The sequence below is a fragment of the Rhinichthys klamathensis genome, unplaced genomic scaffold (assembly GCF_029890125.1).
Source record: "Rhinichthys klamathensis goyatoka isolate OS25496 unplaced genomic scaffold, OSU_Roscu_1.1 h1tg000170l_1, whole genome shotgun sequence".
Taxonomy (NCBI): domain Eukaryota; kingdom Metazoa; phylum Chordata; class Actinopteri; order Cypriniformes; family Leuciscidae; genus Rhinichthys; species Rhinichthys klamathensis.
The window spans coordinates 3,189,602-3,333,780 of record NW_026606701.1 but is presented as its reverse complement, the minus strand read 5'-3'; the positions used below and the strand labels follow the sequence as shown (position 1 = coordinate 3,333,780).

Here is a 144,179-nt window from a genome sequence, read left to right as displayed (position 1 = left end):
AAAATTCAATGAAGATCGATGCCGCAAAGATTGTCGCAGACGAGCTGAACCGTGGCAGTTACACCGAAAATGTTTTCGCCGCACTTTGTGGGCTCGGGAAACTGAACCGGAGGTATGGGCGCGGCGCGCGCGCCCTCGGTGCTTGAATACGGCGGCTCGGCTCGCTGACAGCGGTGGCTAACTGTTTCGTATGTGACGTCCCGATTGCTTTGAATGGGGAACGTTTTGTGAACAGGGAACAGACTTAATGGACTGGCAACAATCTCCATAGAACATGAACTGGCACAGAGAATCGAAATAGAGGATGCAGTTAAGACCTTTGCTGCGATGAAGGCCTGCCGTGCGCGTTTCTGAAACGTAAGTTAAGCTTTATTTGCTCCTTAGTCGTTATGTAAGATGCTGAACCTGCTGATGATATAATGTGCTTGCGGACATTTCATTTGTGTGTGTATAAACGCACATAAGAAAGTGGTGTAAAGAGATTTGCAACAGTAATCTGAGGAGGAAATATGATTATTTGGAAAATTCCTGTCATGACTGCTTAAATAAAAATGCCAGCAGGCATTTACCTCCTGCATAAACTTTAATATTCTTGACATTTTGGGCACACGCACGTTGCGCACTATTTGCGTTATATGTAGGCCTATGGCTTATTGGTCTTTGTGTGTTGTTGCTGGTTTTGCGTTATATGTATATGGCATATTGGTCTTTGTGTGTTGTTGCTGGTTTTGCGTTGTATATGGCATATTGGTCTTTGTGTGTTGTTGCTGGTAAACGTTGCAAATAGAGGGGCAGCACAATTGTTTTTCGCCTAGAGCGGCAGAAGTGCATTCGCCGGTCCTGGGGGTGAGTTTGCATTAAATATTAAAGTTTGTCGTTTTGTTTTAATTCTAAGAACAGGTACATGTTATCTCATGTTTAGTCTGTTTAGACCTTCCCATACCTACCTATTGTTATTAGCTAGCTCAGGAAAGAAAGAAAAAGCTGTAAAGCACAGGGGGAGCTTTACAGGGGGTATGGCTTATCTAAATGAGATGTAAATGAGCCCTATTGTCACTCCCAGCAGCAGAGAGAGGTGAGAACTGCACATCTTTCGAGGCGGTTTTCTCCACTTTTAGTTTTTTTGAGTGCCTAACTTCAAATGGCTACAACTTCTCCAAATATTATCAGATTTCCATGTGTTACACATCGTTGGAAAGCTTGGAGACCACACTTTCAGAATCTGTGAATAACTCAAAATGCTCCAGAACGACTTGTGTCCCTAGTTTCCGTAACTGGTCACAAATGTCGACTAGCGTTTTCTTTGGATGTCTGCAACTTGACCCTTAGCAAACACTCGATCGCCACCTAATGGACTAAAACATATTACCTATAACAACGATTTAAACTGTTTTATATCACAAGCACCTGAGTAAACTGCGTGAGAGGAGTTATTATTGCACGTTAATATGGATAATAGCAAATACATTTATTGAGCACGGAATCGTTTTTTCTTTGCTCAAACGAATTTTTTTTTTGCGATTGTTAATTTCTGTTCAAAATATAATGCAATGTGCTTGCAAAATATAGTTCTCTGTGCTCAAAACTTACAATTACTCGCTCAGGAATGAGGCACATATATAACGCCATAGTAGTCCATTCCAAACCCCAACGCAAACTCCACGTAAAGTAAAGAAAATAAAAAAAAATTCTAGTGCCACCAAAAGGTCCAAATTGGAGTCAGACAGGCGTCGGAGTAAGACGAGAGTCAACCTCGGGAAGGCATTCAACAAATGGAGAGATCTCCGGTCTGCTCTTGGTCTCAAACGGGATCCTTCTCTCCACAGTAACATCAAATTGGTCAGAGCTCATATTCTATCAAAACGAGGAAAACGTAAAATATTTTGGTATTGTGATAAAATACATGTTTTATTCTGAACATTGCAGGAAGGGAAATACAATGGTAAAGGGGTAAATATTTTTACTTTACTCATACTGTTTAGCAGACTAACTATTTACTAAATAAAGTATTGACACATTTCACATTAATGTTAGTCAGTGTGTATTGTCCCTGTCTAGTAAATAAATCAGCGCTACATGCAGTTTAGGGATTAGCAAAACAGTTCAAGATTCTTGAGTGTGATATAGGCCTAATATGCTGAAAAATATTACCAATAATTAGACAGAAATTTTGAGTAAATTATAACAAAAAAAGGATGTATTGTTATTGGAATATTCTACTTAGCAGATCAATAAAACAGGCTGAACCCCGCAAGTCTTCGGCGGATTAGCCTGTTTGGGTTTTATGAAAACGTCATGGTGACATTTGATTGTTTATTACCTTGAGACAGTTGAGTGAACCTTGTTGACCAACCGTGTATGGTATGATTATTATTTTGAGCTTTTGCGAAGTAATCAATTATATTGTTCATGAACGTGTTTTCATAACAATACAATCAGGTGGATACAGTAAACACATAAACAAAGTTTTTTACTACCCCCGTTTTCCCCTCACACATAAGAGTAATTTACTCAAATGTCTTTCCTTCCATATATTTGAAATGACTTGCAGATTTATAACTTTATTACCTCTGAAGACATTTTGGCTGTACACCAAAGATCTGTGCGGCAGATGCTCCTTTAGTTATGAACAGCTCGTGCCCGTGCGTGTGCGTGTGGTCCATGAGCGTGCACAACTCTGGTTGCAGTTTTGCTTGTCGCCAGAGGGGGCGTAGTTCTGCAAAAACTCAGAGACTTGCGTTTTGCAAAGATAATCATGTGCATTTGATCTGATATAACTGGAGTACAAGGTTACACAGTAAACATAACACAGTAAACAAATACTGAATGCGTTAACCTTACAGCTAGTGTGTTAAAGGATAAACTTTGAGCATAGACATATGTAACCAGGGCAGGAATAGCCTGGAATTTGATTAATTTCCCTGGTGATTTGCCCTTATGTTTCCTTTCACTCAGCTTTGCGCGCTGTCCCCTTTAAGAGTGTGTGCATGCGCAGGTGAGAGAGAGCGCGTCAGACTGAAAGAGAGCGCAGTTTGAGACGGAGTCACACAGAGGGAGAAATAGTCGATTAAACTGTTAAAGGAAGAACATTTCCAGTTTAATATTGACTTGTGAATCTGTGGCGATAACAGTCGTGTGGTAGTGTCGAGTGTATGGTTGATTTAGTTGCTTATACGAGTGTGGTGTTCCTGCACGTGAGTGATTTTCCGTGGGGGAAGGGAATTCAGAGACGTAGAGGAAGATTGAGCGTGAGTTAATCTGTAATATGTTATAAAAAATTGTTGAAATGTTAAATAACACTGTTTATTTCATATATTAATGGAACATTGAGTAATTATTGTTCTTTATGCTGTGTTAGAGGGGAGAACAGCCACACGTGATATTGCACGTGCTCCAGCTACTACATGAGCTTTTTCTGTGTGCTTCAAAGTCTCAATAAGAGTGAGTTTTGATCATTTTCTTCTCCTAAAGTGTTCATGTATAAGTAATGAAGAATATTTGTACCTTTGTTCAAATGTATACTATTTTCTTGAGTGTATTTACTGTTTGATTTGAACAGAAGGGTTCAAACTGTGGATTGTAATGTATTCATGTGGTGAAATGTGCAGATTTCTCATTTATGCTGTTTTATTTCTTTCATTAGGCACATACAGGCCACTACCGTTGTTTTCGGCACCCATTTTATTTGTTTTTGAGATTATCAATGTGAAAACCCACCTTTTCTAGCCATTTTGTTTTGTAAGACTTTGTTTTCTGCACTCATTAGAGTCAGTTTGACAGTTAATTTTGTTTTGCCAATTCCACTTATTGGAAAGTTTTTTATAAAACTGCTTTTCGCCTGAACAAAAAATCTGCATTAACGCTGTGTCTCTTTTGAGTCTCAGTCAGGAATTAAAGAACCCTTTCCTTTAGATGTTATGGCTGTGTCTTATTCCCTGACATTAAGTTTGAACGGCTACATCTAATTTGGTACCAGGAGTGGGGTTCCGTTTTTTGTTTGGGGGTTGGCTTATTTTTGTGATAAGAGTGCTAAAATAGTAGGGTGCAAACAACGGTAGTGGTTAAGAGCGGCTGAGTGCTAGAAGGACCTGCAGAAGATTGTGTGCCATCCTAACAGAAAGCTGCAGGAGGACCAAGGGCCAGCAAACCAGGACTGCTGCGTGTGAGGAGATTGTGAAGGACGGTGCTTGTTGAACTGACTGTTTAAGAACTGAGACTTTCTGCAACCGCGAGTCATGGATGCTGAGGGCATGGACGCTGAGGGCATGGACGATGCAGCCGCCCAGGCTGAGGACATTCAAGGTGCAGGTGCTGCAGCTCCGGAAATGGACATTGAGGGAGGTAACCCCATTTTGCAGCTACAGTCACAGATCCTGGAGTTGGGACGTAGACATGACCAAGTAATGTCGACGCTTTCTAACATGACTAATGTACCTACTAGATCTTATGTGTATATCCCTAGAGAAAGACAAATTGTACCTTTTAGTGGGGATCCAGGTAAAGATTGCCAAAATGTGGATGATTTCATTGAGGAACTTGAGAGAGTAATCAGAGTGAGGGGTCTAAATACAGAGGATCAGGTGGATTTTATCCTATCCCACTTAAGGGGTTCCGCTCTAGATGAAGTCAGGTTGTGTATGGGAGGGGAGGATAAGTTACCTCAAGACATGTTCTCCTACTTGAGGGCAGCCTTCAGGGAAAAGCGAAGCACCCCCCAGTTGCTACATGCATTTTACGCACGGAAACAATTGGATGGTGAAGATTTCCGTGATTACTCGCACGCCCTGTCCTTGCTGCTCAATGCTGCACTCCAGCAGTCACCCCATATTGTTCCGGACACGCAACTGGCATTGAGAGATCAGTTTATAGAGGGGGTGAGGGATTCAATTCTCCGTAGGGAACTACGTAAGGTGGTTCGAGAGCGACCTCACGCTACATTATTCGAAGTCCGTGAGGAGGCCCTTATGTGGTGTCTGGAAGAGAGACCCCGTACAGCTAATCTAGCTAGAAACCGAAATCTAGTGGGTGTGGGGGAAAATGTAGAGCATGCGAGAATGTCCGCCACCGTACCAAGTGACTTGACTGTAGCCCTGCAGGAGGTAATTAAGGTAATTACACAACAAGGGAAAGCAATCGGGGAACTTACCAATGCTGTCCGCGACCTCACAATCCAGAAGTCTGACCCAAGGGGTGAGAAACCTAGTAAGGCCAGGTTTCAGCCAAAATATACCCATGATGGCCAACCCATTTGTTTGAGATGCGAGGGCATTGGACACATAGCCCGGCAATGCACTGTGTCACGCTTCCATGAAAACCCTGTGCCAGCTGCGCCAGAGCCTCAGAGTCTTCAGGGAAACTGTGTGCCTCCATTGCGAAGAGCCGAGCAATGAGAGGTGGCACTGATGGCTCAAACAGTGGCACCCTGACCAAAGAGCGATTCCTGGAGCGTGCAGTGGGCAAGTGCCCAGAAGTCAAAATTCACATTGGGGGGGTAGCTGTCAGGTGCCTATTGGACACTGGCAGCAATGTGAGTACTTTGACAGAGAGGTTCTTCAAAGAGCATCTTCATGGAGAAGATAAAGACATGCATTGTACGACCAAGTGGTTGAAGATAACCGCTGCCAATAGGTTGCCGCTTCCCTACCTTGGGTATGTCGAACTTGATATCCAGGTAATGGGTCTGACTATACCTGGGTGTGGATTCCTGGTGATTCGTGACCAAGAGGGAGGGGTGACCGACTCAGTGCCCCCGGGCATACTTGGCATGAACATAGCGCAGCGCTGTAAACAGTTGATTCTGGCCGAGTTTGACAATGCTTTGGAAGGGACGTTGGATGCTGACTGGAGAGCCGTTTTCAACAGGGTGCAAGAGGCTATCCCTGTGGAGGCAACCTCTATAGTTCGGACGGTGGGCACACATAAGTTGTATGTCCCTGCAGGCTCAGTTGCTACCATTCAGGCTAAAACACACAAGGAAGTGATTGGAGACAGTGGCTTAGGATTGTTTGAACCAGGCAATACGCCGTTGCCAGGAGGCCTGGTCCTGGTTCCTACCTTGGTGTCACCTGGTAGGCGAGTGTTCCCAGTGCAGGTAGTAAACTTGTCACCAGAGGATGTGTGGTTGCCGCTTAAGGTGAAACTCGGTATACTTACCCAGGGTCGTCGCTTTGAGGGTAGCTCCTGTGAGGTTACATTCCATCGTGTCTCCGCAGATCATGAAGAAGTAACTGTCAACCAGAGATCAATGATAGGGGTTGGGAGTGACCTACAGTGTCCATTGGAGAAGGTGCGGATAGGTGGTTCCCCTACACAACAGGCAGAGCTGAAGGCACTTCTGATGAAATACTTGGATGTGTTCGCCATCTGTGACGAAGACCTTGGTTATGCTGACCTGGTAAAACATGAGATCCCCCTGAAAGATGACCTCCCTGTCTCACAGCCATACCGACGAATACCCCCAAACCAATTTGAGGAGGTAAAGGACCATATCTCCGGACTACTCAAGAAGGGTGTCATCCGAGAAAGCTCCAGTTCGTACGCTTCTCCGGTGGTGTTAGTTCGTAAGGCTGATGGGAGTCTCCGGCTATGCGTGGACTACAGGAAGCTGAATTCTAAAACTAGACGTGATGCATTCCCATTGCCACGAATTGACGAGAGTCTGGATGCTTTGAGCAAGGCCAAGGTGTTCTCTTCTATTGATCTTGCAAGTGGCTATCATCAGGTGGCAGTTCATGAGAAGGACCGGAACAAAACAGCCTTTATTACACCATTTGGGCTGTATGAATATGAGCGGATGCCGTTTGGACTCTGTAATGCGCCTGCAACATTCCAGCGCCTCATGCAAGGCATAATGAGTGATCTGGTCTTTCAAATGGTACTTGTATATTTGGATGATTTGCTTATCTATTCAAGTACATTCGAGGGACACTTAGTGAGGCTTGAGACTGTGCTAAAAAGGTTGAGGGAGGCTGGATTAAAGGTTAAGGTGGAAAAGTGCCATTTTCTGCAGTCTGAAGTAAAGTTCCTGGGGCATGTTGTATCAGCTCAGGGGGTGTCTACAGACCCAGACAAAGTGAGTGCAGTAAAGCAGTGGCCGATCCCTAACACTCTGAAGGAGCTGCGATCCTTTCTAGGGTTCTGCAGTTACTATCGAAGATTCATGGAGGGTTTCTCTAGAGTGGCAGGTCCGCTCCATGATGTGGTCAACACTTGTGTTCGCCAGGGGAGCGTTGTTCAGGCCAATAAGTTGTTCAAGGACTCCTGGACGACAGAATGCCAGCAGGCTTTTGAGCATCTCAAGGAGAAGCTTACATGTGCTCCAACGCTGGGGTATGCAGATTTCACCCTACCTTTTGTGCTAGAGACCGATGCAAGTAACCTGGGATTGGGCGCTGTGCTATACCAGCAGCAAGGGGGGAGGAAAACTGTGATAGCATATGCAAGTCGTAGGTTGAGGGGTGCAGAGCGAAATGACAGGAACTACAGCAGTATGAAGCTGGAGCTCCTGGCACTCAAGTGGGCAGTGGGGGAAAAGTTCAGGAGTTACCTGTTGGGGTCGAAGTTTACTATCTTAACAGATAATAACCCTCTGTGCCATCTCAACACGGCAAAGCTGGGCGCAATTGAACAGAGGTGGGTTGCACAGCTTGCAGTATTTGATTTTGACGTGCAGTACCGTCCTGGTCGGTGTAACACTGCAGCCGATGCTCTCTCTAGAAGACCAGGGCTAGAGGGAATGGAGGTGGTAACTGAAGATTCGGAGTACGACGGCTGTGTGGCTATTTGCAGCGGGCTCCGCACCGGGACTGCAGTGGAGGCTGATCTGTCAGGGCTAATGGAAGGGCCTAGAAATGGAGGGACAATACATCTACAATCAGCCATGGTTGAACAAGGGAATGAAGAGGGACAACTCCTGGAGAATACCCCAACATTACCTGGATACACAAAAGATGAGCTTCGTCAGTTCCAAGAGGAAGATCCGACCATCAGCACACTTAAGTGTTTCTGGGACAAGAAAAGGAAACCCACAAATCAAGAGAGAAAAGGCTTGTCTCGATCGGTGCTCTTGTTGCTTAAGCAGTGGGATAGAATCCAAGAGAGAGAGGGGCTGTTGTTCAGAGTCATCGACGATGTGTTCAATGGGGAATGCCGACAGTTACTGCTCCCTGCATGTCTGGTCAAGCTGGTGTTGCAAAGTGTCCATGACCAGATGGGGCATCAGGGCATTGAGAGGACACTGGGCCTGCTCAAGCAGCGTTGTTATTGGGTTGGGATGAGTGATGCTGTGGATAAGTGGGTGAAGGAGTGCCAGCGATGCGTGTTAGCTAAAATGCCGCAGCCGAAGATACAAGCACCTTGGGCCCCGTTCTTGGCGTCACATCCATTAGAGGTGGTTGCGATGGATTTCACCACACTAGAGCCTGCATCAGATGGGAGGGAGAATGTCTTAGTTGTAACCGATGTGTTTACTAAGTTCAGCCAGGCGTTCCCCACCCGTAATCAGAAGGCGGACACTACCGCTAAGGTCCTTCTGAAGGAATGGTTCCTTAAGTATGGTGTGCCACAGCGTCTCCACTCAGACCAAGGGAGGAACTTCGAGAGTGCAGTTATTGCAGAGCTCTGTAAGCTGTACGGGGTAAGGAAATCCCGCACTACGCCACATCACCCCCAGGGAAATGCGCAGTGTGAGAGATTCAACCGCACTCTGCACGATCTCTTGCGTTCATTACCACCTGATAAGAAGCGGAGATGGCCAGAGTATTTACCTGAGCTGGTGTACGCCTACAATGTGACTCCCCATTCTTCCACTGGTTACTCTCCATACTACATGCTGTTTGGAATGCAGCCACACTTACCAGTAGATGCCTTGTTGGGTCAGGAGACAGGAGGGGAGATAGAGCCTACCTGGTTGTCTGTCCATAAGGAACGGCTTCAGGATGCACACTCCAGAGCACGAGAGTATGCTGAAAGAAAGGCAGCGGACCGTGTTGCCAAGCGTGAGAATGTGGTGTATTGTCCAGAGGTAGCAGTGGGTCAGCAGGTGTATTTAAGATATCGTCCCCCAGGCAGGAACAAGATCCAGGATGCCTGGGCCCCCACGGTGTATACGGTGGTTGAGGTGCATGGAACAACATACACCGTGGAACCGGTTGGAGGCGGTCCAGCAAAAAGAGTGCATAGGTCAGGCATCAGGCCCTGTCCGAGACCAGTCCCTGTGCCAATGCCTAGGAAAAGAGTGACACCTGTAAAAGTTCCTACCACGGAGTTGGTAGAAGGGATGCCTGCACTGGATGCAGAATGTGTGCTTGTGGAGGAAACCAGATGGACTAAGGAGGATCCAGTGGACGAGGTGCTCGGGAGGTTGCAGCAGCCAGGGGATGATGCTGAAATAAGAGAGGCAGAGAGCAATGATGAAATGCAAGTAGATGATGAGGCGAGTATAGTCAGACAGCTCCCTCAGCCCAAAACAGAAAGAAAGGATTCAGCATTGGATGTGGTGGTGACTAGGCCAGTTCCTGTTCCCCGGAAGCCCAGGGCAGAGAGTACCCAGGTGGATGTACCCTGTCCTTCACCACGCAGGACCCAGCGCTCTACTGCTGGGGTTCATAGCAATCCAAACAGGCTGCCTAAATCAGCTTGCAATTCTGTGTCTTTCAGTCCCGATGTTCTTTCCCAAGTGTTAGCTGGAATAGTTTTGTACACATCTGGAAAACTACAAGGAGTAGTGGCTGATTAAAGCATATTTGTAGTCATCGAGGACGTTGACTGTAGGCAGGGGAGAGTGTAACCAGGGCAGGAATAGCCTGGAATTTGATTAATTTCCCTGGTGATTTGCCCTTATGTTTCCTTTCACTCAGCTTTGCGCGCTGTCCCCTTTAAGAGTGTGTGCATGCGCAGGTGAGAGAGAGCGCGTCAGACTGAAAGAGAGCGCAGTTTGAGACGGAGTCACACAGAGGGAGAAATAGTCGATTAAACTGTTAAAGGAAGAACATTTCCAGTTTAATATTGACTTGTGAATCTGTGGCGATAACAGTCGTGTGGTAGTGTCGAGTGTATGGTTGATTTAGTTGCTTATACGAGTGTGGTGTTCCTGCACGTGAGTGATTTTCCGTGGGGGAAGGGAATTCAGAGACGTAGAGGAAGATTGAGCGTGAGTTAATCTGTAATATGTTATAAAAAATTGTTGAAATGTTAAATAACACTGTTTATTTCATATATTAATGGAACATTGAGTAATTATTGTTCTTTATGCTGTGTTAGAGGGGAGAACAGCCACACGTGATATTGCACGTGCTCCAGCTACTACATGAGCTTTTTCTGTGTGCTTCAAAGTCTCAATAAGAGTGAGTTTTGATCATTTTCTTCTCCTAAAGTGTTCATGTATAAGTAATGAAGAATATTTGTACCTTTGTTCAAATGTATACTATTTTCTTGAGTGTATTTACTGTTTGATTTGAACAGAAGGGTTCAAACTGTGGATTGTAATGTATTCATGTGGTGAAATGTGCAGATTTCTCATTTATGCTGTTTTATTTCTTTCATTAGGCACATACAGGCCACTACCGTTGTTTTCGGCACCCATTTTATTTGTTTTTGAGATTATCAATGTGAAAACCCACCTTTTCTAGCCATTTTGTTTTGTAAGACTTTGTTTTCTGCACTCATTAGAGTCAGTTTGACAGTTAATTTTGTTTTGCCAATTCCACTTATTGGAAAGTTTTTTATAAAACTGCTTTTCGCCTGAACAAAAAATCTGCATTAACGCTGTGTCTCTTTTGAGTCTCAGTCAGGAATTAAAGAACCCTTTCCTTTAGATGTTATGGCTGTGTCTTATTCCCTGACATTACGTTTGAACGGCTACACATAAAACAATGAAAAGCACTTGCATACATGCAGACTATTCTTGCTTCCTTAAGTAATGGCTGAACATCAATGATTTTGAATTCCACCAATATACAGACAGAACTGCATGTTTGGGTCAAAAGACGATCAGAAATATGATTTATAAACAACATATCTACCTTCAGATTTCATTACTTGCACTGTTTTGAAGCTGATACCTTCATTGCCCCACCACTACAGATTAAAACGCATGAGTCATAGAACAGGAGGTGAGTGTCCATCTGAGATGTTTACAGAGTCACAGAGAGGTTTCCAGCACATTGAAGCATTCAGAGACAGCTGTCTCTGAAAATAGGGTCACTCAAGCATAGAGCACATACTGATATCTACGCATTAAGAAATGTGACAGTAAATTTGTAAATAATGAATGTAGAAAGCTGTATTAGTGGTCATCATAGGACACAATGTAAATCTTTACAGCACAGTTTGTTATACAGAGTATGTTCAAATACAATGTACAAATAAAAACAGCCATCATTTCACATAAGCAGAAAACATATTTATATATAATAATCAGTCATATTATATATTGCTGTTTTTGCACATTTAGCTAGGCTACTGAATGAAGTCCATTGCTGCAAAGTTGATTTATAGAAAATGTATTAAATTCGTGGTTAAATGCTGTTTTCTAGTTCAGGGAAAAGGTGATTTTACCAGTTTCAAATCAAAGTAAACCAATCCGATACTAGTTCTTCTGCTCTTCCCGTTTCTTGGCCCATAAGCAAAGAAGATCATGTCACATCTAGGCCAGACATGCTATAATGAATCACATGCAAGCCAGGCAGTTATATTTATAAGATTATCAGTTTTGTTTACATTGTGACGTGAATCAGGCTCTGCATAAAGCAACCAGCAGCAACTGCCGTACAGAAGGAGGAGGAGAACCACATGAACACATTAATAATTGTTGATATACTGCAGAAAGGTAGGTGGACTTCTTAATGATAATAGTAATCACTTATGATGTTGATGTTAGGATGTTATGAAATCTAAGATGTAAGGGAACTTTTGTAGGGAACTTTAGTAAGGGCTTTTTTTTTATGTTTTTTTTTTTTTTATGTTCATGAGAAAAAAAAAGTGTTATTAACCTAGTATTTTGAAGCTAATTTGTCTTGACAGTTAGAACTAGGCCTACATTATTTGAACGTTCTTCTGGGTTAAAATTTCTGAGCATTTTACTATCACAGGTGCAAAATGGCAGCAGCCATGGCTGTTTCAAGGACAGCAAATGAAGACGACTACAGTGCGTATGCACACATGTCTGAAGAACAGCTGCTACAGTTGGCTATTGAACGAAGTCTAGCTGATATAAATTTAACTCCATGGCAGAATCGACAACTGCATGCCCACACAGAGCCAGCTGTCCCTACACAACAACCACCATTTAACCCTAACTCAGCAAACCCACCCTGGTGATTTTTTTTTTGTCTTGTTATGCACAACTATGCTTCAAGTAAACAATCACATACAAAAATCACTTTTACGTCTCTATATAATGAAACTTTATTGCTGCCCTCCTTTCAGTGAGATCACGTGTACACAAATCAACAGAGATGTTCAAGATCATTTCTTCAGTAAGGACAAAGGCAAGGTGATTGCCTGGACAAGGCACAATGAACACCTGCTGGTCACAGTGGAGAATGTGAAGTGAGTGGCAGGAAATATATCATTCAATTTGTGTGTGTGCTGTTGTTCCGATTAGCAGCGACAATTCAATTATCAGGTTAATATTGAGTAACGGTCCTTATCATCCGATCATTTGATTTCCAATCAGTGGCGGTTCTAGACCATTTCAACTGGGGGGGCCAAGCTGGGGCCAGTTGTACTGTTAGAGGGGCCAGTTACATTTAGACCTTATTGTTGTCATATCATTTTCTGCACTGCACTGCAGGCATAAACAGGCAAAATACCATGTTTATAATCATCCAACAATGTATTTGGATTTCCATTATATTTTTACATTTGCATTACATATCCAGTATTAGTCACAGTAACTGTAATTGCATTTCGATTATATTTTTACATTTGCATTACATATTCAGTATCAGTCAGTAACTTTGCATTTCCATTATATTTTTTTACATTTGCATTACATATTCAGTATCAGTCACATTAACTGTATTCCACGATTTTTAGAGGATAATTCCACGAATTATCCTTTAACCTGGCCTTTTTTGGGGGGGCTTTCCTCTCAGGGTGAATGAGAGGATGCATAATTGCTTTTTACCAGACATCTTTGACAGATGCAATGATTAATGCATCCATGGCCAGGATATAATTATAAAATATGAAATGATTTTAAAAGTGACCTATAACATCGACTATGCAATACTCTTTAATTTAGTGCTAATAAAATTATTATTTGGAGAGAGAGATGTTTATAATGTGACAATATGTCAGTCATCGTGTGATAACGAAAATATGACTAGACCTAAACTACTTGTTCTGAGGAAGTGTTGTCTTTGAACAGGCTGTAAAACTGTTGGCCAAGTTACAGACACTCAATGATGAAAAACTGATGCTAATTATCTGGGAAACATTCTCTAACAGCAGTCAAATTATCATTGTTTGTGTCCAACAAGTTGTGAATTTGTTGTAACATTAAAACAGGAGATCATGACTCTGTTCTCAAAGTGATGCTCGAAGCTCCAGTGCTTTCCTGGGTGAACGAAACCTTCGGAAGATGTTGTAGCAGAATCACGTGAACAATTCCAGGATATGCTTTTTTGTCATTGGTTGTTGCGTTAAATCTTACCCAGATACAATAGTGCTATTTTCTGATTGGCTAGCACCAATTGTGTAGCACCTTTATTTATTTTTTGATTGGCTGATAAATGGCAAGGTCAACTGCAGAACTCCAGGAGAGACGCGCTTGATTCCTGTCGGTTCCATAGTGAGAGCGGTGCGGCCAGAGAAATTGCGGTATATTAAATATAGTTCTCTTACGAGAGGTTCTCTCGTATTGCGTAAGCTAGCTTACGCTACGGGAAAGATTAATCTTTTCTGAGAAATTGAAGCCAAAAAATTATCCTATAATTTTGTATCCATTGTCAACGCAGTTCAGCTGCAGCAGACCATGAGCGGGCTAGCTAGCAGCTCATTGGTTGGCTCACAGAGAACTGCTTAAGCCTATGAGGAGACACGAATGAACTCTCGGCCAATGAGAGTCTGACATGCTCTCATTGCGTCAGAGCCCGCCGAAACGGGCGTGGTCAGAGAGTATAAATTCGCCTCTCAGGCTGTAAACACTGATTTTCATCTCTTCAGCGAGGCTACAAGCATCTGCTGATCCTGAGAGAAGCCGCCGTCGTCGAAAAGGCAACTCTAGCGAGCATCTGGGAGACTGAGGAAGCCGGCCGTCTTCGCCACCTTCAGCCGTCCTGCGAGCTAGCGCCATCCGACGGATTTGTATCCTTTTTACGATAAAGCTTCCTGTATTGTATTGTATCTAAAAGAGCCGAGCGTCTTTGTAAAGATGTCTCGTAAATCTTCCTGCGGTTCTTGCCGCGCTCCCCTCGAGACTGGAGACCGCCACGTCATCTGCGCTCTCTGCCTCGGATTGGAGCACGCCGAGCTCGCCCTCGCCGATGGCGGCTGCGTTCTCTGGAGGAGATGCCGTTGTCGACCCTGCGGGCTCGACTTCAGGCCACTAAAGTTGCTTCCGCGCCGCCTCTGACTTCGCCACGGAAGATGAAACGCCGCTCTCAGAGGCCGCCGGAACCCCAGCTAGAAGCGTTCATCCCGCCGGAGCCTGTCGTCTCCCGCTCTCCTTCTCCGCCGCTTCCGGACGTACAGTTGCCGCCGAGTTGCCACTCTGTCGCCTCCGATGACGCCGCGGACATCAAGGAAACCTGTTCGCTTCTCGCTTCAGACAGTGAGGAATGGTCCGGTTCTCACGCCTCCTCGGCCCGAGAATCCTCTGGGACCCGCGCTGGAATCGAGGAGGAATTAGTGCGCCTCCTCTCACAGGCCGTCGAACGCCTCGGGCTCGATTGGTCTCCTCCCCCCGAGCAGACCATCAACCGTATGGACGGTAGCTACTTCCGCCAGCGCTCGACTCCCGTCACTAAACGGGCCGCGCCCTTCCTGCCTGAACTGCACGCGGAACTCACGAAGTCCTGGAATGCCCCGCTCTCTGCCAGAACTCGCTCTGACTCTTCCGCCCCGCTTCGCGTTGTGGACGGAGCCGCAGAAAAGAGCTATCTCTCCATTCCCCCTGTAGAGGACCTGGTCGCCGCACATTTATGCCCGCCTTCCACGAGATGGCGCTCATCACCTGTGCTTCCCTCTAAAGCCTGCAGAGCGACTTCGAGCTTTCACGCCCGCGCTTACTCAGCCGCCGGCCAAGCAGCCTCTGCACTCCACTCCATGTCCGTCCTTCAGATTCTACAGGGCGATTTACTTCGTGAATAGGACGAGAGCGGTAAAAATCCCCCCTCAGTCGCGGATTTGAGGAGCGCCACGGACATTGCCCTTCGCGCTACAAAATCTGCTGCTCAAGCCCTGGGGAAATGCATGGCCGCCATTTGTGTGTCTGAAAGACATTTGTGGCTCACACTCGCCGACATGGGAGATTCTGAGCGTGCCGCCTTTCTCAACGACCCGCTCTCTCCATCCGGCCTCTGCGGATCTGCTGTCACGGGTATCGTTGACCGTTTCTCCGAAGTGCAGAAAGCCTCCCAGGCCATGAATCTTTTTCTGCCTCGTCGCGCTAGCTCCTCTGCAGGCCGCTCTCGTGACCAGCCTCCTGCACGAGCCCCACCCCAGCGCCCAGCTCAGCACAGTCAGACTTCTCAGCGACGCCAGGGCGGCCGCCCTCGTTCTCGCTCTGACAGCCGCCACAGACCGCCGCCTCCCCGGGGGCCTCGGCCCAGAATCACGCTGAAACCTGATCACTCGAAGTCTGCCTAGCACAGCTGAGGAAAAGACGGCTCTCTCCCGCCGCGGCCGGACCGTCGTCAAAGTTTCGCCCTCTGTTAGTCCCCGCTCACGCGGCTACTACAGCAGTGTACCCCGCCATTACCAAGCCGGTCCCCTTTCCCGCTTGCATGAGCACAAACGCCGTTTTCACGGCGACCCAGAGAAATCTCAAAAAGAGCATAAAAGCCTCACGTGTAGAAAATGTGCCCACAACACTGTGTTCACTCATACACAAAAGCATTTCAGTTCCCGTGTGTCTCACAGAGCCCACTCTCATAAAGCGGTTCCAACCCGCTCGAGTTTCAGAGTGCATAAGCGCGCCCACGAGCCCGTGTGTGCGTCCCACCTCTGCTCACTCTGTTACACGGCCCTTAAGCTCCTCTCTGAGTGTAAGTACCGCTGTCATAAACACTATGAGCGCGCCCGCGCAGCCCGCTATGTGCAACAACGGGGACCATGTAGCCATTCACCCCTTAGCGTTACGCTTCAAAGCGTGGGAAGCTATTCCGGGAATTTCCCAGTGGGTGCTAAACACAATAAGGCTAGGCTATCGCTTACAGTTTCACCGCCGCCCTCCACGTTTCCGAGCGCGGCTAGAAACTATTGTGAACCCAGAAGCAGTGACTCTGCTCCGTTCAGAGATAGCAAAACTATTGTGCAAAAGGGCTATAGAGAGAGTTCCTCTATCTATGAGCGAGTCGGGGTTTTACGGCCGTTATTTTCTGGTTCCAAAGAAAGACGGCGGCCTCAGACCAATCTTAGACCTCAGATTTCTGAACAAAGTTCTCATGAAGAGACCGTTCAAAATGCTCACTATCAGAAAACTCCTCGCTAGCGTGCGCCAGGGGGACTGGTTCATTTCACTAGATCTGAAAGATGCTTACTTTCAGATTCAGATAAATCCCCTTCACAGGCCATTCTTACGTTTCGCCTTCGAAGGCCAGGTTTATCAATACACCGTCCTTCCGTTCGGCCTATCCCTAGCACCCCGCACGTTCACGAAGTGCATGGATGCGGCGCTCGCCCCCCTGCGGAGTCAGGGGCTGCGAATACTGAACTATTTGGACGACTGGCTGATTTTGGCACGATCACAGAGAGAGCTACTGTCTCATCGTACAGTTCTCCTCGACCATCTGAAAGCTTTGGGCCTCTCTGTCAACTGGACAAAGAGCGCACTACAACCCAGTCAGACTATCTCCTTCTTGGGTATAGAGCTAGACTTGGTCACGATGACGGCTCGTCTGTCAACACAGCGCGCGCGCCGTGTTCAGCGTCTTGCCGCATCTTTTCAGATGAACAGACTCACACCTCTGAAAACCTTTCAGAAGGCGTTGGGTTACATGGCCTCAGCCTCCGCGGTGCTCCAGCTGGGGTTACTGCGCATGCGCCCGCTTCAGCTCTGGTTGAAGAGCCGTGTGTCTCACCGCGCGTGGACCACGGGCCGCCAGCTGATAAAGGTAACGCAGACCTGTATCACAGCTCTGCAGCCATGGACCGTGGCAGAATGGTTTCAGCGGGGCGTTTCCATGGGGACCTTTTCTCGCCGGAAGGTCATCTCAACAGACGCATCCAACACGGGTCGGGGTGCGGTCTGCGAGGGCTCACCAGCCTTCGGCCCCTGGTCAGCTCAGGAGAGTCTCCTCCACATAAACTGTTTGGAGATGCTGGCGGTCGAGAACGCGCTCACGCGCTTTCTTCCGTGCATTCACGGTCACCACGTGCTGGTCCGTTCGGACAATATAGCCGTGGTCTCCTATCTAAACCGTCAGGGCGGAGTCAGATCCAGGAATCTCTTCCAGCTGACAGAACGCATCTTAGTTTGGTCTCAGTGTCACCTGCTCTCGCTCAGAGCGACGCACGTGCCGGGTCATCTGAACGACGGTCCAGACAGTCTGTCCAGGAACCCCATTCCCCCCGGGGAATGGTCCCTGCACACTCTTACAGTCCAAAAGCTGTGGCGAAATATTCGGCAGAGCAGAGGTGGACCTCTTCGCCTCAGAAGAGAACACCCACTGCCCAATATTTTTCTCAAAGAGCGAGGACGCGCTTGCCCAGACCTGGCCCAGCCGCCCGCTTTATGCATTCCCTCTGGTTTCTCTGCTACCACAGGTGCTTCAGAGAATCAGGGAAACACGCCACTCGGTGCTCCTCATAGCCCCGCGTTGGGAGGGTCAGACTTGGTTTCTGGAGCTCCCTCAGCTGTCACAGACAGCCCCGTGGCCCATTCCAGTCAGAGCAGATCTCCTCTCCCAAGCTCGCGGCACAATCTGGCATACCCACCCAGAGCGCTGGGCGCTACATACGTGGGTGATCAACGACTACCCGTCGCTTTGCCAGAGGGAGTGTTAAACACGATCACGCAGGCTAGGGCGGCTTCTACTAGAAGGCTCTATGCGTCTAAATGGTCTGTGTTCTCTAAATGGTGCACCGACAGAAATTTGGACCCACGGTCATGCAAGGTCCCTTCCTTGCTAGTTTTTCTCCAAGAGATGTTGGACAAGGGCAGGTCCCCGTCCACTCTCAAGGTGTATGTGGCAGCCGTCGCAGCGTTCGTTGAACCCCGGCGCGGCCAGTCACTGGGCAAAGATGGCTTGGTCATCCGCTTCCTCAGGGGAGCTAGAAGGATGAACCCCCCGCGCCCCCCTTCGATGCCAATTTGGGACCTTTCCATAGTTCTCGAAGCTATGAAAGCCCCCCCCATTCGAACCGCTAAACACCGTGGACCTCAAATACCTTTCGCTCAAAACCGTTTTTCTGCTCGCGCTCGCGTCAGTAAAACGTGTGGGAGACCTTCACGCGCTGTCCAGTAGCGCTTCCTGTCTCGAGTTTGGGCCCAATGACTCCTTAGTCGTTCTCAAACCTAGACATGGTTATGTCCCAAAAGCGATTGGTACCCCGTTCAGGGCACAAGTTATTTCCCTATCGGCTCTGCCTGCTTCCGATAGCGAATCTGACTCTAATCTCCTGTGTCCGGTCAGGGCCCTGAGATTATACATTACTCGCACTGCTCCGGTCAGACGATCTGAGCAGCTTTTTGTTTCGTTCGGTGGGCGCACCAAAGGGTTGGCCGCCTCGAAACAGACTCTATCCAGATGGATAGTTGATGCCATTGCAGCCGCATACGCATCAAAAGACCTGCCATGCCCTCTGGGCATCAGGGCTCATTCCACTAGAGGCATGGCCTCATCGTGGGCATGGTCCAGCGGAATTTCCATTCATGACATTTGTGTGGCAGCGGGATGGGCTTCCCCCTCCACCATTTTACAATCTGGAAGTTCCCGCCTTGCAGGCTAAACTACTAGCAGTCTAGTAGGTTACAGCTCTTCTGGTTGAGCTGCACTATAGGGAGTTATTCACTCAGACCGGTTTCGCTCTGTCCCTCTCTATCATGTGCTTATGTACTACACAATCTCCGGCCGCTCCGCTGGCCTTTGTCACATGTACATATATTTATTCCCACTCATAAGGGTTCCCCGGGGTCTCCCCTGGGACTCATAGTGGATGCTTAGTACGCACGGCGTTGACCAGGTGTTCCCGTAGCGTAAGCTAGCTTACGCAATACGAGAGAACCTCTCGTAAGAGAACGAATCGGTTACCTAACGTAACCTCGGTTCTCTCTAGATGAGGGAACGAGTATTGCGTTCCTGGCCGTGCTTGTGCTACTAGCGTTCTCGCTTCATTCTATGAAAACCAGTGTTTACAGCCTGAGAGGCGAATTTATACTCTCTGACCACGCCCGTTTCGGCGGGCTCTGACGCAATGAGAGCATGTCAGACTCTCATTGGCCGAGAGTTCATTCGCGTCTCCTCATAGGCTTAAGCAGTTCTCTGTGAGCGAACCAATGAGCTGCTAGCTAGCCCGCTCATGGTCTGCTGCAGCTGAACTGCGTTGACAATGGATACAAAATTATAGGATAATTTTTTGGCTTCAATTTCTCAGAAAAGATTAATCTTTCCCGTAGCGTAAGCTAGCTTACGCAATACTCGTTCCCTCATCTAGAGAGAACCGAGGTTACGTTAGGTAACCGATTCGTTTTTCCGCATGAGAAATACAATGTGTGGCGGGAGTGCGTGACAAAAGACCGAAATGAGTGACTGAAAAATGATTTCACACTCCACATTTAGGAGGCCCACAAGGGGGTCCAAGCTTGTTGTCAAGACGCCCCATTCCGCTGATTGGTCAAGTAAATCTGAGCATGTGACGTCATCAGTCGTTGCTCAGGTCTGTTCAACAAAATAATAGTCCTCAACGGTAATCTACCCATTAAGGATGTAATTTGTCTTTTTGAAAACCCAAACAAATCTTTAGAATCTACTGGTAACTTCCTTATCCTTGTGGCAAACTTTTACTTTCACAAACAAAGGTTTCTTAAGAAAATTCCTACTTTTAAAGATTTCTTATGTGAAGCAAAATATTTAATCAAATCACTAAGAATAATTGATAATAGAAAATGTACTTCTTTTTTAAAGAAATATAGAGATAGTTTATGTACCATGATTAATATCTGTTTGCTGTTTCTTTTTTTAAGTTCTTTTTTTAAATTGAGTTGGCCAACTTAATTTTGGAAAATTTTAGTTCTAAATATTAATTATTGAGTTCGGCCAACTTAATTTTGGAAAATTTCAATTGAGTTGGGCCAACTCAATTTTGGAAAATTTAAATTCTAAATATTAATTATTGAGTTGGGCCAACTTAATTTTGGAAAATTTAAATTCTAAATATTAATTATTGAGTTGGATCAACTTAGTTTTGAACAATTTAAATTGAGTTGGGCCAACTCAATTTTGGAAATTTTTAATTCTAAATATTAATTATTGAGTTGAGCCAACTTAATTTTGAACAATTTGAATTGAGTTGGGCCAACTTAATTTTAGAAAATTTAAATTCTATATATTATTTATTGAGTTGGGCCAAGTTTGTTTTGAACAATTTAAATTGAGTTGGGCCAACTCAATTTTAGAAAATTTAAATTCTAAATATTAATTATTGAGTTGAGACAACTTAATTTTGAACTGTTTAAATTGAGTTGGGCCAACTTAATTTTTGAAAATTTAAATTCTAAATATTAATTATTGAGTTGGGCCAACTTAATTTTGGAAAATTTAAATTCTATTTTTAATTTTTTTTTAAATGAATAAAGGTGCCGTTTTCTCATTTCTGCTTATTTCATTTCAAATTGGAAATCAAATGATCGGATGATACACTGACCAGTAACTTACATTTCAGACGCAATTTTTCCCAATCATTTGTTCATCTTTTCTCTTCCAAAATGCATAAATGAATGACACACTGTAATGTTTCCTTCATGAATTAATCATTGTTTTTGAACGAATTGTTTGAATGAATGACTCACTTGTCGCCACCTACTGGCGTAACGGTGTAACTTACGAAAATAGGTCAATAGTGAAAAGCAATATCAAGCAATAACAGTCCTATTCTTAAGATTCTTTTATTTGTTCTTTCAGTGATATAGACCCTTTTCTCTCAGCCATTTGGAGAGGAGATGCAATGACTCTACAAGAAATCATTCATTCCAAATCTAAAAATCTCAATGAACCCAATCAAGACGGCTGGATACCGCTTCATGAGTCTGCATACTATGGCCATATTGAGTGCCTTAAGATTTTGCTCAAAGGTGATGAATGAATCAGTTCAGATTCATGTCCAGTCCAGAATCTCATTCTTCAAAATCACAGTTGTATCCCATCTCTCCCACAGCCAGACCAGATACAATCAACAAACGAACAAACACAAGTCAGACACCGCTCCTTTTGGCAGTGGGTCGCAAACATGTTTCTTGTGTATTGCACCTCTTAGAGCAAGGAGCCGATCCTAACATTGCAAATAACCAGTGGGAGACACCACTGTACAAAGGTAAACATATTTTTAGCATGATTTCTCTCAACAACTGCACAAATGACCAGAAAGAGGTCTGAACCATCACTGTTGTTTTTTTACAGCATGTGAGAAACCTAATGAAGAGATTGTGGAGCTTCTTTTGAGATTTGGAGCTTCACCATCCAAAGCCTGTATTCAAGGTGGCACTCCACTACATGAAGCAGTGAGGAACAAGCAGTTAGAGATTTGTAAGATATTGATACAAGCAGGGGCAAAGCTTTTGGCCAAAAATGTTTATGGCATTGACAGCCTGTTTACAGCTGCTCAGTGTGATGCTGTCGACGTGCTTAACTTCCTAATTTGTAAAGGTAAGAATTTTTGTAAGGTAAGACAAGAGAAAAAATCTATTACTTACTTTAATCTATTACCATTAACCAAGTTACCTATTCTTTAGGAGGTAATATTAATACCCAGGCAAATGATGATGCAACCGCATTGTTTGAGGCTTCTAAGAATGGTCATGATGAAGTTGTTGAGATCCTCTTGAAGAAAAGAGCTGATGTTAACAAAGCCAACAAAGCTGGATTACTTCCTATTCATGTTGCAGCAAAGAATGGTCATGAGAGGTTAGTAGGCCTACTATACTATAAGTACATCCCATATTTATCTTTATTACACAGCTCTTGAGATTACGTAAATTTGATTGGTTCTGATTGAAAGCTCGAAATCTGATTGAAATCTGATTGGTGGTGCTTTCTTTGCAGAATCATGTTTTTCTAGTTTTTCACCAGGAATTCCACTGCTGAACATGGCTGTTTGACAAAAATAAGTTGAAATAATGTGAACTGATCGCTTTAACAAAAGCATATACCATTGATAGAAAACAAAACAAAAGTGTATACCATTGAAGCATATACCATTGAGCCTTGGAGCTCATAGTAGGTCTGTCTTTCAAAATGTATAATTCTCCATTAAAAATCTAAATTCCCCTATATGGAGAAAATGAATGGGATTTTTACTTCTGGAACCCGACTGCACTCCATAGTAACGGGCTTCCATACTATAGTGTACTCACCATTGTCCGCGGCAATATATAAGTCCACTCATCAGTAACTGGCTCTACTTTCATGTCTCTCCTATCACACCACAGACTCATGCTCATTTCATGCAAACGTAACTGGCATCTCAGTTATTGATTATGTTGAAAATGACCGTGAAGAATTTTATTCATGAAGAAATGAATATCTCTCTTTCTCATCTTCCTCAGCATTGTTGCCATACTAATCCCAAGAACTAACATGGCCAAAGTGAAATACTCCGGCATTAGTCCTCTTCATTTTGCCGCTGAACGTAACAGAGATGATGTTCTAGAAACGTTGATTGAGGGTGGATATGACGTCAATGCCACGCTGTCAGATGACTGGTCAAAAATGCATGAAGATCGTCGCATCACGGCTCTGTACTCGGCTGTGGCAAACAGGAACATTGAGGCAGCTACGATGCTGTTAGAAGCAGGTGCTAACCCCAACCTGGACATTTTCAACACCCTGCTAGTGGCTGTGAGGAAAGGAAGTATGGAAATGGTGACCTTACTGGTACAGCATGGTGCTAATGTCAATGCCCTACTGCCAACTCATCCCACCAACTTCCCAGCGGTTTTGGCTTTCTGTGTGAGGCACACGTTGATGATGAAGTATCTACTGGACAATGGCTGCGATGCACTATCATGTTTTAACTGTCAATATGGCAGTAATCCTCATCCCCCCATAAAACTAAGACGGAATGGACATGAAAGAATATATTGTTTGAATGACGAACCATCAGAATACTGTGTACAGGTACAGATTTTTTTATGAGATGATTTTGCTGTATTTAAAAAAAAAATGTTTTACACATTTTTAAAACATTTAGAATAAAACTGTCTGTAAATTTATATAATTGTTTCATAATATTTTATAAAATAAAAATATATAGTAAATAAAATATAGAATTTAATCTTATTATTATATTTATTACACTCTATAATAGTATAATTTTACTATTTTCTGTCAAATCAAATTAATTTTATTTGAATTTTTTTTACAGTTTTGTGAGATAATCTCTCCTCCCTCAGTCAGCGAATTGGCGGGACCCATCATAAACACGTTGCTTGACTATGTGGGTCATGTTAAACTCTGCTCTAGAATAACTGAGTACCTAGACAGCTACAAAGAATGGGCCCGTATTAAAGAAAAATCAGGTAAGAAATTATTTCTAATCTCTTCATTTGCAGAACCTAAAATTATTGATGTGCAGTTGAATAGATTTTTCTAATAATTGGAACTAAAAATGAAAAACTGAAACCTCTCAATTTCAGTTCTTCCTTGCACACTGATGCATCTGTGCAGACTCAAGATTCGTCAGCGAATGGGAATCCCCAGACTGAGGCGAATCAATTCTCTTCCTCTACCAGGGAGACTAATCAAGTTTTTGGGTTATGAATTAGAATCATTTGAGGAAATCCTGTGATGAACGTCATGCCAATCTGAATTGTTTACAGAATTTGCTGATTTGAATTCTTTTGTTACAGACATAGGGTAATCACAGATTTAAAAACTTGAGATCTGAAAATAGACACCATTTAGCATAATTACTTTGTTAGTACTGAATTCTCAATACATGTTTGTACATGTAAATAGAATAATATTAAAATGTACATAGTATACATACAGTACAAAAAGTAAGAACTAGCACACAAGCAAAAGCAGTATATGAAGGGATGGCTTTCTAGCAATATGTAATTTTATTTATGTGTGCATAACCAAATTTACTTGCACCCTAAGGCTTTTTATAATGTGACTATAAGTGGATATTCCTGGTCTTTAATCTGCTGTAAACACAATGAAATATTATGTGATGTTTTCTTATTCTGCTTTAATATCATGAAGATGCACTGTACACGGTTTAGGTATTGTACATTTTGTTTAGTAAATTAGTTAACATTGATGTAACCTGTCATATTATAGAGCTTTGTGTAACTCGGCAGTATTCCTGTAAGTTTGTGGTGTTCCCTTTCAATATTGGTCTCTCGACATTGCGTCAGAACTGACGCTATGGGGAAACACATTTCTCCAAGAAATACTGAAGCCTGATTGGAACAACGCTGTTGCATTGCAATGGCCAATGGCGTTCCAGAGCACGAATCAGGGGTGGGATCACTCCCTATATGGTGGCGCAGAATGACATCTCCTTAGAATCATTCTCCTTCACACAACGCAAGTCAGAAGCCTTTCTTTTTCGCCGTCAAATCATTGATTCAAGTGGATGACCCTTCTTCACCGCTCCCTATTCAGCATTTCAGTGAGAACTCAAAAAGATTTGCAACGCCTGTGTGGGATCCATCGAGCTCCCGGGCGGACATGAGCTGCCGTATACAAACAGCCGAGCATGCAACCTCAGCCTCCATGGGATCATGATGCATTACTGTATAAAAACTAAGCCACTCTTTTCAGTAATGTATTGTAGTGCTGTCTATACTAACCGGCCAGCACTCCCACCACTCAATGACTTCATATGGTATACATTGACTGTGCCGCTGTATTGATTAGGACGTGTAGTGTTGCTTACATTCCCATTATGTATGCTGGTGCTGCTTTTTATGATCAATCCCCGGCTGTACCGCTGCTTTTATAAGGTGAATGGTGTTGTTTACACTAATCACTATATAGGTCAGTGTTGCCGCCGTTCATTGCCTTGCTATGATAATCACCAGCTGTGCTGCTGTTCTCATGAGAGGGTATTGTGATGCTTGCGCTATCTGCTATAGCCTATATGTCGGCACTGCCGCCATTCATAATGTTTCTATAAAGCACCTGCTGTGTCGCTGCTGCCATAAGGGACTGTACCAATGTTCCCTCCAAGCTGTACAGTTTGTAAATCAATATTACTTTTAATTATAGGATATCAGCGACTAAAAGTCTAAAAACAGCATGTAATTATATACTGACAAAAAATATTATACATATGGCAATGATTCTTGAAATTCTACATCAGACATGAGCTGCAGTCCAGGTGGAGTTGCAGGCTGCGGAGAATGCAGGTGGCGATTGAGAACGTCATATCTTGCTGAGATGAGGGAGGTCGACAAAGTGCACTTTCTCGACAGCCCCATCTTGCAGGGTGGCCTCTTCAGCAACAATGTCAAGGACTTTGCACAGCAGTTCTCGGCAGTAAAGAAGCAGGCCAAGGCGATTAAACACATCTTGCCTCGGCACAATGACCGCTGAGGTCACGCTCGTTGTCTGCTCATTGCAGAGGGCATGATGAATTCACCCTAGGCTGGAAGAGTGTGTACAGACACACATGGAAATGGAAAGTGACAGAATGAAACCGGAAACAGAAACAGGGAATGAAGCTATGGACAAAAGTAATTTAACCATAAAAGAACCAATAGTCTCTGATTTCAAAACACCTCATTAAGAGATTTTACTGCTTATCCCAAACCTCTGTTTAGTTCAAATTTTCGATACTTGAATTGCCTTTGCAGTTGAAGCAGTCTGATGTTCGGAAGAGGGTCTTGATGATTCCGTGAGTTACGGAATAACTTGTGTGGTTAGTTTGATTCTGTTATAGTTGGGAGAGAGTTCTCTCTCTCTCTCTCCTGAGTATAAGCACATGGTTGGTTGTAGATTGAGGCCTGCCGGCACGCTGGAGAGGCCACGCAGAACAGCACAAAGAAGATGCAGAGAAGAGGGAAGAGAGTGGGCGGTCACTCTGACAGGCCCTTTTAACTCTGTGTGGAGGTCCTACTTTCATGGGTCAGTTAGCCAATGTTAGCCTAAGCTTTCGGAAGGGAACGTTTTACAATCCTTTGCCTTAAGCAGATCATTTGCATATGTTACTGGATTGGGTGCTGATGAAGAAACTATTAAAGATTCTTCAAATACTAATATGTTGCTTAGGTTTCAACATATAGGGCCCTATCTTGCACTCGGCGCAAATGACTTTGTACACTGACGCATGTATCATTCCTATTTTCCACCCGCGCAAAGCGGACTTTTCCCTCCACAGACGCACGTCGGTTAACTAAGAAATACACTTGCGCTCCCCGGGGCGGTTCAGCGCAAAGAGGAGGCGTGTTCCGGCGCAAACTTTCCCTCATGCTATTTTGCTGTTCTATAAAACAATTGCGCCACTGACCAGAAAAAAACTAGTCTAAAGTCAGTGGCGCGTTGCGCGTTGTTCATTATGCTATTTTAAGGGCGCATGCTTGGCCATAATCAAGCGCATACACGTTGATTCTCTCATCTAAGCAGCAGTTTTCATTTTTGCAAATCATACATTATTACGATAGATAGATAGATAGATAGATAGATAGATAGATAGATAGATAGATAGATAGATAGATAGATAGATAGATAGATAGATAGACAATTTATTATAAAAGCATGTAGCTTACACATTTACCCAAATTATCATACGCCTGTTTAACAGAAGTTAATTTGGGTGGGTTTCTCCATCCCCAATGTCACTTCTCTGTGTTTTACGGCCCTGACGAGAACGTTGCTCTCCTCGGCTATGAACCGCTCCTGGCGCGCGCCTGGCAAATCCGCCGTTATAATAGGAATCCGCTTTAGAACAAGCGCGCCTGCTCTTAAAGGGAATGTGAGATGACGCTCTGATTGGTTTATTTCACGTTACGCCCAAACCACACCTATGAATAATGAAGCTACTTCAGACCAACCCCTTTTAGATTTGCGCCAGGCGCAAGAGGCATTTATCCCGCCGGGAAAATAGCAACAGCGCCGGGATCCGCCCACAAAGTTACTTGTGCTTTACGCTTTGACACTTGCGTTTCAGATCGTTAAAATAGGGCCCATAATATACATGATCACGTAGGTCTTTAAAATACAAATTCGCAGATACCAAACATGGTATAATGTGATCTTGAATAATCAAATAACACTCGTATGCATTCAGGGATTAATACATAGGCAAAACACTATAAAAGAATGATCATATAGTGAAATCATATACATGAATGTACATGTCTCGAGTGATTATTCGACTGAGTAGGAAAAGGGTACATTATTTAATAATTCTATCATAAGGCAGGCATGGAACAAAATGCAACACAAGAGATGATATACAGTAATAATAGATGCTGTCCTGGGGATATGCATGTTCATTTATAGAAAAATGTGTCTATAAACTTAATGCAGGAAAGTCTGTTTTGTTGTGTGGAAAGGTAAGACCCAAAAGCGAAATGCAGTAACAGTCTCTTTAATAAGAGAGAATTCAGTTCAACAGAAAAGTATCTTCAGAAAAAATAACAGAAAAGCAGCCGAAAATGCGGATGCTTCAATAACATAAATGAGTAAGTCTCTCCTTGACTGAAGATAGCTGCAAACAGTCTGAGAACAGGAACCGGCGGGCACTGTCCAATGATCTCTTAGAGAACAGGCAAAAAACGACTGGAGAGATGATTGCTCTGGGCGTTCGTCTGCAGCAGGCGGGCTGGACAGAATGTAGAGCAAAGGTTAGTTTCCAGCAAATAGAGACAGACCTGTGCCAGGCTGGATGATGATCGGACTCAGACAAGACAGGACTCGGACAGGACGGATACAGCAGGTTGAGAGAAGCCTCTTGCATGAGTAGAGTACGAAATAATCTGGCAAAGAAACAGGGACAAGGGAAAGCAAGAAGTAGCACAAACAATTAGAGGAAAGAGGTGTGAGAGAATGAGCGTGATGAGAGTGTAACTGGAAACAGCTGAGGGTGAGTGAAGGTGCGCAGGGGCGGACTGGCCATCTGTGTGATCTGGAGAATCACAGAACGGCCGGTACCCCAGGACGGCCGGCGGGCCGGCCCACCGGCCCACCACCCGCCACACACGCAGTCACAGACATCCCAAGTCTCCCGGAAGTTCCCCGCATATTTATAGCGGCTCACTGATGCCCGCAAATTAGTTAAAATCTCTCGGAATCTAGAGCGAATAAGAGTGCGCATGCGTAGCGCGCGCACGGCAGAGAGAGGGAGCGAGCTAGAGACCTTGCGTGTGTGTGTGCTAGTATGCGCGTGTGCCTCACGAAGCGCATGTAAGGACCCAACCAATCAAGTGCGGGCGGGCTTTTATCTCTACTACTGACGAACCGAATTAATCAGAAATTACTTTTGCAAGTTACTTGCTAGCGATGATGCATGTTAGGAAGTGATAGGCCTATTCAGCTTGCTACATTTTTAATGATTACAGTAGTTAAAACAGCTAAACTTCAACATTTTAGCTGTAGAATGCCACATGCAGTAGCTAATATTAAGAAATATGTTGTGCTTTTACTTTTAAAAATGTTGGTAACGTTACAGTTAATGCTTACAAACTTTGAAGATTTTGAATACAGAAGTTACATTTGTAATGGTGTAGCCTATTTTCATTTAGATGTGGTATTATTATTTGTGCAGTAGCTAAGATTAATTACTGCATAAATTAATTAAGATTATTAAGTAATAAATTCATTTTAAGACAGCATGGAATAGATTGTATAATTTGCTGTTAGCTAGGTATAGTATTATGAGCCACAATTAAAGTCTTGTGACACTCATGCCAGGCAGCAGGCGTTATTGTTGTTGTTGTCGAGTTTCCGCGCGCCGATTGCTTTGGGCCGGGCCTAGTCAAAGTCCAGGGCCGTTTTTTAGTCCCAGTCCGTCCCTGAAGGTGCGTGAAGTCAAGTGTGTGTGTAACCAGAAGAGGGAGACAGAAGGATACCAGATTCATGACAGTTTAAGGGCTATGTGTCTTTCCTTGCTTTTCACATTTTTTTCAAGCAATAAAACAGTCTTATCTGATGGTAGCCCTGGTGACTGAGGCCTTCTCTGCTGTGGCTCTTTTTGGGTGATGGTTCATTACTAATAGTAGGCTTTAAAGCTTATTTGTTACATGTAACAAATAATAATGTGTCTGATTTGTCGCAGTCACTAAATCAATACATTGGATGCAATATATTGCATTCGGTCTTAATGTGACATTAGCCTAATATAGCCTACCTGCTGCTGTCTGGGTCATAGAAGTTAATCAAATAAAAAAAATCACTCACTGGTCTTGAGTGAATAACTTATGTAGCTTTAACAAGGATTAATTTATATTTAATTGCAGAGGATTATGCAAAGCTGTTTTACGTGTGATTATTCAATTTCTGTACCTGAAAAACTTCAAGCACTTGATTATTAGCTCTGTTCTTATTTTATTACTGCCTGGTCACTTTTCTATAATAATATTTTAAATTTATATTAGTTAGGCTTTTAGTTTTTGCTGTGGTACATAAGTTGGAACCAAGATTTGTGAAATCGTGAAATTTTACTGATATCTAAAATTTTGGCAGCTTATTTATTAGAATACAATGTTACATGGGTCAAAACAATGAAAATAAGTAATTATTACACACAATATTCTTTCACGGTCTATGGACCCCCTAAAGTAAACTTGCCAGCCCATGCATAAAAGTCTATGTGATGTATTCTCCACATACTAACGTCTCCTTTGGGTAGGATGTGGTCTCTGTATTGTTCTTTCTCCCATCTGGTTACCTCGTAAATCAGTTCATTTCCACAGGGACCGGGACACACTCTCGACTCCTCAGCACAAACCTGAATGAGTGGATGCATGCCTGCTCCAAGTGTACCCCATTGTCAGCATTCGACAACACGTCTCGTTCCCTCCGTCAGGGAACGGAGAATGCAATAGTAACCAAAACATTTCTGGCCCATGAAAGACCTTATAATGAAACAAGGGGACACGTATGCAAAAGTGCAAATCTGCAGACTAACCATGGATGTTACCGTGGATGTAGTGGATATTACTCAAACTTCTTGCTTTTTGATAATGTTTGTCAAATTATTCATCCATTATCCAAAATGGCAACTAAACAGGGTTAAATTGTTACATCAGCCCAAACAAAAGTATGATGTGAGTTTATAACCTTGATTATGTGTCCTTGACATTAACTTAGCTTTACCTATAAATAAGGAATAAGGTATTCACACAATGCAATCCCATGTCCCCTATGTCTCGTAGCCTTGACACACTTGTAACCTAACACAGCAAAAACAGCCTAACAATTTAACCCAGTTAGGCACTAAAGGCTTCATTAGACGAAGCCATTGTATGAAGGTAAGTTCTAACATTATTTACAGCTACATCATACAGTCTTAAATTATTAAGATAAATTTGTTTTATTATCTTTATAAATCCACATCAGTCAAGAAATATTATACTGGGTATTTTCAGATAATATATTTCTGGAAGCACATTTCTGATGTACTCAGAGCAGAGACCACAGACTCTTACTGCAGGGCTGCTACTCCTCAAGAACCGTATTAGCTAAGAGGTTGATAATCTTAGCATTCGTGTCACGTGTCCTCTGCATAACATATACTCTAAACAGTCTGGTGTGGGGTGACAGTCAAAGACCTCTCTCTGCAGAGAGCTAAACAAGTCCCAGTGCAAGCGTCGAGTGTGCCACTAGACACTGGGGAACAACAACAACAACAACAAAAAAACTTCTCTGTTTGGAAATCTGACTGAGTTAAGGAAGGGGGGAAACATTTGTAAGGGGGTAAGCTTTTTTATTTGTTGTTTGCTTTGGATTGTGTTAGTGTTTTGGATGTAGTATACATTGGTGCATTATTATTGTAAAAATGTTGAGAGATGCATCATCTATGAAGCAATTGTACTGAGACACACTCTTCACTTGATTAAACCGATTTTTATTTGTTTAATTTTTGCCATTATATTTAACGCACATTAACTTGGTTTTTACAAAAGTTGTAATTGTACAGAGATTAGAATGAATGGATATAAAAACTTAACATGGTTAGTTCACACAAAAATGAAAATTATTTCATCATTTGCTCATTCTCATGTCTTTCCAAACCTGTATGACTTTCTAAAAGATGATATTTTGAGAATCTATAAAGTTTGAATGTGTGTACAAATTAACGTTTTCTCATGTCCACAATGCTTTGTTGCTGTATTCTCACAGCACATGTAATTGCTTGCTCCTGCTGTATAAACATGATAATGTAATCGCTACTGCTTAAATGCTTTGTAATTTATTTCTGCATGGAATGCAAAACTGTAAAACACGACGCTTGGTTTTAATACTTGTTTTATACAGTTACATTTATTTCAATGCTGTAAAAATACTCTTCTAATTAGTTTACGGCATTAGCGGTAATGAATGTGCCATTGGAGCAATGAATGAATGAACAGGGGGCATGCATGCACGACTCTGAACTGATGCGCAGCAAAGTCCCTTTAAGACCAGTCATTTCACTCGACAGCCAACTTTGAAATGCCTCTCAGGCAGAAGTCATACAACGACAACTCTTATCTCTTTGAATGGGGAAACATCAAATTCTCCAAAGCTGTTCAAAAAGCTTACAATTCAATTTCATATTTGAAATTTGAAAGGTCTCATAAATTTAGTTTCTTAGCAAATACTCGCAAAACGCCTCAAATTGAAAAATTTTACATGAGTGCAAACACAAATACGCAATGTTTTCTACAAATCTTTTTCGCCAATATGATATTATTACAGTATTAACTGAGGGTGCTCTTGCTTTAGTTTGAGGATGCCTGGAAAACTGCCTTGACACGATTAATTATCGTTCTTCATACAGTGCCCACATAGCAATTTTTCTTTGGCCCAACTCCTGTCCACATAACCAGCTTTTGCTCGGCCCACAAACAGCAATGAATTATGGCCCTTGGGTGGCCCAGATCTCAATCCAAGACAAGAGCCATGCATTAACTAGCCCTGGACAGGGCCAGAACAAGTTTTAATATTGGTACCGATTCACAGACTTTAACCAGAACCCCCAAAACTGAGCCACACCTGTGCCTTATCTAGCCCAATATAACACAGAATCTTAATATTTGGTATTGTTATAATGTATATTTCTCTTATTTGCCATTATTTGTTTTGTGTAATAATGTTTTGGCAATGCTGAATGTAAACATAAATCATGGCAATGAAGTACAAAATTTAAACTCAGCCATAAATCATAAATCCATAAATCATGTACCTGTAGAATAATAAAATAATAATCTAAAAACATTTTATTTTTATATATAAAATCAAGCCTGGAGGAGGCTCAGGTGGAGGACGAGAGTCCGGGAGAGGGATCAAACGGAAAGTCCAGGGTGGTGCAGGTGGTGTGATTCAAGGAATGGCTTTGAGCAGGGACAGATGGGATGCGAGCCAGGCCACAGCCAAAACTGTGATCCATGGCGGTGTCGCTGGAGGGAGGAGCCATGGTGGAGAGAGTTCTGACGCCACCTTAGGGACGAGTGGAGGTGATGGTGACATTGGAGAAGAAGCCCACCGCACAGACGAAGACCTTGGCGCCAGTGACGGAGCGATTACCCCCCGAGATGCAAGTAGGGATCTGGAGGGCAGAGGTGGAGCCTGAGGAAGGGCGGAGCCACACCACTGAGAGGAGGCTGAAGTGGTACTGAGGGGCTGATGGGAGAAAACGATGACTGGGTTGCAGAAATGGCTGAGAAGAGGGGCCAACAGGTCTGAAGAAGATGTTTCGGATTCAGGCGGAATCAAAGGAGGTAGGGAATCCTCTTTTTTTTAAACACAAAACAAATGTTCATTAAGTCCAGTAGATGCTCACTCTCAGTGGCGGGAGGGTTGGGGGCGCTCACTTCCATAGACTCGTATTCCACAAGGACTCCCACGGCAATGGATGGTGCAGTCGGCTCACACACCTGACCTGGTCAGACACGCAGCTCTTGCTCCAAAGTGATGTTCTGCTCGGTCGCTCCCGTTGGCACTGGCTCACACATCACGGCGGATGGGGACTCGGACTCGTTGTCTGTGGTTGGCTCGTGCTGCTGCTCCTCGCAGTGGGATGGTATCTGGCTGGGCACTGGATTTGGAATGGGGCTGGCGTCGCCGTCAGCTGGTCCGACAGTCGGTGATAATCCACAGGATACCAGCACCAACTCCACATACTCAATGAAGCTCCCTCGAGGACCCTCCCTGGACAACTGAGCCTTTGTCGCAATGTTGAGTCCCAAGAAAAGAACAAGGGCAGTTGTCTGGGAATTTCAACTGATGAGCAAGGTCCAGGAAGTCTTCCATATGTGCCTTGAGGGAGGGATCTCCCTGCTCAAGGCACTGAAATGAGGGAGAATCCACAAAGAGAGGGAAAAAAAACAAAAAAAAAAACCCACAAAAACACGAGATGAGAGGAAAATATTATTTAAACAGATATCACCACGTAAATCACTTCTAGGTCGTGTCTTCTGTCACGGTTGTGTAGTAGTAAGCATACGAAGAAGAAGGTTCAAGTTCAAAAATGTGTTTAATAACATCCACAGTTAAATCCAAAGGTGAACACACAAGAACCTATACAACTGAAAACAATAATGATTAAACACGCACACCTGAACCGCAGTCGCGGGTCTTTCATGCAGAGAACTCTCCTCATGTTAATACAGAATTATGCATTTAAAAGTTAATGGCCAAACGGATCTGTATAAAAGTCCACATTGTTATTGCAGATGAAATGTAACACGGATAACAATAAATAAATATTTTTCTATCAGGTTAAACTGATTAGTCACTCAAACCTTTATCTAAATCTCTCACCATCCGTCACGCATATCCGCCATGTTGTGTAGTTTTTTAACACTTTTCACTTGTGTTTGTAGCTCCTCCTCCAAAGCGCTATGGGTTGTGGGCAATATTAGCCTTTAGTGTGTGCACGGATCCACACTTCCACAGAAAATAGTAGACCATCTGGGGACTTATGGCATACTCTTTTCAACACACTATGCTTTGGGACTCACATACTGTTTAGGATGGATAATATGGACATTGAGGTGCAGGGAAAGTCCAAACTGAGGTGACTTATGACAGAAGGAGAGGCTTCACTACGCTGAATAGACCGCTTACTCGTTTTCATTCACTCCCTCAAGTGAACTATGTAAGTGGACTAATGTAGGGAATAGGGAATGAGAGTATATTTCAGACGATATATGAGAGGCGATTTCAGACACTGCCCGTGAAGGCACGCATTTAATTTGTCAAAACGCTCCCTGAGGCAGCAAATGTTTTATTTTTAATGAGTGCTGGATTTGACTGTTATCGCTACTGAAGATGAAGATGAAGACAAAGATAGTTGAATAAATTTGGGGCCGTTTCTCACACAAAGCAATCACATTGGTTCCGAAGATTTGGATTACAGCGCACAAATAACATTTTGCAGTGTATTTTATGGTCATTTTTGGCCCACAGCATATTCATAAAATTCCTTATATGTCCCACAAAATAAATATTGTATAACATTTAATGGTTAAATTATTACATAAATAGTTAAGTATTCATTTTAAGATTTTAAAGTGTAGTCTGAGTGTCATGAACTGCTCCAAGACAAGAAGGTTGAGAATCCAAATTCACTTTTATTGAAAGGGTAATCCACAATCGAAAACAGGCAAGAGGTCAGAGCAGTCCTAAATCAGTCCAATCAAACAAACAAATCCAGAGGGTGAGACAGGAACGGGAAAACCAGGACACAGGCAGATATAAAAAAACAGGAACATGACAAACAGAGGAAAATGCTAACAAGAATTTGTAGGGAATGAGTGAGTGTACATGGTGACAGTTACACAGAGTTATTTGAATGAAATTATATAATTTCAAATTAAGGGGTGTAACGATACCCTCATGTCACGATTCGATACATATCACGATACTTAACTCACGATACGATATTATTGCGATACTCCAAGACATATGATAAAAGGTTAACAAAAAATGTACTGTTGATTAAAATGCTAACTTTGATATTACATTGTGGGTTTAAATGAATAGGTTTGGACTTGGTGCTTGTAACCCAAGGACAATGGTGACACCAGAATAAAAATATTCATGATTCTGAAGCTGAAAATACAGAATTATTTTAGACGAATATGCTTGCACTCTGTCACTGACATTAAGACATTTGGCATTATCAGGACCCACAAATAGTCCCCCATTGCATTATTATACATTATAATCAACATTATGTATAGTAGTTTAATGTAGTATTGACACTAAAACTGAAAAAAAAAAAATCTCACACAGTAATTTTTATTTTGGGGGAACTATCCACGATACATATTGTCACTATCCACGATACGTATTGTTGCATTTTTGTATTGCGATATATTGTTATTGTTACACCCCTTAAGTCATCTGCCTTAAACTGCAATTAATTATTCTTCAATTATGCATTTAATTATGAATTATTCTCAGTATGTTTTGCTAAAATGTCTCTTTCTCATAAGAAATAATCTTGGAATCCTTTAAAAATAATAATTTACAATGTGGCCCTATGGTCACAAGCCTGATTTGGGCCACATGATAACTTGACTGATCTCTGCCACACACCTTCCACCAGTGTTGCCAAGTCCACGATTTTCCCACGGAATCAGGCTACTTTTAAGTTGTTGCTTAAAAGAAATTCTGCGAGTTGATTTCCACCTACGTAGGTACAATTTCGGCACTCCAACACCCCCAAAACACCCCCCAGACTTACAAATTCAATGGAGAATTTGGCCGCCCAATGGAGAAAAAAATAATATTTGCATTGGGCTATTTTTGGGCTAGTCTCGCGTAGCTAGACCTTCAGACTGACGGCGGAAGGTCTGGAATCTATCGCAGCTTTTCTTGGCCAAGGACCACCCAAGAGGACGTTTGACTGACATGTAACGCAACCAATCAGTTCGTTTTGTTCCGCGTCATGTTTAGGGGTGTGACAATATAATGTTGATGTCCCTACAATAACAGACCAGCATGCATCTAATAAATTATTCATTCAAGAACGTTATACAAGTTTACTGCAACAATGGAGCCGAGAACTTTACAAACTTTTGAAAATCCAGCGTTTAGTTGAGCCTGGTAAGCGCTCATTGTCACAGTTGTAAATACAACGGCTTTCTTTTCCCACGAGGGGTTTTGACGTCACGGCATTTGTTTCCAGGCGGAACGATAAAGAACGCGACACACACGTCTCCCGGACATCCTGTAGAATTCAACCAATCAGATCGCAACTTCGAAACTCCTAAAGTGATTCCAGAAAAGTGTGCCATATGCATCAGACGTTCAGCCAACGGTCCGTGGGCGTGATGTCTGAGGCTGAGACTATTTTTGGGCTACTTTTGACTGGCCATTGGGCTACTTTGTTGCCTCCCACCAACAATCGGCCCTCATGTTGTTTGTTGTTATCCATTCTGTGCCGTCATTGCCATACTTTGACCAGCTTTGGCTGACAGGACACATGCCGCTGCCAACAGGAGCAGTGCCAGCATGAGGCCGCATTCGAGCCAAGACTGTTTGCTATGTGGGTGGATGATCTACTTACCTTTAGCCTACTATAATGTTGACGATGGAAGTTTCCAACAATTTTGAAAGTGCGCTGCACTGCTACAGCAAATGTTAACCAAGTATTTGAAGGTTGAGCAGCGAGCTCATTGGCTACTGACACAGGAAGAACCAATCAGCTGTGCCTGATACAGCAAGAACCAATCAGCTGTGCCCTAGAGAGAATGAAGGCCCCGATATACTCAAGGCAAAGTTATTTTTCGTTCTTCATTTAGGGGTAAAACGAAGTTCGAAATACATGAGCAGCAATATACTGTTATCGAACATCTGACGCCGCCCACACTGCTCAGAGCGACAGTTATATGAATATGTAAATATATGCTGCAAGCTTTCCTCACAATAACAAAATAAACACAATCTCAAACAAAATTGAGAAAACAGAAGAACAACTTAATTTTCTACTATAAAGCAGCTCTCCAGTGTGTTCATGTTTTCAATCATGGGTCACGTCTAATCTTAACTGACTAGTGAGGAGAAATGAACTGGAAAAGATGGAAAAGACACGTGAAAGAAGGCGGAGCCTCAGCGCACACATACCTATTACGTAATCGCCACGGACCAATGGTAGTACAAAGCGTTTACCAGCCGTAGCAAACTTTTCAAAACATTTTTGGCAAGATGTTTTGAACTCCCAAAACGAACACCACACGAAGTTCGTTTTGGCCTGATTTTGTTTGAAATGACTCCACAGCATCTTCGATTTCGCTTGAAGTATATCGGGGCCTTTAGAACCTATCAGCTTGCGCCTAAAAAAAAACCCTCTAAAATCTGACAGATCAAGCAAATGAAATATGCAATAATACATGTTAGTCCAGTTTCATTACATAATGAATGTTTTGCTTGTCTTAGGGTCCATCATGGCAGTTGCCCATGTGTCTATGCCAGGTACCACAGGAACCTACCTGGAATTTGCTGACTACAGTCTCTATAGCAACCTGTCTGATAATGAGCTCATGCAGCTGGCAATCGAGCGGAGCCTTTCTGATGCCCAGAGCTCTGGGCCGGGGTCAGAAAACTCTAATAACCCTGCTGCTCTGAACATGCCAGCATCATCATGCCAAGCTCTACCATCATATCGTCGTCCCCAGCAGCAACTAGAACCATCTGTGTGTCCTGCCAATCCACCCAGGTACAGTGTGATGTGCTTCATTCAAGTTGAAATGAGGTACCATCATTAATCAACTCTCACTGCCAGTATAAAAATAACCAGTGCTTAGAACACCTTACTCACACTGACCTTTAATGAGTAGCTTATATTTTCAAATTGGCATCAAGCTAAAATTCTTTAGATATTAGATATCAGATAGATATATTACACTATTGCCAAAAGTTTTGGGACGTCTGCCTTTACATGCACATGAACTTTAGTGACATCCCAGCCCTGATCCGTAGGGTTTAATACGGAGTTGGCCCACCCTTTGCAGCTATAACAGCTTCAACTCTTCTGGGAAGGCTTTCCACAAGGTTTAGGAGTGTGTTTATGGGAATTTTTGACCATTCTTCTAGAAGCGCATTTGTGAGGTTAGGCCCTGATGTTGGACGAGAAGGCCTGGCTCGCAGTCTCCGCTCTAATTCATCCCAAAGGTGTTCTATCGGGTTGAGGTCAGGACTCTGTGCAGGCCAGTCAAGTTCCTCCACACCAAACTCACTCATCCATGTCTTTATGGACCTTGCTTTGTGCACTGATGCGCAGTCATGTTAGAACAGGAGGGGGCCATTGTGGCAATCAAAGTGATTAGAACATCTGAATTCAATGATTTGGATGAATTGTCCCAATTCTTTTGGCAATATAGTGTAGATGAGATATTTCAGTATGTGATTTATACAATACAGGAATTTAACAACTAGGCTACATTTAAATGTATAAAAGAGAGACATAGGATAAAAATCTACCCATTAATATGTTGCTTCATGAAATGTCTAGTCATGTTTTGATGATGCAGCTCATGGGGAGAGTAACAAGATCACTTACAGATGCCTACTGCAGCTTCTGGCTGACACAACTGCTTCACACCTGTTCCTCTTCATTTAAAGGCAAACTTTATAAAGTTCAAGCTTAGTTCAAGTTCACATGCTACCATGCATAAAAATAGACACTATCCTTTGCTCTGCCCCAATCTACTTATTTGGATCTACCTCTAGGCTTCCAGTTGTGGATTTTGGTTTAATTTCAAAGATAACATGTAAAGGTAATTTAATTTGAAATTACCCATCTGAATGCAATTCTTTTTTCTTCAAAAGCGAAAAAATAAATCCACAGGGTGTGTGTTCGGTGAGTCACTTTGTGACTGGTTCTGGCAAGCGAATGGTGGCGTATCGAAGATATGATGGAACTATGGAAGTCGCACCTGAGCCTGAAGAGTGAGTGATCACCTAATTACCCACATGACAGTATGATCTCATTATAACGTCTGTAAAGAAAAGTGTGATTATTTGTACGTTTTCATAGAAGCTGATAAATATATTATAGCCTATATGGCCACCTTATAGGTACACCTGTTCAACTGCTCGTTAACGCAACTATCTAATCAGCAAATCACATGGCAGCAACTCAATGCATTTAGGCATGTAGACGTGGTCAAGAAGATCTGCTGAAGTTCAAACTGAGCATCAGAATGAGAAAGAAAGGTGTTTTTGAACGTGGAATGGTTGTTGGTGCCAGATGGGCTGGTCTGAGTATTTCAGAAACTGCTGATCTACTGGGATTTTCACTCTAGGGTTTACAGAGAATGGTCCGAAAAAAGAGAAAATATCCAGTGAGCGGCAGTTCTGTGGGCGAAAATGCCTTGTTGGTGCCAGAGGTCAGAGGAGAATGGCCAGACTGGTTCGACCTGATAGAAAAGCAACAGTAAATAAAATAAAATAAAACATTCGTTACAACTGAGGTATGCTGAATATGTCATACCTTGAAGCAGATAGGCTACAACAGCAGAAGACATATTATATATAATATTTATGATATTAAATATAAAGGATTCATGAAAGATTTTACATTTCTAGAGCTAATAGTTTTACATTTTAGCTTTTGTGGTCAGAATATCCTAATTGTATGTTTCAGTGAACGGTATATCCAAATGTACAAAAATGTACACTACCGTTCAAAAGTTTGGGGTCAGTATCATTTTTTTTTATGTTTTTGAAAGAAGTCTCTTATGCTCACAGAGGCTGCATTTATTTGATCAAACGTACAGTAAAAACAGTAGGGAATTCAGGGTGAGTGGGACACTTTTTGCCATTGAGATGACTTGGAAAAAGTGTCCTAATCAACCTGAATTCACCCCTAATATTGTGAAATGTGATGTATTCCTGTGACGGCACAGCTGAATTTTCAGCAGACATTACTCCAGTCACATCCTTCAGAAATCATTCTAATATATTACATTTATATATGATATAACATTTCTTATTTTTATCAGTGTTGAAAACAGTTGTGCTGCTTAATATTTTTGTGGAAACCTTAATTAATTTTTTTCAGTATTCTTTTATAAATAGAAAGTTCTATAGAACATTATTTATTAGAAATAGAGAACTTTTGTTTTAAGCATTAAAAAACTTTACTTTCACTTGTGATCATTTTAATACATCCTAGCTGAATAAAAATGTTTGTTTTTTTACTGACTCCAAACTTGTAAACTGTATAACTATTGACATTAGGCTGCACATGGAACATTTGATATGTTATATACATTTTAATATTTACATATGCAAGAGCCATAATGAACATCATCTCACCTGCAACATGTCATGCATCAAAATAAAAGCGGTGTCTTCTCTAGGGACATTGAGCCTATTGTTAAGGCCATTTTGGACGATGATGTAGGAACAGTGAGGCTATTGGTTAAGCAACCCAGTTGCAACCTTCTTACACCAAATAAAGATGGATGGATTCCTTTACACGAGGCGGCATATTGTGGACAAGATCAATGCATTAAAATTCTCCTGAGAGGTAAAGTGTGCTCATTTGAAAATTACTCAGTTTAACCTTTTTTAGCCAAGCACTAATCGATTGTTCTGGCTTTTTATCATGAACACTATTCTCACAGCTCAACCTGGCATGGTTAACCAGCGCACTTTGAATTGGAAGACTGCTTTAATGTTAGCTGTGACCATGGAACACCTTGCATGTGTGAAGAGTCTTCTGGAGAATGGTGCTGATCCTGATATTGCCAATATGGAGAGGGAGACTCCCCTTTACAAAGGTATCCATCCATCCATGGCCTTTGACCCTTCAAATTTCAAGTTTTTTCCTCCCCAAAACATTTAGTTAAATCTTGATGTTGCTTTTTTGTTAAAAGATAGTTATTTGAATTCTTGTTAATTCAAGTTCCTTACATTCAGATTCAATTTTATTTAGGTATAAAGGCCTGTCATACCAGCCCAGATCCGCAACAATATAGTTTGTTTTACATTGAATAAGACCTTCTGTGGTGTGATGGAATTTGTATCATTTCTATACATATCTGTAGCTTGTGAGAAGGAGAACCCAGCGATGGTTGCCATGTTATTGAATTACGGCGCCTCTGTGAATAAGAACTGTATTCAAGGCTGGACCGCTCTCCATGAGAGTGTTTGCAGAAACAATGTGGAAATCTGTGAGATACTAGTGAAAGCTGGAGCCAAAGTCAACATGCCCAACATGTACGGAATTACTCCTATCTTTGTCGCTGCCCAAAGTGGAAAAGTGGATGCACTTCGCATGCTTTTAAGAAATGGTAACATCTTTCACTTCACTGTCATTTTCCTTTCTGTTTCATTGTTGCTTAGTGATGTAATGCATCTCAACTCGATCAGGTGCAGATCTCAACAGCCAGGCCGCAGATGGAGCCACAGCGCTGTATGAGGCCTGTAAGAATGGTCATGAGGACATTGTAGAGTTCCTTCTATCTCAAAATGCAGACACCAACAAGCCGGGCAAAACAGGACTGATGCCAATCCATATTGCTGCCCAGCGTGGCAATGATGGGTATGAATTAAGAATTCACTTAATAAGGAATTTGTATGAATGAATGAATTTGCTTTGGGAGAAATGTTCTCAGGTCACAGTTTATCTAAACAACTTATTTGTATGCGAAGGCCATTGTTTCTTAAAAGTTTAGGTTTAGCATATCTCATGATCTTGCATTAATTTTCAGCAAAGTCCTCGGGTGTACCTACAAAAATTCCACGGAAACTAAGTAAGTCTCAATGGGTTCTTTACAGCAATGCTGTGGCAAGAGGGTGCTAATCCTGTAACCTATCACCTGAAAACTCAAGCTAACTCAAGTAGTAAATGGTTTTATTTGCAAAATACCATTTAAGATAAGTGTTCTTTCTTCATGTCTTGTTAACTCTTCTAGTTTATTGTGTGTAGGGTCTTTTTTCTCACCTAACAGTTAAACTAATCATCCCATAGCATAATTCCTGATAGCATGAGATGTTTTGGGGTGGGAATCGTAAAGAATTGAATGATCCCGGGTTCCGGTTCCTCTTAACAAGTTAAATTCCTTAACAACTGTCAAATGATTATATAATTTTCACAACAAATACATGTTAAACAATTCTTGCGAGTGAAAGTGGCAAAAGTGAAAGTGACATCTGAAGGCCAAGTATGGTAATTTGTCCTCTGCATTTAAGCCATCCAAGTTAGTGCACACACATCAGGAGCAGTAAGTGAGTAGTGAACACACACACTGCAAACCAAGGACACACACCTGGAGCAGTGGGCAGTCATTTTGCTGTGGCACCCGGGGAGTGATTGGGGGTTAGGTGTGTTGCTCAATGGCACCTCAGTCATTTCCTGTCACTAATGAGAATCGAACCCACAACCTTCGGGTTACCAGTCTGATTCTCTAACCATTAGCCCAAGACTGCCCCAATAAGAGTCATTCGATGAGGAATTGGACTACACTGCACTGTATGTTTTTAATTCCCTAGAAAGAACCAACTCATAGGAATCAGACTACTCTATTCCCTATTTGCCCTGTAGATTCAGTAGAGGTGTGCGGCGCCGTTGAATATGTAGTGAAGGAAACTAGTAAGTAGTGAAGTAACCTATATTGGTATTTCAGTGAAAGAATGCATGTTTGTGAACGTCTAGCCATTCACACACAGAATGTGTTTATGCATTTCCACTGCACTGCTTTTCTGTTGTTTTTTATGTAAACATGCGCTAGACGGACATCTTTGACCGTCTTGTGTCTTTTGCAGAGTCTAGTGTGAGCCATGCGTTTTTAAAGTCGCCATGAAACGGAAGTTGCGATAATCTATTCTTCCCTTTTGTAATGTATCCGAGTTAAACAGCTTCTTGAACTTGGTTTTGTCCATCAGGAATTGATTGAATCGTTGGATCGTTGTGGTTTGCTATTGCTGCCTTGTCACGGTTCATGTTTCTGTGTGTTCCTTTTTGACATGTTTTTTGTGTTTCTGTCGGCATGGATGGCTGTCAGCGTTGCTGGGCAACTCATTGTGCTGACAGGCCAACCACACCTGGTACTCATTTCGTTCTGCCCTATATCTACCCTTGTGTTTGCATTCATTCTTTGTCAGATCTTTGTTACTCACGTCCTGCCGTTTCTTTTGCCGTCTAGCGTTCCCTGTTCTTGTGTTCTTGTTTGGATTACCAGTTATCATCACTGTTCCTGGATTTCTCTTTGGCTCAGTCTGATTCTCCAGCCCATTGCAGTTTGATCCGCGCTGCCAAAGCCTGTTACTTCATCATCGCGGCTCTACAACACCTGACCATCTACGTTCTGTTTTCTGTATTTATTTTATGTTGAATAAACAACACCCTATTTGACCAAGATGGATCCAGCGAGTACTTTGAGCTGAGAGACATTTTGGACAGCAACAACGCTCGTATGGAACGCCAAGAGGATCAGATCATGGCGACGGGTTGAATGGTTCAGGCTTTGCAGGTTGCAGAGTTGTCTGCCCAGTTCCAGCAACTGAAGACCGAGGCAGCTAACCCGTTCACCCCCTATCACAGCGAACCTCGACTACCACCATCATATGCTTATTATGGTGATCCAAAATCGTGTCGTTCATTTCTGGCTAAGTGCTCTCTGTTTTTTGCTCTCCAGCCGTCTGCCTTCCTATCAGAGGGATCTAAAGTGGCTTTGGTCAACACGCTGCTGACTGGTCGAGCAGCTCAATGGGGATGACATGTTCCACGATGAGCTGAAGAAGGTGTTTGACCGTGCTTTCTCTGGAAGCGGTACGGGTGTTGGCAGAGCTGCAACAAGGTAATCAATCTGTGATCTGTGTTTTGCACGCTGGCTGCTCAATGCAGCTGGAATGAGGAGGCACCGTGGGACATGTTCCTGCAGGGGTTGGCTGACAGTATACAGAATGAAAGCTATGCTCTGGAAATACCATCTGCCTTGGATGATCTGACCGAGTTGTCCCATCCTCGTGCCAGTTGACACGTCATCAGAAAGCACAAGAGACATCATTGCAAGAGGGAGCAGAAGTTATTTTGATTAAAGATATGCACGGATAAATCACTTATAATAAATAGAAATTGTCCATTTTGATTTCATGGGGACTTTAAGCTGAATTTCTAAACTTGAACTCGAACACTGTTTTTAGAATGCACGAGACACTGCAAAAGATGCAAGATGGGAGCGCAACAGTCAAACACGTCCATCTTGTGCATGAATGTTTACATTAAAAAACAATGGAAATGCAGCGCAGTGGAATTAAAAACTATGTGAACGCCACGGCCCCTAATAAGCCCGAATGTTGTCCACTTCTGCATTTTTTTCGGTTCCCAACCCTAGAACTAGTTCTCTAAACTTTCATTATTGCTAATCACTATACATACAAGCTTTTTAAAAATGTTTACATGTATTAATAGTCTTCTTATGAAATAATTTTCCCATTTTATAATGGTCATTTCACCCTAATGTGGTCAAATTCTAACATGACATTCAATTGTATTTTGGTGCACACTAGCAAAGCAACACTCAAGAACACAAAACTTCTCGTTTTTAGCATTGTAGCCATGCTGATCCCAGCCACAAGTAAGGCCAGAGTGAGACGTGCCGGTATCAGCCCTCTCCATTTAGCTGCGGAGCGCAACAGAAATGATATTCTCGAGGTACTGATCGAGGCCGGCTTTGATGTCAATGCCACATTGTCTGAGGATCATTCTATGATGTATGAAGATCGACGCAGCTCAGCTCTCTACTTCGCCGTCATGAACAACAACATTGATGCTACCACCATGCTCCTGGAGGCTGGTGCTAACCCAAACCTGGACACGTTCAACCCGCTCCTGGTGGCCCTGAGGCAGGGTTGCATACAGACAGTGACTTTGCTGGTGCAACATGGTGCCAATGTCAATGCCTACATCCCAACTCACCCAACTACCTTTCCAGCTGCTGTTATGTTCTGTTTGAAGTATCTGACCTTACTGAAGTATCTGATGGATAATGGCTGTGATGCCTTGTCATGTTTCAGTTGTGTTTATGGCAGCAATCCTCATCCTCCTATAAAGACTAGGCGTAATGTAAGATATGATGTAGATGAAACTACAGAAAAGACCTGTGTTCAGGTGAGTGGCCTGAAGCCAATACATACAGTATATTGTTATTTTATTCTGAATTGTGTATAGTACCATATTTTATACACGTTTTACTAGTTCTGTGAGGTGATCTCCACCGAAACCTACTCCCGCTGGGCAGGGCCGATTATAGATGTGCTGCTTGACTATGTTGGGCATGTGAAACTCTGTGCACGACTCACTGAACATCTGGACAGTTATCACGAGTGGCAATGCATCAAAGAGAAATCAAGTATGCGCACCCATATCTTTTGCTTAAATTATTCATATATGCAAATTATTTCAGTCACCTGTGTATTCATTTGCTGGTTCTGATTGCAGTGCCTCCACGCCCACTCATGCAGCTCTGCAGACTGAAAATCCGCAAACTGCTTGGGATCAATAGACTGAAGAAAATTTGCAAGCTTCCAGTTCCTCCAAGGTTGATCAAATTCCTAAATCATCAAGAACGAGAGCGAGAATTTTAAGCCTGCTTTTGAATGTTATCTCTTAGTCAGTACAGAGAGAACAATGACATTAGAAAATCATAAACTTCTGTTTACAGAACTTGCACTGAGCTAAATTTATAGAATAAATGGCATTTAGATTCTGAGTCCATTTTTGCAAAAATATAACAAACAAATGTGCTGCTTAATAGTGTAAAAAGGCCATACATGTTTTTATTAGACATAAACAGAATTTTATGGAACATTTATTAAATAAATTTAGTGTAGTACTTTAATTTGTCTATATATGTATGCTTAGAAAAAACAATTACCAGTATGTGTTATTGGTGACAGAAATGACAGGGTGACAGAAAATAATTTGCAATGTAGTAGAAATATCAAAAATGGTAGGTGGATCCTGTTGTAAAACAAGAAAATCAACGTCCAGGCACTAGAATGACTAGATACACCTGTGACATACATTTCAGGATCTGACCACTAGATATCTCTTGAGAGTAAAAACTGTAAAAACCTGAACATGTATAGTCACATCAGTGTTTGAAATTAACTTTTTCACTCATCGGCCAATTTGGCTACAATTGTTTTAGGTTAGCCTACCGGCCAGAACTTCTACTAGCCAAAAGAAAAGAAAAAAAATGCAACTACGTCACAGCTTAATATATATATATATATATATATATATATATATATATATATATAATTAGGATTTCATACATTAATTTCTTATTCAAGCAAAATCCTGTCATCCAGCCATCTCCTCCCTTCCTCTTTCATCCTCATCCTTTTCACCAAAAACATGTTTTAAGTGGACAGATCAATGCAGTACAAAGAGCATCAAAACATTTTGGATTTTGGAAAATAACAATGTCTTTTCTGTTAACCAAATGCTTTTTAATCTTCGCTACTGCTTCAATGCAAATGAACAAGTGCGCCGTTATTTGTTGCGTAGTGACGTGCCTGTTCAAGTAAGCCAGATACGGGACGGAGACGGACGGAGACGGACTTTTTGACTTGAGCGCGGCGACTTCGGTACCCCTTTTCCCCCGCTACCACGCCCCTGCAGGTGTATCTTCATATTCATGACACATGTCATGAATATGAAGGCGGTTTTATGCATGTTTATGACATCTGTCATTAAGTGTTTTTCACTCAATTATGACATTTTTAATGCAAATATGACATTGTTTCAGATATCTTTGTTATGACATCTTGACATAAGCCAATACATCATAACCTGCAGTGTCTTTGTCATGACAACTTGACATTACTGAGACAACACAACCTGTCATAAATATGTCATAAACATGACATAGCAGATTAATTTTCAAACTTAAGAAACCACTTAGCTTTATGGTTAACATTACATTAAACTGTCATGTGGTTGGTTTTGACATAGGCTGTCATGAGTCCATTTATGACAGGTTGTGTTGTCTTAGTAATGTCAAGTTGTCATGACAAAGATGACAGGTTATGATGTATTGGTTTATGTCAAGTTGTCATGACAAAGACAATGACAGGTTATGATGTATTGGTTTATGTCAAGATGTCATAACAAAGACATCTCAAACAATGTCATATTTGCATTAAAAATGTCTTAATTGAGCGAATGACACTTAATGACAGTTGTTATAAACATGCATAAAACCTCCTTCATATTCATGACATGTGTCATGTCATGATTATGAAGGTGTCATGTCAGTCTTATGCGCACCCCTTTCAAGTAAAGTGTTACCGCTACGTCTTACTCTCTAGTGTCTAGCATGTGGATTTTCTTCTCTCTTTTTTTACAACAGGATCCATCTACAATTTTTGATATTTTGTTCTACTTCTGGAGCACCCGTAGTTTTGGTGGTTAGTACCAGATGCGCCCCTGGTTGAGATATTTTCTTTGTATTAAGAAATATACTTGATGTTTGTGTATAGTTTTGTATTTTTACTTTTGACTAGTTTTCTTAGTCAGGTGTACATTTTTTTTCTAGTATTTTAATGTTTTGTTTGCTTGCTAAACGAACCAATACTCAGTAGCCTAATGCATCACGCTCTTCAAACTTTAAATTCTATATACATTTTAAAAGGGATAAATTTCCCTGATTCAGTCAGTGCTTTATTAGTTGTGACAATGCAGATGTTTGAACAACTTCCAACATGATTAATGATAGCATTTGAGTTTAATTTTTCTCTACCTTTTTGGGCAAAGTATAAAAAACACATCTAGTATTTTTTGGTCTTCACTAGCTGCTATTGTGTTCCTGCGAGAATGTACAAGAAGCTGAGCTCGTGAGGCGCTGTCAAAACAGCTCACTGCAGCCACTGATTACATTGTTCATACAAAGCATCACTGCAATATTAAAAATTGTTGTTTATTTAAATTAAAAGTTCTGTTCTGATCTATTATTTTCTCTTGCTGTTATATTTTTCAATGTGTCTGTTACGTGTAGGCAGCAGGGACAAAGAGAGATGAGAATACAGTTGCAGCAGTATTTATTGAAACCAAAAACAAAGAGAATCCAAATAGAGGGTCAAAACCAGGAACATGAAACACAATTAAAAGAGCACGGAATCAACAGCTTCACACAACATGCAAAGACAACAACTGACAAACCAAGACTGAAACATTGGGGAATATATACACAGGATAACAAGTGGTTAACAAGGCACACCTGAATCAATGGAATGAATCACTATGGTAACAAACAAGACAAAGGTTAACAGGAACTAAACAAGAAAGGGGAAGTAATGATATAAGTAGAACAGAAAATGTATTTCAAAATAAGAGTCCACAACAAGGAACCATGATACAGGGATCGTGACAGTTTCAATGGCATTGCAAAGTGAAATTGTAGGTGTTTTATAATTTTTTGTGAAAATATTTGTTAGTCAGAGGTGGGGTGGGGAGCTATACCACTGAGGCACAGTACTTCTTTGAAAATAAATTCCAGTACAGCACTACTGGCACAACCCATAATGAAATAACCCTTTACAATAGAATAGATAATACATTACAATGAACACTGTTAGTAGACATTGCGTCATGTGCCACTGACATTGTTACAGAGCATGTCGCCATATGTCGTGGCACCTCCCAATAACCTATGACACATGCCGCTGTTTGCATTATGTAGATTGTGTAACATGCGCACTTAACGGCCGTACGACATTTAATTAATAATATGTTGCTTGTTTATATATATATATATATATATATATATATATATATATATATATATATATATATATATATATATATACACTCACCGGCCACTTTATTAGGTACCCCATGCTAGTAACGGGTTGGACCCCCTTTTGCCTTCAGAACTGCCTCAATTCTTCGTGGCATAGATTCAACAAGGTGCTGGAAGCATTCCTCAGGGAGTTTGGTCCATATTGACATGATGGCATCACACAGTTGCCGCAGATTTGTCGGCTGCACATCCATGATGCGAATCTCCCGTTCCACCACATCCCAAAGATGCTCTATTGGGTTGAGATCTGGTGACTGTGGAGGCCATTTTAGTACAGTGAACTCATTGTCATGTTCAAGAAACCAATTTGAAATGATTAGAGCTTTGTGACATGGTGGAAGTAGCCATCAGAGGATGGGTACATGGTGGCCATAAAGGGATGGACATGGTCAGAAACAATGCTCAGGTAGGCCGTGGCATTTAAACGATGCCCAATTGGCACTAAGGGGCCTAAAGTGTGCCAGGAAAACATCCCCCTACACCTTTACACCACCACCACCAGCCTGCACAGTGGTAACAAGGCATGATGGTTCCATGTTCTCATTCTGTTTACGCCAAATTCTGACTCTAACATCTGAATGTCTCAACAGAAATCGAGACTCATCAGACCAGGCAACATTTTTCCAGTCTTCAACTGTTCAATTTTGGTGAGCTCTTGCAAATTGTAGCCTCTTTTTCCTATTTGTAGTGGAGATGAGTGGTACCCGGTGGAGTCTTCTGCTGTTGTAGCCCATCCGCCTCAAGGTTGTGCGTGTTGTGGCTTCACAAATGCTTTGCTGCATACCTCGGTTGTAACGAGTGGTTATTTCAGTCACTGTTGCCCTTCTATCAGCTCGAACCAGTCTGGCCATTCTCCTCTGACCTCTGGCATCAACAAGGCATTTCCGCCCACAGAACTGCCGCTCACTGGATGTTTTTTCTTTTTCGGACCATTCTCTGTAAACCCTAGAGATGGTTGTGCGTGAAAATCCCAGTAGATTAGCAGTTTCTGAAATACTCAGACCAGCCCTTCTGGCACCAACAATCATGCCACGTTCAAAGTCACTCAAATCACCTTTCTTCCCCATACTGATGCTCGGTTTGAACTGCAGGAGATTGTCTTGACCATGTCTACATGCCTAAATGCACGTAGTTGCCGCCATGTGATTGGCTGCTTAGAAATTAAGTGTTAACGAGCAGTTGGACAGGTGTACCTAATAAAGTGGCCGGTGAGTGTATATTTATAATATATTTACATTTACATAGTAGGCTACATTTAATTTTTTTTTTTTTTTTTTTTTTTTTAAATCACTAAATTTGGCTATTTGTTTAGGATTTAGTATCACAATTAGATCAGTATAACTCATCTGCCAGTCACTACTGGAGGAGGACACAATCCATCAGCACGTCACAAGTTTTAGTGGCACATGCGACAATCCACTGGCACAAGACAATAAAATCCAGACGTGCCACTAAGCACAGCAGCATTTGACAATGGCTTCTGTGCGTAAGATGCTATCCCACTTAATGTTAATATACTGCTACATAGTTTCTATGCCACTCACACCATACACACGTCCAAGTAGCCCGGAGCAACTTTTCTTTATTTACGGATCTGATGGTACACCATCCCAGTAGGTCTAAATTATAAACACTTATAATAGGCTTACCACAGTTAATGAGGGTAAGAAAAAAGTTAGCCTACATGGTGTAGGCTACCTTTAAACTACAAGTTAAAGCATAGCATAGGCTACTATTTGCATAACTGCTTTCACATTATTGACACAAAATAAATATGATATCATGATAAAATGTTCATTTTTGGGAGATAATAATCTGAACAGAAATATTACCCTTTACTCATCAAGTTGAGAAAAGCTACAGCTTTTTCTTCCAGTTTTTTTTACTCAAACTGCTTAACCTAATAGAATACCCCTGCATTTTAGTGACATACCTTTTTCGAAATATAATTAATAATAAATTAAATATATAGTAACTTTTTTAATAAATCATTTGTGTTAAGTAATGTATGGAGACGAAAAGAAAACGTGTTAGCTAAAAACGTTTAAAAAAAACGTGTTCGTTAAAAACTTAAAAACCAAAAACGATTAAAAAAAAAAAAACCTTAAAAAACGTATTCAGAGTAGGCCCCTTTCGTAAAAAAAAAAATATTCAGAGTAGGATATAACGTCACGTGTAGAAAATTATTCTGTATTTTCATTCATTCATCCATTCATTGCTTCATGTGACTTCAGAAGTCCAGCATCCAAACTGCTATTTATTTACTGCCAGGACCTGATGTGAGATGATCCACCAATCAGAGAGGTTCCTTAATCTCAATCAATATTTTTGATTGGTTCAAATTATTGGAGACGTGTTTTTCCGTGGGTGCTATGAAATAAATTAAACATTTACATAATGTTGTCAGCGACAATGCTGTCAGTAATAGTAACACAGAAGCTGTCTGTATATGCCCTTGAAGGTGGGTGTTACCCCGACCTGAACTTTTTCAGCTTTTTGATGTCAGCCAGAAAAGGCTCTTTCCAGATGGCCAGACTGCTTGTTGAGAGCAGAACTGATGGCATTGCCCAGATTCCCAGTATGTCTACTCCTTTTCCAGCCAATGCTATGCTCTGCTTGAAGTGCCTCCTGAAGTATCTCATGTACATCAACATTCTGTCCTGACTTTTCGTATTGTTTAAATTGTTTAAATGTATCATATTTATTATTATTGTATTAATTAATGAATTTATTATTATTGTGTTTGTGTATATATGAGGTTTATAAACCTCATATATACATCTAATTTTATTTTAAGTATTAAATTAAATATTACATAAAATTCAGATATATTATATAAAACAACATTTTGTTTTACTTGTCACATCTAACATTTTCTGTTACAAAAGGCCACTCTAAATTAGCTTTAAAAGCTCACGTGCACATTTAACTTAATTCTGCAAAGCTGGCGCATGTGGTGGCGTTGCAGGTTATGGAAATTTTTGGGGTTAGCAATAAATACACTCACAGAGTGACCTGTAAGTGTTCCTCACCAGCAGGGGGCAGAATGGAAAAACAAACTCTGTGGGACTTTTCCCTGTGTTTGTTGCTATGTTTTCTTCCTCAGGCAAAGGCTATAGTTGTAATGTATGACAATGTATGATTTATTTTTATATGTTTGCTGCTTCTTTTGAATCTGATCAAGTACAATAATGTCACCAGTGAATGCATTGACATTCCTAGATAAAATTATAAGTATAGTTTTCAGCTGTTAACAAGCTGGTTCTATTATATTTGATTGCAATTAAAAGATATGTGTGACAGAAAGTGTGCCTTAATAATTTAGTTTAAATCACATGTTGGACCAGGCTCAATGACTATTAAAAAAAAGTCTATTTTAGAAATATATTCAAGCCACAGTGAACACTCACAGGTTTTGTTTTGGTAATTATTTAATGTCTTCATAAAATAACCACAGGGTGGCAATGTAACTCCATAGCTAATAAATTGAGAAAACTAGAGGATCCAGATGAGACAATTTGTTGTGTATTATATGCTTGTTATAATTTAGTAGTAGAGTAGTATTTGAATATATTAGATATTGAATATTTTATAGCCTATAGTGTAATATTTATTTTTATATTAATAGAAATGCATATGTCAGTTTAAACTAGAAAAAATTTGAAACTAACACAAAGCACGTATGATTTCATCACTGATTTGGAGGTATTTTCTCTTTTTCTCTCCCTCTCAAAGCCCAGGAATCTGTCATCACTCTATCCCACAACTGTCCACTATCATTAAAATTTGTGAGATGGGCTAAACCACAACACTCGGTCTTGAGCTTTGTTTTTGTTCATCAGTTTTCCATTGCGGCATTTATGTGGATGAATGGCCTTAGAAAGGTCAACACTGAACATTGATTACACACCTCGCTGTCAGAGGGGCATAGGGGAAGGGGGGTAAGTGGACATTTGTTTTGTGCAAACTCTTTTAAATGGCCAGAAATCTTCAAAAAGTGCTGGCAGAAGAGGCAAGAGCATCGTAGGGCTCTCCATCACACTCTGGCACCGGTTGACACTACAGAGCCGTTTAAGGGCTGACTTCTCCCCAGGCATCCAAAACTGTAGAGTGTGACTATGCGGTTTTATTTAATGCAGTCAAATGGTAATGAAATGAAATCTAAACCTACCTTAAAACAATTGCCAGAATAATTCTGTAAAAATACAGTAAAATGTAAACATTTACAGAACATTTTACAATATAAAACTGTATTTACAACAAAAAAAAACTTAATTATTCAAATTAAAAAGTATAAAATATGAGCTGTCTTACAGGGAATTCTGGGAATGACAGTTTATGGCTTTTCACTGTAAATTATTTGATTGTGTTCTTTTTTATGTCCAAAAAATGGCACATTTAACAGTGCTTTACTGTAAAATTACGCAAAGTTAGATCTGTAAAGGAACTTACTGTTAACCAATTAACATGTTTTTACTGTAGCATTTTTACAGTCTTTTAAAGTTTTACAGGGCTGCTCTAGTAAAAAAATTTAGTCTCATGCAACATTTTAACTGTCTACCCAAATTGAGACTGATAGGCTACTGCTTTTATTCAACAGTTCAATAACACAAGAAGATATATTTAGTATTTCACATTGTAGCAAATTTTGCCCACTATATTTTTGCACCGCTAATGAAAATAGCCCCAAACTAAGCCAACGCAAATGCGTTCCTGAGCAACACACAAGGTGTTTTTCATTCCTGAATGAATCGTTTAAGTGCATGATTCAAAGACTTGCTTATAAAGACAGTCCAATTGGTTCATTCTTAAATGAATCTGTGGTATTGAAAAAATCAGTTAAGAGGACTCCTTGACTCACTCAGGTTGTTTCATTCCTCTGAATCAGTAATTTGAACAAATAGTTTGAATGAATGATTCAATGACTAGCTCATAAACACAGTTCACTTGTTTCGTTCTTAAAGTCCCCCTGTAGTCAATGATTTTATCCACTCATCTTTGATCACCAAAATGATACATTTAAATGTTTTTCCCCTGATTTTTTAATGCCTTAAAATAGCTTGAATGCACTTTTTAGTTTAATTTAGTTTAATTTAGTTTTTGTTTGCATCTTTTATCCACGCTAATTCACATTCTGTTAATTTATTTAAGTGTAGACAAAGCTTTCATGCAGGATCTGGGTGCTTGCTGTGTGAAAAAATCAATTGATAAACGCATATGGCAAAGGAAGTGCATTTAAACTTGCTTCAGCACATATTTATGTGGGAGGCGCGTGTACGCGAAGGGGAGTGCGATTTGACCGGGAGTCGGAATTCGGTACAACACCTGTTTTAATACCAGAAAGAGTCATGTTTTTTTTGTTTTGTTTTTTCACTACGCTGAACGGTTGGTTAAGTAAGCGAGTGCCATAGACGGAAGCAGTGACCGGAAGTAGTCCAGCTCACCGCAGACAACCTGGAAATTCTATTTCCGTTGTTATGCAACTAGCGAATTTGCGTACTTGCGCACTATTCTATGTTGTTTTGTAGTATAAATAGTGTGAGTAATGTGTCCACACTAAAAATTCCTAAAAGAAATAGTGCACTTTAAATACGCAGATGATTAATTAACCGGGGGGGAAAAGTGTGGAATGTTGGACACTTCATGCACTCAACTGTGGCAGCTTTAATTTATGTAGCAGAGAGGGAGGGGCTGTCAGACTGTTGAATGACAAAATAATAACCTTATAAAAGTCATACAATACATGGTTAAGTATATGAAGACCTCCGATGCAAAATTTTGACAAAAATTAGATAATAATATTGAGTGAATGCTCTCCGCACATAGTATATGTTCATCAAATACTTTCACTTGAAACTCACTAAATCCCAGCCTCAGCCCATTCAGAAATGCCGGTACTTGAGTAGAAACATATACATAGGAGCCTGATAAAAATGTTAATATTAAACAAAAACTTTAGACGGACTTAGAGGCTTTTGCATCTGAAGTCTTCATGTAGTGTATAAGTGCATAGTGTAGTGTGTCTTTTGGGACACAACTGAAGAAAAACAATGGAAAAGCATCACAGTGGAATGCTAAAGCACGCTCTGTGTGAATGGCCCCTTGTTATATCAGCTTATGCAATCAAATTTGTGTAATAGAACTAACTGTAATGTATACTGTAATGCACAATACAGTTACATCCCGGATCTGGGTGGATTAAGACTGAGCTGAAACCATAACTGATGGTAACCTTGTTGAGGTTTCTCACCATTGAACCAAGTCTGAAAACATCAAAGAACAGCCTGTACAACAGAGAGGTGCATTTTTCACAGATGTTGTTGTTGTTGATTCTGAGGCTTGGACGAATGAGATGCAAATGGGTGCAGCCACATTAGCAGTGCTGCATTGGTTTTGTTTATGGGGACAGCAGAAGGATTATCCCCTCCAGTCCATTTCATTTGATCCATATGGCCCAAAAGGCCTTAGCTTCAGCTGTGCCACAGCTTTGGAGCCACGGTTGAGTTTGTTATTGTCCCAACTCAGGCTGAATGCAGTACAAATCCTGACAATATAATATGCGCAGTCAGTGCTCTCTCTACAATGACACGGACAGAAAAGCAAAGCTTCTTTAGTGTTCTGTTTACTTATTACAAATGTTGTGCATGCACACTGAGCAAAGTTTAATTTAATCTATCATTTTCACATGATTTCTCGGTGGAATCATCGATTACAGGGCTGTCATGATGAAGTCATATATCTATAGATTTGTGTCATCATCTAAAAGTGGACCCCTTTCTCTCAATCTCTCTCTCTTCCCATGAGCAGGAGCCGAGCAGAGCGATTTACAGGCTGTCGGGTTGGCTTTGTTCCCGTGTAAGTCAAGTCTCGGTGGAGAAGAGACGCATCAGTGCTCCAAATGGCCCCAGCCGTCTCATTGCATTATCTTCAAATGGCACGTCTGATGGAGAAGTTAGAGAACAGCTCTCCTAGCTTTTCTCATTTAGAGATGCCTCCCTTATTAACATGTACCTAGATATTTAAGTATATGTTCGTGTGTCAAGATTTTAGGATTTATGGTTATTCATGGGTTTGTGCTTTGTTATACACTCACCTAAAGGATTATTAGGAACACCTGTTCAATTTCTCATTAATGCAATTATCTAATCAACCAATCACAAGGCAGTTGCTTCAATGCATTTAGGGGTGTGGTCCTGGTCAAGACAATCTCCTGAACTCCAAACTGAATATCAGAATGGGAAAGAAACGTTATTTAAGCAATTTTGAGCGTGGCATGGTTGTTGGTGCCAGACGGGCCGGTCTGAGTATTTCACAATCTGCTCAGTTACTGGGATTTTCACGCACAACCATTTCTAGGGTTTACAAAGAATGGTGTGAAAAGGGAAAAACATCCAGTATGCGGCAGTCCTGTGGGCGAAAATGCCTTGTTGATGCTAGAGGTCAGAGGAGAATGGGCAGACTGATTCAAGCTGATAGAAGAGCAACTTTGACTGAAATAACCACTTGTTACAACCGAGGTATGCAGCAAAGCATTTGTGAAGCCACAACACGCACAACCTGGAGGCGGATGGGCTACAACAGCAGAAGACCCCACCGGGTACCACTCATCTCCACTACAAATAGGAAAAAGAGGCTACAATTTGCAAGATCTCACCAAAATTGGACAGTTGAAGACTGGAAAAATGTTGCCTGGTCTGATGAGTCTCGATTTCTGTTGAGACATTCAGATGGTAGAGTCAGAATTTGGCGTAAACAGAATGAGAACATGGATCCATCATGCCTTGTTACCACTGTGCAGGCTGGTGGTGGTGGTGTAATGGTGGGGGGGGGGGGGTGTTTTCTTGGCACACTTTAGGTCCCTTAGTGCCAATTGGGCATCGTTTAAATGCCACGGCCTACCTGAGCATTGTTTCTGACTATGTCCATCCCTTTATGGCCACCATGTACCCATCCTCTGATGGCTACTTCCATCAGGATAATGCCCCATGTCACAAAGCTCGAATCATTTCAAATTGGTTTCTTGAACATGACTGTACTAAAATGGCCCCCACAGTCACCAGATCTCAACCCACCACATCCCATCTTTGGGATGTGGTGGAACGGGAGCTTCGTGCCCTGGATGTGCATCCCACAAATCTCCATCAACTGCAAGATGCTATCCTATCAATATGGGCCAACATTTCTAAAGAATGCTTTCAGCACCTTGTTGAATCAATGCCACGTAGAATTAAGGCACTTCTGAAGGCGAACGGGGGTCAAACACAGTATTAGTATGGAGTTCCTAATAATCCTTTAGGTGAGTGTATGTCCTCTCAATCTCAAGGAACGGCTTGAGATCAGCACTGCATTAATACTGGATCACCTATTATAAAGGGTGATTATGAGGAAGCTTTAAAGGTGAGAGAACCAACTCGTCATTCTGCCAGCGGCAAATGCCTGGAGAAAAAGGAGCTATGCACATGAAAACTTGATGAATTCATGAATGCCTGCACTGAAACACACTTATTTATTTAATAAATAATTATTACAATATATAAGGTATCGTTGTTAAGGCACTTTCATAAATATTTGTAATTTTTTTTGTTATTCATTTATATGTATACAGAATGTAAGATTTTTTTTAATGCAAGTCTTTTATGCTCACCAAGGCTGGATGTATTTGATCAAAAAAGCGTAAATTATTATAGTAATATTGTGAAATATTATTAAAATTAAGATATTAAAATAAATAAAATTAAAATAACAGTTTTCTATTTTAATTTAAAATGTAATTTATTCCTGTGATGGAACAGCAGAATTATCAGCAGCCATTACTTCAGCCTCAAGTATCACGTGATTCTTCAGAAATCATTCTAATATGCTGATTTGGTGCTTAAAGGACAACTCCGGTGCAAAATGAACCTCGGGTGTAATAACACATTGGTACAGACTAAATCGTTCCCTGAGATTTGTTTTTATGATAATCGAATGTAAAGAGTTTTATCTCTAAAAACAGTTTAGCTTATAACGCTAGTATATTGGGCATCGAGTAAGCAAAAAGAGATCGCTAGTTAATACCATTAACAAGGCTCAAATTAGCCCCACACTAACACGGCAGCATAATGAGTGTCCTTACATGCAAACCGAAGCATTGAGAACTTTGTAAGTGTATAGACAGTTTAATAAGAAGATACTTTACACAGACAGTACAGTTAGCGCATACAGACAGCAGCCATCTTGGAAAACAGCCTCGATCAGTCAAACCACGAACACGGTGATACGTGAGCTGAACTGTGACTTGGAATCTCATATGGTCTGTTGTTTCCGGAAGAAAGCACTGAGCGCATAAGAGAAGCACTGAACGCAACAGAGAAAATAAAAAAATAAATATAATTTATCTTATCTTCAATATCTACACGTACTGTTCGCTCACCTTCGTGGTTCGATTGATCGAGGCTGTTTTCCAAGATGGCTGCTGTCTGTATGCGCCAACTGTACTGTCTGTGTAAAGTATCTTCTTATTAAACTGTCTATACACTTACAAAGTTCTCAATGCTTCGGTTTGCATGTAAGGACACTCATTATGCTGCCGTGTTAGTGTGGGGCTAATTTGAGGCTTGTTAATGGTATTAACTAGCGATCTCTTTTTGCTTACTCGATGCCCAATATACTAGCGTTATAAGCTAAACTGTTTTTAGAGATAAAACTCTTTATATTCGATTATCATGAAAACAAATCTCAGGGAACGATTTAGTCTGTACCAATGTGTTATTACACCCGAGGTTCATTTTGCGCCGGAGTTGTCCTTTAAGAAACATTTATAATTATTATCAATGTGGAAAACAGTTGTGCTGCTTAACATTTTTGTGGAAATAATGCTACTTTTTTCAGGATTCATAGAAAGTTCAAAATAACAGCATTTATGTGAAATAGAAATCTTCTCTAACATTGTAAAGGTTTTTACTGTCACTTTTGATCATTTTAGTTACCCAACCTTTAAACAGTAGTATATCTAGTAGTAGTATATATGAAAATGGCTTATAACCTGAACAATATCTTAACTATTTATTTCTGAGTTTTAGTGGTTTACATACATTTCAGAGACCTGTAATGTAAAATGAGAGCATTGGGTCTGAATAATATGAAGCCGCTGACAAATAACTTTGACTGACGTGAAGCCGCACTGGTGCCTGCCTAATTGACAGTGTAAACATTGTAAAGCATCAGCTTTTTCACATGAAACTGACAGACAGCAGACTCGGCCTTCAGATTCTCTAAGCAATTTATCATCCTTATCCACACTGGGGTAATTTATCTGGCAGCACAGAGAAAATATCTGTGGACGGTTCTTATTGGAAAGACATCTTGATATTCCACTTTTCTAAATGACTTGTCAAGCAAGGTGTGTCAGCAGACAGAGGTGAGCCGACAACATTTTCTCCCCAATTTCTCTCATTTAACTCCATCAACGGATTCACCCTTGCCTGACATGGAGGTTTTACTAACTGTCTTGGCTAAACTTTAACTTGAATAAAATTAAAAACAAATATTATACACTTTTGTAAAAGAACTAAAATAGAATAGAAGAATAAAAGAATACGTTTTATATGCGTGTGAGAGAAATCTCTCTTGAGTCCCACAAGGCCTTGTTGTTGCTAGGTATAGGATATTTTTAGGACAATATTTATATAGAGATAATTATATCTCAGATAGCAATTAATGTAATATAATTATCCACTACATAAAACCACAAAGCGTTCCAAGGTTGACAGATATCAGGCATCAACAGTGTAATGAAATCATATATTTATAAGCATACACTGTTTACATATTATAGCCTATCTGCTATTTTCAGACTGGAAAGATGCACATGTACAGAATTATGGAATTATTCTTCCAGTTTAAATTATGACAGACCAATTTAGAGACCAAATTATTTTTTTGCAGACAAATAAGCACGAGATACGATTCAGTAGTACAATTTTATTTAAAACTAAAAAAAGTCAGCAAGTTGCAATTAAATTAGTTCAATGCACAATATATAATTGTTTACATTTTGGTATGTGATGCATACATTGTGCAACAACCTCTGATTACTCAAATATACATTAATGGCTTTTTCCAGACAAACAATAACACTTATTCTGTTCTGACGACACATCGATTAATACTTATCCCTATAAACATTTTCTCTTACTCTGTACACACGATAGACTGTCAAGAAGGCAAATATTGATATGTACATTCATGCAATACAATTCTGAGTATCTTTGTACAGTATAATACACATATATCTTCAGTACGTATATCTTGTTGAACGGGTGAATGACTGTACAGTAGAGTGTGAGAATGTTTTACAGGATATGAAGAGGGATGTTTGTTTACATTGCTCAGTTGTATATGGTTTTATATTATGATTCATAGTTCAGTGTTACTGTATGCATGAACATTGCATCACTGTTTTCTAAATACAACAAGCTCCTGTCTATAAAACAGATATTTAGATACGTTGGATATACAGTTCTAATAAAAATAAACTAAACAATAGAGAGGGTCTGATTGAGAGTGACATTACAAGCTAAATTTAGGGTTAAGATTGTTTGATGAATCACCTTGATACATCTTTGAAGCATCCACTAACGGTAACCCACATGAAATCACAGTATTAACCACTTCAAAAATAGCGATAAACCATCTTAGTAAAAGTATGATAAGTACCATCCTAGATTTTCCTAGTTGCCGGAAAGGTCAAGAAAGGACTTGATGTGAATCTAGAATGATTTGCAAGCATTCCCAAGACTCGAGATGGACAACAGGCCACAAATGATGACATGATTATCAAATCCAGGTACACTACTAGTGCACTGTTTTCTGTTATATTAACCTTACTGATTTCTCTTAGAGGAAATGACTAATGTAAAAATGTATATATTTCTCATTGCTTTAAGTCCTAGAAAAAAATATGTAAGTTGAAATGATTGAACATTTAATAAAAAGTGTTTAATTTCACTTTACCATTTTATTTCTTGCTTCCCACTTGCAATATATCTAATTGGTGCAAAATTATGGAGCACTTTCATATACAAATGCTAAATATTTGAGAACGGGAATGTGTGGCTATACTGAAAGGTAAACTGATTCTGGACATCCATCATATTGTGTCCATTACATAAATATATAACACAGAAAGCCAAACTTCTATATTATTAAAATAGTTAGAGAGGTCTCCTATGTTAAGACTTTTAAAATCTTAACTACTCAAACAATTATTCATCTTAAAATGAATAGTTATCCATATTTCATACTGTACATAATGTTGTCTAAGCAGCCAAAAATTGCTTTGACATTCACAAAAACTATACATTTCAGTTTTTGGTGTCTTTTATTTTTATAATTAGAGCTATTTATCAGCCATAACATCAAACATGATTGATATTTTTCACATGTAGGCTACATCAGCCATATTTAGCTTGTTTAAAATGTATACATATCTATAGAATGATCAAACTTCAATCAGCTAACTATTAGCAATGCTAACGCTAGCATTGTGTTTTTGTATTATCAGCATGCACCTCAAAAACTCTATCCTATCCAATTGCATAGTAACACAAACCGCAACAAATTTCTGGATGTTTTCTTGTTCTCTATTGTATATTTGGTACACAAGTGCAGGATGAACCAATCCATTTGGACACTCTAACAGACTCTATTAAAACAATGGGGCCAATGCATCATTTATCCATTCAACACATTTACACAATCTACATGAGGTGAGAGAACCCTTACTGTTCAATGAGGGACACTGCAGAGACAGAGTTAAAGACAAAAGAAGACAGGAATTTAAAAACATCATTGCATTCAACAGAAAGTGCATGCGTTTATTTTATTTGTTGGTGTTGTATATTGTCATCAGGTTGAGTCTCGTGATACTCGTGCAGCTGCCAACGTTGCTAGGAGTTTCCCTAGTCTCCACAAAACCTGCTTATACTTGCCTATACAGTCTTTTCTTTAAACATCGTTCTATGTCCCAAGAAGGGCAGCCATGCGGTTTACAGTTCTTAAATTCATAATATACCTTGCGTCCTTCTCATAAGCCCAGAGAGACGGTGGTGCAGTAGGGAACAGAATGTTCAGCTGTACATGTCTTGCTGTATCATGGCCACTATACTCCAGTGTTATTGGTTTCCACTACCTGCTGTTTACAGCGTGAGCTCATGGCATACTCCCCTCGGCTTGTGCCGTTCTCTTCTTTTCGAAGGGGTTTCCTGGAAAAGAGAACAAAAAGAGGACACTTCAAACAACTATTTTTGCTCAGATTGAGGATGCTATTGATCGGTTGTAGAGGCCTGAGCTAAGTCAAATGACATACAATGTCCCAAAGGCAAACAGGAAAACTAGGAATAGAAAATGCAAATAGTAGGGTTAAGATGCCCCCCTAAAGATCAATGCGCATTTACTTTCATATTTAGATGTAAGTTAAAGGGATACTTCACTTTTTTTGGAAATAGGCTCATTTTAAAACTCCCCCAGAGTTAAACTGTTGAGTTTTACCGTTTTTGAATCCATTCAGCCGATCTCCGGTTCTGGCGGTACCACTTTTAGCATAGCTTAGCATACATCATTGAAGTGGACAAGACCATTATCATTTCTAAAAAAAAAAAATGACCAAAGAGTTTCGATATTTTTCCTATTTAAAACTTGACTCTTCTGTAGTTACATCGTGCACTAAGACCGACGGAAAATGTAAAGTTGCGATTTTCTAGGCTGATATGGCTAGGAACTATACTCTCATTCCTGCGTAATAATCAAGAAACTTTACTGCCGTACCATGAGAGCAGCAGGCGTAATGATATGACGCAGCACCTGAAAATAGTTCCGTTGTGTTGACGGAAGGTAGCCTATTTTCAGGCGCTGCGTCATATCATTACGCCTGCTGCACTCATTCTAATTGAATAATTAGCCTATAGGTTTTAAAGCAAAGATGTCTGAAATATACACCTTATTCATGGAATTACTGAATAATAACCCCATGAATTACAATAACTATTATATTTAAAAAAAAAAAAATAATAATAATAATAATAATAACACTAGTAACAACATGCCACTTGGGGCCTTGCTTTCAGTGCCAATTCTGGGGGACTATCTTACCCAATCTTTCACTTCAAAATAGGGGTGTCACGATTCTCCAAATCCTCGATTTGATTAAATTTTCGATTCTAAGGTCACGGTTCGATTCGATTCTCGATTTTTACATTTATTTTTTTTGAAAGCCGAAACCGGCCAATCAGGATGCTCTCTGTCTTACATGCGCTTCATGAGGCACACACGCAAGGTCTCTCGCTCTCTCACTCTCTGCCGTGCTCCAAACTACGGTTTGGAGCATAGTTTTTTCTGTCTCACATGCAAGCTCTTGTTCGCTCACTCTAGATTCCGGGAGATTTTAACTAATTTGCGGGCATCAGGGAGCCGCTATCAATATGCGGGAGAGACTTCCGGAACTTCCGTGAGACTTGGGATGTCTGCAAACTGTGGCTTTTTTGAAGCGTGAACGTTGTCAACATAACTCACTGGAAATCCAAAAAACGTCCACACCTGCGACTTCAATGAAAGTGGAGGGGGTTCAAGTTCTGTCGATGGGTCTCCTGCATCTGCAGTAGCCATGCTATCTTTTGAATGGCTGTAGCTAAGTTAGAGGAGGTTGACCATAGACTTGCAGCACTTCAACACGCGTGTTTTTTTCCGCTTGGCACGCCGACCGAACGTGACATGGGGGCGTGGCAGCATCGATGATTCCATTTTTTAATTCGAAGTTCGAGATTGTGACTTAATTTCGGTGACACCCTTACTTCAAAATATGTTTTACTCCACAATATCTAAAACATTAATGTGCAACAAAAAAATAGATAATCAACATAATACAATGTTAGACACAAAATTAGATCAATTAACCTCAAAACTGTTTCAACTAAATTTCACAAATGTTGATATTCAGATGAAATGACCAAATTAAAAATAGCGTAGCTATTCATCAAAAGTGTTGAGATGAGATTGTGTGCCATCTATGATGAAGGGAATAAATTAAGGTTCATCATGCCCCATTCTTACCTGACCTAAAGCAGGTTAAATGTGAATCACAATGTTTTCAGTGTCCTATATTTGTTCTATTTTTCTGCAAGCCTGAGTGCATGTTGCACTTTTGGACCCTCCTTGAGACACTAACAAATTCTGGGTTAATAAACAGCAGCACAGGTTATCAAAGTGAGTTATTCTGCAGTTTAAATGACTTCCCGCAAGCCGTAATGGCTGCTAGACTTAAAAAGCTGTGGTATGCACCCGGCCTGTCCATTCTTTATTACAATTTGAAATATACAACCTGCCTGCAGCCAATTGCCTTCATAACTGCATTAAAACCCAGAGCTGCCCAAACAGCAGAGCATGCAGATCCAATCTGTTGAGATTTTGTTAAATCATGTCAGTCACATATTGACTTATTGGTAGAGAGGGCCTGAGGTAAAAGCTGGTTATGTAGAGAGATGGATGCTAGGGATACATATGTAAAATACCAACATGAATATCAGTAAAGGTTTGAAATAGTTGGGGCATATGCTTCAACATTCACAAAGTCAGGATGCATTGATGGAACAGATGTACGAAAACCAGACATGAATGCAGCAATCGACAATGTTCAATAAGCTAATGGAATACACTGATGCCAAGTAACCACGTCACCTCTAGAAAGACACGTCCGTACAATAGGGCTCAACGGCTGGCTTCCAGAAGTGAAGATGCCAGTCAGAATCTCCATAGTGAAAATGATTTTCAACAATACCTAATAAATATTTCAAGACACCCCTAATATAACTCAGAGGTTAAGTGCTAGCGTGTGCCTATATAGAAGCCATTAGTCCGATTCCTTTTTTAGAAAATCCGAATTAGTTTAAGTGAAATCCACTGTTACCATGGAAACGACACTAAAGTTGACAATGCAGTGACGATGTGAATCTCACTATATTCACAAACTATTGAAATTTCTATGAAACTTCTAACTAGGAAATAACACAGCACAACAATGCAATAAATACTACGATATTCACTACTCTGTATTGCTTAATATTTATGTGGAAACTGTGATACATTTTTTTAGGAATTATTTTATAACTAGCAAGGTCAAAAGAACAGCATTTATTTGAAACAGAAATCTTCTGTAATATCGTCTTTACTGTCACTTTTGATCAATTTAATGATCAAAATTTTATTAATTTCTTTAAAAAAATTTTTTTAACAAAATGTAAATGACCAAATACTAAGTATTTACATAAAACATTATTTTTTTATGTTCTATGGGAAGACATGCATGATTGCATCTGAAGTCACAATTATTAACATACGGTACATATGGTTTTTCAAAAGATCCTCCCATTTATTAAAATGTTGTTAAACAAATATAATTTCATTTTTATTTTCCACCAGAGATGGCTGGGTTTCAAGGCTTAGAACTTTGTGAAGAAAATAAACGTGAATTAGATGAAAACTCATCCAAAACCCAGTGTTGGCCAAGTTACTAAGTAACTAAAACTACTTAATTACTAGCTATTACATCTTCAACTGTGTAATTCGATTATTGTACTATTTAATCGTACTATTTAATCGTATCACATTACTTATTACTTTCTATATACTATCCCATATCAACCTTGACCAGTTTAACAATACAGTGATGGACATGAAACTGCTCTTTTAATTCTTTCAAATAAATAATATAAAATGGCATAGATTATTCTTGAACTGACCAAAATATTTAAAGGGAGAAGGTTACATTAAAAACATACAGTACATTAACATTTTAATTTAATGTTAATTTAAATATTGATGTTAAATTCACTATTGTTTTATATATAATTGTTCTATAAAGAGTATAAAGTATTTAATTATAGGAAAAGGAAAAGTAATTTAATGACAGTAAATAATGACTTGGTAATGCATTACACACAACAATGCCAAAACCCTTAAAAAGTGTGTGCCTAGTAAGTTCTACAGTAAACTCACCAAAAACTTGAACAATAATGAACAACAATTCTAAATACCAAAACGTGAAATTCCACATCACATCAATGATTAGCCTGGGTCAGGAAAAAAATGAAAATGATCATGAGAAAGAAAACAAACTGACCTTTACAGAGCCCATCTCTACTGTCTGCAGATCTCTGGGGTCTGTCTAGAGGACAAGTCTAATTTCATAAACAGAGCTTGAGCTCATTAAAATTGACCTGTTTCTTCCAGAGAAATACACATATGAGATAGCAACTTGTTGAATGAAGGCTGCTTTTGCAGACAGAATAAGACAAAGAGCATTTTTTTCATCTGACTCATAATAAATGTCATTTGAGTGTGGAGCTGAGCTACGGCTTCAACATCCATCCCTTGAATGTGGTCAAATTTGTGTTCTATCGATATGACAAGGCCATGCCTGAGCCATATTGTACATGCATTAACTGTCTCTGTGAAATTTAACTCAAAGAGACAGAATGACAGTAAACCTGTTAATTATGATCTAAGGGGTGTTCATTTTCATCAGGAGTTGACCATTTTTAGCACAGCTTGATATATGCAAAAAAGCAATGATGCTACAACATCCACCGATGGACCCCTGGATGTGCACTACTGTTCAAAAGTTTGGGGTCAGAAATTAATTCTTTTATTCAGCAAGGGTGCATTACATGGATCAAAAGTGACGGTAAAGACTCTTAGTAACAATATTACTGTGTTTTTGATTAAATAAATGTAGCCTTGGTGAGCATAAGAGACTTTTTCCAAAACATTAAAAAAAAAAAAAAATCTTACTGACCCCAAACTTTTGAATGGCAATGTACAGTATAACAATTTGAAAGGGATAGTTCAAAAACCCAAAAATTTCAATTTCTGTCTAGAAGTGTTTAGTTTTTTCTCCCTAGTCCAGAGGGCCCATGGCAAAAAGTTGAAACATTCTTTAAAATATCTTCTTCTATTGTTCTGCAGAAGAAGAAGAAAAAGCCATACACTCTAGAACAACAAGAGGGTGAGTAAATGACAGAATATTCAATTTTATGAGAACAATCCCTTTAAATAATAATTATTTGCCATGTTGATGGATTGAACATAGACCTAGTTTCATCCTCTTCAGCTTCTAAAAAAGATCTAGTAAATGGCTCCAGACTGCAACCACCTTTTTTCTTGCCGGTTCGACTGAATTTTTTTAGATGTCGCACTGTTGCGACCACCACATTGCCCAACTGATAAGAGCTGCTATTTCTGTTGCATATGAAAAACATCAAACGCCAAACAAAACGAAAGCGGAATTAAACCACACTTCTCATTTGAGCTGCGCAGCATGGACAGTCTATCAGCTCGGACCAATATTAGACAGCGTAACGCGAGCTCAGAACAGGTTTACTTGCTGGTCGATCTCGATCACATGACACCGTCACTACACAGCGCTGGCTGGGAGATCCAGTGAAAAGCGTTTGAATTAGGCGCATTATTAATAACATTGCTGCAAGATCTAGTGAAAAGCATTCAAATTGCGGCAGAGAATTCTCTATTATAAACATCTCAACTCATGCTCAGTGTTTTACCTTCAAATGTGCATTTCCAAAAAATAAACATGTAATATTATTAGTTACTGCACTTATTAGTGCAAAATAATAGTAATTTTATTATTAAATTACCTTTATTATTAAAAAATCCCTTATTAAATTAGTCTGGATCCCTGTAGTATTTCAAACCTTGAGCAACAAATACAGCTATACCTTCAAATGAATTCCACTAAGTCTTTTTGAGATTGATTAAATGTTTAGAGGTAGCTTGCGCTCATCTGTTGTGATAAACACAGTCTCTGTCTCTAGGGCAGGACTGATGAGACAATCCCGTAGCTCTGCAGGGGCCATCTGTCACAAGATACCCCAGGCTGCAGGGCTTTCCTATAAAGACATCCTCTCGCTTTGCATGATTTACACATGGGAAAAACTCTGCCTCATCTGATTTTTGAGGGGTGGAGTGCGGAAGAGGGAGATGGGAAGAAAACAAGGTCTTGCTTCCCTCTGTTTTTCAGAGATAAACACTCGGGGAGAAATAAAACAGTCACATAATCTTTGGGTGTATATCGAGGTCATTTAAGGACTGGTCTTCGTCTATTTGACACGCTTGACCGCTAGACAACTGATGAACAATTCGATGGAAATGGAAAATGTAGACTCGATAATATACAGTTAAGATTCTCCAGGCAAAAAGGCATATGACAGGTAAAAAAGACTCTTTGGATTTATCACATCATGCAAGTCTTCTTAATTCACATACATTCTGTCTGGAAGTCTACTGCATACAATTACTGTTGATCCCTTTTCAGCTAAACAGTAATTTTCCACTGAGAACTTGTTTCTGTCCCCCCTCCAACCTGCTAAAGGCTCATGGATTCCAGCAGTCGTGTGGATGTCCCTCGAGTCGTGTTGCTCTACTGCACCATGTGCAGATGCCCTGACAGTCGCCCAGTTTCTCTGTGGACCACTTATGTAACGTGCCAGGACGGGAAGCTAAAACTCTTTTATCTTTCCCCTGAATCAGCACTGAGCGTACTAACTCGCACACCCTCTCTCGCTCTGTTTCTGCTCTCTTTACCACCTTTTCTCACCGATGAACAGCAGAACCTGAGAGGTCCTCGTGGCCGTTCCCCAGACATTTCAGTACACTGTTCGGTTGCCTGGATCTTACGTGACCTCTCCTCTGAGGTCGACAAATACATCCTGTGGTAAAACATGGGCCGAAAATGTCTCTCGGGCTGAAATAAATGCTGATCTGGATGGATACGTTCTGAAGCATAGCTGAAGTTAGAAAAACAAGTGATATCTTATAGAGCCATCCTCTTCCTGTGTACAGTAGATGCTATAGATTATTTATACTGCAGTGACAGATTAAGCAATTATTGATTCAGCCTTTCCTATTTGATTTGGAAGAATTTAAAGTTTGGTTAGAGACATGCTGTGATGAGATGAAATGTAAAATGTCAACAAATTATGTTGTAAATATTTCTGTAATGTGAAATAAAAATTAGAAAAAATCTGTGCCACATCCTTTTTTTAGGTTTGGATGCAAGCTAGGCAAAAAAAAAAAAAAAAAAAAAAACATTTCTTTAAATACAAAAAAATTTATTATACACTCAAGGTTTCCTGTTTGGTGAACACATGGTTGGATGCTCGGTGGTGCCCAGAATATCGCTGCAGTACCAAAAACAGCCACATCCTCACCTCCAAATGTGGAACTGGGCCCTGAATAATACATGACGTGTAGTACACACATGGCGGAGAGCTACACAAAACATTACAGGTAGAGGTAAATATTTTATAACCTTGCTCTTTGGAATATGCATCAGAATGTAATAATTTCCTCTGAAAATAAACAGAGCGGGCTGAGATTGTTGCCACATGACTGTAGGTTCGATGGATAATGTAAATGATCTGTTATGCAGTACATGGTAATGTCCTCATCATATCTAAATAGAGTGGACATATTATGTAAAAAAAATTTCAAGATGTAATTAATCATATTAATCAGTAATTTATCACAATATCACAATTAATCTGTTGGCACGACTGATTCCCGTGCATAAACCCGACGTAATTTTGTTTACCTTTTGTTTACAATCACTATCTAGACCAGTGGTTCCCAAACCTGTCCTTACGGCACCCCAACACTGCACGTTTTCTTTATCTCCCTAATCAAACACACCTGATTCAACTCATGAGCTCATTAACCCATGTGATAATGAGCTGATGAGTTGAATCAGGTGTGTTTGATTAGGGAGATAAAGAAAACGTGCAGTGTTGGGGTGCCGTGAGGACAGGTTTGGGAACCACTGATCTAGACAACTGTCCACAAATGCTACGAATGTTGACAAATTTGACATCTTTTGAAATGTCTAGGGCAGGGGTCGGCAAGTAAGGTTGGCATCGGGCCAAAAAATCCCCATGTTTCCGGTGCTGATTCGGTGGTGAAGATATTTTATACATACAGTCAACTTCGCGTATACAGGCAGAAGCCATCTTTGAAAAACAGTCTCTACCAGTCGATCTACGAACGCCGATCCAAGCCTGCTGTTCGCGCTCACCTTATCACAACTTATAGTTCGTTCACATCTCACCAGCGCACTTGGATCGGCGTTCGTAGATCAACTGGTAGAGACTGTTTTTCAAAGATGGCTTCTGCCTGTATACGCGAAGTTGACTGTATGTATAAAATATCTTCTTATTAAACTGTCTGGACACTGACAAAGTTCTCAATGCTTCAGTTTGAAGGTAGGGACCCTCATTATGCTACCGTGCTAGTGTGGGGCTATTTTGAGCCTTGTTAGTGGTATTAACAAGCGATTTTTATTTGTCATTACTCCATGCCCAATATACTAGCGTTATACTAGCTTTATAGGCTAAACTGTTTTTAGAGATAAAACTATTTACATTCGATAATCATGAAAACAAATCTCAGATAACGGTTGACTAGGTAACAATAGCCGGAGTTTTCCTTTAAATACACATTCATCTTCCCAGAGGTGAAGTATCCCTTTAAAAAATATATCCAAATTAACATCAAGCTGGTACCCTCATGTAAAATAACTGTCCCTCACCGAGCGATTATTTTAGGTTTTTATATCCATCCTGTTAGGAATCTGGTTAAGTTTCTTGTCATTTCTTGTAAAATGTAAGTGCCTGAGCTTAACCAAAGTATTTTTATGAAAGTCTTGTACACTTTTTAGAAATTACAACAAGATTTTTTTTTTTTTTCAAAAGTTAGAGAGTTCAAAAGGTACTGCATAACAGAAGTTGCCCAATAGTACAACATTTTGAAATGCCTAGAAACGTTTATCATTCTCAACTAATACACTCAAATATTAAATATTAATAAGAAAAGTCATCCATGGTGTATGTGCACATTTTTACCCAGGAGATAAAAAAACAAAACAAAGGCTGATAGTACATTATTTTGCAAATACATTTTACACATTATCACAGCACTATTGTTATGAACGTTAATATTTCAAAGGCAATTTTAGCCTTCTTAGCCCCAGTGTCTCTTAGAGCACTTTAAATCCAAGCCTGAGTCTAATTAGCATTTCAAATGTGACTTAAGTTCACCCAAAAAGTTATTTTAGGATGTATTGAGCATTGATGCATTTAACAGTGCTGCATGTTCAGCAGAGCTAAGAGGAGAAAATAGACAGATTGAAGTTGTGTTTGCACATCCTATCCAGACTGAGGGTTCTGAATGTCCAATTGTTTAGTCTTCGTTATCATAATTGCACTAACGTTCAATGACCGGGATGCTTTTTTTCTTTACAGCGGTCAAAAATTCACGAAGCACCCCATTTCTCTCCTCTAAGATCTATTCTTCACTATATGCACTGAGCAACTGTTCAACGAAACTGCTTTAGCTTTCCCCTCCAGTGCCTCTAATTCCATTAAACTCATTACAATAAGTGAGCCGTACCGGTCTTCAGCATGCAGAAGCCATAAACCAATGATTGGGGTAATAATCCGAGCCTTCACTGGGACATTTTACCGAGTGTTTGAAGAAGCACCATTCGCGGTGCATCGGTCATTGGGCATAGCTAGATGATGTGTTCGCATGCATATAAAGGAAGGCATTAAACATGTCCCTCTCTCTCTTCATTTTGGCAGACTGGGCAAGCTCATTAGCGGAGAAAGAGCTGCCAGCTGGGTTTTCCTTTGGGAGTTGGCTTCCTTATACCAAGTTCTCAGGCAAAAAAGAGGCAATGTGTAACAAACGAATTCACCAAGTGAAATGATTCCAAAACAGAGAACTCATAACAAGTCCCCATTTAATAGCCAGGAGGGGATGTTCCACAGCTTTCATAAATAAAAGATTAATTTCCAGAAGACTGGAATGTTTTAACATTAACAGCTTGGATTCCACCTCCACTTAGTTTCACTTGAAAATCTGAATAGTATCAATTTAATGAGAGTAGCTTCAGGATGACATGAACCAGGCCAAATGTAGTCCAGCGATAGTTACCACATGGATTCTGTTTTTTTTTTTTTTTTTTGGGGGGGTGAAGCAATCAGTTCTGGCCCTGGATGCCAAATGGTCAATAATTAATGCAGTAATTTCTCTCCCTTTTGGTCATGGGAATAACCCGTTTATCACATGCATGAGACTCTCATGAGTTGTGATGTTTTATAGATGATATCTGTTGGTTGCCTCCTATGTTGACCCACAAAATAAAGAGTGTTGTGGTTAAGGGTCAAAACCACTGATCTATATAAATGGCTGCTTGCTCATTATGTCATAAAAAGTGAAGCCACTGCGCCATATTGGTATTCCCTAGTATTACCTCACATTCTATCCTATTAATTAATAGGAAACCATCTGAATTGAATGAAAACATTGACTAGCAAGTATGCGTTTTTATATCTGAAGTCTCCCTGTACATTCTTACAAATCAGGAATTTCCCCTACTTATTAAAAGTTGAGTCTTCATTATAGCAGCGGATATCAGATCAGCTGACGGATGAGCAGTGATGGGAATAACGGCGTTATAAATAAACGGCGTTACTAACGACGTTATCTTTTTCAGTAACGAGTAATCAAACGAATTACTGTTTCCCCCGTTACAACGCAGTTACCGTTACTGACAAAAAAAATGTGGCGTTACTATAATTGAACTCACTGAAGCGGCTTTCATCCGAGTAGGCTCTCTCTCCGCCATAGGACCTGCAAAGTTTTTTTCTCTGGTGTGTGTGTGTGTGTGTGTGTGTGTGTGTGTGTGTGTGTGTGTGTGTGTGTTTATGAGGCGCCGGAGTGGACAAAAGCGAAGCGATTGGCGCGAGCGTGCTCAATGCGCGAGAGAGACCGAATGTGTCCGAGAGCGCGCTCAACAGTTGCGCAAGAGAGACCGAGGGTGTCCGAGCATTATATAGTTTGTTTATAAATAAATGACACATATCTGGAACGTTAATTAATTTACATGGTTATACAAATAAAATCTAAAAAATTACCGTCAGGTAACGTTCTGTTTAGGTTATAAAATAAACATAAAAATAACCTGCAGGGAACATTCACAGAAAACATCTTTGTTTGACCGGTTGTGTAAACACGTGCGGCAAACATGTCTAGAATTTGGCTTAAATAATCTCTGATGATGACGTTCGCTATAGGTTATAAAAATAAACACCCAAAATATTATATTTTAGTATTTTTTTTTTTTTTGGTAAATTGTTCAGTATTATATTGAGAGAGCACTTGTTAAACTGTTTACTTTTGTTAGGAAGAAAATACTCAGGCTACAGTATGTCTACTAGTTGTGAAGTTGTGTAACACTCTTTGTGCATATTAAAATGATAAAACTATGTATATTTTTTATTATTATTTATTCCTTTTTGGTACATTTCTTAAGAAGCATAATTTATTTTTAAACTTATTTGTTGGCCATTTTGTGTGCGATATTAAGTAAACCATCTATAATGTTTTATTGTTCTACTATAGTAATGCTAATATTTAGAATAATATATTGAATTTAATAGGCGTCTCTCACATTGTCCCACAGCAACATTAAAATAGAATAAATTATTATTATAAAACATTGAACACTAATCTACTCTATTAAGTGTCCATTTCATTAATTTAACATATTTAATACTGGGGGCATCCAAATTATTTGACATAGGCCTATTTGATTTTTTTTTATTTAAGTAACGCAATAGTTACTTTCTCTGGTAATTAGTTACTTTTATAATAAAGTAACTCAGTTACTAACTCAGTTACTATTTGTGAGAAGTAACTAGTAACTATAACTAATTACTTTTTTTAAGTAACATGCTCAACACTGCGGATGAGATACCTCAACATTTGTTAACAAATTTTAAAATGATTCTTCTGAAATCTGCAGATTTATGCTTTGTAAGGCATGCACATACTTAATTCGTAATGTAAATTATTCAACAGTGTTTTCATTAACAGCATTTATTTAGAAGCAGTAAAGATAACGACCTAAACATTAGTTAAATTATAATTAGATCAACAATATATACACTTAATTCAAACTGTCATGCTAGTAAAAAGCCATAGAATTTGAGCTGACCTGTGGCTCTTTAACAGTTTCCAAAATCTCCAAGAGTCTGAAGTGGATGTTGGTCAACAACAAGATAGGAAATAATATACGCAACTTATTCAGAGAAATAAAGAATTAAATATGGAATTTAAAGATATGAAGCTTTATTTCCAAGCATTTACACTGTCACTCCGAGCAAGATGATGCATGGTAAACCTTGGATTTTAATGCAATATAGTGAAATATATATCATAAGAGAGTCTGGAAACCTCTTTCCTTTTTTGCTGTGTGAGTGATTTGGGCTGTCTGAGGCCATTTCCCTGTCTGCAGCTGATTTGACAGGCCTCTCAGGTTTCCCTTGACAGCATGTCACTGGTACCAGACCAAAAGAGCAGCTTAAGTCTGACACACCACGCAATGCCTTCTACTGCGCCATCAGTGCAAAACACATTAGGGTTGTTGCGATAACCGCAATATTGTAATACCACCATACTGAGAAACCAACCGCAGAGTGCAAGCAATCGCATCAACTGCGATGTTCATGTGTTTTCTTTTTTTCATAAGGCTATGCCCTTCTTGATTTACACTTCATGCATGTGTATTTAATGTTAAATAAGCAAATAATGATTGTATTTTTTCTGTCAACTGGCTCGTTTTTACTTAAGATTCTGTGTATAATTGTGATTTGTACAGAGGCTCCGTAGATTTGCACTAAACAAGCCTAAACGGACAGCGAATGAGAGAGAAAGCTCGACTGAGCATGTGCGATTACCTGCATCTGTCCTTCTTCAGGTCAAGTCATATATTTGTGAAAAAAAGTTTGCCATTTCCGAAGAGGAAAGCGAAATCTTTGTCATAGCATCCTGTCAACGGTTTGGGCATTTCCCATTAATGGCGTCAGTGCTGGTCAATGAATTGAATCAATGCCATTGGTCTCTATGAAGTGAAGCATCAGCTTCAGCGTTACTGTGGCGATGCATTGCTGGTCGGTTGAGACTTAAAATAAAGAATAATGATAAAATAAATTTATTTATTTTATAAAATAAAATAAAAATAAAATAAAACACATTGTTTCATTAAGGAATAAATGAGCATTTTTGAACATATTAGTTGAATGAACAGTTTAATGGACTCACTCACCTAGTGGCGTAACAATGTAACCTGCACTGACTAACAGCCTAGAAAGCGCAGAGACAAGCAGTGTCTGGTGAAATATCAGCAGTTTTAGAAAGACTCTCGTCCAGTCAGATTCGAATATTGTAACTGATATACATATAGCCCAACAAGCTTATTGTCAGGTTTATGTTCTGTTATGTGGACCCTTATTTTGACATTCTGTTCTGTTTCCTTTAGTTCCTGTTTCCCCGCTCTGTTTAGTTTCAGTGTCATTGGTTACTGATTATATCCTCATTTGTTTCTATAGTTATATGTCTAGTTTACTTTCTTTTGTACAACCCCTGTTTACATAGTCCTGTGTTTCAGATGTTCTTGGTCAGTTCTCGTTTTTGCATTGTCTGGTTTGCGTTATTCTCCTGCGGGTTCATTCAGAGTGTTTGGATTATTAATAAAGCCTGTTTTGTTTTTGAATCTCATTCGTCTTCCTGCATGCTGACCACATTGTAACACTTATTGATATATTAAAAAAATAAATATATTTTTAAATGTCGATAATAATATTGCAAGATATTGCAAATCATTGTCATTGTTTTTCCTAATGTAGGAAGACGACAGCTCATGTCAGTTCAACTAAAACAACATTCACAATTCATGTTTCAGATAAGAAGATATCATCTTCTCAGCCTTGTTATCTTGTTACATTAAGGAAGCATGAAGCTGACACAGATAAAACGTTAATGGAATCTTCTTTGTTTACCTGTAAGCTTGTTTGGTGCTTTAAAAAACGTAATTGTCCATACTATGAAAGTCAATGTTTTATATTAACCCAATTATAACATTTTACTAATTTCGTTTTTTTTTACATGTTTCTGAAAACAATGACAAGTAAAATCAACTAAATTAACACATTTGTCATAAAATATCTAAAACTATTGAGTCTTACCTCTTGATGGCCTTGTAGCAAATGATGACAGTCAGGAGGAGAAAGACCACAGATGCACAGCTTACTGTCCCCAGTACTAAGATCTCCATCTCTCTCCTCCAGGGTATTATGGGGGATACAGTGGAGGGAGCCACTGGAAGAGAGACAAAGTGTTAAAAATAGGGCTGGATAAAAAAATAAAAATAAAAGATTTCTCGATTATAATCAATTCTCATTTCGAAGAACCGATATCGATTCTTAAATCCCAGGAATATTTCAGTCTCTGCTGTTTTCAGCTGATGAATTAAAGATTTGTATCTTACCTCCCCTCCCATCCAATAAATCGCAATAAGTTTTGTGCTTTGTCAATTCTGATATGAAACAAAGGATCAGCTTTTAAATTCATGGCATGACAGATCACGCCTCAGTTTAAACAAAGTATAAAATAAATAAACATGAATGAAAATCAGAAGGTATGTTGAAAGACGTCAATAAAACAGCATGAAAACAATGTCACGTAAGCCATTCAAAACTCATTAGCCAGCTAGTAAAATCTAGAGCATTTTGCTAAATATATGCACTACATTGCATATTAATTGTATTTTTACTAGTGCTGGGCAACGATTAAATTTTTTTAATCGCGATTAATCGCATGATTTTCTTGCGATTAATCGCGATTAATCGCATTGTTACGCGCAAACTTTAATAATGAATTCTAAAGTAGTGTATTACTCACTTTTGATTTAAATGTACTGCTATATACACAAAAGTGTAATAACATGTGGTTTGCAAAAACTTTAAACAAATAAGGTGCTTTATACCAGCAGTATTCCCTTTACACAGCAATAAAATATTTATTGTAAATCTCAACCTAAACATTAATGTAATCAAATCAAATATTAAAACAAAGCTATTTGCCACTGCCAGGGCATTACCTTTTATCTAGCTTGTCAAAACGAGTCCAGTTTTCTTGTTTTTTTTCTTAACAGGTATCAACAGGTGTCTTTTAGCAGCAGAAACAGTCTATAGTCAGATGTCATGAGATATAAGTCGACCAACGTTACTTCTCTGATAGTAGCTTAGGTTTGGTCATGCCATGGTTTCCCACGTACACTAAGATTGCATTAAACAGAGATAAAGCCCAATTTATACTTCTGCGTCGAACTTACGTCGTACCCTGACTTGCACCTCTCCAAAAATGTAACAACGCGTCAATTCTACGCGTACCGCAAGCGCTGTGATTGCTAGAACCGCTCCACGGGTTTCACATGCTCCCTCTGCATGTGTAATTGCGCGTCAACGCGGACAACGACGCAGAAGTAAAATCAACCAACGTAGTGTATAGCGACACTACGAACAATACAATACACTACGAACGACACAGAAGTATAAATCAGCCTTTTAGAGTGAGGTGAATTGGTCGAGCACAAGGTGCAGCGACAAGCGGGTGCGTTCTGTGAAACTGTTGCGGTCATGCTCGCCTCACGCGCTCGCCTCACGCACGCGCCCGCCCGTTGCTGAAGTTGAATTGTCTAAAAGGACTTTGATTGTCTATAACTTTTTGTACACGACGCGCAGTACAAATCATTGGAAGAGAGACTGATCCTCGGCTCGCTGTTTGTGAGTTTCCAATATTTAAAAGTTATCAGGACATCAACAGAAGAGAATTCACATTGCAGAGCATCCCCGCTAAACTACACGCAGGCACATCAGGTAAAGTTATGTATAATTTTAATTTAAGTTAAAAAGACTACAGCTGCGTAGCGCACAGAAGCCGTTGCCGTGGTTACTATCCATAGAGCGCCTGTCATTCACTCGCGGAGCGCTGTCTCCCTTTCTGTTCACCTGAGAGAACCTGCCAAAGCCCCTCCACTGCTGGTTTGGGTGGGTTATTTGCTGGCTGACCAACATCCCACCCCTCCTGTGATCATGGTTTGACTGTAGGCCTATGTCCTATTCAGAGCCAGTGTGCAACGGACTTTTAAAATAAAAAAAATAAAAAAAACTGCGTTAACGTGCGATAAAAAAATTGTCGGCATTAATTAATAAATGCGTTAACGCGATAATAACGCGTTAACTTGCCCAGCCCTAATTTTTACTTAACCTGTTCTTCAATATTTATTGTATTTCTGAATAAATTCATCATGTTTTTATGACAGCACCATTTAAATATGTATTTTAAAAAAAAAACAGTAGAAAATAAGAGTAGAAAATGTATTTTATAAATGTTATTATAAAAACTCCCTTATGTGCAATTTAAAAACAAGTAGCCAACAAATCAGTTAATTTTAACCTTTAATATTATAGTGATGTACCAACTAGGGTTCCCTGTTAACACCATTAGTTAAGAGAGATTTTTTTCCTTGAGGAAATTTGCCATCTACTGAACCTGACCTACACCAATTAATCGATATTAGGGATGTTAACGGTATGAAAATTTCATATCACGATTATAGTGACCAAAATTATCACGATTATCAATATTATCACGGTTTTGTTAAAAGGAGATGAAAATGTTCAAAAAGAACTGATACGCACACTGAAAACATTTCAACAAGTTTTATATTTGGAAATCAACAAAACAATTAAAATTAGCACCTCTATGCACTTTTGTTAAGCATACACATTAAATGATATGACCGTCGTCAATAGCAACGCATTATAACACAGCGCACATCTCTTCTATCACCGCGGAAAAGCTCTCTCGTTTCATTAAAATGCTATTATAAATGAGGTTAGTGGATAATTCAGCAGCAAATGTTATTATAGTGGGGAAAAAAACCATTTAGTTTGGAACAAATAAAAGATAAAATGTTCCACATTGCTCTTTGTATTGTTATAAAATACATTGATGAAAAATAAAATAAATGTATTTACATATAAATGAAAAGAAATTTATTTTAAATGTATAGCGCAGCTTCTTCATGAGGCAACAACATTTGATAGATAGGACAGAACAAGAAAGACCATTTATAATATTAATCTTTTATTGGGCAAAAGTATTATAGGCCTAATATGAAAGGCTTCAATAGAGCACCAGAGCGCATCCTGTGCGCAGAATGATGCGCTTGAAGCAACATTGAGTCATTGTGTGCAGCGCTTCACATTAAAAAGTTCAGAAAACAAGGGGAGGAGAATAGATGTTGATGCTTACTGTATCATATCTATTCAACAGTTTATCGAGCCTTTTCTTTTAACAGTTGTAAATTTCAGTTACTGTGCGCGTGAAGAACAATTCAGAGTGTGATCTGACACCCGGGAGAAAGACTCATGATTTAGAAACATAAATATACTCCAGCGAGATAAAGTAACGTTACTTTTATGATAAATCATAGACCTTTTTCTACAAATAAAGTATAATAATGGGAACATTGATCTTGGAGTGAGATGAATATCCCGAGCGCTGTCACTGCTTTCAGCAATGTCTTCTCGTACAAAAAGACAACAACGTTGCGTTGTGGCTGCGTCAGACTGATGCTGCCTGGACAGGATTTACCGCGATTTTTACCAAAATCGTGATAATCGAACACGGTTTTCGTGATAGTTAAATTTTGAATGATAATACTAACCATCAGGACATCGTGAAACCGGTGATCGTTCCATCCCTAATCGATATCGAATTAAATTGAATCTTATCGAATTGCAAGCTTGTGTATTAAAATCAAATTGAATTGTGAAATTTGTGTCAATGAGCCCCATTTAAAATTTGTGCCAGCCCCATTTAAAATTTGTATTGGGAAGCTGTTGCTGTGAACCTACGTCATGATGTCAAGAGCTCTCCATGCAAGTCAAGCAAGTTATCATTAAGCTTCAAAACCAAAATAAATCAATCAGAGATATAGAAGGAAAAACAGTTTGTGGTAGATGATTGCAGGATCCTTTCGATGGTTAAAAAAAAAAAAACCTTCACAACATCCAGTTGAATAACACTCTCCAGGAGGTTGGTGTGTCATTGTCAAAGTCTACAATCAAGAAAAGACTTCACAAGAGCAAATACAGAGGGTTCACCACAAGGTGCAAACCATTGATATGCCTCAAAAATAGAAAAAAAAAAATAGAAAAAAGCCAGACCAGTTCTGGAAAAGAATTCTTTGGACTATGAAACTAAGATCAACCTGTGCCAGAATGACAGGTAGAAAAAAAGGTATGGAGAAGGCTTGGAACAGCTCATGATCCAAAGCATACAACATCATCCGTAAATTACGGTGGAGGCAGTGTGACTCCATGGGTATGCATTGCTTCCAATGGCACTGGGCCACTGGTGTTTTTTGATGTTGTGACAGAAGAAAGAAGCAGCCGGATGACTCCTAAGTGTATAGGGATATACTTTCTGCCCAGATTCAGCCAAATGCAGCAAAGTTGATACAAGAACGGCGCTTCACAGTACAGATGGACAATGACCCAAAACATACTGCAAATGCAACCCAGCAGTTTTTGAAGGAAAATCAGTGGAATACTCTGCCATGGCTGAGTCGCCTGATCTCAACCCAATCAAGTATGCATTTCACTTGCTGAAGACAAAACTAAAGGAAGAAAGACCAACAAACAAATAACTGAAGACAGCTACAGGAAAGGCCAGGCAAAGCATCACAAAGGAGGAAACCAAGTCTTTGGTGATGTCCATGGGTTCCAGACTTCAGGCTTTGAATTAGGGATGTGCACGATTAGTCGACTGGTCAACTAAACGATACAGCTGCTACTAGTCGACACTGAAAACAATAGGTGATTACACAGGGAAAAATTACACAATATTTTATCGTTCAAATTACTGCCGGACGCGTGCCGTGGAAAAGGGATTGAGGCCGGTGGCACGAGTGTTAATGAACGTCACTGCGCACTGCACCAATCTGGAGTCCCAGGAGCTCCGAAGGGTAAGAGGAGAAGTGACGACAGTGGAAGACAAGAGAAGACCAGGCCTGGGACATTTAACCCTCTGGGGACGGATTGGGCGGTACCGCCCAAAATGGCATACTTTTACAAATGTGTAATTATCTTAAAAACTATTAATGATAGAGAGCTGCGGTCTTTTTTACCGTCTTCCTCAGATTCCGCTGAAAACAGCGATACCCGGCTTTGTAAATATACACACTTCCTTGTTGCGCAATACCACTATGTAAAAGGCCAATGAAATCGATGTTGTTTGGCAGATTCCGCGAACAACAACCAATTGAAAAATTGCCGATGGAGAAATATTTTTCTTACCCAATCAGAAGAATGTTACCATGACCTTTCTAGCAAATCAGAGGACTCTGTAGGTTTGCAAGGGGTGGTACTATATAGTTAGGGATATGACGCAAACAGCGTTGAATGGAGAGAAGGAGAGAGAGCGAACGGAGGCTTACGGAGCGGATTATCAGAGATTTATATGAGAGAGAGAGACAGAACAATTATAATATATATATATATATTTATATACACATACATACAATTATAGCATTATTTATTGTTTTAGCACTTTTATGATGGCAAGCAGTAAACGATTTACGGTGGAACAAGCTCTGGAACAATTACTGGAGAGTGACGAGGAGAAAGCATTGCTTAGAAAATTCTAAGCATTCCTAAGAAAAACGCCTGGGACTATTTGTAAATAAAGTTACATTTTTCATTGTTCTTTACACATTTTATTTAACAATTACACATGTCTGTCAAGCAAAGGCTTTGACAAATATATTTTTTTGTTCAAAAACTGTTCACTATTTTTGTGTGATGTGTGATTTTCAGAAATAAATGAGAAAAATCTAATTTCCGTTTTTGAAATTCTCTAGTTTATAGTACATTTTTCACTCATACTTCCTTTATAAACACATTACATGCATGCTTATGTTATCTTAGGGTCTTCTGAATCCATATATACCAAACACATAGTGATCCATCTCCATTACATATGGTTTATAAGCCCAAATGTAAAAATAGAGAAAACGGACCAAAAAGGACTTAGTCCCCAGAGGGTTAAGTTGAGTTTTGTCTATGTATGGGTGGCAGTCGGCTATGAAGCACATGCAGTTTACTTTTGTTTTATTTATTTTAAAACGTCCGTTTACAGTTCACCGGTTCCCCATTCTCCCCTGCACCTTGAACTTTGTTACATTTATATTTAAAAGCATTTTAAATAACACATTAAAATATAACACTTTGAAAAATTATACCTTAAGAGGTAGGGCCTAATCATTTTACCTCAGATCCAATGCGTTTTTTTCGTGTCAGTTACAGAGAGCACAGAAATGACCGCTCAAAAGACAAACGAGGTGTATTTGAATTAGAAATAAAACAGAAAAGTTTTATGTAAGCTGTGCCATTTCAAACTGGCATAATTCAGCTAGAGTCATGCATAACCATATTCAGCACATGCACGTAGATGTGATAGCCGAAGCAAGCAAATGCCCATCGCATATTCACTTCAAAAAATAACTGAGCTTCAGTTTGGCGGCATTCATTATATTGATTCATAGATTAAGTGTTTCAAATGGATCATACAAACACGCAAGTCTTTAGAGGGTAGGGCTGGGCGATATGGCCAAAAAATCATATCTCTGTATTTTTTGGTTAAATGGCGATTTACGATATATATCTCGGTACTTTCTATGTTTTTTGGATAAAGGTTCATTTGGATAAAGAAAATCTGTATTTATTTTTAAAAAATGTTATTTCACATCCTGCCCAACAACAAATATTTTAGCAATATGTATATTTTAGTCAGAATTATTGCGCTACAATTCAATTGTGCTCCGTCTGTTTGGCGCGCATGTGCGCAGCGGCGCTCATTCATGGAAGCTTGAATTTTAGCGGAGATTCACTTGCAGAAGGCTCGTCCTCTCCTGACAGTAAAATGGACATATTTGTTTGACTTTCTAACATTTACAGATGGAGAATATACCTGTGAAACGTAAGTTAAGCACTGAGGAAAGCACCACATCTCAAACGCATTAAACAGCGCAAGTATTTATCTCTCAGTCAGCAACAGTATCTGTCAGAGCATCTGACAGGGCAAGCTGCTTTAAACTTGTTAACTATATCTTACCAGTTATTTTGAAGCCCTTAATATAAGCTTGTGTCATGTTTAGGACAAATTGTACTTTCACTGCAGCAGCTCACACTGCGTCCTCCGCTATTTTTCAGATGTGCTCGTATCAAACTACTGTATCGATATAAGCGGTATTGCCTCATTCCATATAGTTTCAACAAAAACAAAAAAAATCGATATATCGTACAAACTCGATATACTGCCCAGCCCTATTAGAGGGGTTCTTACTTTTAGACTAATCAGGTTACAAAACTTTTGTTTAAACAACTGTCAAATAAGTCGATGCGCACACCCCTACTTTGGATCAGCAGTGTATCTTAGCTATTTACAATCATCCCACCCATCCCTAATGTAGAGAACAGGGCCCGGTTCCCCGATAACGCTCACTCTTAGTCTAAGAAGACTCAAAAAGATATATCTTACCAAAGTTGTTTATGTTCCTAAGTGTGTTCCCCGAAGTGTCCCTTAGGAAGCTTTTTAAGACGCTGCCTCTTACGTTCAACGTTACAAAGGCGCTGTCCCGGGTGAAGGTGCTGAATTAGTTGGCATCGATTGCTCAGGAATTGATTTTCCACTCCACGCGAAGGTGCATTACGGCGTTAAGAAAGACAACACGTTCTATGCAAATGAAACATTCCTTAAATTATTCCAGTAACATTTATTTTAACATAGTTTAAGTTATCAGTAAAATATAGACTATTAATTAAATTATCAAATTGTTAGTAATATGTACACACGATATGTTGTGACGGGTAGACGAACGTATCCCTCGCTAATCATCCACCCTCCTTATCCCGTTGTGCCACTTGTGCCGCTTCTTGACATGGGTTTAACGACTTCTAAAAATGATGTAATACACTTTTATATTAATGGTAAGGGACTTTACAATCAGAATTGATTGGCAAGCAGCTGCAGTTACTTCTGTTTAATGCGGTATTGATTGCCATTGGTTAATGTTTTCAATAAAACCTATCTACAATGAACAGAGAGAGAGAGTTAGATACAGAATATGGTAGTAAGCGCAGGTCTGAGAAGGTCCAGCAGCTCCATAATGAGTTGTTGTCACAGTGTCTGGTTGTGTTTCCCTTGTTTATCACTAGAGGTCCTCGTTCTCACGGTGTCCTTCACATTTGACTTCATTTCCCAGCATTCTGTCTGTCACTGTCACTCATCAGTTCATTGCACTCAGCTGTTCCCCGTAATCATTGTTCCCAGCTGTTCTTTGTTAGTCTTGTTAGATATGTGTATATATTCCCTGTCTGTGTTAGTATGTGTACGGAGTTGTTGTTTTATGTCACCACACTTCCAGTCTGTATCTGCCCGTTCTTGTTTTTGTCTTGTGCCTTGGATTGCCTTTTTGGATTTTGACCCCTGCCTGGATAACTACGAGTTTGGATTGCCCTTTAAATAAAACTACTGCTATTGGATTTCTGTCCCCTGTGTGTGTTTCGTGACAGAACGACTCCGTCACACCTAAATCCAGCGGTCATTTTAATTTTTAAATTAAAAAAAAAAAATTTTGTAGATCTTGTCCCCAGTTACTATGTGGATTCCACGTAGAGAACTTTCTCCCGCAGAGAAAGAGAATGGAATCTCTCTTCTAGAGTATTTCTCTAGATGTGCAAGAAGGCATGAGGAAATGAGTATAGCTGAAGCTTCACCACTGGTCTTATCGAGCGCTGGGACTTCGTCGATGGTTTCGTCCAGGTCGGAGGCGGCACAAATTCGTCTGAAAGGCTGGAGGAGGAGAAGGAGACCTGTGTCTTCCCAGCCAGAGACTGTTCACGTTCCATCTGCCCAGCCAGAGACTGTTCACGTCCCGTCGGCCCAGCCAGAGACTGTTCACGTCCCGTCGGCCCAGCCAGAGACTGTTCACGTCCCGTCGGCCCAGCCAGAGACTGTTCACGTCCCGTCGGCCCAGCCAGAGACTGTTCACGTCCCGTCGGCCCAGCCAGAGACTGTTCACGTCCCGTCGGCCCAGCCAGAGACTGTTCACGTCCCGTCGGCCCAGCCAGAGACTGTTCACGTCCCGTCGGCCCAGCCAGAGACTGTTCACGTCCCGTCTGCCCAGCCAGAGACTGTTCACGTCCCGCCTGTTCCAGAGTCAGAGCCAGTACCTGTTCCAGAGCCGGAGCCAGTGTTTGTTCCTGAGCCGGAGCCAGTGTCTGCTGTTCCAGAGCCAGTGCCAGTGTCTGCTGTTCCAGAGCCGGAGCCAGTGTTTGTTCCTGAGCCGGAGCCAGTGTCTGCTGTTCCAGAGCCAGTGCCAGTGTCTGCTGTTCCAGAGCCGGAGCCAGAGCCAGTGGTTGTTTCTGTGTTTGTTCTTGTGGCTGTAACAGTTTTAGTGTCTGTTCCTGACCCGGAGCCAGTGTCTGTTCCTGAGCCCTGGCCGCCCGAGGGGTCTTCACCGCCCTGGCCGCCCGAGGGGTCTTCACCGCTTTGCGGATTGCCCTTTAAATAAAACTACTGCTATTGGATTTCTGTCCCCTGTGTGTGTTTCGTGACAGTTGTCTTGGGAGGCGAATTTTTTTTTTATATAGCCACGTCAGGCAAAATGTCAAAAGGGCTTCAGTTTTGCCGAATAAAAAAAAATGTACATGGACTCCGCGGCCGGCGCCGTCTTTGATTCAATACAAGGACACGTTGGATCGCTGCCATAGTTGGTCGCTTACTGGACACCACCATGCTTACCCATTTATAGATCTTAGCCATTTAGAGCCAAATTGTTTGCCAGATTTTAATTATCAAAAGTGATCGCCAATTTAAATGCTTTAGTGACATTACGAAATAGCCTAGGCTAATTACAACCATATTAGTTCTGATACCAAATAAAGTCAACTTCATAAATAGGCCTGTATCCATTGCGAACATATTTTATTATTAGTCTTAAAATGTCCATAACATAAAATCATTGTTGAGCCACAACATTGTCAACATACCATAGTTTGACTTACTGCGCTGCGCTGATTTCTAAAGACTGCTGCACAGTGGCGGCGACTAGCGTCTTGAGCTCAAACAACGCTAAGAGAGAGCTTACGAATGGTCCAGACCAACCTTACGAAAGTGTGACTTACAGAAGATATACTTAGCGTACGAACGTGTCGGGAATCGTGTCATAAGGTTAAGAGAGAGGTTAAGGAATAGGTTAAGAACTACTTAGCGATAGAAACGTTTTGGGGAACCGGGCCCAGTACTTTTACTATTATCACTCTTAAACTGGTCTCTCACACCAATACAGCTTGATGGCCCAATCACAAGGCTGCAGCATTCTGCTCTACTCCATTTATCATTCCATATCCGAGAGGCGCTTTATTTGGACCATTACGCAGCCGTCTCATCCAGAAACATATTAGTGCTTCAGGCTGCTCTACCTTCCCGACCACTTTAAAGTTCAGATGAGTTTTCTCTGGTTGAGAACTGATAGTGGCAACCCTGCTTTACTGAGCAGTTTTAATGGTACTTTTAAAATGCACAGGAGAATGCTAATTAACAAGTTCATTGCCCTCATGAGCACACAGGGCTTCTGCCTCTTCTCTCTCACTCTTCCTTCCTCTAGCTCTTCGTCTCTCACTTTCCACCACTGTATACCTCCCTCTCTGCCTCTCTTTGCCTTTGTCTAAAAACCTTTGAGAATTAAGCCTCAGATTCAGATGTATTTGTTCTTAAACCAAGGTTTTTGAAAGTGTTTGGGATTAAAAACCAAATTTACTAGTAAGTTCGAGTTCATACAATAGCTTTCAGTAGCTCAAATACTGTCTGTATGATAGAGATTGGAATGAAAACACCAGTCTTTTTACCCCTTTTGCATTGGCATTATTACATTATGCTTACCAAGGCTCCATTTATTTGATCAAAAATACAGTAAAAACAATAATATTGTGAAATATTGCTACAATTTAAAATATATCCGTTTTATATCTTAATATATTTTAAAAATGTAATTTATTCCTGGTGGCAAAGCAGAATTTTCAGCAGCAAAAAGTTGTGCTGCTTAATGATTTTGTGGAATCTGTGACACTTTTTTTCAAGATTCTTTGATGAAAATAGACTTTGAAACCGGTTGAAACTTTTAAATGTATATGTGTGAACTAATTACAGTATTATAAATTCTTACCCGTTGCATCAAAACCAGCTTGTAACTACAAACTAGGACTGACCCCTAACAGTCAACTAAACGTTGACGAGAAGAGGCTTAGTTGACCAAAATTTGATTAGTCGTTTAGTTGCAGAAAAAAAAAACGAATTACAGTATGTGGGGCAGGAAATCCAAAAATTTGCCTATCATCCATCGATCTCAAATATGGCTTATCATTTGAAACATGAAAGTAATAGTAGCCACTTTAAATGGCCACTCACTCTAAAGTTAGCTTAGATAAATGTGTGCTATTATTAGGTGCATATCCAAGTGTTTGTGCGGAGTGTGGAAGCTAAAGTATTAGCGCACTTACCTCATGACGTGGATGCGCGGCGCAATCACTTGCATTTCTTCCTGATAACAGTGGAAACAACTTAAAATACTCTGTAATTTTTGGTCATACAGATAAGATAATCATTTGAAACTGTAAACTTTTATTTGTGTAAACTCACAATAACATCAAAACTTTGTGCTTTTGTAAAATAAAGAAAACAAACAGGATGCGTTTTCAACTGTCTCGGTCTCCGTGAACTGTAGCGCGTCACAAAAACTTGAAATGTCTACTTTTAAACAAACCAATTCGAATTGAAAACTGATTATGTAATCCGTATGAAAGTTGCATTTCTCTCTAAAGGAGTGTCCACTATACTGCGGAGATGGTGAGTCATTATCGTCAACTTTATCTTTGCAGTCGACACTGACTAATGTTAATGCAAGTTAATGAAAGCAAGTTCACAAGTTCACATCTACATATAATTATTATGGCAAAGGTTATGCGTACTTGGCGTGCTGTCCGGGTGGAGGGCTCCGAGCTCGGAATATCTGCCCGAACCCAGAGTACTCCCCCCGTTGGTAAAAATAGATGGAACTAGAGATGGAACTAAAAGTGAGGAGATGGGGTGGAGGTGGGATGCTGATAAACTGTCAAGGAACAAAGGTGGGTTCTGCTGTTATTTATCTTGTCCTGAGTTGATTACCGATTAATCTCCACTTGTGCTGATTAGGTTAATTATCTGCACCTGCTCCTCCCGAACCTTGTTAAATAAAACATCATTTAATGAAAACTACCGTATGTGCAAATGAGTCGTATAAAACATTTCAGTTTTTACTTGTGTAATTATTATATCTGAAAATAAATAGCAGTTGAATATAATAGTTTGGGCTCTGGTGTTAAATTTAACCTATAATATTACTGTAATGTACCAAATTGACATACTGCTAACTGAAATGTATTGGGAGGGTCCGCAATCTCTGGGTTGTTTTCCATGTTTCTTCACGTTCTTCAACTAGCTCGCGTCACATGGAAAGGTAGTCATGACTCACATGATATGTAACATGTAAACATTTTTAATTTTTTTTAAATAGTTGGTTGGGATGAGTCACTGAGTATTTAATTATAGAACATCAAATAGGTTCTGCGATTATCGTCTAAAAAAATCTGCATGTTTTCGGTGCTGATGCGGTGGTGACGCGTTCATGTGGCACTGCCAATAAAGCACCTAAAAGCTGACACAAAGAACCGGCAAAAGTAATGATTATGAATATGTCAAATATAGCAAGGACACATTTTTAATTGTTTATTAATAAAGTGTTTTCTGTCAGTGTTAGCAAAGATGAAGTTGACGATGCTGACTCGTGATCTTCGCAGTAGTGAACGCGCCAGAGAGAAATGCACTTTTCATACGGATTACATAAGCAGAGAGCAGTCTGTTTTCTTTCGTTTTGAATTGTTCGGTTTAAAAGTAGACATTTCAATATAGATATATTTCTCAGGTCTATAGGCTTATACACTGGGTTTCGATTCATATGAGACGAGCTCCAGTTCATGCGCCGGCGCCTCCATGTCGTGATTATCTGTCTGCTATATTTACTTCTTATTTATTAAATCCAGGCAATGGGCTATATGCACGCATAACTTCCGCGTTTGATGCAAGGATGCTCTTGCGTTTCCGGTTGGGGAGATTTAAAGCGGAGGAAAACCGAGGAAAACGGGATTATGGCAGAGTCTTCAAAATGTACTGTCCTCTCGTCTTTGAAACGAAACTTTAATACGTTTAGATGTAATTTTATATATAGTTATGTTTATTTAATATAATAAACAAAGAAGCATAAACAAAATGAGGGGTGTCTGTTTTGTCTGTTTTTGTGACTAACGTTTCTTTAGTATAGCAATAGAGTATAAAAACCTATATAAAGTCTCGGTATAGCATTGGACTCTACGATCGGCGGAAGTAATCCAGCATCCTTAGACCTTCACCGGAAATACCGCCGTGCATAGAGCCCATTGGTTGATGAAACATTTATTAAAATTGTGATACAATTAATACAAAACGAAATTCAATTTAAAGAAAGTCTTTTTGCTTTCTGTTTGAGGTCTCTGAAAGTTTTAGTGCCGCTTCCAGAGAACTGTCACGACATTGTTTTTTTCCTCTTAAATGCGAACACGAAAAATAAAACAAAATGAATATTTTATGTTCTGGGGAGAGCCAAGCCCTCTTCATCCGGTGGGTAGCCAAGTATTACTTTTGGTTTGTACAGTGTAATTTACAGAATTATAAAAAAAATATAATAAAAAAATTGCCACCTAAAAATTAAAGATGTTTTGTGTCGCGTCCGTGTACGCGTGTGTATTTCCCTCATATTAAATATAAAATGCATGTGTAGACTTATATTTTTATAATGTCTGGACATGTACTGGACTTTATTAAGGGAGTAGGCTATGGATATATAAACAGAAGTGTCAATATATTGGTATTAAATGCATTTTCTGAGAATTTATATTTCAAGTTTTGGCTGCAAATTTCACGTCCATAACGCTGAAATTGCCCAATTTTAAATAATTTATCCTCAACTAGTTTTGTGGTGTCTACGTATTTTATAATGTTAACTTCAAATAATACTAATAGTAATTTAAAGATGTGGTAGCATTGGATCTGGACGGGAAGGATAACTCTGGGAGTTGGAAGGGGTGTGTCGCGATTCTGCCTTCTCACATCGCGATACAGGATCGTGGACCTGAGTATCGCGATTTCGATTTTATATCGCGTATCGTTACAGCCCTAGTTGGGAGAGATTTTTTTTCCCTTAAAGGGGAACTTGGCAACTATTTCATCTTAAAGGTGCATTGCGCAACTTTTCATGTTAAAAATACCTGTTTTTCTATCCTATACATGCTTAAAGAACTGCCTGATGGGCTGAATGAGCCCTTCTCTGCACACTGAGATTGCCTCTATAATTCTGTACAGTAAAATATATAATAGGGATTCGGGCTCGAATTTGAGACTGGGCGTGACGTCATGCGCGTTCACACTCACCAGGCTATGTCTCGCAGGTTTGTGTATTCGCCGGAGCCGCCATTCTCCGCATCAGCGAAGACAACTCGTGCGTCAAAGGTAGAAGATGGATTCAAAGAGACCGGCTTGTAGTCCATTCCAAACCCCAACGCAAACTCCACGTAAAGTAAAGAAAAGAAAAGAAAAATTTTGTCTAGTGCCACCAAAAGGTCCAAATTGGAGTCAGACAGGCGTCGGAGTAAGACGAGAGTCAACCTCGGGAAGGCATTCAACAAATGGAGAGATCTCCGGTCTGCTCTTGGTCTCAAACGGGATCCTCAGTTGGCTTTTTTATTGATAAAACGGTAAGATATAGCCTAGTCTCTAATGTTTGATACGGCCAATCTATGTATGACAACAAATGACGATGCGTAAAATGTGTAATGCTTTAGCGTAAGCTACATACATGTACAATCAGAATTGGTTTTACTACCATTGTTAGTGAACAGTTTCATAAACTAGGAATTGTGTTCGGAAGAATAGTACAACATGAAACATAAAACATATCCAATAAAAGATGCTAACTATGTTTTTGTGTATGGCCTACCGGTAACGTTAACGTTGTGTCCATTGTTAACATGCTAAGGTGTTCATGTCATTGACCAACAAGGAAGAACGCCGTTGCATTGGCTTTATTGTTTTTTTCGGTAAAAATAGTAAATTGTTCCCGTGAGACTAACTCAGTGTTTCCGCTACATTCATTCTGCCGTGGCGGGCCGCCACACCTAAAATCATCCCGCCACGGCTGCAGCTTCTCGGTCCGATATTGTTTGTGTTATTGTTAAGCCCCACTAAAGGCATACAAAACATTGTAAAGCACCATAAAGTTTTCACACTATATTCCAAGACTTCTAAAGTCATTCAATAGCATAATGTGAGGTAAAAATGTATATTTAAGTCGTTAAGTTAAAGTTAATGGAAACTTATCTCTCCTCAGTCATTCTCCATTCAGCATTCAAACAGCACGTCGCGTTCGGTTACGACAGTAACACATAGTAACACGACGACACTCTCTTCAAGATCAATGTTCCCTTTATACTATATTTGTAGATAAAGGTCTATAGTTTGCATAAAATTACTTTATCTTGCTGGAGTTTATAGCGCTTTCTAAATCATATTCCTTTCTCCCGGGTGTCTGTTACTACAGCACTAGAGTAGAGCACTATGAATTCTTCTTCATGCACACTGTAACTGAAATTTAAAACTGTTAAAAGAAAAGGCTCAATAAACTGTTGCATAGATATAATACATTAAGCAGATATAATCTCTTCGCTTTGTGATTTGAACCTTTCAATGCGAAGCGCTGCACGCTGTGACTTCGCGTTGCTTCAAGTGCATCATTCTGCGCACGCGATGCGCATAATCGCTTTGCCGCTCTTATTGGCGCCTTTCATGTTATAATACTTAGGGGAGGTTTAAACACCTGGGATAAGGGGGCGTGGCCAATGGGAATATCACTCATGGGCCACGCCCCCTCCCCCTGGCGAAATGGGCCTGCCACCACGGCTGGAAAAAATCCTAGAGGAAACACTGCTAACTATTTACTAAATAAAGTATTGACACATTTCACATTAATGTTTGTCAATGTGTATTGACCCTGTCAAAATATCTACTAAATAAATCAGCGCTACATGTAGTTTAGTGATTAGCAAAACAGTTCAAGATTCTTGAGTGTGATATAACATGCTGAAAAATATGACCGATAATTAGACAGAAATTTTGAGTAAATTATAAACAGAAAAAGGATGTATTGTTATTGGAATATTCTACTTAGCAGATCAATAAAACAGGCTGAACCCCGCAAGTCTTCCCTCACACATAAGAGTAATTTACTCAAATGTCTTTCCTTCCATATATTTGAAATGACTTGCAGATTTATAACTTTATTACCTCTGAAGACATTTTGGCTGTACACCAAAGATCTGTGCGGCAGATGCTCCTTTAGTTATGAACAGCTTGTGCTCGTGCATGCGTGCGTGTGCGTGTGGTCCATGAGCGTGCACAACTCTGGTTGCAGTTTCGCTTGTCGCCAGAGGGGGTGTAGTTCTGCAAAAACTCAGAGACTTGCGTTTTGTACCTTTAATAAAACCGTTTAATAACCTGTTCTGGTGAGAATGGTGACTTTCCCCGCTCCCCCCAGCGTTCCCAGGCGGGAAACCAACCTTGCAACAAGGGGACTAAAGACCCAGTAAGTTGGAAATAGGAAGTCTCGTGAGAAGCGAGAACGAGCGAGAAACACAAACTGCTTTACGGCAATTCGACATTAAACCACACGCCATATGACACTGTGTATGATGTATTACCCACCTCTGTTTTTACGACAGTGTTGTGAAATATACGCCCCACAGCTGTAGGGGGAGCTCGTTGAGACAATATGTGACAACAAAAGTGAAAATCAGCAAAGAAATGGCTAGAGTTGCCAAGTTCCCCTTTAAGAAAACCAAACTATTGGTAAGGGCAGATATCATCAGAGCCCGTCTACGGAGAGCCTTGGCATTTCCTATTAGCCCCATTGTATCATCTTGGTTGCAATTTCATTATAATTACACTGGAGGTGATCGCGGGCGAGTGCAGACTGAATGGGAGTCTATGGAGCTAGACGGCTAAATGTATCTCTTTCTCCTGCTTGTCGTTGAATCAACGTAGATTTTATTGTTGATTCCGCAAGTTCAATATAGATTATAGGCCAAAAGTCGAATGAATGAGTACTTATGTCCTTTCGATTTCTTACAGGTTGGGCCGTTGTTGGCCGGAACACACTACCATTCTGCTAGACGGATTTGCGACTGATTATGACCAGAGATACTGTTTAATGGCACCTGAAGCTAAAGCAGAATCAGAAACATTATCTTAAGGAGGACTTTCTGTCGAAGTTAATTTTTGTGTACTGTATTTATATTTTCCTGCGGGCACTTTTATTTTCATATCGTTATATAAGTGCTGAAGTGAATTGCCGTAAAGCAGCACCTCAGGCAGTATGAAAATATGTGACGTCATCACATTTTTTGAACGGATTTTTAGAACAGATTAGTGAACTTAAAAATGCAATTTTCAGCTGAGTGTATTATCTTAGCCCCCCCTTTTGAATGCAACTTCACGATAATTTTTTTATATCAGTCGATATCGATAATTATCACGATAAATGTAAATCTTTATTTCTTTCAAGTTTAAAGGCAGATTTTTGCTCCTAAGTGAAAGTTGTAGAAACCAGAGCGTTAATTGTGGTTTTAAACTACTCTTTATTGTCAGAACATATCATGACAAAGACTTGCCAAACACGAGAACATTTGCCAAATCTGAGGTAGAACATTCAAACGTGTAATTTTTCCTTAAAATAAATATCTTAATATAAAAAATATATAGTTTCTGCATGTGCTAATTTTTATTTGGTAAAGTGTAATATTCTGACTGAGTTTTATTAAAATTAAACATTGGTCATCCAGCATCCAGCATTATGGTTTCTATGGTATTTGTATGAAAAACTGTAGCCTAAATACATTATTAAATAATGTTATTATATTCAATTAGTCCTTTCATTGTCTACATTAATAATATAATACAATTCAATATGTATATCCCACATTTCATAGTGCAGTTAATATTAGTAGGCTAACGTTACAGTAAATCCATGGTAAATGATGGGAATTAGACGGAAAAGCTTTCTGACTGTATCGTTGCCCACAGTGTTTCTCCTGTTCGTCAGCGCTGTTTCATCTGCCTTTAAACTGGTTTAAATCACTGAGACATTTGTGTTCTTCGCTGAATTCAAGCGCTTCTCACTGGATCTCGTGACCGAGGCAGATCAGAGTAAACGCATCTGCTCTAGTGAGCTCGTGCTGCGCTGCCGTTTGGACTTTGAGCCGAGCGGATAAACAGTCCGTGAGGCGCGCGCGGTTCAAATGAGTTTCGTTACGCTTTTGGCAGATAAACATTATCGAACTCGTGATATCGTTTTATCGAGAAAAATTATATTGCGATAACTATCGTTATCGTTTTATCACACAGCCCTAATTAATAATGTTGACTAATCGTTTCAGTTAGTATCGGTGCATCTCTAGTTTAGAGTTCTTACCAGCTGATCACAGTCTTTAGCACAGGAATCAGCATTATTTCAATGGAAAAGAGCAGTAGTACACTGTGACACTGTTACACAGGAGAAATACTAGAAACATCGCTCTGTTATTCCTCATTCTCTCAAACCTCCCATTAATTAAAAGGCTGTGAGATATTAGCCAGCAGCTTTGGAGTATAAATCACTGAATAATTCTCCCTGTGTATTACTCGAGTGGGTCCCTCGAGACCAATGCATCAGCAACTTTAGATTGACTTCTCTCTTGCGGTTTATCATCCTGATCGATGACCCCAAACAGACGGAAAAACGCAAACACATAACTGTGGAAATAATTCAACAGAGCAGAAAGTAACTCTTATATTGATCACCAAGTCAGATTCTTTACTGATGAACCACTACATAGCCGGAAATCTAAATACATTATAAAGAAGGCAGAAAGACAAGTGAACAGGTCAAGATGAGTGCCAAGATGACTTCAGTGACCTCATTTAAATATCAAAGTGGACTTGCCCATTTGTTAAAGTCCCCCTGTAGTCAATAATTGTATCCCTTTAAACTCATCTTTGATCACCAAAATGACATTTTTAAATGTTTTTTTCCAGTGAAAAAAAAATATTCATGCCTTAAAATAGCTTGAATGTAACTCTACACCCTTGCTACATTTAGTATACGCAGATCTATGAATATGAAAATTAGCATCACCTCCACTCACTCACACCGGCTCAGAGATTCACTTGGCCAACTTACTGAGGTAAACGCTGCACAATGGTGTCGGTCTTTACAACGTCGGACACATAACAGCAATTAATATGATTAGCCTTTTGCTTGACTATGTTATCAAACAGCTAATAATGTATTGCTAATGTTACACAAACCATGTTCCCATTCCATATCTCAGAGTCAGGCAGCTGCGTTCTAACAATCATCAGAAACCCTTTGAACAACTCAGAACGTCAGTGGTGAAAGGCATTTAGTTGATCATAACATCATTAATGATGTTATGATCAACTATATGCCTTTCTCCACTGACGTTCTGAGCACTTATAAAGTCAGTATATATATATATATATATATATCAATCATACACCCGCTATATTGCTAAAACTATGATTTTTCATATTAACAGAAAAATATTCCGGGATAACCTGGCTTCTCTTGAGACTCCCCTGCTTCGCAGCACAGTTAATGATGATATGCTAAAGCCCGCCGGCACGTTGACATGATTGGTTCCAAGGTAGTTTGTGATGTCAGAAACACCAGCGATTTCAACCCGTTTTTGAGACTGTCTGTAGTTCATTGCAGTTTTAAAGAGAAAATACTCCGCAATGGTGTTGACTTATGAATTTGCACATGGTTGTCTTAAAGCATATTAAAAACACCACATAGTAGGGTTGGGCGATGTCTACCAATTTGGCATCATTTCGATTTCGGCAGCTCTGCAGCAGCTGAGCACTAAGGAGCGAATGTACAGTGACGTGACATAACTGCCAGATTCAAACTGCGTGCTTTCGCGCTATGGCTGGCGCTGAGCCAAAGACGGACGCGCTCAGCGCTTGTCATGGGCTATATCACAACTGTTCAGTGTTTTTAACCACATAATGTTTATTTTAGGTTTCAGACATTTAAATACATATAATTTATAGCAAAACAATACATTTATAGTTTGTAAAATACACAATGGTGTCTATGGAAGCAGCAATAACAACCCATTCAAATATATTTGACAACGGTTTTTATTCATTTCAGAGAGACACAGTGTAAATAATTATAAAGTCAACTCTATTTTTCTCCCAGTTCACCGGCCACTTACTTTCATGTATTTCGGGAGAAACTGATGAATTCACGCGCTGTAATAAATCCAACTGACAGAAATCTCTGAACTGCGGCCCAAACACGACGCCCATCTCACGTTACAGATCAAGATAATTTATAAAGTTTTTTTAAACGACAAAACAAACTCACTTACACATATTTGAGAATCGGAATAGAAGATAGTTCATGACATAGTTAGTTAGTTAGCGTCCTGATCACCCTAGCTGGGTATGGACGACATCCTTAGTGATGCATTTCCATTGTACTCGGTCCATTGCCAAGGTTTGAATATGTTCTTGCCAATCCCGGTCATATTTCTTTCTGCTCAGTCCAAAGGGCACCATAATAAAAGACTCAGCAGTCTTATAGATGTATCTTTTTGTTGTTGCACGAACGCCTCCTTTGGGGCGTTTCCAAGAGGGTCCAGGGGTGGCCATAAAGGTTAATAGTGGTAAGCGACTATTTTGCATACGTAAGACATGTCCTATCCATTTCCAGCGACGCCGGGTAAGTACAGAGGACAGGGGCTCCTTTAGCCCACAGCGTTCTCGGACCTGTTCATTGGAGATGAAATCAGACCATCGGATTTTTGCTATGCGTCTCAGGCAACGGTGGTCGAATATTTCCATCCTTTTTTTTTGGTCGATTTGCAAGGGCCATGTTTCAGAGGCATACAGCAGTGTCGCTCGAACTATAGCACAGTAAATTCTTGTTTTTGTCTTGATACGAATGTCACGTCTAGTTCATGACATGGTAAGCAAGTTTGTTAATATTTAGAAATAAAAGTGCTAAATCTGTCATAAAGCGCTATTTTGGCTGTGGTGAATCACGTGCCAAGCATGACGCGTCACCATGGAAACGGGGGGGTGACATCACGATGTTTAGCCAATGCCGTCTAAACATCGTGATGTCTGTCACGGCCCAACCCTACCACATAGACATATAAACAACATTAAAAACTTGATTTTCACCACAGGGGGACTTTAACCTCTGGGGTTTTCGTTTAACAGTCACACTTGGGGTGTTCGGGTCCAAATGGACCCAACGGGCAGGATTCATATTTAAAAAAAAAAAAATCTTTTTTGGTGTTTTGAGATATTTTATGATTTATAATTAATATTTATGCAATAATATGACCCATTTTTTCCCATTGAACATAATAGAATTTTTTTATTTATTTATTTTTATCATCAAAGCTGAATTACATTTTAGAGTGAAGCCTAGGCCTCATGAAAGCAATTTTTAAAAAAATATAGATGCCATCTGGTGGACACACTGAGCATTTTTATCACGCAATAGCACTAGTGATCGACGATATTTGCGGTTTTTACGTGTATCGGAATCGGCCGATACGCGGCTGCTGCGTTCGCCGATAGTTTTTTCCCGGCATTATTTATAGACAGGCGTCCACAGGCAGCTCTGTGCTGCTGGAGACGCTGCAGTTCACGTGCAGACCCTGCACTTTCCCTCCCCCACTAGCAGAGTGCAACCTGCGCTTCAAGATAACGGTAACTTTTAAACTTTCAAAGCATCTTTTAACCGTTTGACTGCTGAAATATTGTCAAACACTTTGAAAATGGAAACACGTTGCTCTATAACTGTTATGTGGTTGCAACTAAATAGCTAAGCAAGTTTGTGGGTCCAAATGGAAAACGCGAATGACTCGTCTATAAAACTGCTTGCTTGCCATTGTATTTAGGGAGCTGCAAATAGCTAAGGTGTAGGCTATCCGTTCAGTATGCATTAGGGCTGTCAATGAATATTCTAAATACGAATATATATTCGAATAGTTTTTAAAAAACTGAATTTTGAAGGTGAAAATTAATATTCGAATGTGGAAAAACACGCCCGCGGTAGCAGACTAACGTTACCACAGCACAGCTCGCTCGGAGCGCTCAGTGTCGGTTCTATGTACTGTGAAACTTCAATTAATGTATTTGTTTCAATCACTGAATGAAGCCTGCTATATACCTTAAATTGCTTGCACAAAACTCTTGATCAGCACTCAACATTTGTTTGTTGTTGTTCATTTAAACCGGTATGCGCGGAGAGCGTGTGCGCGAGAGAGAGAGAGAGAGAGAGAGAGAGAGAGAGAGAGAGAGAGAGAGAGAGAGAGAGAGAGAGAGAGTGCGCCTGCGAGTTCGGGCGAGCCAGAGTGAGCTCTGCGGTCTTGGCCATTAGTTGATTTACTCTTTTTTTTTTTTTGTAATACGTTGTCAAATATGTTTAAACTCAAATAAGCTACTTAATACTAGTAGTTATGTCTCTTTGTATTAATTTGTCCTGTTATTGACGTAATGCGCGTCATTGACCAAATGCACGACGATATGTTCAAATATGGTTTTTTAGAGGGAATATACAAACGCCATTTGAGCAATTTTGACAGCCCTAGTATGCGTACGGTAGCTGTTACGAACACTGGTCATAGGATTAAGTAATACCAACGTTGTTCCGTGCTTTTGTGGGAGATTTATTCAGCGACCACCTGGCTGAGGTTTGGACGCGTGTGGTGTGTGTCTCCCTCGCCATCGCAGTGATATTAGAGACTAGACATGCTCATTTTATTTTATGTAGAAAAATTTAAACTATGGCAGTAAATAGTTCGTTACTTTTAAAATGAAGTACAGTGTGCACTGTGCACTTTATTATGCTGGTTGCTACTGTGTGCAATAGTGCAATTATTTTATGTATGCTTAAATATTTATTTTCAGCAGTCAACTTTTTTTTGTTCTACCTCATGTTTTTGATATTTGTTAAATATTGTTTATCTACTTGTTCTTGTTCTACCTCACATGTTTTTACTATGTTAAATATTGATTTTTTTACGTTAAATAAATGTTACTTTTATTAAATTGAGACCTGTAACATTTGTTAACATCATGTCATTTTTATGATGTAAATTGAGGGAGCAAAATGTATCGGCTCAAGAAAATCGGCAGCCCGTATCGGTCATCGGCTAAGGCTGATGGGAAAAAAATCGGTATCGGTATCGGCACTAAAAATTCCATATCGGTCGATCCCTAAATAGCACATTTTTACCACTAGTGGATTTACAGCTCTCTGTAGAAAGGCTTGGGGATTCTAGTGATTTTTGTAAATATATACAAAAAAATGTTCAGGTTGTTGATTTTTTAAATATAATAACAGATTCTCAAAGACTATTTTTGTCTTGTTTTTTGTTTGTTTGGTTGGTTTAAATGGTAATTTGAAGTGCCAGTTTTACTTTATAATACAGATTATTATAAATATATAATACAGTGTGTGTGTGTGTGTGTGTGTGTGTGTGTGTGTGTGTGTGTGTGTGTGTGTGTGTGTGTGTCTGTTTTGCACTCTTGATGTTTTAGAGATTCACCCCTTCACCGTTGAGTAATTTTTTCTGCATTCTGGCTGATTTGTATATTGTATGCACAAAAAAACTGTTTTCATATTTTTGACAATTTCCCATTCATTTCCAATGGGGGTCATTTGGACCCGAAGGTCCTAAGTGTGAGTATTTTTATTATTATTTTTACAACCACTTAAGACTATTCAAATAGACTATTCTATTTGAATAGTCTGTGTTTTCATATTGAATAATCTGCGTTTTCATATTTTTGACAATTTCACATTCATTTCCTATGGTGGTCCATTTGAACCCGAAGGTCCTGAGTTTGACTATTTTTTTTACAACCACTTAGACTATTCAGATCCTGTCCCCAATTTTTTTGTGTGTTCACATACCTAATACCATAAAAGTCACCTAGTTTCGTAACATTCCGATTAAGCTGTGTGTGTGTGTGTGTGTGTGTGTGTGGATGCGTCTGTTTTGCACTCTTGATGTTTTATAGATAAACCCCTTCACTGTTGTGTGCTTTTTTATGGATTGTGGCTGATTTGTAGATTGTACGCACCAAAAAACTCTGTTTTTTCACATTTTTGCCAATTTCCCATTCATTTCCTATGGGGGTCCATTTGGACCCGAAGGTCCTGAGTGTGACTATTTTTTTTACAACCACTTAGACTGTTCACATCCTGTCCCCAATTTTTTTGGGTGTTCATATACCAAATTTCGGACCATTCCGAAGAAGCTGTGATTTTTAACATTTTTTTATTTGAATGATTCGGGTCCATTTGGGCCGAACAACCCCAGAGGGTTAAAACATCTACATGAGAATGTATACCGGTTGATTACACAACTTTAATGCCAATACATTAAGACTCCAAAGATCAAGCACATTTTCCAGCAGTGATTTTATTTCCTCTTATTTCAACGAAAGATCTGTCTGCTTCTAGGCCCTCAGTGCAGGCCCGTCGCCAAGGGGGGGCATTAGGAGGCAGTGCCCCCCCCAGATGACACAACATGCCCCCCTAATCACATGGTCATTCAGCAAACTTACAATTGAGAGCAAAAAAAAGTATTCACGTATTCCATAACGAAACGTCTTCAGCAGCATTTAGCTCACAGGAGCACTAATCTCTGTAACTTTAAATAACACATTGTCTTCAGAAATATGAATCGGAAATTAGTCGGAGCGTGTGTAAGGCTCTGCGCAGCGCTTACCTTCCCCTGGCCACGGGCTTGTCGAATTTTCATATTAATTTGCCTGCTAAAAATAGCTTGTTTCCACGTAAAAAAAAGGTTATTTTTCTCAGAATTGCGTGAAATAAACTCAAAATTGCAAGTTATAAAGTCAGAGTTGCGTGATATACAGTCGCATTTGCACTTATAAAGTCAGAATTGTGAGATAAACTCACAATTGTGAGAACTCTATGTCAGAATTGTGAGATAAAAAGTCGCAATTATCTTTTTCATTTTTTTAATTCCGTGACAAAAACAAGCTTCCATATGCTTCTGATTGCTTTTAGAGGGAAAAGCTGTCTATAAATGCTGGTCTAGGATCAGTTTTCTCCGTAATGAAAGAATATTGGCGAAACTCCTGTGTTTTGAGCGGTGAGTGGATTAGTTCTACGCGCGTGCAAATCCTCTCGTTATAATAAACAGTTAGGCTATGTAAATAAGACATTATTGTGCATCAGCTTTACTGATAGCCTAATGGAACTTTGTGAGATTGCTGCTTTTTAATGATAATAAAATAGGCGCTCTTTGCGAGCTTTTTGCCATGCCAAATCCTGCACATAGCCTAGTAAATGTTTTTAAAGGGGATATCCTCATGGTGTTGGTTCACCCTCCGCCTATGATCAGAAACTTCATATTTTGTGTTTTGGTGTTGTTTTAATATAGAATTTGGTCTATTTCAGTTTTATTAGACTAAATACGTGATGATATTGTTTTGGTGACTGTCTGTTTTGTAGATCATAAAAAAGTGAAAGAAGTGAAAGACATAAAAAAGACTGGCGACGGCCCTGCCAATGTGTCTTCTGCACATGCTCTCAGTCTGATAACTTACAGCAAAGAGTGAAATTACATATTCGGTAATGAGTGTAGTGGCTGCCTGGAAGACAAGGCCTGTCTTCTGAAGACTCCTTAGTCTCAAATGGCCCAACACACACTATGTTCTTACCGAGAAAAGATGGCTGCCCGAAAGATATGACCTCCATTGGAAATTAGTGTCTAGCTTGGTTGAACTCAGTAATTGGATCCTTTAAAATTCCAAATATCTCTGTGTTCATACAATAAAAGTCAATTCAGTCCCATTATATGGACAAAAGGAGAAACATTCTTCAAAATATCTTCATTTTAGTAAGCCATACTGGTTTGGATCAACATGAGGATAAGTTTTCATTTTTGGGTGAACTACCCCTTTAAACTTCGATAAAATGCCAGCAAATGCATCGTCTATAAAATTAGATTGCATGTTCAATTGACATCCGTTTCCATGTACTTCACACTGCATAAAATAAAATATTTACTAATATGTGTAAACATACACTACCATTTAAAAGTTTGGGGTCAGTACGAATTCTTTTATGTTTTTTAAATAAGTTTCTTATTCTGCATTTATTCGATCAATCCATGTTTCGACAGCTACACTAAAACTTATCCTTAAATGCCTTATAAGCAAAACCCCAAAATGAAAACAATTTTGTAATTCAATGTTAAAGCATGTGAAATTTTGATGCAACGTGCACACTGTGAATAGTAGCATCTCCTGTCGATGATAAAGGAGCAACAGACATATCAGAGGGTTGGTCTTATGAAGACAGAGAGAACCAGGCCCATTAGATTAGGCTATTTTTGTACCTGCTCTCCTGTTTAATGGAGTTACATGGCTCTGGATTGCCTGGGCAAAACTGATTTTAAAATAAGAGGACTGACAGGCTGCCAGATATAAAAACAAACAATAACTCCATCTGAGTTGAGCTCTGCACATTTTTCTGGTAGACTGCCACACAAGGAGCAGTGTCAGGGACTTATAAGTAATTTACAATAATTTTAAACTCCAGACTAATTCTTACCGCTTGTGGAATATCTGATCCCATTCAAGTACAAACAGATGGTACTGCAACCAAAGAGAGAGTGAGAGTAAAAAAATGTGAGCCCATACTCTAACCAAGCGGTAAGAATTAGTCTGGAGTTCAAAATTATTGTAAATTACTTATAAGTCCCTGACACTGCTCCTGTGGCAGTCTACCAGAAAAATGTGCAGAGCTCAACTCAGATGGATTGTTTGTTTTTATATCTGGCAGCCTGTCAGTCCTCTTATTATCCCCTAATGCCGAGACCTTCGTTCTGCAGAACTAGAGCCCCCAGTGTACCCACTTTTATCCTCTGTCACCCGAGCCACAGAGCTCTTGCGTTTGATCACAAGCGCAGGTAGAGAGGGCCTCTGCTCTACTTGTACAAAGGGAAAGTCTGCAGGCGGAGGGAAGGAGCAATCGTGGGCCTCCATCCCTGTGGGTGGCTCATCCACACTCATGACAAAGTGCATCCAAGCAAAGGTCAGTGCAGAGCCTGCAGGCAACTGCTGCTTCCCCCATCCTACCTAGTTAGTCATCAACAGGAAAACATTACTCCATCATCCAATGACGATGAGTGGAGAAATGAAAAAATAAAAAAGATGATGTACAAAGATGATTCAAAAGCTGTGGGGGTGTGGAAAGCTAGATGAGACGGTGAGGGTGATCGATAAAGGCGACACTCCAAAGTCTTTGGCACACATCCTAAAGCACTCTTTAATTAAAGCTAGGAGCCTGGTGCAGGGCCAGACTGGCGAGCACGTCCCGTCCGTTCATTTGAGGGGATGCGGTTGAGCCAGACCGTGACTCCTGACATTTTCAGCGGCATTGGGCTAGATGTGCAAGAGGAAGAGCAAGAGCTAGAAAGAGATATTGCGTGACTTCAATGTCTCCTGTTCATATATTTACACGTGTACATACTAGAATTTTACAGATTTTTCAAAACAACAAAAATAATGTTTCTCACAGAAACTTAATTATTGTCAAGTTTGGAGTTAAATATTATGTTACATAATTTGCTTGCTAAATGTTTCCAACATCTCAGGATACAGTACTGAAATATAATCCCACCCAGATAGAAATGTCTGTGACTGAATTTTTTTTCTAATTTATTTTGACCTCTGGTGAATACCGTAAGCTAATTTTCTCGTTGTGCTGCCTGGTGCATTTTCATTATTGATTTAGACCTTTTGCCAAGTTTCTGAGTGAAATAACATTTGATCGTTCAACTGCCTGCTGGCATCCTTTCCAATATAAAAAGCTAATTAAATCAATAAGGAAAGCCCGATCCCGGAAACTACTCAGAATAGCCACTTTAGTAGAAGGTCACGATTTTCGTCTAAATTGAGTCCTTCTCTTAATTATATACTAACATTTTAAATAAATGTAACACCCACATCCTAACAACAGACCAATCAGCCTTATGGGAGTAGATACAGAGATCCCACTCCCAACTGAATCAGACATCCTCTGTTAATAATTTTAACATAATTAAAAAAAAATACTTTACTCTGTCAGTACTTTATGGATTAAGTGATTATGGATGCAACATGCTTCTAGTTCTCTTTAACAATTTTTATTTATTTATTTATTTATTTTGGTTTGATTATTGATATTCTTTTGGGGACAGTTGTGGACTAATGGTTAGATTAGGGCCCACTGCTTCGGGGTGTCCACAGTTTGCAATGTGTGTGTGTGTGAGAGAGAGAAATCATGAATCGGTTAATTTATCTGGGGGAAAAAAGAGATTTAATTTTTTTGCCATATCGCCTAGCCCTAGTATGCACTAACTTGGATGGGTTAAATGCAGTGGCCTTCACTTTAAAGTTGTGATGGAGTAGCGACAAACCGTTTCTTTCATATTGTGATGTACATCCAAGTGAAACGACTTATCGAAAAAAAGTTGAGCAAGGACTTCTATCCATCTGGTGTTGATTGGATTTTGGGGAGATAGAGGCAGATCTGAATGCAAGCTTGAGGTCGATAGTAAGAAAGGGTGGAGATTAAGCAGACTAAATGATTCGCACAGGTGGCAAAACAACTCAGCCAAGACATGACACAATGTACAAAGTTCACAACATTAAATCTTGATTCTAAAAAGGCCAGCAATTCGTTTTATCTGCAAAGATATGTGCCTATCCCTGATAGCACTGTTGAAAGCAACCGTTTTAAAATCCCATTATGTTAGTTACTCCTACCAGTGTTTCCTCTAGAATTTTTTCCAGCCGTGGTGGCAGGCCCATTTCCCCAGGGGGCGTGGCTCATGAGTGATATTCCCATTGGCCACGCCCCCTTGCCCCAGGTGTTTAAACCTCCCCTAAGTATTATAATATGAAAGTCTCCAATAAGAGTGGCAAAGCGATTATGCGCATCGCGTGCGCAGAATGATGCACTTGAAGTAACGCAATGTCACAGCGCGCAGCGCTTCGCATTGAAAAGTTCAAAGCACAAAGCGAAGAGATTATATCTATCTATGCTTAATGTATTATATCTATGCAACAGTTTATTGAGCCTTTTCTTTTAACAGTTTTAAATTTCAGTTACAGTGTGCATGAAGAAGAATTCATAGCGCTCTCTACTCCAGTGCTGTAATCTAATAGACACCCTGGAGAAAGGAATATGATTTAGAAAGCGCTATAAACTCCAGCAAGATAAAGTCATTTTATGCAAAGTGCAAACCATAGACCTTTATCTACAAATAAAGAATAATAATGGGAACATTGATCTTGAAGAGGGTGTCGTCGTGTTACTGTCGTAACCGAACGCGACGCACTGTTTGAATGCTGAATGGAGAATGACTGAGGAGAGATGAGTTTCCATTAACTTTAACTTAAAGACTTAAATATTCATTTTTACCTCACATTATGCTATTGAATGACTTTAGAAGTGTTGGAATATAGTGCGAAAACTTTATGGTGCTTTACAATGTTTTTTTTTATGCCTTTAGCTTTACAATAACACAATAGTAGCCTATACAAAATATCAGAGCTCAGAGCCGTGGCGGGATGATTTTAGGTGTGGCGGCCCGCCACGGCAGAATGAATGTAGCGGAAACACTGCTCCTACCTAGGGCTTTACCTGCTCCACACTATAATAGGGGTGGGCGGTAAAATTGTGTTTCATGGTATGACTAATTTTATTTCACGGTAACGATATATTTCACGATATAGTTATTTATATATGTAGTTATTCTCGAAAAATCGACAAAAAGGGCTTTGTATAATAAATAAACCCAAATACTTTAGAAATGAAAAGTACTTCACCTTGTTTGATTTTTCTTTTCTTTTATTTGGTAAATTATTTCTTTGGTAAACTATTTTGATAGCTAAATATAGTAAACAAAACACACTCATCAACTTTTAGATGAACTGCCCACAACTTGATATTAAATACAACGCATAGGTGCAATTAAACTTTAAATAAAGTGTTGCTGAATCATTTTTCAATCTCATGCATTGCTTTACTTCATCAATCAGTTTATGATATCTGAATATTTTATAATGAACTATTCTATTCATAATAAATTAGTTACTTCCTTTTAATTTTGTAGGATATTAGTAATACTAGTTATGTTTAAATGCGTTCCCCGGTACATTTTTGCCATGTCTGCTTATTATACTGCGTTTTTAAGGGGTTTGTTTTGCTTTTTTTGTGATATCTGGCAACCCGTCACCTAGAGCTTTGATCAAGAGAAGACGTGTCAAGTTCATCAAGTTCAGAAGTGACTAGAAGGAGAGCAGCAGTATGAAAACCGAACAGCAGCTACTGTTAGTGTTGACTAAGTAGTTTAAATTATACACACCTTGTAACTGCGTCATTATTTGACCATAGCCCGGTGAACACCGCGCTCCCTCTCAGTGCGTGTGCACGCGCGCATCTTTTGCATCAACAAAATGGGATCGGTTAATTTGAGTATTAAGTTGTAATCACGGATCGAATCAAAGGAAGATTTTATCAGCTGGTTCAGTGGCCAATTGTTTGGAGTTAGAAATATATAGTTAGAAATATATAACTCGTGCTGCATATTTAGTAATTTTGCCTCAGATACAGGATTATACATTCGCTTTAACAAGCAGGTTGTTCATTACCACGGCAACCGCTTGTGTGTCATGCTAAAGCGATTTTCGTGTTTAAAAAGTAACTATACATAAGAGACAGAAAGATGCAGATAACTATACATTATTTAAGGTTATTTCTATTCGTTACGATATTGATATATGAAATGTTATCAAGTAAGCTTCACTTTCCCCGTTGCGAACGTGCACTCCTCTAAACTGTAGCCTTCTGGTGCGCTCTAGTTGACGGCTGTGCCTTTCCCCCCGAAAATATCACGTTAACAACAACCCTTTAGAAAACATATCCTTTGTGGATCCTCTTGATCTGCTTTCTCCATGTTTCTTTGACAAATCTCAGTGTCTCAGTCTCGTGCACGCTGCACGGGAGTTAACCACGCCCACTTATTTACATGTTGCGGTATACACGGAATAAAAAAATCTGTAAGGTTGACATTTTCTACCACGGTAATGATATATACCGTCATACCGCCCAGCCCTACACCATAAGATACAAACTTTTTAGGATCTGCACACCTATATCATAAATTGTATTGTATCGTGAAGTATAGTTGGCAATACGCAGCCCTAAATATGACACTTAACCCTCTGGGGACCAGAAACGCGCCCGCGCGTTTTGCTCTTTTTTTTTTTAGCAATGCAAAATAAACTCAAACTGCTCTGTTAATTTTGATCTTTCATGTTCGTGTTATACATCAATCGATCCTGTTCAGTTTTTATTTATTTTTCTGTATACTCACAATAAAAATAAAGTGTTTTGCTTTTTGCCAAATAAAGAAAAGTGAACATGATGCGAGTTCTTCACTCTCTCTGTCAGCGAACTCCAATTTGAAACGCGTTCGGAAATGATCTGTAACTCCACGAAAATTCAGTCAAACAGGCAAACATACCCACGGGCATAAAGCTAGAGATCGCATCTTTTAAATTAAGTCATTTATATTAAAAACAAATATTCTCAGCTTCTGTAATCTGTATGAAAATAGAGCGATTCCAGTCGAGCTCATTACGAGCTCATTCACTTTAATTCATTCACGCCTACTCCCGGAGCGCGCTATTCACAAGATAATGTGTTAAGCCATCTATGGAAAACAGGTAAACGCCCCCAAGCAAATGCATTAAAGGCTTCAAGTTTCATCATTCAGTTCACCTGCGCGTTAGGAAGATGGCACGATACACCGGTGTAGAAGCTCTTCAGCTCGTCCTGGATACTAGAATCCACATTTTCATCAGAAGAAGAGCGCGACTCTGATGACGACCGTTTGATCGAGCCGTGGATAGAATTTCGTATGAGTAAGTATTTAGTCTTACTTCCATTAGTTGACAAGCTATTCAATATAAACATGTAGCTTGCATATTATACTGGGTGGACTATTTTCCACTTGCCATCCAGAGTATTGACATTTGATATATTCAACACGATCTAATGAAAGTGCATATCTATACCATGAATTTAATATCTCGTGTTAAAGAGAAAAATGTTTTTTTTGTTTTTTTTTGTGCATATGCTATGCACTGTAAACCCCAGTTAGGAAATTTGTATGTGTAAATGATATGTTTAGATCATTGTGTATGAAAGCTAGAATGTAGAGTTAGTTAGTTAGTTAGTTATTGTTTATTTGAGTGTCAAACACCTTTTATGGTGCCCAGCCCTCATGGGCTTATTACAGGGTTCCTGCACACTTTTGAAAGTCAAATTTAAGGCTTTTTAAGACCTTTTTAAGACCTGAAGAAATCAAAATTAATACCGTACATTAGGGCTGTGCAGTATTGACAAAAATATATCTTGATATTTTCAACATTTTGTTGATAATAATTAGATGATATTTTACTGATTGTGTTTTTGTGCTGGTGCCATGGCTGGTTTAGGTCTGTTGTTGACAGCTGACTCACGAAGATATTCATATTTTTCATATTCTATGCAGTGGTCAGTTCACAGCAGTGACAGAAATTAATATTTTAATTAAGGGGCAATATTTGCCAGCTTAAATTGATTTTTTCAGGGGCATTTTCACCTATATATGGACATTTTTTCTAAACTTATTTAGAGTTATGCATCACCTTTAATGTCAAATACTATCATTCAAATTAAATTATACAGTAATTATACAATAATACTTAATTATATAATAATCATACAGTACCACTGTTACAGTCAAATTAAATCATTCAATCAAAATCCATCTTTGCAGTGCAGAGGTGACAGAAGCGGCATCAGAAGTGGCATTAATTTATTTACACTCCATTTACAACTGCATAAATAAAGCTATGAGATATATATTTTTAAATCAATATTCAATATTTAAATATGAAATGATTTCTAATTTTAACATTTTTTTTAAAGGGTACTTTAAATATGAAACCGCAGCGGCAAATCACTGTCTTAATAAGTGAGTTGAGGGAGTCATGCATTCAACCGATTCGTTCAAACGGCTGATTCTTTCGGGAAAGAAGCAAGTGATTCGTTCAAAACGCGGATTTCAGTCAAGAAATAATCGCTGTCGGTTGCATTGAGACTCTGCTACGGTTTCATTTTGAAATTATAGTCGGCGAAATAAAGGGAAAACAAACAATATTGACAATATTGTGTCTAAAAAGTAACTCAATGTTAACTTATTGTTAATTTAACTGTTGTATAACATAAATATCACAATTGGAATTGTGCACGGGAAAACGGCACTCTTTCTGATGTGATATTCTAATATAAGAACATAATATGATATAAATATAAGACAAAAACTAACTTGGGGACATAACAGTTACACTGCACACATCACGCAGTGAAAGCACGAGAGACAAATGCGATGTCAGCTCGCAGTGCCTCGTACATTGTTAAAACAATGATTACAATATCATAATAGACAATACACATCGCACACCATACGCACATAAAGAATGAACTTACAACTGAACTGACATTTACGACCTTTCTTCTCCTTCTCTCCTCTCGCGTGCAGGAGACAGTTATGCTGCCGCGACTCGCGAGTGACGCGAAATGTCACGTGAACTAGCAAATCCACAAAGATAGAATAATAAATAAATAAAAATACGTACGCTAATTAGATGGTTTTAATTTGGAAAGCTTTTAAATATGTCTAAGTCAAAGTGTCATCTAAAATTTAAGACCTTTCATAAGTAAAAATAAGACTTTATAAGACTTTTTATGGCCTTAAATTTTAAAAATCTAATTTAAGACTTTTTAAGACTTTTTAAGGATCCGCGGGAACCCTGTATTAGACACAACAGCTTCACACATATCACCAAAATAGCCACGTGATATAAGACAAAATCTCCAACATAATATAACTAAACCACAAAGATAAATACACATACAAATAGAGATGACATACGGGATATCATACAGGATACAAAATACTTTGCCGTAAACACCAGGCTTTTTCTATAAATTTTGCCAAAGCAAAAACATGATTATCAAACAGCCAGCACAAAATCTCCCCTTCATACTTCCAAAATATATCAGGATTTTTTAACTGAACTAATTCAAAAAGAGAGTTCCTTAAATCATAGTATAAAGGGCAATAAAAAACAAAGTGAAATTCATCTTCCACAACCTTGAGATCACAGAATTCACATAAACGTAAATGTTCAGGTATACCCTTAAATCGACCCACTTCCACTGCCAGAGGTAAGGTACTAGTTCTCAATTGCGCACAGAGAGACCTCTGCCTTCTCTTTAAATTAAGGAAAATATAAGGTTCTGTTACAAAATCATTCTTAAACTGAACATAATTTCTGAGTTTTGGCTTCTTCCATATATCTTGTTTCCAGTGATTCTCATATTTACTTAACAGTCTTTGTCTGACATCCTTTATATTACATTGAAGCTTATTGTAGTACCTTATATGCAAGTCAGACACAGAAAATATTGACAAAACTTCTCCACACCAGGGGTGATGATTTGCTCTGTCCCAGTTAAAAATTTTCTTAGTTAGCCTTTCCTCTGGCAGACTAACAAGACGGTTCCACAATCGCACCATTTCACACCTTTGTTTTACAATACATGGATCCCATCCTGCATCTCCATTCACAGCTACCTTCGCTGCATATTTATGTACCCCAAGAAAACATCTCAAAGCACGATTTTGAACAGAATTACAATCAAAAACCTCTTCAAATCCCCAAACTCCTGCAGCATAAAACAAAACTGAGTCAACTAAAGATTTATATAGTTGTGTAAATGTCAAAAAACCAACATCTGTACATAGTTTCATTTTACTCAACACAGAACCCAATGCCCTTCCAGCAGACTCTGCTAGTATTTTTCTTCCCTCTGTAAACTTCATATTTTCATCAAAAACAAAACCAAGGTATTTATAATGACTAGGGGTGTAACGATACACGTATTCGTATTGAACCGTTCGGTACGAGGCTTTCGGTTCGGTTTTCGGTACGCATTTTTGAACCGAACGGTTCGTTGGACCATTTTTCCTGCCGACCAAAATTTCTTTATTTCAAATGAAGGCGCGTCACGCGTGGCAAGCGCGCTCATAATGTGCGTGACCACAACATTGCCCAACATCAAATGGCAAATGTAATGTAAGCGGAACGAAACCACTCGTTATTGTGTGGTTGAAGGACCGTTTATCAGTTTGGACAAATACAGCGCGAGCCGATCTTAATCATCAGCACTGTTACTACACAGCCAAATCCAGTAAAGAAAGCATTTGAATTCGCCACTGAAGTAATAACATCGCTGCAAGATCTAGTGAGAAACATTCGCATTTCTCCGTTATTAACGGATCAAACAGCGCTGACGTGGAAACCAGGAAGAAACATTGTGCCATGAATGAACTATCCAGTGTCCACAGATCAGCAACATTCACCATGGGTTTACTGTAGTAACACTACTAACTGTAACCATGGAAGTTTGGCAGGAATAGTAGGCTATAATGCTTTCAAGTAACATCACGTCGGTTTTATTTTGACATTATGAATACAATTGCTGCCCTCAAATGTTAATCTGAACTAAAATAAACCTTTGTTTATAACTACTACAATATTACATTTAATTTTGTCCAAGGAGCTGTTTTGTTTTATAAGCTCCTAAGAAAAGTCAAGTATAGCTCCATCATTGCTCAAAGTTAAAAAATATCATACTTTATGATGTTAGTTTTAATAAAAATATAATTAAAAAGATTAAATCAAGGAAATTTCTCTGGCATTTCTTTCTTTTTGCTGTATCGGAAACGTACCGAATCGTACCGAACCGAACCGTGACACAAGTGTATCGTATCGAACCGAACCGTGAATTTTGTGAACCGTTACACCCCTAATAATGACTGGTATATTTTAAGGACACTGGCCCAAACTGAAATATATAAGTACTCTGTAATTCACTTTTTTTCCTAAATTGAACAACTTGTGTTTTTTCATTATTAATAGTAAGACGCCATTTCCTACACCAGGAACTCATAATATTCAACATATTTTGTAAACTTACTTCATTTTCAGCTATCAAAACAATGTCATCTGCGTAAAGCAGAATACTTAGATTCATGTCCTCAATTTGTACACCCAGATTTCCCTGCTTAATTTCTTGGGCTAAATCATTTATGTAGAAAGCAAACAGGGAAGGGGAAAGTAAGTCACCCTGCTTCACCCCAAAAGGTGTCGGAAACCAGTCTGTTCTCAAATTATTTATCTGTACACAAGCAATGGGGTCTCTGTAAAGGAGTTTTATAGCATTATCAAATGTTTGAAGTTATTTTAGAAAATAGGCCTACTAGATGTTAAGATTATATTTTGACTAGTTTAAATGCTGCCTCATTATTATCATTGACGATGCATGCTCGCAAATATCAGTTGTAAATGTGTGTAAATGTGCTGAAATGTGTAGTTAATGAATTGCGCAAATGTGTTTTGTTTGCGGTGCCTCTCCGGCAATGGCCCATTGACACGCATATTTATTGCACTCGCCTAAAATTATTTACATCAGTTATTCATTATAGACTAATGCTGCTATGGTTATATTTATGTAATAATATTCCTCAACTTAAAAAAAAAAAAGGAATGTAGCATCATCACTACCTCCGCCTGCAACTCGGAGTGCGCTTAGCAACACAGTCAGAAATCAGAAAGAGTAAGTACATATTTACCTACAATTTTACAGATGTTAGTTCAATTTTGTTTATACTTAGTGTTAATACAATATGAGCCTGTATGACTTCACAATTGCTTTGTTTATAGCCGACTGATTATTTATTTATTTTACTCACATTTGATTTGCTTAGAACAAATTTAGAACATTTAGTTTCTCCACATAGAGGAATTACAATAAAACAGATTGAAAAACCTTTGAATCTCCTCTCATTCTTTGTTCAGGCTGCCTCACTTGATGGGCCATTAGCCATTGGGGGAGTGTCTGTCACACCCCTGGTCTGAATCTCATTAATTTTGATAGGCCATTACCACCCCCTTAAATAAACCTCTTCTGACAAAAAAACTGCCATACAAAGTATGAATTCATGTTTTGCTTTATGTGAACAATTAGGCAGGATGATTTTCACATAATTTTGAAGCCAGAACTCGAAGCGACAACATCCATTAGTCAAAAGTCTTGTGGACCCACATATTTAGTATGTGTTTTGTGGTCTTATTTCAGCAACTTTCATTTTTATTTTTTTCAATAACCACGCATAAACATTATTCTCTTAAAAATACAAACATGTACATACATGTTGCTCACATATCATGGTAGCCCCGTTTGTGCTATATAGAGTGAATTTACACCTTTGCCATTAACATGTTTATAAATAACTGAAAAAAGCACAAATGTCAGTGCATGTCAAAACATCCCAAAGGCCCCAAAAACACGCTGGTCCCCAGAGGGTTAAAGCAACACCAAGGAACTTTTCCTCTGCGGTCGCCCTACAGGTTGGAAGCGGAACAGTCCTCATTAGAACTACAGAAACGCGACCCGGTCTGGCAATCTTACATAGCATGGATATATAAGATAAAGGACCGCAAAGCGGTGGCATAAGTGCATTTCACCATGTCACGACTTGATGAACCACTGAAACGATTTTGAAAACATTATTTTAAGATAAAAATTCTTACTTAGTGTTGCTTTAAAGATAATTCTTCATTGCAGAAAAAAATCTAAAAGTTACCTTATTATGATTTACTTTACATTCTCAAATAGCATTTTTAAGAACAGGTAAAGGCACACTACAAATAAAACATTCAAACTAAATGCAAACTGCTGCATCATGAGAATCGTGATTAGCTTCTCTAGTATGTAATTAACCTAAATTGGAAAGCATTAATCAGCAGTACATAAAAAATGGCCTAGAAGCTAAGACTATTCGAGGGTCTTGAACTTATTTGCAGCTTAGCATTCCATCTTGTGCATACAACAACTGCATGGCTTTCAGCCAATGATTGTCAATCTACTAATGCTCTTCAATTACCAATGTCCAATGTAACATTAGCAGATAAGCTCGACAACACATTGGACAGAGGGGAAGGTGAATGTACAAGTGTGTGAGTAGAGGTGAATGGCTCCTTATTCATCAGTTTCTCTACTCTATGAATTTCTCAATTTCACAGTCAGCGAAAACATCAGCGGGAGTTACACCGCTCATCCTCCTGCACTATGGTCCAGTACTCATACAGTGGACAAGATCTTGTGTCTATGAAGAAAGGTAGCTTTGAAATTTCCTCTGGTTGAAAAGATTTATGAACAACCCTAGAATGAAACATCTGAAACCCAAAATTGAAATGAAATCAAAAATTGTAAAATAAGCCTGGCTCACCAGCATCTGCATTGGAGTCCACACTTCGACATACTAAAACATACACTAAGTGGCTTTATTCAAAAGTATACTGGTCAAAAACAGAAGGTTACTCTATGAACTAAGAGCAGCAACAGGAATCGGAGCTAGCCAAAATGTAGTGATGTAAAATGTAGGCAACATACATTCTACATCTTGGAAAACACTGTATACACACACACACACACACTTTCAACTGCAATTACTACACATTCACTGAGAAATAAAACAAAATGGCACTATAATAGTTTACTGTGAGTGAAGGGGTCCTATTATGTCCTTTTACAAAGTCTTGATTTTGATTTTGTGGTGTACTAGAATATGTTTTCATGATTAATTGTGGTTGAAAACACAGTAAACCATCTTACAAAAGCGATAGCATACAAAATCAACAGAAAACAGTTCTCCATAAAATCTGCAGTCCACAGATAAACGTTGTGGTTATGATGTTCCTGAACAGTGTTTAAAATAAATTTGAACCACTCAAAGGGCCCTATCATACACCCGGCACAAAGCAGCGCCATGCGCGACGCAAGTGTTTTTTGCTAGTTTCAGCCTGACGCAGTTATCATTTTCACTTCCTGCGCCACGTTGTTTAAATGGCAAAATGCATTTGCGCCCATTTGTGCGCCCATGGGCGTGCTGGTTTGAAAACGAGGTGTGTTCAGGCGCATTGTTGGCGCATTGCTATTTTGAGGCAACTGAAATAGACTGCGCTATTGACCAACAAAAACCTGGTCTAAAATCAATGGCACAGTATTTTTTTGTTATTTAAAGGGCGCATTAGTAATATGCATCTATAGGCGGGTCCACAACGCGCATACACTCTGCTTATTACACACACAGGGACGTGCAGCAGCACACAAACTAGCCAAATATTAAAAATAAAAGGATTACAACATAAGAGATTAATATTGTGTCCATAAAGATATGGTGGAATCCGGCTTGTCCCGTAGATAGTCTGCTTGCACGCTTTCCTTGCGCACGAGCAGGTCCGTTTCCTCTCTGGAGACGGTTCAGTCTTTCCGCTTGCAAACTCTGACATGTAAATAGCGAATCCGCCATGGCGCGACTGCAACTGGCTTTTAAAGGGAATGGGAGATGAGACTCTGATTGTTTTTTTGGACGTTACGCCCAAAACACACCCATTACTCATTAACCCTCTGGGGACCAGAAACGCGCCGGCGCGTTTTGCTCGTTTTTTTTCACATAGCAGAAAAATAGACTTAAAGTACTACCATCATTTCTGTTCATATAGAGCTAAGAAATATGAGAAAATAATCTGTTAAATGTCTACTTTTTTATGTGCCCACATACAATCGAAATAAAATATTGTGCTTTTGTAAAATAAAGAAAATAAACAGGGTGTGCGTTCTGCCTCTCGGTCACCGCGTGAACTTTTTTTCTGGAGCACGTCTCTAATCTTCAACACAACTCAGCTAATACTATTCACCCAGCCATAAGCAATATATCTTTTAAATCATTTGAGTTTGTACTTTTAAATGATCTGATTCAAAACTAAAATTAATATTCTCCGTTTATGTCATCTATATAAAAAGAGAGACGTGTCAGCCCGTCTCATTATCATTCTCTCAGCTGATTATCTCTGGTAATGTGACACGCCCACGGAGAGCACGCGCTATTCAAACGCAAATATGTGAAGCAACACATTGAGACGCGTTAACGCCCATAAACTCTGAAAACACACATTATTTTTTAGTCAGATTAATCTACTGTCGTCTTGCGCGGCTATATGGGGAACAATCCTGGGACAATTTACCACAGAACAAGTGCTGGTTTATTTTCACTTCGAGGAGGAGCAACAGATTCAGCTGAGAAGTAAGTGTTTTATGCAAGTGCTTTGTTCTAATCGCGATATAGAATAACGTTAGTGTCTGTAAACGGAAAAATAGCATACTGTTTAAATGTGAATCATGTTTGTGTGTGTGTGTGTGTGAATGAATGAATGAATGAATGAATGAATGAATGAATGAATGAATGAATGAATGAATGAACGCACAGATACGTACTGTTACAGACTAAATAAAAGACAACATTTCGTTGACTAGTTTTGGATAAAGTTTTTACTCTAAAAAAGACATCAAATAAGCTTTTGTTAGGAGTTTCTGCTCATATGTTAAATATATAGTATGTTTTGTCAATAAACTAATCAACTAAGATGTTATAGTGTTTGTTCAAGCTATATCAAAATAATGAATCCTCAACTTTGAAATATGTATGATCAAACTAAGACATTTATGGAAAAAGACAATTTTCTTTTCGAGATGTTTCCAACTCTAACTTTGAACTGAAATAAAACCATGTCTATATGGTGAAGGGTGTGTGATAGAAGTGTCCAGACGTATGCACCCTGTATTTTCCTTATATAAATCCAAACAATCTAAAAGCCATTCCTTTTTTAAATCTCCTCATTCTTTGTGCAAGGCTCCTGTAATGATATGGCCTGATAGCACCTAATAGGGCCATTATGGGAGGGTCTTTGTCTTTCTCAGGTGTGAAATGCCACACATATTAATGAGAGATCACGCCTCCTGCATAAAGCTTTCTCAAACAAAACACGTCATTAAAAATGTAAAATACTTTATTGACTTATCTGAATGAGTAGTCAGGATGATTCTCACATAGTTTTGGAGCAAATATTCTAGACTATGTGATACAATTTTCAAAAGTATTGTGAAGAAATAGTCAATATGTGTTTTGTGGTCTTATTTCAGCAACTTTCATTTTTATTTTTTTTCAATAACCACGCATAAACATTATTCTCTTAAAAATACAAACATGTACATACATGTTGCTCACTTATCATGGTAGTCCCGTCTGTGCTATATAGAGTGAATTTACACCTTTGCCATTAACATGTTTATAAATAACTGAAAAAAGCACAAATGTCAGTGCATGTCAAAACATCCCAAGGGCCCCAAAAACACTCTGGTCCCCAGAGGGTTAAGAGAATAGGGACAACCCTTTTAGACCATGCACCGGGCACGCCAACCATTTTTCCCGTCATTAAACTAGCAAAAGTGGATTCGGACACGCCCTAAGTGCACTTGCGCCGTGCGCTTTAGACCATGTGCTTAGATCATTAAAACAGGGCCCTAAGTTCATTAGGCTTAGAAAGGACAAACAAACAAAGGACAAACAAAAGTTTTGGAAAAGTTGTGGAAAAAAATAGTGTCTTCTCTAATGCAGCTTAACCAGACCTCACAGCCTTTTTTTGCGTATTCCGTGGGGACAGATTATTTAAATGAGGAACATTGTGACTTCATAAGAGCCGGAAAAACTGCGTTGTAGTCCAAACGAGTCATTAGTTGTAGTTTTTGAAAAGGGGATTCTGTTAAATAAAATATCTCCCTTTGGAGTGGACTTTGAGCTTTGCAACCTTGCAGATGTTTTTCTATACACACTAACTAAAGTTGAAAAAGTCGAAAAGCATAATAAGGCCCATTTGCCTTATTATGTATGCCAATCTTTAACTGTACGTATTCTTTTACATTGTTATGTATTGTAGCACTTTACAGAAGCAGAGCCACTGACTGCCTTCTCACTGTGTAGAACAATTTTACATTTCTGACACAGCAATTTTCCCTATAGCAAGCTATCCTACTTCCACACATTTGAATAATTCAGAAGTGTGATACGCGGGAGACTTTTCTGCAATCCGTCATGCTGTACAAGCAAAAACATTGCCTGGTTATCTCAGAAATGTGCGGTCACCTGCCGTGATTTCACCTGATGAGAAGATATAGACAGATGAATTTGTTTCGCTTTATTTGTGTTTTGTGTCACAATGTGTTTTTGATTTGGCTACACTTAATTAATTCCAAAGATACTGAAACGCTTAACTAATGTTGACATGCTTTGAATTTGCATAAACAGGCAGATACACTTGCAAGACAAAACAGCCCTCCGGACAGGGAGACATTAGCTTTGCTTTTTCTCTTCCTTACTATGATTGTCAGGAGGGGGAGTCAAGTCGACAGGCCCGGAGGGATAACGGCTGACAAGAGCAGAGAAGTACTTGCCATTTCAAAGCTCTCTGCGTTATTCTGTTGTTTTTAGGCAGCAACTTTTTGTAAAAAAAATAATAAATAAACAAAAAACACAAAATCCAAAATCACTTGTTTTAAATGCTATAAGTGAATTTAGACATCACAACATTGTAATGTACAATTTGAGATTTGCTAAAGATTAACATTTAAAAGTGTTATTATTATTAAAGTTTTTAAAGATTAACCATAAAGGGTTAATTCACCCAAAAATGAAAATTCTGTCAGTAATTACTCACCGTCATGTTGTTCCAACCCCGTAAGACTTTCGTTCATCTTCGGGACACAAATTAAGATATTTTTGATTAAATCTGAGAGCTGGATCACTCCTCCATAGGCTTCTTAAGAGATCGAAACTGACCGGCCCAAAAGCTATGAAAGACATCGTTAAAATAGTCCGAGAGACTACAGTGGCTCAATCTTAAGTTTATCAAGTGACGAGAATACTTTTTGTGCGCAAAAAAACAAACAAAAATAACGACTTTATTCAACTAATCATTTCCTTCTCTGTGGGCCGTGATATTTCACGTAGTGAAACTACGCAAAGCTTCTAGGTTGTACGTCACGCATCACACACACATGACCAACGTCGGCCAATAGTGAGCCTACGTGTGACGTGCAACCTAGAAGCTTTGCGCAATATCACTACATGAAATATCACGGCCGTACAGAGAAGGAAATGATTAGTTGAATAAAGTCGTTGTATTTGCTTGTTTTTTGCGCACAAAAAGTACTCTCGTCGCTTGATAAACTTAAGATTGAGCCACTGTAGTCTCTCGGACTACTTTAACGATGTCTTTCATAGCTTTTGGGCCGGTCAGTTTCGATCCCTTAAGAAGCCTATGGAGGAGTGATCCAGCTCTCAGATTTAATCAAAAATATCTTAATTTGTGTTCCGAAGATGAACGAAAGTCTTGGAACAACATGAGGGTGAGTAATTACTGACATAATTTTCATTTTTGGTTGAACTAACCCTTTAAGTTAGTGCGTGTTAGATGATAAAAGGTCATGTAAAAATAGAGGAAATCCTACTTCCTTTTTTGCGACCACTACTGCCACTGCAAACCACATCTTGATTGACATCTTGACATAGGTTAGCACCATAAAAATATCACATTCTTCACAGCTTAAGGTAAAAGCCTGTGAATACGGACTCTTCAGGCTTTTAGGCTACTATAATTTGTCACAACGACAATCCTAGTGTCTCTGAGCACCTCTGTAAGGTTAGCTGAGTTTGCCATGCGTTTCTGACTGCCACACATGCCCTTTTTTGGGCTTAAAAGAGTGTGTTCTTTTCCAAGGGCCCAGGAGCAAATCCATCTAATCTACTTCCCTTCATCTACATCCTCAGCAGTTCTGTTAAAAATAGATTTAGACTAATCTTGAGATAAAAATGTGTACAATTTGGTAATATTCTGGGTTCAATCAGTACTATGTGTCTGCTCCAAAAGGATAATTATGAAGACAATACAATATAGAGCAATATCCAGTGTGGACGATTATTGGACTAACTGGTTGAGATGATGTGTGATAAATGGTGACTTAAAAAAAACATCTTGTTATTTTATTGCTAGGGGTGTAACGATACACAAAATTGACGGTTTGGTTTTCCCACGGTTTTGACGTCTCGGTTCGGTTCGATGCGGTTCGGTTTAGAAAGCTAAAATTGCTTCTTTTTTTTCCTTTTCTTTTTTAAACAGTGGTTTAACGAAAAAATCGTCTTTGTCTTTAAATTAATTCAATTACAATTAAACGTTTCACAAGGATTAAAAAAAAATCTGTAAACTATATAGGGAGCCGCACATTACTATAACATTAAAGGTTGTAGCCTAGACTTTTAACCTAAATTCAGATGCTATTTATTTTTTAGATATAATAATCAACCCACAACACATTGTATGAAAACATGTAAACTGAACATAAGGCAGTTTTTGCATTAACTTGTGTTTTACTCTAATTTGTTATTGAAATATAATACTTTACACAGTTGTCATTTTCATGAAAGATATTTTAAACATACATTAAATAATCAAGATATCATTAACAGGTTAAGTAAAATATAATATATAGGCTAACATGGTGCATTTATTTAGTGCAAGAGTTCATTTATAGGAACCATTTATAGGAAGTTGTGGACACTGAATCACTTGCCTGTTGAGGTAAATATAATGCTAGTGACAAGCTATGCTGTTTTATTGACGTCTTTCCGCTGCTGAAACACTGATTGAGCGATTACACGAGTTATGATGCCTTTCAGTAAGTATACTGCATCTTTCAACATACCTTCAGGTGTCCATTCTGTAACTGAGGAAGAGATGATCGCGTTTACCCGCGCGCCGCGTTGCCGTTTGAAATGAGGAGCTTAGTAGGCCTACAGCGATCTGTCACGCCACATCAAAGAGCGCCAAAACGCCATTTATTGTTGAATTTCGTGATCAAATAGACAGAATTTGAAAGATTACACCTTGCTTATTATCGAAAGTAACAAAACACTGAGCTTGTTATTTGGTGTTAATGGTGGTTAGCTACAAAACTGAATTCGTTGTGTACTGTACACAAGACATGAGGTCCATTGAGCCGGGCTGGGCGCGGAGGGGCGTGTTCGGTACGCAATGAGAGTATCGCGATTCGAATCGTGTGTTCTGTATCGCGGTTTTTCGGTTCGGTTCGAATATCGTTACACCCCTATTTATTGCTTCCAATATTCAAAGTCAAACTGACATTTAATCCTACTATTAGGTTTAGGGCGGTAACACTTCTTATTGCAATCGGGCCCTCTGAAGCTGCCTTTCCTTTTGCACAAATATAATACATTGCTCAGTTTAAACCTTTTATCACTGCTTCAATAACGACAGGTGTGGGAGTCCTCATTAAATGCATCTTCCTCATGAATAATTTTAATAAGCTAATGTTAAAGTCATTTCGCCCCTAAAGGCAAAGCCTGTCACCAGCCTTCAACTGGTTACTTATCAAAACCGCCTTTACAGTTAAATCCTCAGCCCTTGCACGGTTGTAAATAGCTATGTTGCATTTCGCCCTCAAACATTTCATGTCACAGACTGAAAACATAACATTAAAGTCTTTCAGCCTGAAAGACTTTAATGTTATGTTTTCAGTCTCTGACATGGTAAATATTGATTTTGTTCGCTTCACATCTGAAGATGTATCAAGCATGTATGCATGAGGCAGGTATCGATGCAAGGCACATTCTAATGTATTTTTCATAAATTCTTATGAAAATTCTCTTTCCCAAAGAGCTTGCCGTTGTTGTGAGAGTACATTACTCAGGCTTAAACTAGAACGCTAAAACTCTAGAGGCAGATTGATTTCACAACCCTTTCAATGCTAAGGCCTCATTGATCTGGCTTTCCTGAGCGCCTGACAGGGAACCCTGATGACAAATCTAAAATTTCCTCCCCCTGTAATAAAGCGGATTGAGCTTTGTGTCAATTGCGACCAGCAACCTATCTTCCGGCCATGTCCATTTCTCAAAACGGGAAATGTCAGGAAATGAAAATTGTTTCAGCAAGAAGAGCAATCTATTAAACTGCTTATAAGCTACCTTCAAAAGGAAGGTGAAAAAATATGATTAAATGAACTCGCACGTCTTTCTGGCAAAGCGTGCAGCCACAGCCAATTCGTTCATTTTGGGGATTGAACTCACTGCAGATTCTGACAACATGACAACTGAGATAAAATCACACTTGTTAGAGGAAATCCTAGATTGCAAGATTTATTTGAGAGACACAGAAAGCTACCTTTCAGAGGTGATGCAGAGAAATGTGTTTGAGCTTACAAACTGTGTTCTAGGGCTGCCCCTGGCTAAAGACTAGTAGTCATTCATTCAAGCCATTGGTCAACTAATCGCACATTTACATTAATTTAATAACTTAAATATATACTGAGGGGTTGGGATACTAAACCATGAGCCTTTAATAGGCTATATATAGGCGCTATATAATAAAGCTTGCAGCAAAGCACAGGCAAAAGTAATGATTATGAATGTGTCTGAAAAAAATAGCAAGGAGACATTTTAATCATTTATTAATAAACTATCGTCAACTTTATCTTTGCAGTCGACACCGACTAAGAAAACACTAATGACTCACCATCTCCTCAGTATAGTGGACACTCAGTATAGAGGAAATGCAACTTTCATACAGATTATATAATCAGAGAGTATATGTTTTCGATTCGAATTCGAACATTTCAAGCTTTCTATAGATATCATGTGTGTGAGGCAAGTACCCTATATGCTGAATTGCGGTTCATTTTTGTGACAAGCTCCAGTTGACGGAGACTGAGATGGCAGAAAGCGCATCTTGTTTGTTTTCTTTATTTTAAAAAAGCACAACGTTTTGTTGTTGATGTGAGTTTACACAAATATAAGTACACAAATGATTGCATGGCGCCTCCATGTCGTGCAAGCACGCTAATCCTTTAGCTTCAACACTCCGCACAACCACTTGGATATGCATCAAATAATAGCGCACATTTATCTAGGTTAACTAGGACCCTATTAAATCCATTTATCTAGGCACAATTTTACAGGCAAAAAAAGATCTATTGTCTGTTGTCTATAGCCGGGGTTTTCGAAGTGGGGGCCGCCAGGGGGCGCTGCAGCAAGTTGGAAACGTAAAAAACAAAACGTAAAAGATTTATATTATTATGAGTATTGTTATGAAATAGCATTATAATAATTTGTCACATAGCCTATCTGAACATTATACTTTTAATGCTAATCTTTTAGAGATGCACCGATTGATCAGCTGGTGACCGAAATTCGCAGATTTTCACGTGATCGGGCATGACAAATGTCAAATGCACTCGGGCGCCGCATGATTAACATCGCGCAACATCAGCATCCCACGTGCACACGGAATGCACATGTAGGAAACCTCGTGAATTACGGCCGTTTCAGACCGCAAGCGTGAGCGGCGCGTGAGCGGCGCGTGAGCGGCGCGTGAGCGGCGCGTGAGCAGCGCTTTTCGGCGTGCATGTTAATCAATGAGTGCATTCACACCAGGTCAAACTCAATGAAAAATCGGAATCAGCCAAGAAAATTGTAATCGGTGCATTTCTATAATCTTTCTGATTGTCTGGTATCAAACACCATCACATAATCTGGTGTTCACCTAGATGTTTTATTTATTTATTTCTACATTTGCTGCAGTATTGTTGATGGGTTCAATAACACATCCCGCAAAAGGGGGGCCTTGGCCAGAACCTAGTGGTATTTGGGGGGCCTTGTCATGGAAAAGTTTGGGAACCCCTGGTCTATAGCATAGCGATGTATGAAGTCACTTTCAAACCAAGCAGCTTTCTATTGGTCATGCAGCAAAATTGCATCACCAACTTGAACATGAATGAACATCAGGATCAGGAACTGCATCAGGAATATTTTGCACTCACACAAAACTCCCACTCCCGCTGGATTTCACCAGTGAAATTTCACCAGGCAAAGGTAATGTGACTGCACCTTTAATAAATTAAGCCACGTTAAGCGTTTAAGAACTTTGCGCTGTTTTTAGTGATTGAAATACTGCGGCGGGTACTATATGTGGACAAAACTTGCAGTTTGTTCACATATCTTTATTTTCCTTCTTTAGAGAGGTTATCTAAATATTCATGGCTTGAAACATATGTAAAATGAACAGGCCTGAGCAGCAGTTCTATGGATGTTTAGCCCTACAGGTCTCACGTTACTGAAAACTATGAATCAGGACTGCAGAGACATAATTACAGGGCAGAGCTACTCACCAGTTGGAGCCAGGAGCCTTGGGGGCGGTGGAGGAGGGGGTGGAGGCGGTAACGGTGGGTAGGGCCTACACTGGCATGGCAACTGGCAGCTTCCTTCCAGCAGTGCCACTGTGGTTCGTGAGCATGACTTCTGGAGCTCCCCTCTTGCAAACTAGGGTGAAGAAAACAGCACAAATTAGATTAGTGTTTTTGTCACTTTCATCACCATGCCATGTATAGTGCAGCAAAAACTTGCATAGTAAAAAGAGATTTTTCGCAATAGTACTTAGAATTTACAATGAAGAGAACACCACAAGCACTCTCTTTTTTCTCTCTGCACACTGGCGAATGGGAGCTCCCTCCCACTAAAGTGGAGAATGAAGGGTGTGTGGAGGCTGAGGTCTCTCAAAGAGAGCACCCACCCACACCGCAGAGCCTCGGACCCCCAGAGGAGTGGGAGTATTGAGGGGTGAACCCTGACACTGCCTCCCCCTAATAGGCCATCCTGGAAACACTTTTGCTAGTCTTGTGAGCACTGTAGTCACAGGAGACAGTAGTAAAGGACCAAAAGCCAAGTCTTCAGAAAACAGTTCAATTTCAATTACTTTAACCAGTGCTGGAACTGAGAGGAGAGTAGAATAAAAAGTATTCTAGTATTAGATGTGAACTATTAGATGTGTAAAATCAAAATATTACAAGTGCATTCAAGTGAAATCTTCAAACACCATTCACCAAACCTTAGCATACTGATTGAACTGTCGTAGGTTAATGACTTAAAAATATATAAATCACGTACTTAAATGTAAATTTATATTATAATAACTATATATATATTTATAAATCTGATCAATCTCAGCGCAGTTAGATAATCCAAAACTGTGACCGTTATGCACGTGCATTTTCGCGACGGTTCGTTATTGTACTTCACTATGAATTATCATCAACGACTGAACTGCTAATTCCAACTTACCTGCAATAACGGAAGAAATACTGAGAGAAAACAGTGACTGAACAAAAGCGGCAAAAAACCCAAACTAAGCGGCAATGAATTTCGGATAAACATTCCTCTTCTGTCTCTTCACAGTCCACCTGGCGAGGACGCGACTCTGAGGCGCATAAAAGTCATTTATTATCCGCTTCTCAAGGCTTACCAACGATGTTTTCCCCGAGTTTGAGCAGATATGGTGTCTGAAACATGCTCGTCCAATTAGAGCGACAATAATTGGTGACATGGAAGGGTTTGAAGCGACATAGGAAGGACGCTAGCGCTGTTTCTGAGGAAAGTTGTTGATCCTCCGCGCGCTGCCGTGGCGCGTGCCGTATCCACACAAGAGTTGCGAAGCAAAGTTCTCTCCGCGCGCGATTCTATGTGAGTCGAGCGCTGAATCAGGATTCATTTATTGCCAGGCATGATGAAATGATGTCAGTACACGGCACAGAAGTTACGGACACTCAAAACAGCACGGAGAACACACGTTGACTCGGTGAATCGCACGGACGCCGGTGCTCAAATAGGACCCTAGACTGTGGATTCACCTCTTCTTTACTTCTATAGCACCAGCTGACGTGAAGGCGTCCAGTGAGAGACGCGCGCCAAGATAACGCACTATTGTTAATGTGATAGCCATTTACATTAGCGACGAAATCACACGTTTTCTTTCGCTTCTGGATTGAGCTAAAGAGATTTATTTAACGAGGACCCTTAGGGTTACGTTTGGTTAGGTCACGGCGTTCGACAGTGAGCGTATTCGGGGCGAGTTGAATGTACTCTGCAGAGTAGACAGACACAGAGCACATGAGGCAGTAAGGGAGAAAGCCGAGGGGGAGGGGGGCAGTTTGCCATCCACCGCTTTTTTGTTTAGGTGGCAGAATTTTAATTTTAGCTTGGCCTGCGTGGTAAATTAAACGACGTAGCTATTGTGATTGTGTGTGTGTCCATCCTATGTATTACCATCCAAATGGGATTTTATTAACAGCAGAAACAAAGTTCTAATTAAAGGACTTCAATAAATTAAAAATAAATAAATTGTAAATGGCAGTAAAAGTATTGGAGCAAAGTAGGTAAGTCACGAACAGGAAGTGCAGGTTTTAGTGGGCTATAAACACTTCTAGTTCAATTAGACTTGTGTCTGAATCATGATTTTTGGTTGATGGAACAAACGCATTGGTCCTTTCTAATTAGGCTACTGTATGATACAATCTAATTTACATAATGCATTGGTGCTAAAACTACCGTTTAGACCAGTGCAAAACATGTGTGCTTTGTGATATTACATAAGTTTATGTCTTTGAAGTATTAGGTCATGGAGGCAACACAGCATACTATTTGAACATTTAGATTAAACATTCTGTTCATATGAATATTTTCATTTATGTATATTTTCTGTTAATGTATAATGAAAATGGCAACCTTAAATGTAAATGTACAGAGGTATCGCATACACTCTGTTTAGTATGGCTTTACTGTTTTGTATCTGGATGTTAATCATTTTGCTTGCACAACATCAATAATACTTTCAATCTTTCCAATCTAATACAATCTTTCAAAAAAAAAAAATCAAAGATGTTTGTTTATATGTATATATACATATTTATATATAAGCTATACGTAACAGTATATTGTGTGTGTGTGTGTGTGTGTGTGTATATATATATATATATATGTATACTATGTATACTGTAAACAGTATTGTCTACCTGCCTATATGCCTATAAGGATTTAAATTGAATCAGAAAGAAAAAATGATTTATTTATATATATTTGTAGTTATTGACAAATTATTGGGAGGATATTTTTTGTTAATTAATTCATTCTCCCACCTCTTTCTCTACCAAACTGCAGTGTGTGGTGACAGCTTACACTTTTGCACTAAACCCCCTCCTTCATCGGATTTAATTAGACTGAGGAGCCCTCTGATGTGATCATCCTAAATGAGGTTGCTCCAGTAAATCGCCAAAGCAATAAATTCTACCCAGAATAAATTGAATCTTAATTTATAGGTCTTGTTTTATGGACTGAGTCAGAGTCTGCCAGCACCTCAGACACCGTGTCTCCAATGTGTTGCTTCTGTTTAATCACAGCGATCATTCATTGGCTCTTAAAAATGAACTGGCAGATATTTAGATTTATTCACTTGGTAAACACCAGCAGGATTATTTAGTGCAGTTTAAACACACCTTTAACTAATGATCTGAAAGTAATTACAGTAATTTATAGTATTATTTAGTCAATACCTCATTTAAAAATCTACCTCCCTTGGTATTCTTCTCATAAAATAATCAGAAAACCAGCACAACGCTATTAGAAATGCAGGCACCATACATGCGTTCTCCTAAGTACTGGACAAACGTAGTCAATAGGAATCACTGTGAGGGCTTGGTTTTAGTGATAGGCTCTAGTCCAAATTAATGCCATTTCATTAGTTGAGACATGGCATCCCGCAGAGTAGATTAGTAGGAATAGGGGTCACAGAAGAGGGAGGGGTGTATTCAGACAATAGCTGATCCTAAAGCTTGATGCCAGGAAGTCCTGCTTGGTCTGCAGCGGTCCTCTCCCCTGCCTGCTGACCAACCCTAAAAGGTGCTGTAATCTAGTTAAAAAGAGATTGATGGCTCTTTGTACATTGAGGTAGATCTGTCCGATTGTTCATTCAATTGAGTCATGCAGGCCATTAGGCCTATATGTTCAATCAAGATGAGCTCACGCTGATTATTTTCCTTCCTCTCTGTCTTTTCGATTTCTGTCCCTTATCCCCCGGTCTTGAATTCTTTATTTGTTCTTCCTCACCTCTATTCCGGGCTTTTTTCTGCTGAAGATTAAATTGAATTGTGAATCAAACCGGCCGTAGTGGGTATTCTCTTGGTAGATTCAATATGGTTTGAGGGAACCTTGCTCATTAACAACCCCATGGTTCTGCCTCAAGTTGGCACCAGCTTCATGGCAATAAAGTAGTTTTGCAGGCCATCCGAGTGCTCTCAGTAGACATTATGTCAATGGTGTTGTTATAAAAGAGATCAAAGAGACCTCTGGGAATTTGTACTTAAGAAATTTTATAGGTGTACTCAAGAAAGATGATAGCCCATAACACAAATGATCATAAACAAAATATAGCACTCACTCAGTCTTCAGCCTATTTTTGGTACCTTTACTGCATGAAGACAAAAGGCACCACAAGAGACATTTATATCTGTGTTGATCTGATATATTTAAATGGCATTGATCCTGAGAGAATAATCTGAAATTAGTATTTTGGTCACTTAGAGCATAAACTGGTTGTTTTGCCATGTTGAATCATTTATCTGCGAATGTTTCTGACAAATATTCATTGATGAATATACAGTCACGATAAGATGTAATCTATGGCTCAATGCAATTAATTTGAGTTAGTCTAATTAGTGCTTTTACTATTTTTAATGTAGCCAGATATTGTTTTTGAGTGCAATGTCTCTCAGTCAATAAACTAATAATTGTTTATTCGTTTGGGACAGCCAGATTTGATAGATTTGTTGTTGAGGACAAAATGTTAATGTTAAATTTTACGAAATAATGTGGCTTCATCCATTTTCTGAAAAGTAATTAAAATGAGGACCATCTTGCGTGTCATTCATAAGCGTATTTGAAATTATCTTCATTTCTAAATTGAATCGGTCACTCATGTGGAAATACTACATATATTTTTATGACTGAAGAATTAAGCAATTCAAAAGTGTGCTGGAAAACACTATTGATGATAGCCACATGACGTTGTCCTCTAATCATAGTCCATTCTAATATTCAACTCAATGAAAAGTTTAGACATTGACCAGACTTGCTATGAACCTAATTTGTGTGCTTGCCATAAATGTTATATTGAATATGACAAGGACATAATAAAATTAAGCCCCGCCCATTGATTTCTAATTTGATATTCTGTTTCATTCGGAAATATGGCACAATATACTGAAATCAAGTCGGCTGAAACTTCCACTACACGCTGACTTTAAAACGGATATGTTATTATTTAGGTAACTTCCTATAAACATATTGACTAACTAATTTGATCAGCAATAACTGTTGCTTCACCTTGACAGCAGTTGAGTTGGATTGCAGTTTAAAATAAAAGAGCACCTCTTCATCAAAGTCATTGTTTTTCTCTGAAACAGGTGCATTGAAAGAATGCTATCCTTGATTCCTGCTCTAATTGATAAATTGTATATAAGTTAGGAAATCAAGACTTTGGTACATTCGTATACAGTATATGTGTGTGGGTAACTTGTCATTCCATCTTAATGGATGACCGCCATGAATCCAGGAACATAAACAAGTGCACTCTGACCATTTAGAGGACCATTTTACTCACATTTGACTTGCATAAACACATTTTGGAACACTCTGAAGTGTTGCCTTGTGCAAGGCAACCGAACTAAGGAGAAAATGCTAAATTGTAACGATTTAAGTCCCTGTTTCAGAACAAAGCAAATGATCTACAGGAGTGAAAATGCCTTAAAGGGATAGTTCGCCCAAAAAATGTTGTCAATATTTACTCACCCTCAATCCATGCAAGGCTGAATAGCATAGTGAGAAAAAGATTGAGGCCTTTTAGATGAATCAAACAACAACAGCCTACCTCTTACTCTTGTCTTTCAGATAAGACTTCCACACCACTGCATTACTCCATGTCAGCTCTAATAACATGTTGCAAATCATTTCTTTGTGCTTGCATGGTCTCTTCATGATGTAATGCTCTATTGAAGCCTGTGGAGAGCACTTGGATATAATGCAGCTGAAGCACAGTGCCCAAGTCCTGGGGGGGTTGCATGGGTAGACTGTGTCCTGAGATGGAGGGGGCAGTGGTGATAGATGATGTTGTGACAGCCATTCGTTTCTTGCTGAGTTTTTTCCGCCCCAGGTCAAGGAGTGAAGTGCAGTGGAGTCAGCACAGCCATGGCACTGTGATTTAAGGCCTGTGCTTCAACAGTAAATCGATCTGAGTGGAAGAGACTGAGTGGCCAGCAGCAGAGAAGCGAATCCAGCAAGGTATCCCTCAGCTCCCAAAGAGCACATTGCACTTTCTGACAGTGTAGACGTAGCGCTGCCAAAAGCCTCTGCAAGCCCATGCAATCCTTGAAGTAAATCGCTACAGAGCATGTCTAGAGTCTGTTCTGTGATACAGTAGATAAAATGATCAGCTTTCTTGTGCAACATTTGCCAGAATCACTGTTTCGTCAGCCATTATTTGTTGTACCGGAGCCATTTTAAAGTCTTTTTTTTTTATATATATATATATTATATTTCTGTCAGAACCACTATCATCAAATACAATTGACAATAAGCATACAGTTTGGATTGGCGGTATGGTTCTGTTCTGGGCGAGAACTCCCTGTGCATCCATGCAGCCTAGCATGGATAAGAGCAGGGAGAGCGGCAATAACCCCCCTTAGGGTAAACAGAACAGAACCAACAAGATGTATTGCAGATATCATTGATTCAAGATTTTAAAATACAACATAATTCGAGAATTTATTCTGATTCAAAGGGAATCAGAATGCCAAATGCTGACTGGGCAAGAGGAGGAGCTGGGGATGGAGGAGGGTAATTAGCTCCTGAGAAACGCGATAGCTGCTGATAATACTGAAGGAGCTTATATATGTATACAGTAATAGGCGTCGTATTCCTATAGGTAGACGTGGATCAGCTGAGAGTCAGCTGATGCGAGCTTGACTAACGTGACCTGCCAGAACTGACGCTACGCTTGATATAATATTAACCGCTTTAAAGCAATTTATAATGTATCATTTCTAATTTTTTATGGGATTCACTGTGAGCAGCACCACTTTGCAGTGTATATCTCGATCAGCAGCGTCAAGTTCCAAAAAAGCACTAAACGTAGTCGATGCAACTTGGGAATATAGAGGGAATACAACTTATATACAAACTTGTGCTATACAAATACTGCTAATGAAATACTTTATGATCCTTTTAAGGTACTTTTGGGGTTTTTTTTCTGAGCTTCTTTGAGAGTAGTGGCCAACATTTTCATTATCATAGACACAGAATATTTGCTCTGTGATTAATGGTCTTTTACTTTTTTTCATGAGCCAGTTCATCTCTCTTCTAACTGTCAAGGTAACTTTTAAATCTAAGCTGAGAACAGCTTTAAGTGCCAGTGCTGAAGTATGGTTCACCCACTACAGCAAAAGATAGTTAATGGCACTTTACAGATAACAAGTAATCTACAGGAGCTTTTAGCATTATCATTAAGAGGTATTGCATCATATGTCTTTGCATTCACCTCTTCCGTTGATATCTGCATCCGATCCGATGAATTTAAGTATTTCAAAACATGGTGAAGTCCGGGTCTTGTAATAGCCATAAGTAGTAAGTACTTTAGATGCCCATGAATTAGATCTTGTGGCATGAGCAGAAATAAACTGTAGGCATTCTGAGTTGAACTGACTTGATCCGTTGTGAAGCAAGTATGCCCGAACCAGAGCTGTTCGGACCAATCAAATTGTCAGGGCGGGCTTTATGCGATGATGGACAGATAATCAACAGTAACATAATAACCCACGTCACCAAAGAGCGCTTGGGTTGAATTCGTTTACAACAAAGAATGGAGGCCGCTGGAGAATTTAGATGTGTAGATTCAGCCATCGCGTCGGTTATAGAAGATCTAGACAGCACATTCATTTTAAAAGAGGAACAGAGAACCGCGATCAAGGCATTTGTGATTTGTCGTTCAGAAAGATGTTTTTGCCGTCCTTCCTACGGGATTCGGTCTATCCAATTGAGTGCAGAGGCATTGTTTTCCTGGTTCGGTTGAAACACGCCCCATAATCACAGCCCGATGGAGCAGTATCAGACTCACATTCTGACTAGAATCTGAGTATGATGATGTCAGGCTACTTTTACACAGTAATGAAATACTTGACTGGACTATTGACACCTCATGACTTAAACTAAACCAATAACTTAATGTTTATAGAATGATGTAAATGTGCAATTATATTGGGCTTTTCTTATGTCCACAAATGTCAAAGTCAAGCAACCTTTAATAGCATTCCAAATTGTGGTTCCAGAGACAGTCCTTTAAAAAAAAAAAAAAAAAGGTCGCCGGTACAACAATAAGTGTAATATCATGAAATGTATCTACATATGTGTTGCTTGAAAGAAATTATTGCGCCAGAATACAAGATTCATACTGAATGGAAGTCACTGGAGAAAAACGTTTTTTTGGAACTTGATGATGTATATGGCATTTGAGCCATACTAACCAGAAAAAAAAATTACCCAAATTGACACAAAATTATACATGCTGGTCTGATCATCACCAGCATGTAAAAGATCTGTAGGTTTATATGCTCTGTATTGGCATTTAAGTCCATTTTGTCCAAAAACATTTCACATTTTTGGTTGTTCGGAATAACTTTGTTATAAGCTCTTTCTGTAACTATGTAAACTGTGTTTCCTGATCAGTGATATGTGATCTTTTGCATTTCAGATCAGTGCATGTCAGACTCATTTCTTGTATACAACATGTTTGCATTACATCCCAGTGCTGGTTCTGTGATCACACTTTAAATTGAACCATTTAGGCCAGTTACATTGTTTATCGTTGTTATTGAACAATAAAATAGCTATATAACAGAAATAAAAATATGATACTGGTCAAAAGGTTAGGGTCAAAATATTTTTTTGGTGAAATTTGACTTTTATTCAACAAGGACACATTAACTTGATCAAAAGTGACAGTAAACAGGGTTTCTAAAACAACCAAATGTGCAACTGGGACACATCATCAGTGATAAAACAAACTGTTTTCAACATGATAATAATTAGAGAAGTTTATTGAGCACTAAATCAGCATATTAGAAAGATGTCTGAAGGATCTGAGGACTGGAGTAACGACTGCTGAAAATACAGCTTTGACAACAGGAATACATTACATTTTAAATATTCAAATATAATTCTTTCTGACCGCAAACTTTTGATCGCTTGTGCAGTATATATTTTTAAAGCCATTTATTTGGAAAGAATTGGCTTTGTTTTTAACATAATAGGTGCTAAATTAATTGTTAGACCGAAGGAATTGAATAAAACATGAGCAGAAAATGTTGTTTTAGTCTTATTTTTACTTGTGCTATTATGGAGTAGCGCCAGGGATGATGGAGTCTGGTGGTATGATGAATTGCTGACCTGACCTTTGTCCTTGCCATTCTGACGCATCATCGCCAGGCTCAACAGCACAGGTCAGTACAGAGAAGAAATGGAAAGATTATAGGGGAGAGCGGGAGGTGAGTTGTCAGAAAAATACAATGAACTTAAATGTCGGAATGTAAAATAACTCACTGTAATGAACACACACACACACACATTATGGGGCCTCATTTCCTTTTGTTTCTTTATGCTTTCTTTTTATCTGGCTTTCCCAAAATAATGATGTCTATTTACAGGGATAGTTCACCCAAAAATATTAATTCTGTTATCTTTCATTTTTATTTGAAACAAATCTATGCCATGACAACTTTAATCCAAATGATACCTAGCTAATATCTGACAGACAAAAGGTGAAACGAGGCGCTCTTGCGTAAATTATGACAGAATTTTCATTGAGTAGACTATCGCTTTAAAGGGGTCTCAGTTTGGTTCCTTTAAATAGGACTCAAGTGTGACAATTTAGTTAAATCTATTTTTTCTTTGAAAAATGTCACAGTATCAAATGTCAGACCATGGCAAAAGATCAAACAGGGCTTAAGTCCAGAGACCTTCCAGAGATGGATATGCTGAGCGTGGTATAGCAGGTCTGCAGAGGGGAGACAGCCGCCTGACATCAATAGCAAAAATTAACATGAACAATGTGATGCAACCTTTAGTGTCATCACACAGAGTTTTTAAAACATCAATTGGTGCCTGATATATCAGTGTCTGTCCTTGTGTTCTTTTGAATGGATTAATGACTTCTTTTCATTTATTATCTACAGGTAAGGGCCTTTGAAAAGATGGATGCATTGTTAGCCCAACCATTATTAACGCCCAGGCTCCAGCTTGGCCTTCGTGATGAAAGAGAGCAAACTGAATGTGATGGTAATAGACATAGATCCACAGCTGTGGGATTGAGGGCCTCTCTTTGTAACCAAGCTTCTCTCTCATTTGAATTATTGAACCCCGATAGCAAGAGCATCTTTTGTCTGTCAGACATTATCATTTAGACATAGATAAATTCCAGCACAAAAATAAGTTTTCATTCCTAAATATTATTCTAACTTTTATGTCATAAAATCTCATGGTTACCGCCCTAAATACTAAAAAGTCTTAATGTTCGTTTACATGAAACCGTTTTCAACTAAAAATTGAAAACTTTTTATGAATTTTTGCCGTTCATTTACACAACAACTGCGTTTTGGGGGCCTGAACATGCTAACTTTTGAAAACGGCTATAGAAGTGTACGTTTTTAAAAATAATACTCTTATCTAGCCAAGAAAACCACACAACCTTTTGTGTTCCACATAAGGAAGAAAGTCATCAACATCAGGCTGAGTAAATGACACATTACAGTACATTACATAGTTGTTATTGTGTTGTGTATGTTTATTTATAGAATGAGCTATAAAATTATTTGACAGCAATTATTTGAGTGTGTATCACAGATCCGCGGTTCTATTTTTAAAGCCTTTATTATTTTCTTTGTGACTGGCAGGATGGATATCACCACCCCAAGGCATAATGTCTAAGGATCTAATCTGACAGGCATCATCTTAAAAACATTTGAAAGTTCAGCCATGATAGGATGTTGCTGGGTTGTTAATTAAAACTAAAACCATAAAAAAATCATATAGTTGAAACAAAACATACATTAACTGAAATAAAAATATAAAACTTTTAGTTAGTTGCCAAGGCAACATTTCTCATAGAGCTGCACAATTTATCGTTAAAAATCGATTTCAAATTCAAACTCAATTCAAATACTCGCGTGATCTAATTTTCACAGAAGTACTGGTCTCATGTCTATGATCAAAATAAAGTAAATAACCTTTTGAAAGTAACTTGACACTTCAAATAAAGATTGTATCAATTAGATTGTTACGCCAGTAGGTGGCGACAAGTAACTGTTAAAAAATGACTGTCTAAAAGCTTAAAACGCTGCTTTCGGAAGATGCATTTCAAGATAATATGAAGCCAGTACAGGCATCAAGCCTGGCATTCGTGCATTCATGTCTGAATTCAATGTTAGCTTCACTTCTTGTCTCCTGAGATACCTTCATCTGATCGATTTTTGAATGCAGGATGTATCCTTCTTCGCTGCCTTTGATATCACACAATCCTGTGCGTTGCAGTCTGAGACAGTTGAGCTAAAAAATAAAGATGCCATCTGAAAGTTGTGGTAGGTGGTCAGTTTGTGTGTAAATGTAAGTTTTTGACCAACGGTTTCCACTTTTGATGTAATTTCTAGTGAAAAATGTGTATTGTAGAAATTAAATATATTTACTTAGTTTTCACCAAAGTTCTCTCTATTTTGTTGTATATCATTAAACCATTATGTTGCCTGCAAAGTCAAAACGTTACATTTGAATGCAAACACTGTCTGCAAAGTCATTGCCTGATAAATATTTTAAAATAGACTGCAGCAAATACAAGGGCGTAGATTTGGTTTGAACATTGGGGGGGTTGTAATGTTTAATATAGTTTTAAAAAATATTGTTCTGCATATTTTTCATGTGATCATGGTATAATGATCCCCCCCCCCCCCCCCATAAATTACGCCCCTGAGCAAATAGACTAACATTTTATCTGAAACTGTTTTGTTTAGTTGTCTTTTCAGAATCGTGATCTCCATTTTTATTCTCAATCCAGAATCGTGCAGCTCTAATTTCTCATGTTCATTTAGTTTAATTTGAAGAACTAAAATAACAAAAACTAATAAATAAAAACTACAAACATATTTAAAACAAAAACTATTAACAATTATGAAACCACAGCAAAATGACCAAATATTTTACTAAAATTACAGTGAAAACATAAAATAAAATAAAATCTAATTCATATTTTGACAAAAACCATAATAGTAGCTATATCGTTACAAAAACATAACTGGAGTGTCGGTATGTGGTTGCTAGGGCGTTTTGAATGTTTTTTAGACATTTTTTTTTACCAGTTTTTTAAAGAAATTGTAATGTCCAATAACATCAGTTTTGCTAAAAGAAGCAGTAGCATACCTGTCCTTAAGAAGCTGCATGCATTCATGTCTGTATAGCACAAATGATGCTTGATAAGTTACACACTGAATGCTCAGGGTTTTGGGGTTTGTTAGCAAATTAGCATCATCAGGGAAGTTGTGCATTTTTCCCAGCAATCTTAATGTTGTACATTTTACAAATGCAGCTATTCTAGCCTATCATCATTCAGTCTAAGAAATCCTTTCACTGCACTCTTATTGGTTAGCACCAATGATAATTTCTTCTAGATGAGAGAAATTGACAAAAAAACACACACACTTTTTCCTAGAGTCACAATGTAATAGTTTTTTGAGAACTGAGACCCAGCTGTGAGAGGAGTCAGGAAGCCTGGGGAGGACAGAGAGCATTCATGATTGTGGTATGAAAGGAAGACAGTGAGTGGCTTTATGCTGCCAGGTGCATCTGGCAGGGTCAATTATGTGACTGATTTACCTCGTCACAGCGGTACACTTGGCTGTGGATAACAGGGCATGAATCACTGTCCTCCGGAGGGGTGTCACAACTTTGAATGCAAACCTGTGTCCACTCTGCATCCCAAGTTTGCGGTTGGTAAGATCTTTTTAATGTTTCTGAAAGAAGTCTTTTTTATGCTTAGCCAGGCTGCATTTATTTGTAAACAGTAATATTGTGAAAAAAATATTACAATTTAAAATAACAGTTATCTATTTGAATATATTTTAAAATAAATGTAATTTATTCATGTGATGGAAAAGCTGAATTCAGTCTCCAGTCTTCAGTGTCATATGACCCTTCAAAAATCATTCTATATGCTGATTTGCTGCTCAAGACACATTTCTCGTTATGATCAATGTTGAAAACAGCTGTGCTGCTTAGCCCAATATTTTTGTGAAAACTGGTCTTTGAATATAAAGTAAAAAATAACAGTGTTAATTTAAAATATAAATCTTTTATAATATTTTAATTGTTTAGTCACATTTGATCAGTTTAACACATCCTTAAACTGTGTTAAGTATTAATTTCTTTATAATTAATATATATATATATATATTTGTCAGTGATGGACTATAGCAAATGCTGCTATAGATGTCTGCATTCACTTTGTGCATATGGAACTACTAAGTGAGTGTGTGAGAGAAAGAATGAGAGATAGTGGTCTAGAACGGTGCTTCCTAATCCAGCGGTTTACATACTTGCTCAAACTTTGAATCATGTTGTCCTTAAGGTTAAGTCATTTTCTGGCAGCACTGTCAAGCTCAATGTGCACATGGACTGTTTGTTCCCATACAAAATGAGATCTTCCATAAAACAGGCACTAGTATTAGACATAAGGACATGCACTGATAAAAATATTGTTAGCTAATATGCTGCAATTTAAATAAATCCTTGAAAATGTATAACAGCATGGACACATTAAGTCTTGGAAAGTGAGGGTTGATGTTTCTGCACTAAATCTGGCAGTCAATTACAAACAAATAAACACCAGTAGATGTTTCAAATCTGAGCTTGAGTTAATGAGATGCTGCAAAGCCGAAACCTTAAAATAGTTTGATTACAAAGCTGATTGATTTTACAAATAAATGGACATGCTGGTAAACCACACATGAATGCTGACAGGCTAATTAAATATCGCAGTAATGTGTAAGCTGACCACAGATTGTATCCAGTCTAACTGAATCTGGTAGCAGTCAGTTTCTCTGCTAATATGAAGGACACTTTGTCCTAGTCATGTTTTTGTCCTGGTCTCACTCATCTCATTCATTAAATCACTGATCATCACTAGTGCCATCAGCACATAAATGAGGTTGGAGGTTGAAAGACTAATTACACAATTAAGGTATGTATGTATATATATATACACACACATATACACTATAGGGTTACTATAGGGTTTCAAATGCCTTGTAAATAGCTGTGCTTCAAATTACTTAAATGGTTGGTTGGAATATTAACGAAATATCCACACTTTACACAGAGAATATCCAAAATTTAACAACCAAATGCATCCAAAGCTACAACTGAAATAAGAATATGACTGGAATTAAGATAATCAGATAATCTTCTGTTTCCAACAATGCAGCCACAACCCCACTTTCACCTATTCAGCCTTTTCTTAGTTACTTATGCATGCAGAAATCTGACATTTCCAAACAGTAAAAATTGCGAATGCATAAAATCCCCAGCTGTCTTTGATCTAATTAAGCTGAGTTTTCATTCCTCGTTTGTCATTTTGATTCAGTCTAGCACCCCAATCAGGCAGAGCCATTGACTGAACTCAGCCTTGAAATCAGATGTACCAAACGTGATTGCACACATGTGAGTGATGTGTGAACATATGCCCATCCGCCATGAAGCATTATACAATAGTTAGTTCTGGTGTTAATACCAAATTCTGTGAACGTAGTAGGCACTGTTGTCATCCCATCCCTAAACCTCCATCAGTACAGCACCTACTAATGTCACATAATTCGTTGCAACATTTGTCCTCAAATCTGATTGGTCAAACAGCGTTCCAATAGTGCCGACAGCACAGGGATTTTTTACTGTTTGTTGCACTCTGCTTGTCGGTGTTTGCGTGTCCCTTGACTTTATGTGCTTTGTTCAAAAACACTGTTTTATTTAGATGTTATGAGTGAGTCATTGAATCCTTTACTTAACCGATTTGATTAAAAAAACTGATTCATTCAGAAACAAAACTTTACATTTAGGCTACATTTAGTCATTTAGCAGACGCATTTTTCCAAAGCAACTTACAAATGAGGAACACAAAAAGCGATTCTTGTCTTTGTGAGTGAATTCTTATTCTTGTCCTTGCGAGTGAATCCAATTTATTCAAAAACACTGTCTGTATCTGAAATCATCCCCTTTCCCCTGTATACACTCCTTACCATGACGGCAGACCGAGCCAGTTGCTTACTACATTACTCCACTAAATAGTCCACTGAATGAGTGAATGAAATGAGAGAGTGAATTTGGACACTGTGGAGTGTGCCGTGGAAGTGCTACTGCTGATGCCATACTGGCGAGGCCTCATTCACGAAACACGAGCAGAACAACATTTTAATAGTTCGTAAAGCCTTTCTAAAGTAAATTTTCAGATTCATGAAAATGTCCATATTATTAAAATGTTAGTTGGTATGAAAGAAATGTACACCTGCTCCCTATACCACGTGTAAATGGTGTGTAAAACATTCGAACATTCTGTGTTCTTTTAGGCAAACTAATGACACTGCATTTGTAGCATAATAATATTTCACAAGTTCGTTTGCCTTGTCTTTTTTTTTTTTTTTTTTTTTTTTTTAGCTGAGAGTTGAAAACTGTTCAACTTTGGGTAAAACGCAGCGCTTGTCACTGTCACTTTTTACCCAGCCAATCAAATCACAGTGGAAGAGGGGGCGGGACAAATACTACATATAGGCTACCAACCATTCTTCTTGTACAATGACTGAACAACAATGGAGAAGTTAATATTGCTGGTTACTGCATTTTTATATTCAGTAATATTCTTCAAAATGTGACACATTACTGCCTGCCATAGATATTCCAAATCATAGCAACCAAAGCATCTCGGCTGGGAAAAAACGTTCTGCCTCCAAAGCACTCTCAAGCACCACCAGCTGGCCGTTTTTCATAAGAGAACCAGGCATTATTGGGGGATGCATGATGTTGATCGAATATTTATTGTTAGGCATAGGCCTATGGCATATTACGCTCTTCTGCATTTATGCAATATAATGGAGCCAACCCTGAGAAGGGAGTTCAGAAGATTCCACAGCGTTCCTGGACACGTAATTTGCATAGTTGTAATTCATAGGCGGGAATTATGCTCTTTACGAATGATTGGAATTCATTATCATACACATGTTTAACTATCAAATCTGATGTTTACGAAGCGTTTGTGAATCCGGAGCTGAGTTTTTGGGAAGGTCCGTTTTACGCGCAAATTACTCCAAATTTACTCATATATTTACGAAAGTTTCATGAATAAAGCCCATTTTGAGGGAATCCTTGAATCATTCACACAACAGATTCTCTACAAAAAGAAAGAAGATTAATTCAGAAATGAAACACCGTGATGCACGTATGTTGCTCAGGGATTCGACGATTAATTCTTTTTTTAACATAATTTAGACTTTAGTTAAAATACAAAAAAATATATACTAGGCCTTCATTATTGCATCTAAAATATGAACTTCTTGTTTATTGAACTGTTGTAAAAAAAAAAAAGAAAAGAAAACCGGTCAGTGTTACAGTTGTGTTATTGGTGTGAATATCAGTAATGTTGCCTTTTATTTGCTGATCTGAGCCACAATTTAAGCAATTCATTCTAAATTCATTCTCAGAAAAGGGACAATACGGTTTTGTTTCTGCAAGTCACAGGGTCACTGTTAAATGCAGCTTTGGCAAAAATGGAGCACAAGGTGCTCTTTAACAGATGTTCTCATCAAGCAGAAAATAATTGCCAACAAAAGGCTCTTGATCCAAAAATAACACACCATCCTGTAGTGACATTGTGGTTAAGGCTTGAACAAGTTAGAGAAATGGCACTGCTGTCTTTTACACAAAGGCTCCATCTGCTGGGGGCATTGAAACACCAAGTGATCTGGGTACCCTTAAAATGACATACTTTTGCTGTCTTTATGCTGATTTATGTTGACCACCATGGCTGTTTAACTTTTCTAACAAAAAGAACATGTGACTTTGCAACATATGTTTCGAAGCCTCTTTGAATGGATTTGATTTGTCAGCTTTTTCATATCACAAAGCTACGTGTAGCCTTTAGCAAACCCAGCAGTGACTTCCGTGAAATGTTGATAATAGCATTTATCTCTCTTGTGAAGCTGTGATAATGGCAATGCAGTTTCAGCAATGATTTTTTCCCACTTCCAAGTCTTCATGCTGACTCTAAATTATAAGAAACAAAACTAGGCTTATGTAAGAGACAGAGGAAGATGAGAATAACACAAAAGGAGGAGCTTCTGGGTTTTTTTTTTTTAAATACCCTGGCCTTACTTATTTTTATACTGGTCATAACTGAGATTTGTGTCTATATTTATGAACCTTTTAGATGACTATTTTTAGTTTGAAAGTAGAGGCCTACAATAAAAAAATGGCTTGATGCCTTATTCATTTGGCTAAATTTAGAGGGGCTGTATTAAAACAGGGCACTCAGCTACGGTCTGATGCTGCTGCGTTCTGGGTTGGACAGGATTCCAGTCTATTTATTCTGTGCCCTGTGTGCTATAAATAATCTGCCACTCGATGTGATAGTGACTTGTTTGGGGAATGACCCTAAATATGGATGTGGTTCATTTAGGGCTATGCCTGTCTGTGTGTTTGGGTGTGTGACATAAATTCTTCATAATGCTGCACTGTCTGGACTTGACTTGAGTCAAAAAAAAAAAAAAAAAGGTTAATTTTATTAAAGTGTCTAATTAAATAACTTTTTTTTTTAATTCTTGAAAAAGAAACTAATCTATCTTTATAATCTAATGATATACATTTCATAACATTAGCAAAACTTCCTAATAGGTTTAGATTCAGCATAAAAAATTATTAAGTTTGGACAAAGAATAGGACAAATTCACCACCCTTTTACATTTATTCATTTATTTAATGTTTGTTTGTTTGTTTGTTTGTCAACTGGGGGGACATATTAGAGCAATGCAACCACGTTGCATGTTACTGAATTTATTGTTCTTAAAGGGGTCGTGACATGGATTATTTTATTATTTTAATGTTCCTTGAGTTTCACTTACAATGTTAATAAAGTTTTTGCACAAATACACACACACACAGTACCGGTCAAAAGTTTGGAACCAGTACTATTTTTAATGCTTGTAAAAGAAGTATCTTATGCTCATCAAGCCTGCATTTATTTGATCAAAAATACAGAAAAAAATGCAAAATTGTGAAATATTATTACAAATTAAAATAACAGTTTTCTATTTGAATATACTTTAAAGGATTAGTTCACTTCAGAATTAAAATGTACCGCTAATCTACTCACCCCCATGTAATGCAAGATGTTTATGCATCTCTTTCTTCAGTCGAAAAGAAATTAAGGTTTTTGAGGAGAATATTTCAGGATTTTTGTCCATATAGTGGACTTTAATGGGGTACAACGGTTTGAAGGTCCAAATTGCAGTTTCAATGCAGCTTCAAACGTAATCACGTTGAAAGGACACGTGTGTTCTGGTTCAAAAAGCTAGGGTAGGGCGAAAAAACGTCCGAAATCTTTGTTTTACCTTTTTTTTATAAAGGGTGTTTGACTTAAGTCTTTGCACGTTCGCTTTGTAAACACTGGATCGGTACTTCCGTCTATGTCACGCGTGACCTTTCCAACGTGATAACGTAATGTGTGGTGCATCAAAGAGCTATTGCAAGATGAGCATTTGTGGTTAAAAAGTAAATACAACTATTATTATTTTATTTTTTTGACCGATCGTTTCACTAGATAAGACTCTTATTCCTTGGGATCGTAGAGCCCTTTGAAGCTGCATTGAAACTGCAATTTGGACCTTCAACCCGTTGGTTCCCGTTGAAGTCCACTATATGGAGAAAGATCCTGGAATGTTTCCCTCAAAAACCTCAATTTCTTTTCAACCGAAAAAAGAAAGACATAAACATCTTGGATAACATGGGAGTGAGTAAATTGTCAGGAAATTTTAACTCTGACGTGAACTAATCCTTTAAAATATCATTCATTTCTGTGACGCAAAGCTGAATTTTTATCAGCTATTACTCCAGTCTTCAGTGTCACTAGCCTGGCTAACGTCAGACCCAAGTCTCATTGAGAACCTGGGAACCACATGTTCATTTTCTCGTATTTGAGGCGTGGTTTACGAATGCCCAGAGCCGTTTATTGGGTGCTACGAATGTCTATCAAATGCTTGTACGTAGCTCATAGCCAATCGTTTCAATTATAAAAAGGAGCGAAGTACTCCCACAGTGTCGGTTAGTGCAGTTTATAGCAGAGCAACCCATGTTATGTACGATATTTCAATACAAATGTTCAGAAAGGATACAGAGGTGGTATGATGTGTTGTGTCAGATCATGGCCTGATCACTGTACACATCGTCTGATGCCAAATTGGTAGACATCGCACAACCCTATTAACAAGCGATTTTTATTTGTCATTACACTATGCCCAATATACTAG

The 144,179-nt window shown here is 39.3% G+C and overlaps 3 protein-coding genes across 6 annotated transcripts; 2 read left to right on the top strand and 1 right to left on the bottom strand.

Moving 5' to 3' along the window:
• Positions 1-11,781: 11,781 nt before the first annotated feature.
• On the top strand, positions 11,782-24,168 carry asb2a.2 (ankyrin repeat and SOCS box containing 2a, tandem duplicate 2). The gene is made up of 10 exons (XM_056259984.1): positions 11,782-11,827; positions 12,090-12,314; positions 12,427-12,549; positions 21,288-21,457; positions 21,541-21,696; positions 21,783-22,028; positions 22,115-22,286; positions 22,928-23,498; positions 23,746-23,899; positions 24,017-24,168. Exons 2-10 carry the CDS (start codon positions 12,097-12,099, stop codon positions 24,166-24,168), a joined length of 1,962 nt encoding a protein of 653 aa, XP_056115959.1. The 5' UTR covers positions 11,782-11,827; positions 12,090-12,096.
• Positions 24,169-37,850: 13,682 nt separating this feature from the next.
• On the top strand, positions 37,851-46,195 carry asb2a.1 (ankyrin repeat and SOCS box containing 2a, tandem duplicate 1). 3 transcript variants are annotated; one of them, XM_056259981.1, is made up of 10 exons: positions 37,854-38,199; positions 39,312-39,431; positions 40,847-41,016; positions 41,114-41,269; positions 41,537-41,782; positions 41,862-42,033; positions 42,203-42,244; positions 45,042-45,603; positions 45,691-45,844; positions 45,934-46,195. In XM_056259981.1, the coding sequence occupies exons 1-10, from the start codon at positions 37,874-37,876 to the stop codon at positions 46,077-46,079; spliced, it is 2,094 nt and encodes a 697-aa protein (XP_056115956.1). In that variant the 5' UTR covers positions 37,854-37,873; the 3' UTR covers positions 46,080-46,195. The 3 variants fall into 3 exon arrangements, with proteins under 3 accessions (XP_056115958.1, XP_056115956.1, XP_056115957.1); XM_056259983.1 differs by lacking the exon at positions 42,203-42,244 and having other exon boundaries at positions 37,851-38,199; positions 45,510-45,603; XM_056259982.1 differs by lacking the exon at positions 42,203-42,244 and having other exon boundaries at positions 37,855-38,199.
• A 15,933-nt stretch (positions 46,196-62,128) lies between these two features.
• prima1 (proline rich membrane anchor 1) lies at positions 62,129-126,634 on the bottom strand. Of its 2 annotated transcripts, none has more exons than XM_056259979.1 (4): positions 125,996-126,634; positions 124,866-125,016; positions 76,432-76,564; positions 62,129-62,544 (listed from the first exon to the last, which is right to left on the bottom strand). In XM_056259979.1, exons 1-4 carry the CDS (start codon positions 126,074-126,076, stop codon positions 62,442-62,444), a joined length of 468 nt encoding a protein of 155 aa, XP_056115954.1. In that variant the 5' UTR covers positions 126,077-126,634; the 3' UTR covers positions 62,129-62,441. The 2 variants fall into 2 exon arrangements, with proteins under 2 accessions (XP_056115954.1, XP_056115953.1); XM_056259978.1 differs by having other exon boundaries at positions 125,815-126,633.
• Positions 126,635-144,179: the final 17,545 nt, after the last annotated feature.

What these genes read in the sequence shown, in the direction of transcription:
- asb2a.1 (XM_056259981.1), top strand. Translation starts at nt 37,874, where the DNA reads ATGTTAGTCCAGTTTCATTACATAATGAATGTTTTGCTTGTCTTAGGG. An exon ending in CATTAAAATTCTCCTGAGAG is followed by an intron (nt 41,017 to 41,113) that starts GTAAAGTGTGCT and finishes CTATTCTCACAG; the next exon opens with CTCAACCTGGCATGGTTAAC. An exon ending in CAGAAAAGACCTGTGTTCAG is followed by an intron (nt 45,604 to 45,690) that starts GTGAGTGGCCTG and finishes ACGTTTTACTAG; the next exon opens with TTCTGTGAGGTGATCTCCAC.
- prima1 (XM_056259978.1), bottom strand. Translation starts at nt 125,907, where the DNA reads ATGTTTATCCGAAATTCATTGCCGCTTAGTTTGGGTTTTTTGCCGCTT. An exon ending in AAGGCTCCTGGCTCCAACTG is followed by an intron (nt 76,565 to 124,865) that starts GTGAGTAGCTCT and finishes TCTCTCTTCCAG; the next exon opens with TGGCTCCCTCCACTGTATCC. An exon ending in TGCTACAAGGCCATCAAGAG is followed by an intron (nt 62,545 to 76,431) that starts GTAAGACTCAAT and finishes TCTCTTTTCCAG; the next exon opens with GAAACCCCTTCGAAAAGAAG.
- asb2a.2 (XM_056259984.1), top strand. Translation starts at nt 12,097, where the DNA reads ATGGCAGCAGCCATGGCTGTTTCAAGGACAGCAAATGAAGACGACTAC. An exon ending in AACTCAGCAAACCCACCCTG is followed by an intron (nt 12,315 to 12,426) that starts GTGATTTTTTTT and finishes CCCTCCTTTCAG; the next exon opens with TGAGATCACGTGTACACAAA. An exon ending in GCAAAGAATGGTCATGAGAG is followed by an intron (nt 22,287 to 22,927) that starts GTTAGTAGGCCT and finishes CATCTTCCTCAG; the next exon opens with CATTGTTGCCATACTAATCC.